The sequence below is a fragment of the Manis pentadactyla genome, chromosome 10 (assembly GCF_030020395.1).
Source record: "Manis pentadactyla isolate mManPen7 chromosome 10, mManPen7.hap1, whole genome shotgun sequence".
Taxonomy (NCBI): domain Eukaryota; kingdom Metazoa; phylum Chordata; class Mammalia; order Pholidota; family Manidae; genus Manis; species Manis pentadactyla.
In genome coordinates, this window is record NC_080028.1 from 8663191 (window position 1) to 8805066 (window position 141876).

At 55.7% G+C, this 141876-nt stretch overlaps 1 protein-coding gene and 1 long non-coding RNA gene across 3 annotated transcripts; one reads left to right on the forward strand and one right to left on the reverse strand.

The window, feature by feature from the left end:
* Nucleotides 1–2446: 2446 nt before the first annotated feature.
* Nucleotides 2447–121658, reverse strand: CACNA1I (calcium voltage-gated channel subunit alpha1 I). 2 transcript variants are annotated; one of them, XM_036891390.2, is made up of 37 exons: nucleotides 121527–121658; nucleotides 111620–111873; nucleotides 91041–91152; nucleotides 89559–89692; nucleotides 74595–74692; nucleotides 61327–61486; nucleotides 55579–55894; nucleotides 54569–54661; nucleotides 51402–51714; nucleotides 48670–49091; nucleotides 41706–41857; nucleotides 40861–41046; nucleotides 40476–40593; nucleotides 39665–39820; nucleotides 39120–39213; nucleotides 38301–38503; nucleotides 37204–37692; nucleotides 36835–36935; nucleotides 36021–36144; nucleotides 35694–35762; nucleotides 35065–35249; nucleotides 34445–34571; nucleotides 33058–33183; nucleotides 30560–30649; nucleotides 28976–29168; nucleotides 28248–28399; nucleotides 26906–27015; nucleotides 26180–26313; nucleotides 25194–25264; nucleotides 22031–22109; nucleotides 21250–21371; nucleotides 20463–20801; nucleotides 20063–20170; nucleotides 19546–19668; nucleotides 9297–9462; nucleotides 7475–7674; nucleotides 2447–6543 (listed from the first exon to the last, which is right to left on the reverse strand). In XM_036891390.2, exons 2-37 carry the CDS (start codon nucleotides 111850–111852, stop codon nucleotides 5911–5913), a joined length of 6531 nt encoding a protein of 2176 aa, XP_036747285.2. In that variant the 5' UTR covers nucleotides 111853–111873; nucleotides 121527–121658; the 3' UTR covers nucleotides 2447–5910. The 2 variants fall into 2 exon arrangements, with proteins under 2 accessions (XP_036747285.2, XP_036747283.2); XM_036891388.2 differs by having other exon boundaries at nucleotides 20063–20209; nucleotides 121527–121656.
* Nucleotides 121659–129555: 7897 nt separating this feature from the next.
* LOC130678933 (uncharacterized) lies at nucleotides 129556–136375 on the forward strand. The gene is made up of 2 exons (XR_008991888.1): nucleotides 129556–130156; nucleotides 135740–136375. It is a non-coding gene; the product is annotated as an uncharacterized LOC130678933 (long non-coding RNA).
* The last annotated feature ends 5501 nt before the right edge of the window (nucleotides 136376–141876 follow it).

A 141876-nucleotide genomic window follows, 5' to 3' on the forward strand; every position in this document is an offset into this window, starting at 1 on the left:
ATCTGAGGGATGAGTAAGAGCCAGGGGAAAGGGAGAAAGAGAACAGGTGAGGCTAGCCGGTGGGCCTGGCCCTCTAGGACACTGGGAGCAGTCACAGGTGTTTGAGGCCAAGGAGGTGTTTAGGCAGAGCCGGGACAGAGTGTGGAACAGGGGCCCGGATACTCATCCAAGGGGCTGCTGCCACCAGACCTGTGTCCCCCCAGCACTGGGCATGCCTGAAGCTGGGCATGGGCACAGTGGTTAGGGTCCATGCACACAGTCCTGGGCAGGACAGCTGAGGAGGGGCCTGGCCCCAAGGGTCCTGTGAGAACAGGGAGGCAGTGCCCGCAGGAGCAAAGGCTGGCAGAGGGGCCTCAGGAAACAGGGCAGCAGTGGGCGGGGGGGGTTCTAGTTGAGGGGGTCAGGACTATCTCGAGGGCAACCCAGGCCCCAGGGAGGTGAGTGGGTTGGGTGTGCCTGGTGAGCACAGGGCACTGGTTGCTGGGGGCTGTGGATGGGAGGGTTGGCCCTGGCGTCAGGAGGTCTGTGACAAAGCAGGGCCATTGAGGTAATGAGCCCTTAGCCAGCAGCAGCCTGGGGTGGGGAGCGTGGGGGGGAGAATGGAGGGGGATGGAGGGGGGCTCACAGGAGGCAGAAGTACAGGCTTGGCGAGGGACTGATGGGGGGGAGATGGGGGAGGAATTCCAGGCAGGGCCCAGGTTTCCGGGAGGGGATGGGGATGGGGGAGGCAGTGTCAGGGCTTTGGACCCATGGAGTCCGAGGTCCTGGGGGGGGAGTCCAGCAGGTCTGTCTGGAGGGGCTGGAGCTGCGGGTCTCCACCAGGAGCCAGGGTTTGATGGGGACTTCTCAGCTACGCGACCCGCAGCTGGGTGGGTGCACCAGGCCTCTTGCGAAGGACCGAGGCTCCGGATGTGGAGCCAGCAGGTCCTGGGCCGCACCCGGGTTCAGGCTCCGGCCTGCTCTTTGGAGTCCGTCCTGCCTCTGCTCCCTCATCAGCAAACGGGGGCAAATCCTCCTCTGGGCTGGTGTAGACTGAGGCCCTGTACCAGGTGCTGCAACACCCCAGGTTTGAGCTCCCTCCCTGCCCGCACTGCTCTGCCTACAAAGGGGTCCCCCGTGAGGCACCTGAGCAGGGCAAACCTGGTGCTCTGAGCAGTCCTGCACCCAGATCGGGTCACATCCAAAGTGGCCGCACCTGGCGAGGGGCGTCGATGGCTGCAGTGATTTTCCTGTTATCTCCAAGAGCTGCAGTGGCCACCAGACGGGGACCACACAGCAGAAACGGGGAACACAAGGGTGCCAGGACAAAGGGTGACAGGACGCAGGGGGCCTCAGTTCACCCCGTTGTCCGCAGTGGGCAGGACCTCAGACAGGGCACCTGACATCCCCATGCTCCTGCCCTGGCCACGCCCCTGAGGATGGGAAGGACACGCGAGGCGAGGAGGACGGAGGCCCCGATGAGGCTGGTGGGAACCAGGCGGGCCTCACGCCACGAGTGTGGCCGTTCCACTCTCACAGCCTGTCGACGTCCAGGCGACCGTCTCTGGACCCCTCTGGGCTTCGTGCCTCATCCTGAAGGGAAGTGATGCGAGCCGCCCTTCCCGGGAACAAAGCTGGAGGGGCTTAGCCAGGGGCAAGAACCCCAGGCTGTGCTGCACGCGCAGCGGCCACCCCCTCCTCCCCGCACGCGCACAGCAGCTTCCTGGGGTACTTTCTCCCTTTCTGCTGTCAGGCCGCCCTCCGGATGGCTCGCCCCCAGCCCTGGAGCCCAGAGTTCAGGCCTGGCCAGTCAGAGCATGGCACCTCCATGGCGCGCGCCCAAGTCAACCAATGAGATTCCGTGGACTTTGCCAGCTTTCATTCATCTGGGGATGAGCAGACGTAGAAGAAAGCAGAGCCAAGAGGTGGAAAGAGGCCATGACCTGGTGACACAGTTGGAGCCCTGATCAACTGCACAGGAAGCGAAGCCCACCTTTGGGCTTTTTAGCTACTCGAGCCACAGGAAGTTATTTCCTTCTTGTTTCTTTCTTCCCTCTCTCCCTTCCTGAGTTCACTCACAGAGTCTTGCCTTTACTCTTAAGCTCATTTAAGTTCAGGTTTTGTCCTTTGCAGCCAAGAGTCCCAATAATACCCATAATATGAATTCAGCAACAGTGCCAAAGGTGAGGAGGTTATCATTCCCGTGTTACCTCTCGACCAGGCCCAGCATCTTAGCCACAGAACCAGAGGGTGAGAGCCAGGCCCTGCCAGCCCAGCAGACCCTGACCCATGCCGCAGCCATGAGAGGGCCTTCCTGTGGGGCGCTTTTCTAGGTCCTAGACACCCCAAGCCCCACAGCCTGAGCATAACAGAGAACACATACCTATCCCACCCCTAGGGAATCCCCCAGCTCAACACCCACCCTGCTGGGGAGAGAATAGCACAAACACACAGAGAAATTCTGAAATAGGCTTTGGGTTTTTATTCAAAACAACACTAGTGGCAGCTGCCACTTGGTTTCTCTATGCCTGGGCCATCTGGGCCAGCAGGGACCAGTGCCATCAGCAACTAGGAGGGAAGTTCATTCACACCATAGAAACTGTACAGAGACTGGGAGTGTGAGAGTCATAGCAGCAGAGCCAGGCCAAGGGCTGCCTGGAGGAGGAGGTCTCCGCCTCCCCTCCAGGTCCCAGCTCAGCCTAGGTCCACCAAGAACACTAATTATTGCACAAAGACAAAAAGAGTGTGTATCTGGGCTAAACAGCGGCTTCAAAGCCTCAAGCCCTTACAAAGCGCAGCAAAAGGGGCCAGAGATGGCCCTGGAAACGGCTCCAGGGGGAGGATTTGGGGGCAAGACAGGCAGACAGGCTGATACCGTGCACTGGGGCCGCCTGGTGCAGGAGGCCCAATGAGGAAAGCAAGAGAGTTTGGCTGGGGTAGGCCACGGCCCTGTCTGGTCTTAGGCCCATCTGTGTGGCTGCCAAGGTGCCAGCCAGCCATCACTCTGCAAACCCCTGCCAACATGGCCTGGGGTGTCTGGCACCAGGGTCCCCACTCTCCCCAGGGCCAGGCCCATGTGGGTTAGGGTAAGTTTGTGCTTTTGTGATGGACAGACCACAGGACCAGGGAGGGCAGAGGGGCCATTCACCCGGCCCTTATCCATTTGGCTTGTCCTGGCCAATCACAGCTCCCCGGCACCCCACCCCCACAGCCCACAGGAACAGGCCAAGTACCTGAGAGGCCAAATACTTGGCACCCTCTGAGAATGAGTGCCATTTCTCCACGGTTCCCGGGACAAAGCTTCTCTCCTCTATGCTCAGCTAGACATGCCCTGCTCTGTCCCACCTGGCCCCGTCTCTCGGGCCACTCCTTTGCCTAGACGGCCCTCCCCATATGCCTGCTTGTTCCGGGGCCACCAGGTTCAGGGCAAAGAGATGGTTTCATGTCCGACACACTGGAACGTGTTCCCTGCTCATCCACTTACAACCTGGTGACACTAGGAAAGTCACCTCACCGGTCTGTGCGTGGAGCAGCTGTGCACACCACTCAGGGCTGCCATGTGGATTAAACAGGATCCCTGGCCCTGAAAACGGAAGCTGCTGGCTATTATCGGATGTCCTGACCCTCCTTCCACGCGGTCTTCCCAGGCCCCACAGCCCCTCTCCTGGGCTCCAGCACACATCCCTCCAGGGACATGCTGACATGTACAGCTCATGCGTGTGCTGCTCGGGGCCGACACAGCCCTGGGAGGGCACGAGGCAGCGCCAGACAGGCGCACCTGTGCCCTCTTCCTCCCAGAGGAGCACCCGCATAACAGAACAGCTCAGCAGGGAAGGCAGGCCGGTACAAGGGGCCTCCGACTGAGGGGCCGCCTGGGGCAGGAGGCAACGAGACCCAAGGTCTACCCACTTCCCAAGGGGGAGGGCCCAGCAGGTCCCAAACCCTGGAGGCTGCCATCCTGGGAGCCCAGTGCCTGGGTATCACCTCAGTACCCTCACGGCAGCCCCCCATGTGCACTTCTGGGTGAGGAGAGGGAAGCCCCGGGGGCACGGGTCTGACGGCCGTGACAACTCCACAGGGCCAGCAGAGGCCCCAGGCCGCGCTCTACCTTCTGAATCCACACCTGTGTACACAGGGCGGGCTTTTTCTCATTCCAGACACGCGGGTGCTGGCCCCCTGAGGAGTCCCTGCCTCTTTGCTGCCAGTGTCCTGAGGGACTCCGGGCTGGCCATGTCACCTCTCCAGGTCTTGGTTTTCTCATGTGTAAAGTGAGCGTGACTCCCCTCCCCAGCCCCCTATACCGGCTCTTAAGGGAAGGGTTTTCCAGGTCATGAAGCCTACGTCACTCATTACCTCCTCCCTTTGCTACAGCGTCCAGGCCCAAGGGTCCTTTTGCCCACCCAGAAGATACCCAGAGCCCATCCAAGCAGTCCATACCCATACCACCCACCAGCACACCCCAAAGCCAAGTTCCTAAGGTCAGGGCCTGGGAGTATGGACAAGGCCCACCTTGATGGGGCCCAGCCAAAACAATCTGAGATCTTGAGAAGGCAAAGGGCCTGGTTATCACCGAGGCAGTGTGTCCCAGATGTGTGGCATCTTGCACCCCTCCACCTCGCCTGTCCAGACTGCCTGCACCACAGGCTCCCAGTCTTCCCTAAACTGACCTTCAGTCCATTGACTTTCAAAAACAGCCTTGATCAAAGTAATGTGCCTGTGACATCACGGGTTTGATGCACTGGGTGTTTTTTCCTAATATATACTGTAACAAATGCCTAACTACTCAAATAAGAAGTACCCATCTTTGATCACATTTGGGAATATGGGGTAAGAGGGACTGGTCCCAGGACCCAGGCACGTGCCCCCACCTCTGCTTAGAACCCTGTCAGATCTGCTTTACCCTGAACCCCTTCGGAGGGGCCGAGTTGCTCAGGGGGCCAGGGAGTTGAGTGGGGGGTACAATTTCCCAGAATGGCCAGGCTCAGGGCCTACCTTGAGAGTAAAGGTAGTGAGTGGCCATGCAAGTGACCGCCAGAGGCCAGGACGCCTCGGGGCAGCCTGGCCAGCACAGACCAGGCTTGACCTCCAAGTGCCTCACAGCCTATCACTGCCCATCATCCTTCCTCTTTCCTGCTGCCTCATTCCTGCCCTCAGCCTTCTGGGGGCAAAGCCATGGCAGACAGCTGCCCTTGGAAGTGCCCACTGGGGCCCAGACCTCTGCTGGGGCAGAGCCCCTGCCCAGCTAGGAGCTGCCCTTCACCCCCATCTCTACCCTAAGAAAATACAACTTCCCCACCCCAATTTTTCTAAAGAAAGACATCTAACTGGTTGGCTAAGAAAGTTTATGTGTTCTGGGACGTCTACAAAAGACTGTTTACAACAACTAGACAGTCAGAAACAAGACATACACCCTAATACGGGAGGTGGGGTCTTAGCAGCGTTTCTTCTTTAAAGGGAAAAAGCACACCCTGGGCCCTGTGTGCTACAGGACCTTCGGAGGCCTGAGAGCCTTCTCCAAGCTACTCCCAGCCCAGGGGAGACACCTAAAAGCATGGCTGCCAACACCCCAACTGCCCCCCGGTGGGTCTGGCCTGAGTCCTAAGTTTCAGGCATAAGCTCTGTCGGGGCCCTGGCCCACACTCCCCAACTTTAGCACTTTCTGGAAGTCATAAGCTCTCAGTAAAAAAAATAAATAAATATATATGTCTGTCTCTCTATATATGCATATATATGTACATGTATATGCATGGGAAGGGCCACAGCTGGGCCACGGCGGGCCGCGTCTGGGCCTTGGCCGACCCAGACCGTGCTCGGCGCCGGCTGGCCCCCGTGCCATGCCCGGGTTGTGGACAAAGTATTGCTGTCTGCCCCCTGGCTCCTGAGGTAAAAGACGGCGAGACGGGGCGGGCGGGCGGCGCTGCCCCCGGGCCCTCATCTCTTCCTCTTGCTGGCAGCGTCTCCCGGCCGCACGTCCCCGGGGGGCGGCTGCGGCTCGGGCGCCAGGGGGCCCCGGCCCGCGGCCGGCTCGGCCGGGCCCCGCGGGTCCTTGCGGCGGTCTGCGGCCCAGGGGGGGCTCCGGGCCGGGCCGCGGGGCTCGGGGGCGGCGCGGCGGCGGCCGGGTGCGGCCGCCAGGCTGCTGGTGCTGCCGAACCTCCGGGCGGGCGGGAGGCCGGGCGGCGGGGGCGGCGGGCAGAAGAGGGAGGTGAGCGAGAGGCTGCTGAGCGTCTCCGAGTGCTCGCCGCCCGCGCCGCCCCGGCCGCCCGCGCCCTCCTCGTCCGAGGGGTCCATGGAGTCGTGGTGCGTGCAGCCCGGGCTGGTGGAGCCCCCGCTGCTGTGGCTACGCTGGTGCGCCCGCAGCCCGCGCCGGCTGAACAGGCCCCGGCCCCGCAGGCTGAGCCGCCGGCGCGCCGCGGGCGACAGGCCGGCCCGGGGCCCGAGGGGCGCAGGCGGCCCCAGGGCGCGCCGCGGACTGTCGCTCAGGGTCAGGCTGTCCTCCAGCGTGGTCTGCAGGCTGCCCGCCGAGCTGCTGCGGCTGGCTTCCAGGGACGTGTCGCTCCCTGTGGCCTGCGGGGAGGCGACAGGGGATGGGGGCCGCCCGGGGTCCCCCGGCCCTGCCCCTCCAGCAGCCGTCCCATCCAGTGACACGCAGGCACGCGCAGCCCCTCCAATCCCTCAGACACTCCCTTCCGAAAGCACCCAGGGTCCCACTGCTCCCCAGCACCTCTGCCACGCCAGCACCCACCCGGCGTCTGCTGGCTCTGACGGTGGTCCCCACAGCTGGGCTCTCCGGCCAACGCGGCCCCCGGGTCCTCAGGGAGCAGCCAGGGTCATGCTGCTCCAGCCCAGTCAGCCCCTGGCCTGAGGGCTGCACCCTCCGGGGACCTCACCTCCCACCAGCCTCCCCTGGGATCCTCCTGCCCCCGGCCCCAGGACCCTCCGCAGCCTCTACCCCCACTTCGGCTCTGGCCTCTGCTTGGGAAGCTCTTCCCCAGATAACCACGTGCTCCAACCCTCACTGCTTCCCCAGCCCCCACCTGAGCTGCCAGCACCCCTGATTCCTCCACAGCCTTCCTGTGCAATGTGCTCCCTAGCATGTGTCACTACCAAATGGACTCCTTTTCGTGCATCTATTTCAGTTTATCATCTCTCCTCTAAGACACCCACAACACACACTCTGAACACTAAACCGTAAACCCCACGAGACAGGGCTTTTGTATTCTTTGCCTGCTGGAGCCTCTGAGCCCGCACACAGCCTGGCACATATCTGGGGTCGACAGTCATGAATGAGCAAACACCCTGGGCCCAGCCCTGCTTCCTCCGCACTGGAGGCAGGCACAGCCCCCTCCTCTCTCTGGACCCTGGTCTCCCACCCACAGAATGGGACACGTAAGACCCTCCGTCCCCAGGCCTGCCCCTCCAACTCCACCTGGGACTTCAAGGCCCCACCTCGATATCCCCGGCAGGGAAGCTCTTGGAGCCCGGAGGGTGCCCGTACCTGCCGCAGGAGGGTGCAGTTGACACTCGGCGACCGCAGGGACGCCCAGGAGCCCTGCAGGGCGATCTTGGGGAGGGTCCCAGTGCCAGCCCCCTTCTCCTGTCCTTTCTGGCTGGCGGACACAGCGGGATGGAAGAACTCAGCTGGCATGGGCAGGAGCGGGCTGGGGCCATCCGGGGAGTAGGGGCTTGGAGGTGCCGCTGGGGAGGGAGGAGAGGGAGCTAGGGAGCAGGCTCAGGCTGGTGACCCTGGCAGGTGGGCTCCAAACACATGCCCCCACTGGGCTGGCAGGGCGGGGGCTACACAACAAATTGGCTGAGGCTGTGAACAAGTCTCCCTCTCTGAGCCTTGGAGTCCCCATTGTGAAAGCAAGAAACATAGGGTCAGGCATGTGACTCCTGGGAGGATGGGCACTGGCACAGGCCTAGCTTTTGGAGCCACGCAGACCCAGGATCAAGGACCTAGGGTGCCGTCCTCTGTGAAACAGGGACCAGCTGTCCACCCCCAGGGGTGGAAAGGCTGAAAGAACCAGAGGCATCTGTGGAGCCCCCAGCCAGATCTAGGTGCACAGCAAATGCTCATTGTGGTCACCCCCAGGTGCTGACACCCCACAGGGTCCCGCCAGGCCTGGGGGCCCCGTAGGACAGCAGGGAGGATGGGCACTGCACTGGGTGGGCAGAGCAGACAGGGCTGCTGGATCCGCCTGGCCCGCTCCTCTGGGGACAGAGAGGGCCAAGGAGACAGGGAGGGAAAAGGAAGGCCCAGCAGGTCTTAGGGGGCCAGCAACGCCTGCCCCCAGCCCCCTCAGTGCCTCCTGGGAGGAGGACAGGGTGAAGGGCTTGGCGAGTATGTAAACAGGTACCCAAGGTGTCTGGGCAGCTTGAATGGCCCCAAGCAGGAGGATTCCTATTCTATGTCATCTTATTATTTAAGGAAATACAAATGAATGGTTAACTAAAGGGGAAGGGATTTTATGATTTTATTCCACCAGAATGACCCTTGGGTCCTTTGCCGTGAGTTTTGATTCAGGAAGGTGGGGGTCTTGGCACCTCAGCCATCATGCCAGTCAGAGGCTGTCAGCTTTAGTGGAAAGGCCACTCCACCCCCAGCTCTTGGAAGGCACTCCATACCAGGCCTCCCAGAAGAGGGCTTGGGGTGGGTTCAGGGTCTTGGGGTCCCTCTTCTGCTGAGCTCCTCTCTGCCCTCCTTCCCCAGCCACTGCTGGGAAACCAGATTCCCACCACCCTCCAGGAGAACTGCTGGTGCAGGCGACCCAAGTCAAGGCCAGGTCAGCTTAGTCCTCTGTCCTTGTGCCTAGAGCCCAGCCACAAGCACAAAGCACAAACAGGATGCCAAGGATGGGGAAGAAGGGTGTCAGGACATTTTACAGAAAGACCATTGAGGACATCGGGCTTTCTGTCATTCAACATCACTTCATGTGAAGATCTGTGAGATAAATTCCTCTCAAATTCAGTCTAGAAAAAGACCTCAGTACTTTGGTATCTTTTCTTCTGCTTGATGAGAGCTGTGTGTGCCAACCTGTTCCCCTTTTCTCCACAGCTCCTAGGAAGCTCAGCACCAATCTTCTGTTAGACCAGGCTTCTGGTATAATTATTATTATGTCTACGAATTATTTGGCTCTTGATATTTTATCATTGTTATATCAGGCCTAAGATTCCTATCTTTATTGTCAGTTATCCATCTGGTTCCTTCTAGACTTGATATAATAGTCTGGAATAATACCAAGGAAAAACCCAGCTCCCTGTGAGGTGCATGCCCAGGATCAGGGCTGTGGGGTGCTGGCAGGGCTCCCGCCCCTCACCTTGGCTGCCCTCACGTTTCAGCCAGGACTGAACGGGGTTGAACGGGATTGCCTCCACCTCACATAGGAAGTCCTCCGGACCCGAAGAGATAGCCGTGTTGGACAAGGAGAAGAAGCATCCGCCTAGGTCTCCCACATGCATGGGCTCGGGTGGGTCTGGCTCACCCTGCACAGACAGGGAGGAAAAGGGGTTAGGATGGCGGAGAGGGGGCAAGGCTGAGCCCACTGCTCCCGCTCCACGGCTCTTCGCTCAGGCCCCTCCCACTGTCTGGAGTGGCCTTATCCACCTGCCAACAACTGTAATTTTCCAAAACCCAGGAGAAAGGTCCCCACTTCCAAGAAGTGCCTGGTTCAGACTCTGGCCCAAGGCAGAGCCAAGTCTAGGTTGGTGAAGGTGTCAAAAAACAGGCCGTGTCCCGGAAGATGACTGGTTAGCCAGAGATGGGTAAGATTCCTCAAGGGAGGAACGACCTAAGACAGGCACAGTCGCAGGGGGGCCATCAGGTGAGAAATTGGGGATCAACAGAGGTGAGGCTTAGAACCTCACCCCCCCCGTTCTGAGAGAAATCTTCTGCATACGTGGATGTTTTATTGCCCTGGTCTAGCTTGGATTAACACTTAGTCTACAGGCACACACCTGATCATCTACATTTGCTCTCTTACAACACTAAACTATGTTTTCTACCTTTATCTTGCATCTACCTACCACTTCAGCATTTTATTAAAAATAATAATAATAAAGGGAGAAATGTGGTATCCACATATAAATCAAGTATAAAAATCAAACAGGGGGGCGGAAGATGGCGGCGTGAGTAGAGCAGCGGAAATCTCCTCCCAAAACAACATATATCTATGAAAATATAACAAAGACAACCCTTCCTAGAATAAAGACCAGAGGACACAGGACAATATCCAGACCACATCCGGACCTGAGAGAACCCAGCGCCTCGCGAAGGGGGTGAGATACAAGCCCCGGCCCCGCGGGAGCCGAGCGCCACTCCCCCGAGCTCCCGGCGGGAGAAGAGCGGGCAGAGCGGGAGGGAGACGGAGCCCAGGACTGCCGAACACCCAGCCCCCGCCATCCGGGACAGAGCGCAGGGCGCTCGATACTAGGAAAACAGGGCAGCAAGAACAGTGAGCGGGCACTGGAGGCTGGGCGACAGAGGACATAAGAAAAGCGCGCGACCATTTTTTTTTTTGCTTTTTTGCTGCTTTGTTTTGGCGAGCGCTTTTTGGAAGTCTTAAAGGGACAGGGACCCCAATATTAGGGAAACAGGGCAGAAAGACCGGTGAGCAGAGGCCTGAGGCTGGCACCGGAGAATAAAGAAAAACGAACGACCACCTTTTTTTTTTTTAATTAAAATTTTTTTTTTTTTTTTAATTAAAAAATTTTTTTTTCTTGTTTTTTTTTGTGGTCGTTGTTTTGTTTTGGCGGGTGCTTTTTGGAAGTCTTAAAGGGGCAGGGCGGGCCACTTAATCCAGAGGTAGGGAATCCGGGATCTCTGGGCACCCTAACCCCTGGGCTGCAGGGAGCAGGGAGGCCCCTTACGGAGATAAATAGCCTCCCAGCAGCTCCTGCTCCAACGCGACTCCACCATTTTGGAGTAGCTGCCCGAGCCAGGCCACGCCCACAGCAACAGCGGAGATTAACTCCATAGCAGCCGGGCAGGAAGCAGAAACCCTGTCTGCGCGCAGCTGCGCAGCACAAGCCACTAGAGGCCGCTGTTCTCCCAGGAGAGGAGGGCCACAAACCAACAAGAAAGGAAGTCCTTCCAGCCGTCACTCGTCCCAGTTCTGCAGACTATTCCTATCACCATGAAAAGGCAAAGCTACAGGCAGACAAAGATCACAGAGACAACATCAGAGAAGGAGACAGACCTAACCAGTCTTCCTGACAAAGAATTCAAAATAAGAATCATAAACATGCTGACAGAGATGCAGAGAAACACGCAAGAAAAATGGGATGAAGTCCGGAAAGAGATCACAGATGCCAGAAAGGAGATCGCAGAAATGAAACAAACTCTGGAAGGGTTTATAAGCAGAATGGATAGAATGCAAGAGGCCATTGATGGAATTGAAATCAGAGAACAGGAACGCATAGAAGCTGACATAGAGAGAGACAAAAGGATCTCCAGGAATGAAACAATATTAAGAGAACTGTGTGACCAATCTAAAAGGAGCAATATCCATATTATAGGGGTCCCAGAAGAAGAAGAGAGAGGCAAAGAGATGGAAAGTATCTTAGAAGAAATAATTGCTGAAAACTTCCCCACACTGGGGGAGGAAGTAATCAAACAGACCACGGAAATACACAGAACCCCCAACAGAAAGGATCCAAGAAGGGCAACACCAAGACACATAATAATTAAAATGGCAAAGATCAAGGACAAGGAAAGAGTGTTAAAGGCAGCTAGAGAGAAAAAGGTCACCTATAAAGGGAAACCCATCAGGCTAACGTCAGATTTCTCAACAGAAACCCTACAGGCCAGAAGAGAATGGCATGATATATTTAATACAATGAAACAGAAGGGCCTTGAACCAAGGATACTGTATCCAGCACGACTATCATTCAAATATGACGGTGGGATTAAACAATTCCCAGACAAACAAAAGCTGAGGGAATTTGCTTTCCACAAACCACCTCTACAGAACATCTTACAGGGACTGCTCTAGATGGGAGCACTCCTAGAAAGAGCACAGCACAAAACACCCAACATATGAAGAATCGAGGAGGAGGAACAAGAAGGGAGAGAAGAAAAGAATCTCCAGACAGTGTATATAACAGCTCAATAAGCGAGCTAAGTTAGGCAGTAAGATACTAAAGAGGCTAACCTTGAACCTTTGGTAACCACGAATTTAAAGCCTGCAATGGCAATAAGTACATATCTTTCAATAGTCACCCTAAATGTTAATGGGTTGAATGCACCAATCAAAAGACACAGAGTAACAGAATGGATAAAAAAGCAAGACCCATCTATATGCTGCTTACAAGAAACTCACCTCAAACCCAAAGACATGTACAGACTAAAAGTCAAGGGATGGAAAAACATATTTCAAGCAAACAACAGTGAGAAGAAAGCAGGGGTTGCAGTACTAATATCAGACAAAATAGACTTCAAAACAAAGAAAGTAACAAGAGATAAAGAAGGACACTACATAATGATAAAGGGCTCAGTCAAACAAGAGGATATAACCATTCTAAATATATATGCACCCAACACAGGAGCACCAGCATATGTGAAACAAATACTAACAGAACTAAAGGGGGATATAGACTGCAATGCATTCATTCTAGGAGACTTCAACACACCACTCACCCCAAAGGATAGATCCACTGGGCAGAAAATAAGTAAGGACACGGAAGCACTGAACAACACAGTAGAGCAGATGGACCTAATAGACATCTATAGAACTCTACATCCAAAAGCAGCGGGATATACATTCTTCTCAAGTGCACATGGAACATTCTCCAGAATAGACCACATACTAGGCCACAAAAAGAGCCTCAGAAAATTCCAAAAGATTGAAATCCTACCAACCAACTTTTCAGACCACAAAGGCATAAAACTAGAAATAAACTGTACAAAGAAAGCAAAGAGGCTCACGAACACATGGAGGCTTAACAACATGCTCCTAAATAATCAATGGATCAATGACCAAATCAAAATGGAGATCCAGCAATATATGGAAACAAATGACAACAACAACACTAAGCCCCAACTTCTGTGGGACACAGCAAAAGCAGTCTTAAGAGGAAAGTATATAGCAATCCAAGCATATTTAAAAAAGGAAGAGCAATCCCAAATGAATGGTCTAATGTCACAATTATCGAAATTGGAAAAAGAAGAACAGATGAGGCCTAAGGTCAGCAGAAGGAGGGACATAATAAAGATCAGAGAAGAAATAAATAAAATTGAGAAGAATAAAACAATAGTAAAAATCAATGAAACCAAGAGCTGGTTCTTCGAGAAAATAAACAAAATAGATAAGCCTCTAGCCAGACTTATTAAGAAGAAAATAGAGTCAACACAAATCAACAGTATCAGAAACGAGAAAGGAAAAATCACGACGGACCCCACGGAAATGCAAAGAATTATTGGAGAATACTATGAAAACCTATATGCTAACAAGCTGGGAAACCTAGGAGAAATGGACAACTTCCTAGAAAAATATAACCTTCCAAGATTGACCCAGGAAGAAACAGAAAATCTAAACAGACCAATTACCAGCAATGAAATTGAAGAGGTAATCAAAAAACTACCAAAGAACAAAACCCCCGGGCCAGATGGATTTACCTCGGAATTTTATCAGACATACAGGGAAGACATAATACCCATTCTCCTTAAAGTTTTCCAAAAAATAGAGGAGGAGGGGATACTCCCAAACTCATTCTATGAAGCTAACATCACCCTAATACCAAAACCAGGCAAAGACCCCACCAAAAAAGAAAACTACAGACCAATATCCCTGATGAACGTAGATGCAAAAATACTCAACAAAATATTAGCAAACCGAATTCAAAAATACATCAAAAGGATCATACACCATGACCAAGTGGGATTCATCCCAGGGATGCAAGGATGGTACAACATTCGAAAGTCCATCAACATCATCCACCACATCAACAAAAAGAAAGACAAAAACCACATGATCATCTCCATAGATGCTGAAAAAGCATTTGACAAAGTTCAACATCCATTCATGTTAAAAACTCTCAGCAAAATGGGAATAGAGGGCAAGTACCTCAACATAATAAAGGCCATCTATGATAAACCCACAGCCAACATTATATTGAACAGCGAGAAGCTGAAAGCATTTCCTCTGAGATCGGGAACTAGACAGGGATGCCCACTCTCTCCACTGTTATTTAACATAGTACTGGAGGTCCTAGCCACGGCAATCAGACAAAATAAAGAAATACAAGGAATCCAGATTGGTAAAGAAGAAGTTAAACTGTCACTATTTGCAGATGACATGATACTGTACATAAAAAACCCTAAAGACTCCACCCCAAAACTACTAGAACTGATATCGGAATACAGCAAAGTTGCAGGATACAAAATCAACACACAGAAATCTGTGGCTTTCCTATATACTAACAATGAACCAACAGAGAGAGAAATCAGGAAAACAACTCCATTCACAATTGCATCAAAAAAAATAAAATACCTAGGAATAAACCTAACCAAAGAAGTGAAAGACTTATACTCTGAAAACTACAAGTCACTCTTAAGAGAAATTAAAGGGGACACTAACAGATGGAAACTCATCCCATGCTCGTGGCTAGGAAGAATTAATATCGTTAAAATGGCCATCCTGCCCAAAGCAATATACAGATTTGATGCAATCCCTATGAAACTACCAGCAACATTCTTCAATGAACTGGAACAAATAATTCAAAAATTCATATGGAAACACCAAAGACCCCGAATAGCGAAAGCAATCCTGAGAAAGAAGAATAAAGTAGGGGGGATCTCACTCCCCAACTTCAAGCTCTACTATAAAGCCATAGTAATCAAGACAATTTGGTACTGGCACAAGAACAGAGCCACAGACCAATGGAACAGACTAGAGAATCCAGACATTAACCCAGACATATATGGTCAATTAATATTTGATAAAGGAGCCATGGACATACAATGGCGAAATGACAGTCTCTTCAACAGGTGGTGCTGGCAAAACTGGACAGCTACATGTAGGAGAATGAAACTGGACCATTGTCTAACCCCATATACAAAAGTAAACTCAAAATGGATCAAAGACCTGAATGTAAGCCATGAAACCATTAAACTCTTGGAAGAAAACATAGGCGAAAACCTCTTAGACATAAACATGAGTGACCTCTTCTTGAACATATCTCCCCGGGCAAGGAAAACAACAGCAAAAATGAGTAAGTGGGACTATATTAAGCTGAAAAGCTTCTGTACAGCAAAAGACACCATCAATAGAACAAGAAGGATCCCTACAGTATGGGAGAATATATTTGAAAATGACACATCCGATAAAGGCTTGACGTCCAGAATATATAAGGAGCTCTCACGCCTCAACAAACAAAAAACAAATAACCCAATTAAAAAATGGGCAGAGGAACTGAACAGACAGTTCTCCAAAAAAGAAATACAGATGGCCAACAGACACATGAAAAGATGCTCCACATCGCTAATTATCAGAGAAATGCAAATTAAAACTACAATGAGGTATCACCTCACACCAGTAAGGATGGCTGCCATCCAAAAGACAAACAACAACAAATGTTGGCGAGGCTGTGGAGAAAGGGGAACCCTCCTACACTGCTGGTGGGAATGTAAGTTAGTTCAACCATTGTGGAAAGCAGTATGGAGGTACATCAAAATGCTCAAAACAGACTTACCATTTGACCCAGGAATTCCACTCCTAGGAATTTACCCTAAGAATGCAGCAATCAAGTTTGAGAAAGACAGATGCACCCCTATGTTTATTGCAGCACTATTTACAATAGCCAAGAATTGGAAGCAACCTAAATGTCCATCAATAGATGAATGGATAAAGAAGATGTGGTACATATACACAATGGAATACTACTCAGCTATAAGAAAAGGGCAAATCCAATCATTTGCAGCAACATGGATGGAGCTGGAGGGTATTATGCTCAGTGAAACAAGCCAAGCAGAGAAAGAGAAATACCAAATGATTTCACTTATCTGTGGAATATAAGAACAAAGGAAAAACTGAAGGAACAAAACAGCAGCAGAATCACAGAACTCAAGAATGGACTAACAGGTACCAAAGGGAAAGGGACTGGGGAGGATGGGTGGGTAGGGAGGGATAAGGGGGGGAGAAGTAGGGGGGTATTAAGATTAACATGCATGGGGGGGTAGGAGAAAAGGGAGGGCTGTACAACACAGAGAAGGCAAGTAGTGATTCTACAACATTTTGCTATGCTGATGGACAGTGACTGTAAAGGGGTTTATAGGGGAGACCTGGTATAGGGGAGAGCCTAGTAAACATAATATTCGTCATGTAAGTGTAGATTAGTGATAGCAAAAAAAAAAAAAAAAAAAAGGGCAGTTCCTGTGTGGTAACCTCCAACGAGTTCTACACAAGGGTATAAAGGGCATATAAAAGTGTAGGCAAAGGGTCTGTTTGTGTTTATACAGAGGATCAAAGCCTAATTGGGCTACCCCGAAAATGAACTAAGATACGATATGAAAAAGAACTTCCAACATCTGCACCCTCTGGAAGACTCATGCCAGAAGATGATCATCAAAAAACCCCAACAAAGATCCACGCACTGCTACAGCTGTAGATGCACTCATCCCACCAGTTCCTGGACCTGCCATGGGAATGAGGAAGGAGATATCTAAGCTGGCCTGTGCATACAGTAAAACAACAAAATTGGACTGGATCTATACTGTTGGAACTCAACCAAGAATTTGGAGAAGTGCAAATTGTAGCGCTCCAAAGTCTTACAACTACAAACTATTTATTGTTAAAAGAACATATGGCATGTGAACAGTCCCCAGGAATGGGTTGTTTTAATTTGTCTGATTTCTCTCAGACTGTTCAAGTTCAGTTGGACAATATCCACCATATCATAGATAAGTTTTCACAAATGCCTAAGGTGCCTAACTGGTTTTCTTGGTTTCACTGCAGATGGCTGGTAATTACAGATATGCTTTGGTTATGTAACTATACTCCTATTATGTTAATGTGTGTGTGCAATTTAAGTAGTAGCTTAAAACCTATACATGCTGAAGTTACTCTACAAGAAGATATATCAAAGAAATAATCAATCTTCCCATGTTTTCTTCCGCCTGCTACTTCTATAGCTTTTCTTCTTCCTTCCTAATTACAACCCTTAAATAGAATTCGTGCCTCATATCAAATTTACCGAGTATCATAATTCTTCCAAGTGGTAAAGACACCTCAAGACAAATGCTGGGCATAGAAGCCACAGGGCATAAATATGCAAAGAAGTAAAAAGCTAACCTTTTCAAACAATAAGGCTTCTCTCTCACTTACCAACTCTACATTTCCCTGTATGGCCCCGGAAGACGACTGGTTAGCCAGAGACGGGTAAGATTCCTCAAGGGAGGAACAACCTAAGACAGGCACAGTCGCAGGGGGGCCATCAGGTGAGAAATTGGGGATCAACAGAGGTGAGGCTTAGAACCTCACCCCCCCGTTCTGAGAGAAATCTTCTGCATACGTGGATGTTTTATTGCCCTGGTCTAGCTTGGATTAACACATAGTCTACAGGCACACACCTGATCATCTACATGTGCTCTCTTACAACACTAAACTATGTTTTCTACCTTTATCTTGTATCTACCTACCACTTCAGCATTTTATTAAAAATAATAATAATAAAGAGAGAAATGTGGTATCCACATATAAATCAAGTATAAAAACCAAATGAGTATTCATATTTGAACTGTTTATAGTTCATAATGCATGAGCAAAACCGAAAGTTTCTGTGATGACTGCCCTTGTACTGTTCACTATGTAACTTATTCATTATGTAAGAATTTGTTCTACATGTAAGAACTTGTTTGTTATGCCTCAGAAGATTGGAGACTGACAAAAATTAGGCTTGGGGTGGAATAATGATTGTGCATTGAGCATTGACTCCCCTATACAGAATTTTATTGTCGTTAACAACCATTTGATCAATAAATATGAGAGATGCCCTCACAAAAAAAAAAAAAAAGGACAGACTTCCAATGGTAAAATAAATTAGTAACCGGGATGTAAGGTATAGCATAAGGAATATAGTCAAGATATTGTAACAGCCTGGTAGGGTGATAGCTGGAACCTAGAATTATGTATATAAATGTTCTACCACTGTGTTGTACACTTGAAACTCATGTAATGTAATACTGTGTGTCAACTACCCTTCAATAAAAAATAATAATTTAAAAAAAAAAAAAAAAAAAAAAAAATCAAACAAATAATCATATCTGACTTGATTGTTTATAGTTCATGATGCGTGATCAAAACCGAAAGTTTCTGTGATGACTGCCCTTGTACTGTTCACCATGTAAGAACTTGTTCACCATGTAAGAACTTGTTCGTTATGCTTCAGAAGATTGGAGACTGGTGAAAATTAGGCTTGGGGTGGATTAATGATTGTGCATTGAGTCCCCTATACAGAATTTTATTGTTGCTAACAACCATTTGATCAATAAATATGAGAGATGCCCTCTCAAAAAAAAAAAAAAAAAAGACGGGCCGTGTGGCTGTAGGGAACTCCCTGTGAGCGTGGCCTTGGGCAGGTCCCTTCCCTTTGCTGAGCCTCAGTTTCCACATCCATAAATGAGAGACTGACCCCTCCCTCCTGGTCTGGCACCCAGCAGCCACCCAGCATTCCCTGGGCCCTGCCCTTCCCCAGCCCTGCAGTCCCAGAGGACCCTGCCCAGCAAGTCGTCAAGAGCTGCCTCAGTGGACCTCCTATGACCTGCTCTCTGAGTCCAGAATAAAACCAGACTACAACGGCCGAAAGCCAGCTAGGCCCCGAAGCTGCACCCTGCCATCCTGTGTGGTAGAGCAGTGCCAGGGTGCGGGGAGATGCAGGAAGTGGCCGAGGGCTGTAGGAGCTGTCAGCTGTCAGAGAGGGGACGCGGCGGGCAGGGAGCGGTGGGAAGATCCATGGCCCCCGCTCAGCCTTCCCGGAACCGATGGAGGATGGCCCCAGGGGACAGTGCTGCCAAACGGAGGCCGCTCTGAGGTTTAGGGGAGAGGCCAGGGACTGCCCTGCCCCCTCCACAGCTCCTCTCACACCCTGGCCTTGAGGTCACAAGCCCAGCAGACGACCTCTCCTGCCTGAGGCTGCAGGATCACACAGGGGCCCTGTGGCCTGCCAGGCCTCCACTGACCCGCTGGGGGCAGAGGGCTGGCTTCCCTGCTCTGCCATCCCGAATGTGTGAGGTAAACAAGCCACCTCACTCCTTGGAGCCCCCATTTACTTAGTGTGAAATGGGACCAAGTCATCCCTAACTCCACAAGCTGGGGCACAGACTGAGTGCAAGTAAAGTGTCTGGCACACAGTAGGCGCTTGCACCTGATGTGACTCTCCCCCATTCTCTTCAGCCTCCCAGCCTCGCTGTGAGTTGGCCTGCCAGTGATAAACCCCACTGCCTCATCCGCCAGACAAGAGATGAGAGCCCACCACACAGCAGGGGCACCCGGAAGACACGGTGTCCTGGCTGGGTGGGCAATGCCAGCCTGCAGGGACAGACCTGCTTACCGGGAGCCCCCCAGGGCTGCTCACCTTGCTGTCTTTGGGGCCAAGCGGGCAGGCCGTGGGGTCCTCGAGACTGAGGTCATCACCCAGCAGGATGGACGAGGACCTGTCTGAGTTCAGGGAGAAGGCCTCCGTCTCGGCCAGCTGCACCTGTGGGAAGAGGTGGCAGCCTCAAGTCCCCCCTGCGTCCTCCAGTAAGATGCTGGCTGGTGGGCCGAGAGGTCCAGAGGTCTGTTGAGCCAGGATGGTGTGCCCTCCCTGCAAGGGGGCCCAGCCTCCGCAGGGGGCAGGGAAAGCAACACGATGGTGTCAGCGCCAGGAGAGTGCCAGGCCCGGGCTGGGCCAGAGGGCAGATGAGTGGCTGTGGTCGGTGAACCCCAAAGCTGGTCTACTTGCCCCCAGACCAAGTAGCCATTGAGGCTGGCCAGCATTGGCCAAGTTGGCACAGCTGTGTCTCTGCCCCCACCAGGCTCCTCCCTCTGGCAGGCCCCCACCAGGCTTCATGCAGCCCCCAACGCAAGGTGCCAGGTGAGGTGTTGCTTACCTCCTGCTTGTCGTGGTGACACTTCTCGCAGCCGGCCGGCGAGGAGTAATGGTGGAAGATGGAACCAGACAGGTTGTCGATGATGGTCAGCTCCCCCTCCAAGGAGTCCTTGATGATTAAAGAGACGCTGTCCAGCCACAGGTTCTCCTAGGCGGACGGGGACGGGGTGGGGACAGGCGGGATTATCGGCTGGGTCCAGGGATTACAGGGTGGACGGAGCACAGCTGCCCTCCCTGTTCTCTGTGCCTGTGGCCTGGGCCTGAACCCCCTGTCACAGGGTTGCCCCTTCACCGGAGCTGAGCAGGGTGGGGTCCAAAACAACAGAGCCGAGGCCTCCTGGCCCAGCTGCCCCTCCAGCCCCATGGTGCCCTGCCTCCCTCATGCCTTCTTGGGACCCCACCTGGGCTGGAGAGTAGCAGCGTCGACACAGGGGACCCTCGGTGTCGCCCCCGCTGCCCGCCCCTCCTGGCTCTCGGCCGGGTGCCCCCGGGGAGCCGGCAGGGGGCCGCGGGCCAGGGCCCAGGCCGTGGGCCATCTCCAGCTCGAGCTCAGCGTCCATCTCGGCTTCCTCCTGGGCCTCCTTGTTGCTGTCATCCAGGTGCTTCATGAGCACGGCCACCACCACGTTGATGAGCACGAACTGGGCCGTGAGCACGAAGCTGACGAAGTACAGCGGCGACACGAACTGCAGGCTGCTCAGGCAGCTGCGCTCGTCGTGCGTGCAGTCCCGCAGTGTGTCCTGCGCCAGCCAGGGCAGGGGACAGCGGTGAGGCCCGGGCCCCAGCTCTGTCCCCCACGAGCGCCTGCCTGTGCAGACTGTGGGCCAAGGAGCCTTCAGCAGGCACTGCAGCAGGCACCACGGGCCTGGCACTGCGGGAGAAGGGACTGGAGTCCCTGGTCCTGGGCTTTGTGTGGGCCCCAGGTCCCCTCTGGCACTGGGCAGAGTTGTGTCCCCCAGAATCTAAGCACTGACCCCAGTGCAGCATTTAGGGGTGGAAAGGGGACTCATCTGGCTTCATCTCCACCTCACTGGGCTTCAGGGTGCGGGGCAGTGTCCTCCATTTCTCGTGTACCCCCTCCTGAGTGCAGTGGGGTGCGGGGCAGACCAAGGCCCACCAGGACCAGCACCAGTGCCTGTGGTCTCAGAAGCCAACCTGATTTCTTCCCCCCAACCCGCCCATAAGTACCTTCATGATCCCATTCCAGTTGTCACCAGTGGAGACCTGGAAGAGCGTGAGGAAGGCCATGCCGAAGTTCTCAAAGGTGGCATGCCGGCTCATGCCCTCACAGGGGTTCTCGTCGTTGCAGACTGCAAGGACACAGGAGCTCGGCCCCGCCCCACTGCAGAGCTCCCTGCACTGCCCACCTGCGCTGGGGCATCCCGGCCTCATCTCAGAATCCCCACTACAACCCTTGGAGGCGCGTGTGGACTGTGCCCAGCCCACAGATGGAGAAACTGAGGTTCAGGGAGATAGCACACAAACTGGGCCTCAGGCTCAGGGGCCTGGAGAGGATGGCTTGAGAGAGGGCCGGCCCCCAGGGGAGCTCCACTTTCTGGGTTGGACTCTGTGCAGGGCTGGGCTGGGCATGGGCCAGGCTGCCCTCAGCCTGTGCCCTGGCTGCTCTGCTTGCTGGGGTGGTCCTGGCTCAGAATGGGCACTGGCATGTGTGGCCTGAGGGGGCATCTCCAGGAGCTCAGACAGCTGGGGTGACCCAAGTCAGGGGTACCTGCCCAGGCTATGCCCAGGCTAGCACGCCTCAAAAGCTACCACCCGCCCCGGTAGGGGGATGTGAATGGCTGAGGGTCACCCACCCATCCCCCTATGGGCCTGCCGTGGGGGCACCTCCCCAATACACACCCTGACGTGACAGTTTGGGGGAGGGAACTCAGGCCTCCCACGCCGCCAAGGCCCTCCTTCACTCCTGCCCCCCACCAGGCCACCCCAGGCAGCTTCAGGAGGCACTCACCCAGCTTCCCAAACAGCTCCACGCCCAGGGCGGCGTAGATGAAGAAGAGCAGCATGAACAGGAGGCCCAGATTGCCCACCTGTAGTGAGAGCACGTGGGGCTGGGCCGGGCCTGGGGAGGTTGCGGGCAGGGGACGTGGGGCGCGGGGCGGGGGCACTGCTGGTCCCAGCGGGGGGCCAGCCTAAGGGTGAGGACGGCGGTAACATTTTACCAGGCTCTGTGTCCTCAGCTGCCGCCTCCGATGACCTGGAGGAGGCTGGGTCCAGCACAAAGCACCGAACGGTGACCAAATGCCCAAGGCTTTCCTATGAGCTGCCCAGTTTCAAGTGTTCATTTTAGGTTTAGGTAGATTGGCTGCCTCACTGCACACAACGACCTACCAATTGTCTTTCACTCCCATTCTTCAGATGAAGAAAGAAACATGCTGAGTGGTGAAGTAACTTCCCCGGGACCACACAGCTCATAAGTGGGATTCAAACCCAGCAGGCTAGCCCCATGGCCTCTGCACACAGTTGCTACTCCATATCCCTATGCGGGGTTAGCAAAGTCCTGTGGCTGAATGGAGCAAGGGAAGGAAGAACGTGTCAGCGATAATGCCGCCGCCTCCACGAAGCCTGCCTGGATCCCTCCAGGCAGACCGGGATGCAGTCTGACAGTGTGAGTTCACCAGTGGGTCCCTATCAGTGTCCTCTGCTGGTCTGGGAAGTCCTTGAGGGCAGGGACATGGCTGGATTCGGTCGAATCTGCCTCCTCAGGCCAGTCCAAGGCCTGGCCATGGAGACTGAACACAGAAATCCTGCAGGATTGTCCCCAGAAGCTTCCTGCAAACCCAGCCACCCCCGTCCCACAGCTCCTGTGGGAGAAAAACGTCCCAGATTACAAAGCTATTTTAAAACTATCCACACTGGATAGATGGTCTCCATGCTGGGGCCTTTAACTCATGCTACGGATAAGAAAAAGCTGAACACATTCTTGCCCTAGACATGAAATATCTCCTAGAATGCTCAGAAGGCCTGCATGAATGGAATCCGAGGGTGTCCACAATAGTCGCTGAAAAGGAACCACGTTAATCACAGACCCAAATGTTTCTCTGCCCCAGAGGAGGGTTTCCTTCCAAGCTGTTTTACAATCACACAGATAGTGTCTGACTAAACGATGCCGTTTATTAATGGAAGAACTTGCTGAGCCCCTTACCAGGCGAGGTGAGGTGCGAGGCTGGCAGCTGAGACGGAGGGGGCATGGCCTCGGCCCTCACGGACCCTGGGTAGGCCCAGGTCAGCAGCGCTGCCTAACCAGGTCGACCTCACCTCTCCTTCGGTATCCCCTGCACCCTCAGCACCTCCTGGAGCCTGCCTGGCTGCAGCGGCCTCCTCACTGACCCCCCGCCTCCAGCCTCTCTCTCTCATCCATTCTCCTCTGGTCACCAGAGCAACCTCTAAAAGGCAGCTCTGCTTGAGGCCTTCCTTGTTCAGACTCCCGTGGCGCCCCTGCCCACAGGATAAAGCCCAAGTTTGCTACCCTGGTATTGAATTTGTGGCCTAGCCCTGAGGACCCCCTCTCGGCCTGATCTTCCAACTTCCAGCCACAGAGAAAACAGACCCTGTTTGCATATTCTGTTCCCTCTGTAGGGAAGACCCTCTCTCTGTCTGCCTGACAAATACCTTCTCCCCACTCCTCAAAGCCCAGGTCATGGGTCACCTCCTCTGAGTTGCCTTCCCTGATGCTTCCACTCTTGGCATGAGGCAGAGCCTGATGGGAAGAGGTCAAAGTATCATTTTCATAGCATTTTACAGAGAATGAAGGAAATGTCCAGCGTCCATATGACAGCATCTCAGGGTCATATGGTTCCCAGGGTCAGAACATGAGGAAGGGGAGAGGGTAGGGAGGTCAAGGAGGCAGCCCATCCTCAACAGACCTTCATATGGCACTCCTGTGACCTGGATCCTATTTATCACTTTATAAGCTTTATTTATTTTAAACATTACAACACCCTTTGAGATAAGCACTATTATCATCCCATTTCACAGGCAAGGAAGTTGAGGCACAAGTAGTAGTCATATGACCAAGGTCTCAGAGTGGCTTGAGGCCAGGCTCCGACCTACTTCCTGTCTGCATATCCCCACACCCAGTGGTCACCCTCATCTTCCACTTAACAAATTTCTTAAGGGGATTTAACACTAAAAAACCCCACATCTCTTGGAATAAACATCCTTGCCTTCCATCCAGACCTGATGAGAACCATGTCTCTTTCCCTTTGCTACTGGGTTGCTGGGAAGCTCACACCACCCTCAAGAACAAAACTCACTAGTATGCTTAGCACAGGCCCTGAGAGATTTAGCTTTGCTTCCACCTTTCCTGGGCTGTTAATCTTTTATCTTCATTTGTATCATGTTGTATCTGTGTCTTTTATTTAAAGATGCCTTTTAAAGCTCTTTAAGACTAGATGAGTCATGAATAAATAAATGTGCATGAGGCTCACCTCAGAGCAGAGACCAACCTGAGGGCAGGGAGACAGGAGCCTTAAGTAGTCAGGAGAGGGGGAAGGAAAGGACTGGGATTACGGCACTCCCAGGAGGATGAGAGATGTGCCCCCTGTGACCCTGACCCTATCTACTTCCACTGACCAATGGCATGGGGTGGGGGTGGGGAGAAGCTTACTTCCCAGGGTTCCCACCCAGGTCAGGTCTCATGCTGTTCCCTCCTCTAATGTCATATCTGAACACATATATCCCCATCACCACCTCTTTCTCCCAAGTCACCCTGCAAGATCAAGCTCAAGAGTCCCCTGATGCCTTCCCTGACTTCCCCGGGGGAGTGGCAGGGCCCTCCCCTCTCTCCAGCATGTCTTAGACCCTTCCCTACATTGACCTGTCTTCCCCACCAGCCTGTTGACTCTGAGGGCAGAATGTGGGTCCTCGGTGCCCAGCACAGGGCCAGGTACAGAGCGCGTGCTGGCAAGTACTTGGTGAACTCCGGAGGAAAGAGCAGAGGGGACCTTTCCTTCTCTCACAGCCCCAGGCTCAACATGCTTCTCTGGCTACGGGATTCTGCCCTGGCTCTGGGCAGGTTTGGAGAGAAGGGAAGTCATGGCCTGCACCTTTGCCCAGGGCCTAGCACAACATCAATAACAGCCAGGGGGGCTGCCAGAAGGACTGGATCTTACCTGGGGCAGAGCTTGCACCACTGTGTCCAGCAGGGCCCGCATCCCCGTGGCCATCTTCAACAGCTTCAGCACTGTGGACAAGACCCAGCCCGTTCCCCTCAGCCCAGGCCAGTAGGGATGTGTGTGTACACGTGTGTGCACATGGGCAAATGCGGAAGAAAAGTGAGAAATGGAGGAGCGTGTAAGCAAAGGGGACGGCTCTGTGATGCCACACTCCAAGAATGTGGGTGCAGCTGAATGGGGTGTGCCCAAAAATATGCATGCACCTGTGGACATTGGTGTAAAAAATTCCAAGATGATGAGGACACTCACAGTGGGAACAGAGGGACATAAAGCATGTGAGTGAGCACATAATTCACAGCCATGATGGAAAAATGGCTGAGCAGCAAATGCCCACATCTCTCACTTTCCTCTGGGCGCCAGTGTTCCCTGCTCAGTTTCTCCTCAGCCCTCCCACCTCAGAATCTGGAGGCAATAGGCAGATGTCGGTAGAACAGCAAGAGGTACCTGGTTGAGAACTGAGTGCGGGGGTTTTAGAGGAAGTGCAGGGGCAGCCCTGGGGAGAGAAGGAGCTTCGGGGAGAGGCAGGGATTTTAAGAAGTGTTGGGCACCGTGCGTCCCAGCCACAGTGCTGGAGACATGCCAGTGAGGAACTAGAATTACTTCCCAGGTTCTCCCCAGCTTCCCTGGGTCCTTTCATCCCAGCCTGAGGCTGGACCACATGAGGCATGGTGTTACGAGGAGGCAGGGCTGCAGTGCGCTGTACAGAGCCGTGGAGGGGGGCACGTGAGTGTGTACACACAGGGTGCGAGTGTGCCTCAGGTGTGTGCTCTCCCGGCTCCTATTCTCCCTGATCAGCAGGAAGCCCATTGTGCCTACGTGCCCCTCCCCCTGCCTGCCCCCATCCCACTGCTGGGGCTCTCCCTGGGTGATGAAGGGTCCCATCCTACCCCTGCCTGTCCCCACCCATCCCCCCAGGCCCTCACCCCGGGCGATGCGCAGAACCCGCATGATGCGGATGATGGTGGGGTTGATGGGCAGCGCCGCATTGATCTCGATCTCCTCCAGAGTGATGCCCATGACCGACAGCAGCACGATGGCCAGGTCCAGCTGGTTCCACCTGCTCAGGCAGCCGGAGTGTGGGGGGCAGGAGTGGGAGGCAGGGGGAGGGGTGCTCCAGTCTAGAAATGTCTCAGTTGGGAGGTGCTTTCCAGGTCTTCATCCTCCTGCTGTGGCCACCTCCCTACTTACCCCTGCAGCCCTGACCAGGTCCAGCTCCCTCTCAGTCCCCCACAGCCTCTGATCCCTCAAGCAAGCTGACCAGGCTAAATAAACATATCTGCTTCTTGCAGGGGAGGAGGAATGGGCTCTGACTTCTAGGTCTGAATCTTGAGCCAGCTACGCCCTGTTGTGTGGTCTTGGGTTAGTCCCTCAACTTCTTTGAGCCTCACTTGTTCTGTCTGAAAAGGACTAGCATGAGGTACGCTCTGCTTTGCCTATGGGATATGAGAGATAAGCTGAGGAGGCTGGGTAAAATGCCCTGTACCCATCAGGTGGGACCAAAATCACTTCCTGTTCAGGGCTGTAAGCAGCACCCAGGGGCCCCTGGCCTTCAGTGCCCAGACACTAACTGGCTCCCCTCCTTTGGCTGCTCCAAGCTTCCCCATCCTGCAGCCTACTCTACACTGCCCTACCCCAGTCAAGTGGCTCACCGGTCCTTGAAAAAGCGCCTCAGACCAAACGCCACCAGCTTCAGCACAGCCTCCAGCACAAAGACAGTGGTGAACATGTAGTTGCAGTACTTGAGGGCTGTCTCCAGGGACTATGGGGGCGAAGAGAAGCATCATCTGGGCCCCGTGACCTGCCCCACCCCACCCCTACCCCCTTCTTCCAGCCAGGAAGTCTCTGCATTTTAAGGGTAGGATTTAGTCCATTTACATTTAGTGCAATTATTTATGTATCTGTTTTTATTCCTTCCATTTTACTTAATGTGAACTATTTGTTCTACATTGCTGTTTCCTCTTTCTTATTTTGCTGGTTTGGTCCAGTTGCCCTTCTTTGCAGGCAGTATGGGTTAATGGTTAAGGGTCATGGTCAAGAACTAGACTGCCTAGATTTGAATCCTGGCCCAGAAATTATTCCCTATTCACCGTGTGACCTTGGGCAAGTCACTTGACCTCTCTGGGACTTCATTTCTCAATCTGTAAATTAGGGATGATAATAGTACCTAGCTCAGAAAGTTGCCGTGAAAATTTAATGAACTAATAGCTCAATGCTAAGCACAAAATAAATGCTTGGTAAATAGGAGCTATTACTATTCTCTTTCTTCATGTTAATTTGGAAGTTCTACAATTACCATTCTATTCTGCCAATGGTTGACTTCCTTTTCCCTGCTTTCATAATTCTTCATCTGGAGGCTCCAATCCCTTTTTCTGCTCCCCAACTCCACTAAATGGAAGCTCTTAGAATATACTTGCCTGTACACATCCCTCACACACACTGCAGGCAACAACTAGCTGGGAACTTGTCTCCCTCTGTTTGCCCCCATGATCCTCACCCTGGAATGCCCATCTCCCAAGCTCTATATGCCCAGGTAGTAATGGAGACCATGTGGCAGGCCTTGAAGGCAACTCTGAGTTCCAGGCCCAGATCTGCTACTTGCTGACTGAGTAATTTGGGCAGCATGCTCTCTCTCTGAGCCTGTTTCTCCATCTATAAAATCTGGAGGAAGATCCCAACCCATCTTAGGGTGGCAGTGAGGTTAGAGAGTTAATACCTGTAGGGTGCCTTGCAAAGAGTCATACTGAACACACTACACTGTTACCATGCTTAAGGCTGGGCCCAAATATCACCTCCACCTCACCAAGAACAAGTGACCTTTGCCTCTGACCATCCCCCGTCACTCATCTGTCCTACCAAGCTGTGAGCTACCTGGGCACAGGGCTCCATAGCACTCAGATCCTGTCTCACTCTGTCCCTGCGGCGGGGTCCTGCTGAAGACCCAACCCTGCCGTGTGACTTTGGGCCAAGGTTGGGGCTGGGTACAGGGCTCACCGGGGGCTGATTGTAGTGCTCCAGGGACATGGTGACCACATTGAGGCAGATGATGAAGGTGATAAAGATGTCCAGGTAGTGGCTGGTACACATGGAGTGGATGAGCAGCCGGGTGGGACAGTAGGTGGCATAGTAGGGCAGCCGCTGGGCCTCTGGAGAGGGGTGCAGGGCACAGCCCACACAAGGTGGGGCCGAGGTGGGGGACAGAGCACACAGAGGGGGAGGCAGAGGGAGGGAGGAAGCAAGGGCGAGAGATGTCGCTCCGCCCTAGGCCTGGGAGCCAGAGTTGGGTCTCGTCTGCCCAGCCAGGGGCCACAAGGCAAAGGAGTAGGATCCTTAGGAGGGTGGCAGAGAGCAGGATGCTAGTTCCCCTAATCTACCCCATCATGCCCAGGGCAGGGGCTCCAGTCTGCTATGGGGGAGGACAGGGGTGCTACAGCTCTGCCCTTGCCCTCTGCCTGGACTGAGCACCTGGGGCCTCATTCAGGTTGGCAGTGGGGTCGCCTGACTCCAGGTGGATACCAGCCGGAGGGCAGGCCACCTGGACAAGCAGACACTGGGGGAAGGAGAGGGCCCGGGGGTGCAGGGTCATATCCTGTGTCCCCTTCCAGCTCCCAAGGCCCAGAGGCTGGGGTCAGGCCCAGCCCTCAGCTGCGCCCGGGAGATCAGCAGCAGCTGGCAGGGATGCCTGGGGCCCGGGCAGCCCTGTCTCCATGGTCACCACTCACTCCGGCGTCTCTTCTCCAGGCGCCGCAGCCGCTTCTCCTCACGCCGCCGCGCCTCCTCGGCCTCCTGGTGCTGCCGGCACTTGTGGAAGTTCTCCACCACGACGCCCACAAACATGTTGAGCACGAAGAAGCTGACGATGAGCAGGAAGGAGATGAAGTATAGCAGCATCCACGGGTTGTGGTTGGGCACGGGCTGCGGGGAGCCAGGTGGGCTGAGGCAGCGGGTCGGGCACCGGAGGACCCGCTGGGCCGGCGCCTGCCTCACTGGGCCTCAGTGCAGAAGGGACCGACCAAGCCCGCCTCCCAGGGGGCCGGGAGGTTTGGAGGAGACAGCAGGTAGGGAGTGCCCACCTGGCCTGGCACAGGCAAGGTGCTCAGCAAACAGGGCCCCTCCTCCTCCCTGCTGCAGCTGCTGCCTCCTGGACACATCCGTATCTTGTTCTTCTCACCCACCTGCCTACCCATCCATCCATTTATCCATTATTCATCCAGCCACCCTCTACCCATCCATCCCTCTATCCATCCACCAACTATCCATTCACTTATTCATCACTTAACCAGAAACAAGACAAGGCAGAAAGAAGGCAGCCAACAGAGGGGACAGCACAGCCCTGAGTCCACGTGTGTGTGTGTGTGTGTGTGTGTGTGTGTTGGTCTGAGAGGTGAACAGGCTAAGAAGTGGAGAAAGATACCTCCAAGTGTTCTCATTCTGCCCACTTCTCCGTCCCCGCCTCTAGCTCTAGAGTCACACAGGGTCAAGAGCCAGAGGTCACTTACAGGCCTGGGGGTTACCCACTGCCCTGACTCCTTCACTGAGTGGGCCCTGTCCTGACCTGGAGCATCTCCCCGTTCCTTCTCCCAGTGACCTCTCCACCTGGACACAGCCAACCGTGGTCAGCTATGTGCTGCCTAAAGTCCCTGCCTGGACCCAGAGGGGACCCCCTACTCGCAGGAGGATCTTGGGAATGAGGGCCCAGGCCTCCTCTCAGGCCCAAAGTCCTCGTGACCCCTTTCACCCACCTCCATCCCAAATCCATCTTCCCCCAGCAGCCCACCAGAAGCTCCCATAAGCAAACCTGACGGTGTCACTCCCTTGCTATAACACCTTCGCTGACTCCCACCGCCCTCAGACAGACTCCAGCCCCTGCCGTGGCTCACGTGAGTCTGCCTGACCTTCCATCCCCGCTCACCTCCTCCACCCACCTCCTGCCCCTCTCCTACTCCTGGTCCTCACACTCCCGACCCCCTGAACACGTCACCCTCTTGCCTCAGGCCAGCTGGCCCAGTCCTTCTCTTCCTCCCACACCTGGTTCCCCACAAGGCTCTGCGCCCCCCCAGGCAGGAGCCAGCTCAGAGGGCTCTCCCTGCAGAGCAGCAGGAGAGGTTGAAGCAAATGGAGCCATGACTTACACTACCCTAGGGGCAGCCCTCACGGTGGAAGATTCAGGCCAGGATGGCGAGGGCTGCACTGCGGCTGACAGTGGGTCTGTGGGTCTTGCTGACCCCCATTTTGGGCCACTGGCCACAAAGACACTGTGTCCCTCCCCTGCTGCCCAGGCCTGACCTGGCCCCAGCCACACCCACCTGCTGATCCACAGCGACAGCATCCAGTCCATTGTACATGATGTTCACCCAGCCATCCTTGGAGGCCAGGACAAAGAGGGACATCAGGGCCTGGAAGAGGCAGGGAGGGGAGGGTACAGGGGTGATGGGCACTGACAGCTTAGGCTGCATCTGTCCCCTCTTGGGCTCTCCATTTTTCTGCCTCTGAGAGGCAGAAGGATAAAGAAGCCTTCCGCATACTGAGAACAGAACTGTGTCCTCAACAGACAAACCTTGAAGACCTACTATGTGCCTGCCATATCTCTGCAGGTGCTGCTGCAGAAGTCCTGGGTTCCAGTCTCAGGTCTGAAATTAACTGGGCAAGAAAATTCATGAGCTTGGGTCTCCACCCCCACAGAATGGAGCTAATACTTAAGTGCCTGCCTACAGGTTTGCTGAGTTTAAACTGGAAGGTTCCTGACAAACATAAGGGGCCCTGTCACCTCACTCCAAACTTGCCTGTAGCACCTGAAAACAGAAACTCACAAACAAAGTCAGGAGCCCTGGGTCACAGGCCAAGCTCTGCCACTCACTGGTTGTGTGACTAGGGGCAACAAGTTCCTCCACATCTCTGGGCCCCAGCTTCCTTGATTGCAATTACCCACACTAATGTGAGACTTCGGAATGGCAGTGATCCCCAGGAGACAGACAGCCATGGCTACATAGATGGCAGGCTAAAGCATCCTCATGCCCTCTCAACAGGCCTACGGGCTGGTCCTAGAGAACTCAACAGAGCCTCGCACATAGTAGGTGCTCAATAAAGTTTTCTGCGCTGGATTGAACCAGTGCCATCCTTGCAGAGCCTCAGCATGCTGGTAGTTCACAAAAGGTCCGCCACCACCAGAGGTAGACCAAAGGTCACACACCCTACTCCAGAAGGCCCCTCCCCTCCTCTGAGCTTTCACCACACTGGTTCATTTATTGTAGCTCAGGGTCCTAGTCTGGGAAGTGGGGTTCTGGGATGGGTCTCCTGCCCTGCACTGGCCCCTGCTTCCTACCCATCCCAGGCACAGACCCTTCCTCTTCCCTTCCAAGTGGGAATGGTGTACCAGAAAGGGTGCAGGCCCAGCACAGGGCAGGGGACACAGAGGGAGCCCTCCCTTCCAGGGAGGCACATGAAGCTTCTACGTGCCACAGGGTGAATGTCCCCAAGAGCCCTTGGTTCACAGAGGCCTGAAGGACAGAGAGCCTGGGACTGGGATTCACAGACCTGCTACCACTGTTCCCATTTACAGATGGGGACACTGAGGCACAGAGAAAAGCTGGAACTGGCCTGAAAGGCACACAGCTAGTAAGAGGCCCAGCAAGGAATCAAAGGCTGGACGCCCGTATGCCTCTGTGCTGGGAACACCCTGCTCAGGGGTCCGGAGGCATCAGCCTGGTACTGAGCATGCCCAGAGTGGGAAAAGGCTGGGTATGCATGGGAGCCAGGGCCTGGCAGGGAGGCCAGAGGGTCAGGAGCAAGCTCATGAAGGGCCCCCGCTAGCGTTCCCTTAGCTTTCTGGGACACCTTTTTTAAACTACCAGCCATTGAGTTGTTAACCACTTGAAAAGACGCTGCCTCTGAAGAATCTGGAGGGGATGGGGAGCCACTGTGTCCCTGTCCTTGACCCCCTGTCCCTGGCTACTCACTGCCCCACGGGTCCTCCCCCAGGGGACATGGGGAGTGGGGTCCTCAGTCATGTCAGGTGAGAGCTTCTGCGGTCCAGCTGGAGGAGGGGCCCCAGCAGAGAGGCAGGGCCTGGCTCCTGGGCCACATGGACCACGGTGTGGGCCTGCTCCTTCCCCGTGTGACCTGGGGAGGCATCCCATTTAGTCACACCTAGTCATCTGGGTGGGCCCTCAGGACATAAGGGTAGTTCTGGGGGCTGGGAGGGGGTCCAAGACTCTTTGGAGGCAGCCAACTGAGGCTCTCATGTGCGGCCCTACCCAAAAGGTCAAGCCTGGCAGGCTCCCAGGAGAGGGGACACAGGGTAAGGCAGGAAGTGGGTGGACCTTCCTGCCAGCTGAAGTGAAAAGCAGAGTCGATGGGTGACAAGAAAGGAGACCCACCCTACCACAGCCTGCAGGGCGGGCTCTAACATTCCCATTTGACAGATGAGGAAACTGAGGCTCAGAGAGGTCACACCCACAGTAAGCGGCAGAACAGGGACTCACATCCAGGCCTGGCTGACTCTAAAATTCTTGTCAGGGTCCCCGGGTGGAGGTTGGGAGTCAGGAACCAATGTCCACAGAGACACCTATGAGGTGCTAGGCACTGGCTGGACACTGCACTCAGGAACTCGAAGCCTCCCTAGGCCTGGGAGCTGAGCTCTGCCCATTTTGCAGAAGAGGAAACAGAGGCTTGGAAAGGAGATGTCACACAGTCTTTGCAGGGCAGGATGGAAGCCTGGTCAATAATCCCAGGACGTTGGCACCAAAGAGCTGTCACCCCTACCCACTGGGGAGGGTCAGGTGAGGGACAGGAGGGCGGCACTCACCTGGCCCAGATTGTCAAAGTTGTACTTGTGATGGACCCAGCGGTAGTTGGCAGCCATGCAGTCAGAGCGGTTGGTGATGTTGCGGGTGTCTATGCCCAGACAGTGGTAGAACTTGCCCTTGAAGAGCTGGGGGCAGGGCCACAGGGCTAGTGACTGTCCTGCCAGGGCTCCCGGAGGGGCAGGAGTGGGGCGTGAATCAGAAGAGGGACCCGCCCCTCAAGGGACACATCCTCTGTGCCAGTGTGGGCCACGCACACAACCATCCCATCTCACCAAGCCCCCGACACGAGGTGGGCCTACTCATCCCACCTCACAGAGATGGACACTGGGGCCCAGTGGCGGCAGGTAATTTTCCCAAAGTTGTTTGAGGTTTAGGAAGTGTCAGGGCCAAGGCTCAGCACCCCCAGTCTATCTGATTCCTGGGCTCTTCCTCAGACCCCGTCCTGTCACTGGGACTCCGAGAGAGAGAGGGAAGTAAAGGGACCCTCTCTAGAGACCCAAGTCCTCTCCATGTCAACTGCCTAGTGGGAGCAGGGCCACTGTCCACACAGGGTCTGCATCAAGCCTGTCCTGTCCAGGCAGCTCTGTGGTGGCCCTCTTAGAGCCCCAGAGGTCACCTGTGTCCAGAGCTCTTCCACAGCTACAGACCCAGCACAGGGCCAGGGGGGAGCCCGGGGCCTCAGCACAGGGCTCAGGCACTCTAGACACAGGAAGAAGGGGCTCGGCAGCAGCTCACACCCCAGAAAGCCCGGGTCATTGTGGCCACACTCCTGTCGCACACTTTATGATCCACCCCACTCCTCCCTGCCCTACCCTAAGGCCCCATCATATTCCTGGGCTCCAAACCAAAATCCAGGTTAGCTCAAGACCCTGCCTGTGTCAGAGACCTTCCATGGCCCCAACCCCAGAGAAACCGAGCCCCAACTCCTAGCTGCCATTCCAGGGCTTTCCCAGCTTGGCCCAGCCCACGTCTGGCTCACCTCTCTATGCCAGCCATAGCTCCTGGGCTCACCTGCATATAAGCACTCATCTTCCCCAAAACACCTTCTGTGACCTGTTTGTGGAAATCACCTCTCCTTCAAAGCCCAGGGCAAAGGCCACCTCCGTTAGGGTGCTTTTTCCTTGTTCCCAGGCTTGCTTGTGTTCCTGTGCAGCTTGGACCCCTGCGATCCCATTTACCCAGCCTGCCTTGAGCTGACATGTAGGCCTGTGTCTCTCTCCCTGTCTGGACTAGAAGCTCCGCACTGGCAGGGAGCTGGGTGCTCCACCAGGGCCACCCGAGCCCCAGGACAGCCAGCACAAGGTCGGGAATGTTGGGCAGGAGTGTGGAGCCTCTTCCCAACCACCGAGCCCACCCCAGTGCCAGACCAGCTTGGGCGCCCCTCACCTGCACCCCCAGGATGCCGAAGATAATGAAGAAGGCACAGCAGATAAGGACGATGTTGCCAATGGGCTTAAGGGAGGATATGAGTGTCTCCACCACCAGTTTCAGACCAGGTGCCCGGCTGATAACACTGCAGGCAGGGAGGAGCCAAGGGTGTTGTGAGACCACAACTAGGTCTGGGGCCAGCCCCACAGTGCCCGGAACCATGGGGGCAGAGGCCCCAGGCCCCAGATCTATATGCACAGCAAGGCACTGTGTCTACCCCATACCCTTGGAGTCTACACGACACTCTTGTCTGCAGACTGAGGACCAGAGATAGCTGTGAGTCACCCAGAGACACACAGGAGACACACAGGGTGGGTAGCAACCTTGGAGGTCATCTTCAGACCCACTGTTCCAGTGCGTACATGCACGCGCGCACACACACACACACACACACAACACCAGGGTCTCCAGGCTCCTCCCCAAGGGACTGCGCCCACAGCCCAGCCCCTGGCCTTATTCTCTGGCATATGCTATAGGAAGACTCAGTGGGTAGGGAGGGCCAGACTGAGGAGTCCACTTAGACCACAGGGGCATCCCTGGACAGTGCAGGGACCCCCATCTGCAGGAAGAGCCCTCACCGCAGGGGCCGTAGGGTGCGCAGGAGCCGCAGGACCCGGAGGACCCCCAGGATCTTGGCCCCACCAGCCGATGCCACAGATACCACGATGTCAATGATTGACACGAAGACGAGGAAGCCATCCAGCACATTCCAGCTGCTGCGCAGGTATGCCTGCTCACCGCAGTACAGGCCCAGCGAGACCACCTGATGGCGGGTGGTAGGGAGTCAGGCAGATGGCGGGACAGAAGGTCCAGCCAGGGACACGTGCCTGGCCACCCCCTGAAATGCAGTCCCAGCAGGCCAACCCATTCTGTTCTCCCCCAAAATCTGGCAAACCAATTCAAAGCCATGCACTCTGTAGAGCATCCTGGATGGAGTCCTTCCCCCCCACCCCACCCCTCCAGCAGGTACCCCCATACATTCTCCTCTCTGGTAGGCCGTGAGCTCCTGGACAGCAGGAACGTGGCTGACTCCCTCTGGGCCCCAGGGACCCAACCCAGGGGCTGGCACTGAGCAGGGGTGGCCCCCAGGGCCCCTGCAGAATGCTGCTGATGGGCAGGTGAGTGACCAGCTGAGGGAGGGGCTGGGCCAGGGTGAGGGGCCCCAAGCTGCGGGGTAAGAGGAGCCCCGGGCGGAGCCCAGAGCTACCTTCAGTGTCATCTCGCCCACAAAGATGGCTGTAAAGATGTAGTTGGACACGGTGAGGAAGATGCGTTCCTGAAAGAGCCAGGAGACAGTGGGCCCAGGGGCTCCCAGAGCTGCACAGACACCGGGCAGCCTTGCGCCCTGGCCAAGGGGCACCCTGCTGCTACTTGATGAGGAGGTGGCCGCCCCACAGGCAAGCTCCCGCCCTCTCCTCCCCCCACAGCGCTCCGGCTCAGTGTTGGGCCCTGCTGAGCTCTCCCAGCCCCCGCAGCCCTGCACCATGTCCCACCGCAGGCGCCGGTGGCCTGCCCCAAGGCTGCAGCCACTCACGGTGCTGCCAGCCTCGATCTGGGGCCTCTCCAAAGCAATGGTGATGCAATTGAGGAAGATGAAGGCCAGGACAACATAGTCGAAGAGCTTGTGGGTGATAATGGTCTGACACAGGACCCGGAACCTGGGCAGGGATGGGAAGGGGGACCACGTGAGTGCCAGTTGGCCCCTTACACCAGCCAGGAGAAAGGTAGAGGGCCAGGCACTCTGGAGACCAGGAAGGCCTGGAGGAAACTGACTCTTCTCTCCTTTGGCAACATAACAGGTGGCAGCTTTATATGTGCTCAGCGTGCCCACCTGGAGCCGCCTCCCCTGACCACACGGCAGCTCCTGGCACCACAGGATGAAGGGCACCCTCCTGGCCCTGGCACTCAAAGCTTTCCAAACACTGACCCAAATCCCTGTGCCCTGTCCTCCAGGCACTTGGACACACTTTCCCTCACGTTGCCCCCTCCACCTGGACCAGCCTCCACGTCTCCACAACCCCTGGCTTCACCTACAGAATGCCACCTGCCTGCAGAGCCCAGAACAAAGGCCACCTCCCCCTGGTAGCTTTCTGATGCCCCCCTCCAGATATGAGCCCCCCAGGCTGCTTAAGGATGTGTCCAACCTGGTGCCCAGCACAGGGATGGTCTAGACTAGAGGATCCCCAGGGAGACCGTCCTACAAGGACCTGGACCCACCTCCTCCCCTGGGCCCGGGGCGTCCTCAGGCTGTGGGAGACGCCCCACCAACAGCCTCGCCTGGCTTAGCAGAAACCTCTCCCTTCCGGACACGTCAACTCTAACCCCACCCCAAGCCTGGCTCTGCCCACCTGTTCTCAGGGGAGAAGAGGTAGACAGACCAGTCCTGGCGGACCTCGCACCAGTCAGGCTTGTAGACGTCGATCATCTTGCAGACGCGGAAGCACAGAGTCTGGGAAGGGGGACAGCGCGCGGCCGGTCAGCGCTGTGCAGAGCTGCCCACCTCGCCCACTTCAGCCAGCCAGCAAACTGGGGCCACTGGAGGACCTCCGAACTCTCCCAGCAAGACCAGGACTCCCACCCGACCCAGGGAGGCAAGGAGGGCTTCTCCCTGGCGCCGACCAGCTCAGGTGGCGGTTCCGGGCCCGCCGCCCGCTCACCCACCTGGAGCCCCGTCCCCTCTGCCCCTCTGGCCCTGCGTCTACCCCGGCCCCGCTCACATAGTCCATCTCATCTTCGTCCTCCCCATGAGACCGGCGGTCGTCCATCTTGGTGAAGACGTCCTTGGCGATGCTGGGCATCCTGCCATTGCAGTCCTCGTGCCCGGGCGCCGGGCCCGCCGCCCTCCAGGCCACACGGGGGTGGGCGCCCATGGTGGGCACCAGCTCGGCCAGGTCCACCGAGTCTCTGGTGTCGAGGGACAGCGTCCGGCGGTGGTGGCGGTGGCGGTACGGCGGGTGGGGTCCACGATGCACGTGGTGAGCGTGCGGGGCGTGCAGGGGCGCGGACCGCGGGGGACCCTCATCCGGGGCGCCCTCGCAGGCCGGGGCGCCGCCGCTGCCCCCTCCACCGCCGCCGCGCTCCGCCGAGAGCAGGGACTCGTGCTCGGCGGACAGCGGCTTGTGCTTGAGGCTGTTCCAGCTGGAGCGGCGGCTGGCCCAGGCCCCGCTGCGGCCCCACGGCCCGTAGTAGGAGCTCCTGGAGCTGGACTGGGAAAGAGCCCGGGGCTCCGGTCAGCGCCCGCCACACACACGGTGGTTGTGACTGGGGGCAGCCTGCACGTCCCCTGAGGCCCAAAAAGGGCCACAGTCCTCTCCCTTACTGGCTTCTCACGCCATCCGGTCCATGGACATGCGGGCACGTCCAGGGTGTAGTTACACCCCTTCCTGCCACCCCACTTCCCTTGAGGAATGTAATCAACGTAGGGTGGTCTTCCCATTTTACAAGTAAAGAAACAGGCCCAGAGAAGGCTGGAACTTGCTTGTGATCATGTAGCTTGGAAGTGGCAGAGGCCACATTTGAGCTCAGATCTACCTGACCCCAAAGCCCAGCTTTCCCCTACACGGTGCTGCTAAGGTGAAAACCCAATTCTCCACACCAGAGCCATTGGCACCATCATTTACCCCTCCCTGCCATGTTCCTCTGGCACTGGGCACCCAGGAACACAACAGACATGGCCCCAGCCTGACGCGGCTAGAGCGTCCGCGGCCCGAAGCCTGGGCACCAGTCTGAAGCCGGACTGCCGGACGCTTCTCCCAGGGCCTCTCAGCACACACCCAGCAGGGAGCACGCACCCAGAGCACCCACAGGAGCTCACCAGGGAGCGCTGGTCATAGCTCACCCTCCCCAGCGACATGACACTGCTCTTGCGGGAGCTGAGGGCCACGAGCACAGGGTCCGGCTGCAGTGAGAGGCGCGGGGCGGGTGCCACAGCCCCAGTGGGGCCCAGACGCCCATCCAGTGGGAGATTGGGGTCCAGGTGCCCATTGGGGGTCATGGGGATCGGGCAGAGCTTGGGATCTGGAGGGGCAGACAGGCAGATGAAAGGAGACACGAGCAAAAGCAGCCATGAGACAAAGAAAAACAGGCGTGGCGGCCACTGGAAGTGGAGAGTTCCGGGGAGACCTCTGCCCCCAGGAGCCCCCCCAGCTGGACCCCATCGTGCATGCCTCCCCTCTGCCTTTATTTCTGGATGAGTGGATCCCCTGCCTTCTGTGTTTAGGGCCAGCCTTGAGCACACCCCAGCATGGCACCCTCACTTCCATGCCCACTGCAGGAAGCAAGGCAGAGACAGTCCAGTTCAGTCACCGAGAGGGGCACTGGGTGTGGGCTGGGAAGGCCTGTTGCGAGCTGCCCAGTGATGCCAAGTGGGACCAGAAGCTGGGCGCCCGGAGGCCCGAGGCCCTTCCCAACAGGCCGCACTGCGGAGGGGTGAGGGGAGCTGCAGCTAGAATCCAGGAGGGCCGTGAATGTCACTGACCTCTTTTGGGGATTTAGCATTTTCCTCAGTTACAAATGGTAACAATAAACTACAGAGAATTAGCAGTCCTGGAGCCTGGGCTTGAGAAGAAGCCAGTTGTTGTGCCCTCTGCCCGCCTGGATCTCAGGGGAAGGGTGACAGTGGAAGCCTGTTTACCTCCACCGCTGTCCAGGCCCTCCTGGGGTTTGTCAAACTCCTCCATGTTAGATGAGCTCTGGTCCTCGTCCGAGTAGGAGCGATTGGCGTCGCCCTGAGAGACCAACCCTCACATTGGAATGCAGGTCATCTCAGCACCTCTCTCCTGAATTTTGCAAGGGATGTTTTACCCCCCATTTTACAAATAAGGAAACTGAGGCTCAGGAAAGGAAAATGAGAAGCTAATGAGGACTAGACCACAAACCCACATCTGCCTGACTGCAGATATCCCCTAAGCCTCACAGAATGGAGCAGGCAGAATCCAGAATCCAAGATCTTGGGGGCTTTAGCACCTCAGATTCTAGTCTACACTTCCAGGGGTGAGATGCAGCCTCCATTTGCACGCTTCCTATGATGGGAAGCTCACCACCTCTTTGACAAATCCCTCCTTTGGGACCTGTTGCCTGCTAGATGTTTAAATTGCAGGCCTACCCTATCCAGACCCTCCCTGGCCCAGTCTCATGCAGGCCCCATGGAGGTTCTTCCTCCCACAGGGCTGCAGTCACCTCTGCCTGGAAGCCCTCCACCAGGATGGCCACCAGCAGGTTGAAGAGCACGTAGTTGCCAAAGGTCATGAGAGCGACAAAGTAGAGGGAGGCCCAGGGGGAGGTGGAGGCCATGCCATTATAGAGGACGACGTTCCAGTCCTCCTGTGTGAGGATCTGTGAGGGGAGGGGTGCCACAACTCAACCCTGTGGTTCCCCCAGGCCCCAGACCAGCCCAAGGGCAGAGAGAGCCCACGGGGTGGCATAGCTGCAGGCACACTGCAGCCCGCTCACCTTACAGCATCCTCATGTGCTTGGGCATGCCCAGGGGCTCACTTATTATGGCCCTAGCTAGGGGTGTGCCCACCTGGCACAGCTCTGACCCTCATTCACACACACACCACTCTGCCCGTGCCCCCAGCTCGCCCAACCCTCAGGCCTGCTGCATACTCACACCCTGACACCCACTCCTCACCGACCTGTGCTCCCTCCTGGCTGCTTCCACAACCCCACCCCCTCAGCACACTATCCTGCTCACGCTCCCGCCCCTGCACGAGCCCCACTTCCTCCTACTGCCATGCCCAGGTTCCATGTGAGGAAACAGTCTCAAAGAGGGATCCTAGCGTGCTCAAGTCTTGGGACGGGAGTGGAAGGGCAGGGATGGGTCCTGGGCAGTCAGTCCAGCTCCCAGAGCCAGTGCTACCCCCATATCCCCATCTGCCCACTGAAGGCCAAAGTTGAGGGTCCTCCTGCCCCTCTTCTCTGGATACTCCAGGGGGACCCGCTGAAAAGCCACACAAGTGGCAGGCCTGAGACACATGCTGCCGCTCACCTGGAACACTGTGACAATGGCCCACAGCAGGGAGTCAAAGTTCTTCCTGTCAGGGACCGTGTCTCCCGTGTCCGTGCGGAGGCTGAATTTGCAGCCAAAGATGTGCATCCCAAGGATGCTGGAAGGGACGGAGTTGGCGCAAGGGACTCACACACCAAGCTCCCCACCTTGTTTCATTCTCAGAACAAAGATGGGAGGAGGCAGCATGGGTCCCATGCTGTAGACGTGAACACCGGCTCACCAGGGCAGGAGGGGATTGAGTGATGGTGCAGGATTCACCCCCAGGCCCAGGGTGCTGCCTGGGGAAGCTCAACCAGCCGCGCGCCCCCAGGCTCCTGCCCTGGCAGGTCCCGCCGGTGTGGAACCCAAGGTGGTCAGGACTCACCTGAAGATGAAGATGAAGAGCATGAGCAGCATGCAGAAGGTGGCCACGTTGTCCATGGTCTTCATGAGCACCACAAGCTGGCGCCGCAGCGCAGGCATGAAGCGCACGAGCTTCAGCACTCGCAGCAGCCGGAAGGTCCGCAGCACGGACAGGCCGCCGTCCGCCTGCCCCACAATCTCCCAGATGCTGAGGCCAGGGGGTGCAGGCCAGGCAGGGAGTGGAGAGAGGCGGGAGGCGTCAACGGGACGCGAGGTTGAGAGGAAGGCAGAGGAAGGAGAGGTCGGGCAGGACACAGAGACAGAGAGCTTCCATTCATTCATTCATTCGTTCATTCAGCCAATAATGTCTCACTGGTCTCTGCTGCTCCATGAAGTGCTTGAGACTAGGGGCTCTTGACCCAGAGCCCAGGGACACCCCCCCCCAAAAAGCCTATGGCTAGCATTCAGGAGGTCCATGAAGGTCACCAACCTCTTTTTGAGATTGAACATTCTTTTGATATGAATGTAAACAATAAACCACAGAGATTTAGCAGTTACTATGACTGCAGCCAATCAAAGTCACTGATATTTTTATACCATGTGACAGTTGATACAAATATTTCTGCGTATTATTTGTGCTCGTCCCTTCTTTAGAATGATGGCAGCCACAGACCCACTGCTACATCTGGCACTTTAATGCATTAATCCAGAAGCACGTATATTGCTACATCTCAAATTTTAAAATAGTTTGGTAACTGTGTTTCAGTGTAATTGGTCTCCTTTGTGATCTTACTGCTTTATTTACTGGCAGGGGTCAGTGTGTTGTCCCCTTTTCCCCGCATTCCACTGGGCCCACTGGGGTGGCACCTGATGATGACGATGATGCTGTCGAAGATGTTGTAGGGGTTGCGCAGGTAGTCGAAGAGCCCAAAGGCAGCCAGCTTCAGCAGCATCTCCAGGGCAAACATGCTGGTGAAGACCACGTTGCAGATCTCCAGGATGTTGGTCAGCTCCTCGGGCTGCAGGGTGTTGCAGCAGGGCCCAGGGACCCAGTCAGGTCACAGGGCAGCCACAGATCCCCTCAGATGCCCACCAGCTCCAGGACTCCCCAGGGAGGCAGGGAAGGCTGGCTCTGCTGCCATGGCTGCGCGACCTGGCAGGTCAATGCCCGCACTGGAGCCTAGACCTCCCCCAGCATGGTGGGCTGGAGAACCCTGCAAGCATGCTGCATCTCTGCCCTGCTGAGGGGTCCACTGAGGCGGCAGGACCCCATAGGGCCGACCTTCCACATGTTGGAAATGACGCTGGTACAAGATGAGGAAACTGAGGCTCAGAAGCAGCCTGAGGACACACAACTAGATGCAGAACAAGACAGGAAGGCAGGCCAGAGGTTGCCAGAAACTCGCTGTTTGCCTGTGACCCTATCCCATCTAGTGAGCACTTACCTTGTGCAGGCCTGCTCTGTGCACCTTACAGGCATCATGTCCTCCCTCCCTCACAAAAGCCCATTTGCAGATGAGGAAGTAGGTTTCAAGAAGGCCAGTCCCCTTCCTGAGGCTGTGATGCTAGTAAGGGGCAGAGCCAGGATTCAAACCCAGGCAGCCAGGCTTCCAGACTCCCACCCTTACCTCCTGCCTGTGCAGACCTCCCCCCGAGCCCTCCCCTCTCTCCTTGCCCAGCAGCGGTGGTCTCAGGGCTGCAGGTGGCTGGAGACCACCGTGCCCTGTGGAGGGGGGACAGAGACCAGGCACGTACTGGGTGCCACAATGGCTCTTTAATCCCCCGAGCACCTGGTCTGTGGGGCCCGCTTCACCTGCTTCTCAGGGGAGGACAATGGGGAAGTTAAGGGTTAGTCACCGGCTGGTCAGGAGGACACTAGCCCCCTGACCTCAGAGCCACCCTCTGCCTCAGGAGCTATTTACCTCCTGTTTTTAGCAGCACCTGACACCCCTCAAATGGGGCCATCTGAGCAACCTGTGTATGAAACAGGCCACACCACGGGTCATGACGGGAGGCAGGGCTCCAGGTCCTTCGCAACCCCTGCCTCAGTTTCCTCATCCATAAAACGAGGGGGTGGAAAGAGATGATGCCCATTCCTAACCTCTCTGCTGAGGGCCAGAGGCTCCGGCCCCGCTCTCCCCTCCCTGACCCCTCTGGGGCGGGTCAGGTATCTGGTTTCTGCTCACCCCAAGCCAGGTCACTCCTGTCTGAAGCACAGAGAAGGGCCATGTGTTAGGCCTGACTGTGTGCCCATGCTGAGCTCGATACCAACACAGTCACTGATGCCTCAGACAACCCGAGAGGCCACTCCTGGGGTCTCCAGTTTACAGATGAAGAAACTGAGGCTCAGAGATGGGCTTGCTCAGAGTCACCGAATCGGACTCCAACGTGCTCTCCCATGACATACATCTGAACTCGTGGTGCACCCCCTCACTCCTCCACCACTGCCTGCATCCCACAGGTCTGCTGAGCATCCACTGAGCATCCACTGGGTGCTGGCCTTGGGTTCCCCAGCATGGCCAGCAGCAAAGGAATCAGATGCCCTCCCTGCCCCCAAGAAACACCACCTTTGGTGGCAAAGCCCAATATGCCAGCTAACAAACCAGTCCGTAGGTGCTAAAAACAGGAAAGTTGGGGAAACGGTGGCAGTGGGGTTGGGAGCAGTTCCTGGAGGAAGTGGCATCTCAGCAGAGACCTGGAGCTGAGAGGGGAAGGTGGGTGACATGGAGGAGAAAAGGTGTCCCGGTACAGGGACCCGCCAGGGCGGGGGCAGGGAGGTGAGACAGCAGCCATCCACCAGCACCGGCCACCCCAGCCCAGCCCCTCCAGGGCTGACAGGGAGCCTCAGGGGCCTGACTTTGATTCCATTTGTGTTAAAAGGAGAAGAGAAAAACAGAATAAGCAATCGCCAGCTTCCCACCTGGCGCCTGGGAAACCTAATAAAACTGTCAGTTTCTCTCAAGCCCAGATAAAAGCAGAAAACCCCATTTCCATCTGTAATTACATTTGACTCACAAAATGGTCTCAAAAGGGGAGTGGGACCCTGAGAGGGGCCCCTAGGTGGGGAGAGCCAGGGCCCAGATGCCGCTCGGAGCCACTAAGCTCCCAGCCACCAAAACAACGTCCACAGAGATGAAAAATGTGCGCGCTGACAGTCCACAACGGTGATCAGCCCGCACCGGGCCCCACACGCTGCACACACACTCCCACCTGCAAGTGGTGCCAAGCCAGCACTCTCCCCGAAAGGTCACTCGCATGCTTCCCTTCGCCCTTGCAGCAGCTGTTTCTCTCCTCAAGTGCACACCTGTTCACCTTTTCCTAACGGACCATCCATCACTTCTGCGGCATTGTTCTGGGAGAGAGACAGCAAGCAGGAGCGAGAGAGACGAATATAGACAAAGCGAGTGAGACACCGAAGTGGGAGTGTATGTGGAGAGGGACAGGGACAGCCGAGAGAGAGACAGACAGACAGACACAGACACGGGAAGTGAGAGGCAAGGGCAGGGTGTGGAGAGCCGAGACAGAGAAAAACACAGGTGAAGACAACAATGAAGGACAAAGATGGTGACACTGTGGGAGTCAGAGACAGAGCCAGAAAAGTGGGAGGGAGCCAGCAGACAGACAGAGGCCGCAGAGAGGCAGCACAGACAGACCCACGCACTGGAAGAGGAAGAGCCGAAGGGCAGGGCAATCAGAATGAGCCAGAGGCTGGAGGGTAGAGGGCAGGTGAACAGACGCTGCAACCTAGAGGTAAGGCCAGAAGCAGAAGGACAGGGGCAGAGGGCAGCTCACTCCCGCCTGATGCCAGGCTCAGAGACACCTGGCAGCCCCCAGAAAGCCCTGGAACCCAGCACCACCCCCATGACAACAGAGGCAGCTGGAGTTAAAAGCACCTCCCAAGTGCCAGGCAGTGTTAAGCACCATCCCTTCCTTTGCCTCATTGATGAGCTCCTAGTCATCCACCAGGATCCATCTCCAGCAGCACTGCCTCTAGGAAGCCTTCTCTGACTGCAGCCCCTGTTGGTATCTCTCTACCCTGAGCCCCCACAGGGCTGGAATGTTGGGCACTGAGCCATCCATCCTCTTCTTCCCAGAGTCACCTCAGACCCGGGTCAGCAATGACTTAGGGATGGCTAAAGGGAGAACAAGGACTGCTTTGACCCCTCCCCTGGCCAGGAGGCCTTGAATGCAGCCCCTTGGGAGCTGGGGCCCATAGACATGCCCCAACCTGAGTGAGGCTGCCCCAAGAGGCCCCTGCACCCCTGCCCATTCAGTCCAACACTCTACTTTTTATTGTCCACCTTGGTGAGCATCTTTTAATTCCAGGGCAGGATGAGGCTGAGGGCAGCCTTGCCCAGCTTGGGAAGTCCTGCACCTGGGGGCATGAGTGCCAGGATGGGGAGCAGAGGAGACAGAGACTGCTCCCAAGGACCCACGTCTCCCCACCCAGGCCTCCCTGCACTGTCCTGTCAGCTTCACGGACCCTCCGATTCAACCTCAGCATCCCAGAGCCCAACTCTTGTGCACCATGTCACATGGGGCAAGTCATTCCACCTCTCTGAGCCTCAGTTCCTCCATCTGCCCAGTGGGGGTAAGACACCCTGCCTGCCCCATAGGGCTGCTGTGAATCTCACACAGGAAAGAGATGTGATGTCACACATGTGACAGCAAGTGATGATGGAGGAATCTGGCCACCCAAGCTGCCCCCAACCACCTGTTTGTCACTCAGCCTCAGTCACAGACTATTCTGGGCCCACCCTCCTCCCTGGGATATCCAGGGGCACAGACTTGAGCACCCTCTGACGGCATCAAGGGTCACAAGCACTCTCTCTGGCTGGCCATCCCCCTGCACCTGTCACCTCCTCCCGGGCCAGTCCCTGCAAGGAACAGCATCTTCTGCCACAAGGAATCTGGTGGCACTCCCTCATGATTCTGGCAGTGGTGACCACCTAAAGGCCACTAGCACTTGCAATCTAACCTCTCGTTCGAGGACTGGTGACCAGGGACGGGGGGAGGGACGGCCAGATGGCATAGGAAAGCAATGTCCCAACTGCCCGGCTCTCACCTGCCACCCACATGGCCACACCAAGCTCCCTGTCAGCAGGGTGGGCAGCCGGGGCATGGCAAGGCGGAGCCCCCACAATGCCTCCGCTCTGCAGTCACCATCCCTGCAGGAGAGGGGCTGTGCCTGCTGGCCCACCTCCTCCTCTCCTGCTCCTCGCCTTCTCTCCCTGCCTCCTGGTCACCCCGGGCCGCCCTTCTCTCTGCAGGCGCCACCTCAGACAGGGCTGCTCAAAATAAACAGGAGGGCGGGTCGTTTCCCACCAAGCAATGTCTAGGAGAGGAGGGGAGTGGAGCAAAAACACCAGTGGTTCCCCAGCAGGCCCTCCACAGAGCTGAGTCGAACAATGGCTGCCACACAGAGCTGCTTTAAAAAGAACATTTTAAAGATTCTCCCTCCCCCTCACTTTTTCTTTAATTAATTCATTTTTTGAGGCTCCAGACAGCAGTTGGTAAACTCACCCCAAGGGTGAATCAAACAGAAGATTCATAAATAATTCCAAGTTAGTGAGCACCAGGCTCCTCCATGGGTTGACCGCCCCCAGCTAGTCTTCACCGTTGGGAGGCCGGGTGACTTGCCCAAGGCCATGCTGCCAGTCCACAGCAGAACCAGGGGTGGGACCCAGATCTTGAACAGTGGATTTCCCCTCTCTGGACAGCACCCTTCAATGTGTGGGGAGGGGTAAGGGTGGCTGTGAGGTAGATGCACATGTAGGCTGGGGGCCTGGCAACGAGTAGGCCCTCAGCAAACGGGGGTCAATCCCTCTGAGGCAAACAAGCTGGGCACCTGCCTCTCCCAGCCCCATGGGGGCTCAAGGAGTGCCTGCAGCCCCAAGAAAAGAGGCTCCACTATGTGGACTGGCCTGAGGCTGGGGTAAAAGGAGAGGCTTCCCTGGCTGCAGTTGCCCTGAGGGGGACAGCTAAGGCAGAAACCAGTAGACCACTGGATTAAAATAGCCTCTGAAAAACAGCCCTGATTTATAGTGTATGCCAATTCCCATGGTGTAAATACTCCCACCGTGGCCAATTTCAAGCTACCAACTGTTTAAAAACAGGTTTGCAAAATTCCTGAGTGCTAGAAAATTGACTCTTGCAAGCTGGTTCCAGCAAGCCACCGGCAGGGACAGTGCCCAGGCTCTGATATAGCAGGACTGTGACAGGACTCCTTGGTGCTACAGGCCCCCACTCAGAAACTAGGGCCAGCATCCCAGCAACACCTGCTCCCCAGGAGAGCTGGCCCAGTCACCCCTCTGTTCCTGGTAGGCCTGGGCCAGGCGGAGGGCAGGAGGCTGGACTCTAGGTGCGGGGGCTCCGGGCTGCCTGGCTTATCAGCTTTACCCTGCAGAAAGCCTTCCCCCCAGTCCTCCCCAGGGACATTTTTAATTAAGCTGGAACGGCTGGCAAACCCGCAGCTCCAGAGAGCCGCGGCAGCCCCAGGGGCCGTATTTAAGTAAATTGAATGGAGCCTGCGCTTGGCAAAGTAATGAAGAGGGAAATGAGTACGGCCCACCGCGGGGCACAGTGCTGGGACAGGACCTCTGCAGAAGGAGGAGGCAGGAAAGCACAGGGGACACGGCGATCTGATTTCTGCAGGAGGGTCAGTCTTGCCACAGAAAGGTGTGGGTTCCAATCTGGCCCCTGTCTGTGGGACCTTGGGCCAGTGACATCCCCCTGGGCCTCAGGGTTGCCAGCTGTCAAATGGGGTGCCCTCACAGGGCAGGGGTGGAAGTAAAGGGCAGAACCTGCCTAAAGCGTGGAGGACAGCAGGAGCCAGAAAAGAGTGATTTTTCCAAATGGAGTCAGGGCTGGAGTTGCCATCCAGGCCGTCACCTGGCATGACCTATGGACTGAGACATCTTCCCTAACCCGCCTGGCCCTCCATCCTGTGTCCCCACAAATAGCCCCCTCTCCTCCTGTGTGCCTGCTTGCCGTGGCCCGCACCCCCTCCCTGCCCCCTCCCGGAAGCTGTCCCCTCCTCCACGCATCCCCCTCCTTGGGGACTCTTTCTCTGACCTCCTCTCACCTCTGAACCCCCAGCAGTACCCTCGATGGCCCAAGGGGCCTGGGACACACCATCTAACTCAGCCAACACCCCCTGCGCCCCGCACACCCAGAGATGAGGACAGAATAAACCTCAGGGTTGGCCGAGAAGGGACATGGAACCGCCTGTGCAGGGCGACCTCAGGGCCACCTTCAGTGCCGTGGGGCTGTGAGGAGGGTGGAGTACGCGGGGATCAAGGACAGGAGGACGCCCACCTGCCTACAGCACGCAGTGGGCAGAGCACGAGGAGCCTGGAATGGCAGTGGGAAGGTTTGTGCTTTGTGCCAAGGGCGATGGGAGCTGTGGGGGCTGTGGGCAGGGGAGAGCCCAACCTCAGGAAAGAGCACTCCAGCCGTTTGGGGAGAATGGACAGGAGGGCTCATGCAGAGGTGACAAATGGAGGTTAGACTTGGCAGGGACTGGCAGGGAGCGGGGGGTGCATTGGTGTCTGGGCTGAACTGCTCAGGAAACAAGGAAGCAGATCCCTCATCCTCAGCCCAGCCAGCCACCAGTGCACCTGCTCGCCCATTTGGCAGACACCCTGAGCTCTCCCTCGGGGTGGGTGCAAAGGCCACATGGATGAATGGGACACAGCCCCCCCAGGCAGGAGCCGGTGACATGGGGGGTGTGCAGCACACCCCGGCCAGAGGGGCTCCGGCTCGGGCCGAGGCAGCCCCCCACCCCGTGCTCAGGAGCCCCACCCCATACCCACACGCCGCCGCCACTGGCCTGCTCGTGGTGCTCGATGCCCATGCTGACGGTGTTGACCAGGATGGCCACCATGATCCCGCGGCTGAAGTACTTGCTGTCCACGACACCGCGCAGCCTGGCTCGTGTCTCCCGCCACACGCCCCCGCGCAGCCTGGCGGCCCCATCCGCCCACACCTCCTCTTCCTCCTTCTGCAGCCCCGAGGAGGCCCCGGCCTCACTGCTCTGGGCCCTGTCCCCGTCGGCCTCCTCCGAGCCTCCGCCTGAGCCTCCGGGCCCTGAGCCCTCCCGGCCCGAGTCGGCACTGCCCAGGCCTGAGGGCTGCTGGCCCGCCTCGTGCTGGCAGTCGGGACAGGCAGAGAGGTCAGAGGCCAGCATGGCAGAGATGGGCTGCACCAGAGCGTGGGGCGTAGGGTCCAGGGGGCTGTGTTGCGGGCACAGCTCTGAAAAGCAAACAGAAGGCGGATCCGTGCCTCAGGGCAAGCCCGAGGGTCTCAGAGGGGGCAGCACCTGCCCACACCAGCCCCTGGCCTAACCCTGTCCAACTCTGTCCCAACCCCGTGTGTGTTTCCAGCTCCTGGGACCCACAGACTCCCCACGCAGAAGCCACAGGGCCTGTGGTTCCTGTTTGCCCCTGTGTAAAAGTGAGGCCTAGAGGCCCGTGGCAGGGGTGTGGGGAGGACTCTCTGGCTCACACAGGGCCTCGGGCTGGCACACCCATGAATGGTGCTTTCTCCATCACTTCCTGGCAATGGCCCTGGGTTAGCTGCTGAACAAAACCTCCCAGGACCCCCGGCCCTCCCACCATCCCTGGAGTTTGGGAAATGGCTCAGGTGGAACTGCTGAAAGAGCCGGACCCCTGTGGGGGGCTGACCCCCCTCACAGGAAGCCAGGGCACCTCAGGAAGCTCGACTCTCCTGCCTGCACGTGCCACTCACATTCCAGAAAGGAAGAAGGCAGGAGCCTGGCCAGGGGGCAAGCCCTCGCTCCAGACCTCCCTGGGCTCCCCCCTCACAGCGGGGAGCCAGGGCAGGCTCCAGGGGGCGGGCAGGAGGGGCCGGCGGGGCCAGGAGCCGGCTGGCAGACGCTTCCACCCTCGGTTGCCCCAGGGAGAGGGTGAGAAGCCTGGGCGCGGGCTGGACCCCAGTCTGGAATCTGTGAACCATTTCAAAGAGGGGCCAGGTGTTCTCTCCCTGTGGCTTGGTTTCTTGGTGTTTGCTGTGTTTTCCCAGAATAAACACGTTTTGCTTATGTAACATTAAAGGGAAAGAAAAGCATGCAATGCCTGCCCTTCGTGTCTGTACTCGCCTCTGCTGTCTCCCAACACCCTGGACAAGGGCTCATTCATCCCCCAGAGCCAGGGTGGGGCGGCTAGAAGTTCAGGGCTCGCCCGCCTCAGCACAGGCGACAAGTCAAAACCCTTCCCAGCCCTGTGTGTACTGGATACCTGGGGAACGGGGAAGGCACCGAGGCACAGGCGCGGGGGCAAGACCTCCCCCCAGAGGCGCCCTGGACTCCCCTGCAGGTTCCCTGGAAAGGGTGGTGTGCAGCTGGAAGCCCCTGGCAGTGAACACCCCTCCCTGTGTCATCCAGGAACTCCGGTGCCAGCCCTGCCCAGACCTCAGCTCCCTGGTCCGCATGCCGGGCCAGCCCACAGGCCACCTGGAGCCTCCTTCAAGACCACGCCTGGATGGCTGGTGCCCGAGGACGGGTGGGCGGCAGCTCTGAGCATCAATTTCCCAGCTTGCCTCCCAAGAATTTCAGATTCCAGAATGTGAGAACTCCAAGAACAGGGCCTGGGGGTGGCTGACTCCCGCTGTGCAGAAGCCTCATCCCCAGCTCCAACGAGGAAGAGACCAGCCCGGCAGAGGGCCCGGGGCTATCCAAGGCCAGGGGCCGTGCACCTGCTCTGGGGTACATACAGTCCTGATGCCTACTTCCCTCCTGTCACCACCCTGCAGCAGGACTGGCCCTGGGGGCGGGCCCACCTCCTGTGGCCCATCTGCCTCCTGCAGAGCTTTCCAGTTCCCCCTGGAGGCGGGCTCGCAAAGCCCAAACCTTGACATCCCTGAGGCTTTTGTCACTGACACGCTGTGTGACCTTAAGTGACCCTAGCCATCTCTCTGGACCTCAGTTTTCCCATTAGAAAATGGGGAGAAATCTCACTCTGCCCCTTTCTCAGAACTGTTTTCCAGAACAGATTCAGAGCGTAAAGCACTAACTTCCAGTTCAGGGAGACGGAGACAAGGAGCGAGAGGAAGGGCCCGAGGCAAGAGGTCACAGAGTGGCACATCTGTCCCCAGCACGCCACACCTTTGCAGGGTGGGCGGGCCCCTTCATTCCAGGTGGTGAGCATCACTGCCCAGGTGTGCCAGTAAGCGTGCCGGGGCAGCTGGGCCCTACGTGGGTGGGAGTCTTAGAGTTCTGTAAGACAGAGGGTAGATGGTTGCTCACTTCTTTCAGGTGTGGATCCCAGAGGCTGAGCCCCAGTCCACATGCACACGCCAAGCTCAGAAGGGAATTCCTTCAGGACAGGGCTGAGCCCAGGCCAGGCACTGGCAGGGGCCACTGAAGGAAGGGGAGGGGCCTGAGCCACCAGCGGGAAGAGACCACAGGGCTTCATATATGCTCACCCTGGTACTGGGAACAGGGGGAGACATATGTGCAAACAGGGCTATTTCTGAGTCCCTAGCTGGAGGGGCAGGAGGCCTGAGTGGGGCACCCTGGAGGCCACGGGAGGCAGGGCCACTTACTGTAGTGCCTGGGCTCCTTGGCGAGGGGCCCAGGCCTGGCAGGGGCGGGTGCCCCGGGGCCCAGGGGCTGGCGCCGGCTCTGCAGGGCCTGATAAAGGCCCAGGGCGCGGCGTTTGGCCTTGCGCAGGATGTGGCAGACGTACTGGAAGATCTCCTCGTAGCAGTCGCCGGGCTCCGCGTAGCTGGCCACCGTGCTGGAGGACAGGTAGCGCTGCCTCTGCTCCAGCATCAGCCGGTGCTCCCGCTGCTTGGTCTCCGAAAACTGGGTCGCTATGACAACGAGGCACAGGTTGATCATGAAGAAGGAGCCCACCTGTGACCAACGGGAGGAGAGGACAGGGACCGGGATGGAGCAGACAGAGGGTGGGAGAGACAGAGAGATGGAGAAGGGGAGGGAGACACGGAAACAGAGGCGGAAAGGAGAACAGGAGCAGGAGCAGGTAACACAGGACAGCAGGGCCGTGGACAGCCAGGGCAGAGGGACATGGAGAGACACCAGGAGAGAATGAGACAGGCTCATAGAATGGAGACACACGCAGCGACCGGAGTACATGCACACAGGGAGGAAGCGGGGAGGGTGGAGGCCCAGAGAGACGGAGAGGCACGGGCACAGATGGGGACAGGAAAAGATCGCTGAGGCCTTGCTCCGCGGGGAGGCAGCGCCCCAGGACGTGGTGCCCAGGCTGCTCCTCAGGCCCCAGTGGACCTGCTCCAAGCTCGCCCCTAGGCGCTGGCTTCAGCGCTGACGTCCCAGCAGGAGGCAGCTGTGGCCAGGGAGGCAGGCCCAGCCCCACTCACACCCCAAGTTCCACCCATCCCTGCCTCCCTCTGGCCTCAGCCGGGCATCCATATGAGAAGCTTCCCTCAGAAAGGGTTTACTTGTGTGGCTTCATATGTGCTTGGGTGTGTGGGGAAAGGCTATCCAGTTAGTACCAGGTGTGCAGGGCAGGCCCCTCCTGGCATTTGCTAAGCCTATGAATGGGCTCAGTGACCTGCCAGTGAAAAGAGATGTGGTGCCTCCTCCAGGATGCCTACCAGGAGGCTCCCACAGGCCACAGCCCCAGACACAGATTCTGCCTTCCCTCTTCTTCCCACAGCACAACTGGGGACCTGGACTTCTGGGGATGCCAGGGGACTTCCTGACCCAAAACACTCTGGGAAAATTCCCAGATAAAACATGCCCTGCCTCATTACTCTCTTGGTCATGTCCCCCACAAGCATTTCCTGGGGACCAGCTCTGTGCCAGGCCTGTGTGGGGGCTCATGAGGAGAGGGCATGGACCCTGTCCTGGGAGCTCACCCCTGCCGGGCTTCTACCCAGCCTGCCTCTGCCCTGCTGCCCCTGGGTGACCCAGGCTGCTCCTCCATCCCCTCTGGACCTCCATGTCCCTGTCTGTAAAATGCAAGCCTCAGGCAAGATGAGTGCAGGGCTTTCCAATCAGAGGGCACACTGGGGACCTGGATATGAGGGCTGAGGGTGCTTTGCCTCTGGGGCTGGGGGTCCTCACCTGAGAAACATAATGGGCAGGTGACCTTGCGAGGGTACACAGCAGCATGGCTGTTCAAGCGCTGCTCTCTAGACCCTTTCTCCTGCGACAGGGCCAGGACCCAACAACTGCAGCAGTAATCACAGCAGGGCACATTTATTGAGCACCTACTGTGTGCTGGGGCTAGCGGGCTTCAGGCTGTGTATCACCCAATCCTGCCCAGAGCTGGAGCAAGCCAGGTGCATCACTGTTCCCCGCTTAACTATGAGCTCGGGGGACTACAGCCTGCCTGGGGTCATGCAGAGAGTTATGGACTCCAAGCCCACCCCTAGCTCTGGCAGGAGCAGCACATGGCATTCTCCAGCCCCTTTTTGGAGTTCAAGGCTGCTCTAACAAGCCTAGTGCTTTGTGGTGCTCCCATGGCCGAATGCTGTCTCCTTCAGGGTCTCTGTGAGCGGCCCCTGCCCAGAAGGCCCTTCCTGGATGCCCTGAGCCTCCCACTCCCCCATCCTCCTCCAGGCTGGATCAGAGGCCCCGTTTAGCCTCCCCCAGTGTCCTGGGCTTCCTTCTGTCATGGCCCCTAAGGTGCTGTGTGCGCTGCGTCAGCTGTAGCCCACCCTCCCCCACAAGACTTGAGCTCCTCAAGGGCAGGGCTGGGCCTGCCTCCCTTCTCGGTTCCGGCACTCGACTCAGGGCCTGGTGCAGTGCAGGCTTTCCTGGCAGTGCCGCGGAACGAACAAACTAGTGGATGACTGGCAATACTTAACAGAGCCTGGGCCCTTCTCCTGTCTGGGGTCCCTCCTTATGGGTCCATCACCCAGCCTCCCCAGGAAGGCGTCCGAGGGAGGCCAGCAGCAGGTCTGTCTCAGGTCACCTACCAGCTTGCTCTGAGCCCCTAGGTCAAGGTCCCACCAGCCCAGGATGGGGCGCTGCCCCAGCGGTCCAAGCACGCCCTCTCTCCCCACCAGGAAGCCAGGGTACCCAGGCTCACGCAGCAGGAAGGACTGAATCACCTTGACATTTGGGGAACGTGCTATGGCTAAAGCTGCAGTCAGACATGACAAGGCGGATGAGCTCACACTGGGGAGACTGTCTGGGGAAGGCAGGGGGTGCAGCCAGGAAGGGGGCCTTGCACTGGAGCAGATAGGGCCCCACCTCCATCTCCAGTCACCCCTATAAGGCAGGGCTGCCTGAGAGGTGGAACTCCCTCAGAATTTCAGGCAGCCCCGCCAGGTCCCAACCAGGGTTGGTCTCTTCTCCAGGCCCCACGGAGGCAGTAGCTCTGAAGCTCCGTTCCAGAGCGTCTCGTCTTCCCACCCCAGGAGGAGGGGCAAGCAGGAGCCCTGGAGAAGCTTCCGAACTGGGATGCACCCAGCTAAGGTCATGCAAAGAATGTATTCCCGGGGACTACAGGGACACATGAGCAGGAGCAATGAGGTGGACTTGAATGCCCAGAAATGAGAGATGAAGTCAGTCAGAAGTGATGGACGCCCCCAGCAGCCTCTGATGGGTCCCTTCAGCCACCTGCTGCTCAGCTGATTTAAAACCCACCCCTCCTGCTCTCTCCCACCCAGCTCTCCTGGCTCTGGGGGCTCCCAGGGGGCCCCCAAAGACTCCCCCACCCTCTGATCCATGGGTCCTGAGTTCACCTGGGGTGAGCCCCAGTGTCCCTGACACTTACTATGATAAGCAGGATAAAATAGATGAAGTTGTAGAAGGAGTGCGCGTCCATCACGTAGTACATGATCTCCACCCAGCCTTCCAGCGTGATCACCTGCAGCCAGGACAGAGCAGGAGAGCGCCGACACGGCCGACCCTCAGGGAGCAGGCAACACAGGCAGCACCCAAACAGAGGCCCGACCGTGCATGCCGGACCTCGCACACACACCGTCTCTCATACTTCTCACAATGGCTCGGCAGGGCAGCCGTCCCCATCAGTTACACAGGGGAGGGCCCTGAGGTTCAGAGAGGTTAGGGCATTTGCCCAGTGTCACAGAGCCAGGAAAGGGTGGAGCTAAGACTTACACCTGGTCCCTCTGGCTCCAGAGCCCACCCCTTTCCAGTCTCCCACAGCAAGGCAGGCGGGCTGCAAGCAGGGGCCCTGGGCTCAGGCTCCAGCTCACCAGCTGGGCTACTCTCTGACCCTCAGCTTCTTCTTCAGTGCCTGAGGACAGCAGAGCCCACATGGCCACTCAGCCCTCCCTGCACTCCCCCAGGCTTCCCTGCACCCACCCAGGTCATCGCTCAGGTGGTCACCTCCACCAGGAATGTCCTTCCCCGTGTGTCCCCGACGTGGGCTTTGCCTGGTTAGTGCCTCCAACAGGAGGACCTGAGCCCTGCCTCTCCTCTCTACAAACAAACCTCCCTGCTGGGACCCACTTGCCCCCAGACAACCTGGGGTTCTGCAAAGAGCAGTCAGATCTGGGTTAAAATCCTGGGGCTTCCATTTAATAGCACACGATCCTTGGTCAAACGCTTTGTTTCCTGTGAACCTCACCTGCTCTGTCTGTGACGTGGGCGTGATGATGCCTGTGGTGCCGGCAACTTGGGCAGATTTCAGTGAGACAAAGTGGGGAAGGCCTAGCTCAGAGCGCTGCCTAGCGGGCAAAGCTGCTCACTCCACCCCTCACCCCCGACGGCCAGCGCCCCGGGTCCCAGCATGGGGCCGGTGCCAGGCCCGAGTGCCCTCACCTGGAAGATGACGATCCAGGCATAGCCGATGTTGTCAAAGTTGATGGCGCCCTTGTGGGGGTTGGCACTGCCTGTGCGGCACACGTTGTAGTAACGGTTCCAGTTGACACAGAGCCCGCTGGCATTGAGGTCCTGGCGCCCTGCCCCGAAGTCGTAGACATCGTCCTTGGACAGACAGCATTCACGGCCCTGCTCCTTGAGCGGGGGAATCTCATGGCAGCCCATGATGCCATTGTCCCCCGAGAGGGAGCAGATGAAGGGCATCTCGTCATCCTCTTCCGGCTGGTAGTAGGGGGGCAGGGCCACATCCCCTTGTCTGTCCACAGGTGACAGTGGGTAAAAGAGGAGAAGGGGAGGGATCACCACTAGGAGCAGGAAGGGGAGAGGCCATGCAGTGTGGCAGTATTGGCCCATGGGGCCCTGTCATTATCTCCAGGCCTTTGCACATGCTGTTCCCCTACCTAGTACACCCTTCCCCACCTCTGCCATGGTCACAAAATTTCCCACTGACCCACTGCAGTCAGTTCCAGATTCTCCCAATCTGGGGAGCCTGTCCTAAAGGAGCCTCCCCAGGATCAAGCAGGGCTGGTCCCAGGCCCCCGTGGCCAGAATGTGCCCCCCACACACCTGCGCTATTTCTCCTGGGGCATATGCAGCCAACACCCCTGACATGCTAGAGCTCTCGTAGGACAGGGACTGGATCTCAGCATCCCCAGGCCCCACACACTGTTGGCTCAGGACAGAGTAGGTACTCAATGAACAGATGCTGAATTTTACTAATCCAACAGATGAAGGGCTGATCCGCTGCCTGCTCCACCCCTTCCCATCTATTTGACCTTGGGCTGGTCCCTAGCTCTCTCTGGACCTTGATTTCCTCATCTGTAAAACAAAGATGATAACCTGTGCATTGCTCATCCTGCAGGAGAAAGTATGGTTCCCTGCACGCCAAACAAAATCCCAACAAGTTTTTGTCTAAGGAACCTGACCTGGTGGTTCTAGGATTTATCTGAATGAGAGAATAGGCAAAACAAATTTTTAAAAGAAGAAAGAGGAGTGGAGTCCAGCCCTACAAGGGAGCAAAATACTCTACAACTATAATTAATAACACAGTATGGTATTGCAACAGGAACAGAAAGATTCATGGAATACTGCAGAGCACAGGGACAAGGCCATATGCAAAAAAAAAAGACTTATTATACTATAGAAATGACATTTCAGATCCATGGAATGGAAAAAACAGACAGTTGCTATCTGTCGGAAAAATAATAAAGTTAGTACCCTACCTCACACGATATACAAAAATAAACTTCTTGAAGACTTGGTATCAAAAGAAAAAATAAAGAATGTATATTATCAATTGTTATACTGATAATAATGAATCTATAATATCTGATAATAAGATATTATATATATCAGATATACATTATATATCTGATAATATTTCTTATTATTGTTTATATTGATTACACACTGAAATAATACTTTGGATATATTAGGTTAAGTAAAATATATTATAAAATTAAAAATAATATACTTCTGGTAGATTAAAAAGCATAAATGCAACATAACCACAAAAATACTATAAGAAAATGTTTTTTTAACTCAAGATAGGTAAGGCCTTCTTGGACTTGATACACAAAATCCAAATTCTACAAAGGAAGAGGTCAAGAAGATTGACTATATACAAATGTAAAATTTCTATGAGCCAAACAGAGCAGACAAAGTAAAAAGGCAGGCAACAGACTGAGATAAAGCAGGGGCAGACAAACTTTGGCATAAAGGGCCAAGGAGAAGTCTTTTTTTGCAGACCATATAGTCTCCATGCCAATTACTCAGTTCACGATTGTAACATGAAACAGTCACAGGGAACAGGTAAAAGAGTGGGTATGGCTGTGTTCCAATAAAATTTTATTTACACAAAGAGGCCAGAGCTTGTTGTCCCCTGGGTATTTGCAACATAAAAAGCAAATAAAAGATAACTACCTCGAGCATATTAAAATCTCCTATAACTCAATAATAAAAAAATAACCCACTAGGGGAAAAAGGACAAAAAAAATCAAGAAAAAAATTTACAGAAGAAATATAAAAGGCCAATACATAGGAAGAGAAGCTCACCTCACTAATAACAAGAAAGTGTAAACAAAAATAACAATGTGGTCATTTTACATCCATCCAAATGGCAACTATTTCAGGGTAGAGGTTCCGAGTGTAGGAAAGGGTGAGGGCAAACAGCCCATGCATACACTGCTGGTGGGAATGCAAATAAACATTTTTAGAGGGCGATCTGGCAACATCCGTCAACAATTACATGTATACATCCAACCCAAATACATACGGTCACCTGAGTATAAGAAAAGCACCATTGCAATTCAGTGGAGACAATGCGGACTTCTTGATCAACAGTATAGCCATACAACCACATCAACCGAATGTCCATATAACAAGTGAACCTTGACCCCAAATACTATGCTAAAAATTATTCGAGATGGAATGTAGATCTAAATGTAAAAGATAAAACACGAAAGCTTCTTAGAAAAAAAAAACACTGGAGAATATTTTCATGACTTTGGGTTAGGATAAGATTTCTTACACTGAACCCAGAAAGCAATACTAAAACATGACTGGTAATCTGGACTTCATTATAATTAAGATCTTTTGTCCATCAAATGACACCATTTAGAGAGTGAAAACAGAAAACTCAGAAAACTCCAGCTGGAACAGAATATCTACAGTATATATGTGTATATATGTATATATATATCCACCAAAGGACTTAAATCAAGAATATGAAGAATTACTACCAATTTATGAGAAAAAAAATCCAATTTGAAAATGGCAAAAGACCAGAAGAGACGCTTCACAAGAGGAAACATAAATGGCATGGTAAACACATGAAAAAGTGTTTATCATCACTAGTCAGCAGGAAATACACATGAAAACCACAAGAAGATACCATTGCCCTCTCACTAGGACAGTTACGATGAAAAGGACTGACAATACCGAATGTTGCTAAGGGGCAACTGGAACTCTCGGATTTCGCTTGTGGACATTTAATGCAACCATTTTGGAAAACCATTTGGCAAAATCTACTGAAAGTAAACATATGCACACCCAGCAAGTCCACTCCTGGATATTTACCCAAAAGAAAGGATGGCTTTATCCATCCAAAGCCAAGTACAAGAATATCCATGAGTCCTAAAAGCCAAAAAACCAGAAACCTCCCAAATATACCGCAGGATGGAAACATAAGTGGTGGTATTTCACTCAGTGGACTACTCACCACAATGAACAAGAAGGAACTGATAACACACAAAAACATGGGTGGATCTCACAGACACTTTGTGCACAGCCAAAGCAGCAGACACAAAAGGCAACATCCTACAAGATTCCATTTAAAGAAACCTCAAGAACAGGCAAAAGAAGCCTATGGTGATAGAGGTCAGAAGACAGAGGGTGAGGGACACAGGAACTGGGAAGGGGCGGCAGGGAGCCTGGGCACTTTAAGTTTCTCTGGGTCGACTTCCACTGGTTATACCCAGGTAAAACTTCATCAGATTGTACACTTAATAGTTGTGCTCTTCACTGAATGTAACTTCCATCCTAACCAAAAAAAAACTATTTAAAAAATGCATGCAACTTTGACTAGCAATTATGATCTGCATGACGTATACACTGACCGTGAGTATATACAAGATCACATGCACACACGGTATGCCTGGCAGCCTTGTACATAAGAGCAAAAAACTTGGAAAACACACAAGGGACTGGCTAGATGAACCATGGTACATCTGTGGAATAAAAATGCTGGTGTGCAAACATGCTCAAGACACACTGACAAAGCAATTCGTGTTTTTAAAACCTGCCTGGGGGTAAACAGTCATGTGCGTGCATGTTAATGCCCAGGCAGAACCTGAGAGATGGCACCAGATGCTTTGCAAAGAACACCAAACCTGGGCTCAGATTCCCGGACTCGTCACCAAATAGCTAGGTGATGTTGTCCTGATTCTGCGCTCATCAAATCCTCAAACAAACCATCTGGGGTCTCCTCAGGGGCGGAGGCACCTGGAGAGATGCTTTGAGCACACGCACTGGGAGCAGTCATAGCAGGCTCTGGAGTCAGGAGATCCCGGGTTCTAATTCTAGTTCTGACCTGGCCAAGCTTGTCCTGGAGCAAGACTCTCTTCTCTGGGCCCCAGTTTCCTGGTCTCCACAAGGAATCAAAAGCTAAGCACCTGCATTTCATCCTGGTTAGGAATTGCTAACCAAATAAATGAACCGATCTAGACACCCAACAACCAAATGAATAAACTCACAACTGAGGTAATTTCAGACAGAGATGGTGAAGAAGAAAATCAAACAGGATAATGCAATCGAGTGCCTGGGGGAGGATGTGGTCAGGGAAAGCCTCCAGGAGGAGGTCACATTGGGGCTGAGCTGGCATAATGAGAACAGGGTGGTCATGGCATGGCCTAAGGAAAGACCCATGAGGGACAGAGGGGCCTGGATGTGTCCTGAGCCCCCAAAGCTGAGAGCTTACACCTCCATCTTTGAGGACCAGACCAGGAGAAGCAGGTGCCCCATCCTGCTGCCCCAGGGCCCGCCTCTCCAAATGACTGACACAAGTATAGGCTCCCCTCCCACCCGCAGGGTCCTTACACATGAGGGTGCCCCTTCCCTGGTCTACCCAGGTGCCCACTGTCCCCCCACAGCAATGGGCAGGTGAGCCAGTCTCTTTCCCAGCCTTCACCCCGGCTCTCATTCTGCTTCATCCCCACAGCAATCAGGTGGGAGGGAGGGAGCTCAACCCACCCTGCACAGCGCCCCCAGGCCTCTGTCCATGAGTCCCCCACGGAGGCGCCTGCCACCAGCCCTCAGCCCCGGCACAGCCCAGAGGCAGGACCTCCAACTTCTGCTGTGTGCTGAGCGTGGGCTTGCCAAGAGCAGCCCCTTGGGGGCGTTTGTCCAGTGAGAGGATAATGAAAATGCTCTTCTACTGCGGTCTCACCAGGCCCCAGGGCAGGGGCACACTTATGCATGTTAAAGTGAGAGCACATCCACACCACATGCATCTGCGTGTGTACATCACTCAGAGATACTGCTTATCCTCACACTGATTCTATAGATACCAAGTTTCTCAGACAACTCAACCCAATCCCTCTGAGAGCCAAAGCCTGACTTCCATTTAAACAGCTTGACAGTCATCTCCCTGAGGAGCAGCCCCCCTCTGCCTTGTCCCCCGGGGTTTTTAGACACAAGTGCAAGGGGACCTTTCCTGGATGACTCAGTCACTAACAGGAATGGCTGTGCTGTAATTAGAGTGCCAGGTCCTATATCTACTTTTGAGGTTTGCTGTCTTCTTTTTCCCTGTGGGCATCACTTCTGCCCTTTACCTTCCTATCTGACCTCCTTCTAGTTTGCTTTTTCCACTTTGTTGGCCCCAATGCCTAATTACCAAGGAAGTTAAAACTATGTACTAAGTAAGAGTCACTAGGAGCTAAATTAGCATCAAGGAGCTTCATGGATTTTGTAATACCAATTCTGAGAGCTCAGGCCTTTTGCGCTCATATTACTGTCCAGTCGTTCATGGGAGACCCATCACCAATGCACCTGGGCATATCCCTTTTCTTTCTGCACCACTGGGAATAAGGATTGGAATCAGGTGCTCTGTGAGGAGCGCTTCCTAGCCCTCATATGCTGCCCCAGGTAGAGCAGGCTGGGAGCCACCCAGCTGGCAGGGGCTGCACTCACATGGTGAAGTTCTCCTCGAGGAAGCAGCGATTGCGCAGCAGGCCCGCCCAGAGCTGCACGCCGATGATGCCAAAGATGAAAAAGACAAAGAAACAGAGCAGGAGGACATTCCCCAGCATGGGCAGTGTGTCTAGGAGCAAGTTCACCAGGATCCGCATACCTAGGGTTGGGGAAGGTAGACAGATTGTCAGACAGGGAGCAGAGGCCCCAGAGAGGGAGAGCAGGGTTAGAGAAGAAGGGAGGGGCAGTGGGAGGAATGGGTGGGGATGTGTGATCAGCAGCTCCTTACTGCTCCCAGCCCACTCAGTGGCCACCAGATAGACCTTCTTGGTACCTGCCCCTCAACCCAGAGGCCATGGAAATGGCTCTGGGCCCTGCCACACTTCCACTAGATTGTGGATGAATAAGCAGAAATTTATGGAGCTTCTGTTATGTGCAAGACTATTTGGGTTAATGCACAATTATGATCTCCTTCAGTCTTCATGACAACTCTGGGAGGCCAGTAATATCATCTCTATTTTATAGAAAAAGCAACTGTAGGTTCATAGAACTGAAACTACTCATCCAAGGTCTAGCGTTCTTTCCACAACCCTCAAGTACCCAAAGGCCTGGGACCAAGGCTGGCTCATCTCGCTATGCCCAGCACCTAACCAGGATGGCTACAGTAGGTGCCTAATGAATGTGTCCTGGATGCCCTTCATCTCCAGGCCAGCCACTGGTCCCGAGTATGCCAGGACACACCAGTACCAGCCAGAACAATCCCATGACCCACCCACTGCATGATGGATCCAGGCAGAGCTCTCAGAACCACCTGCAGAAGAGCCACGGCCAGCAAGGGACTCAGGTCTGGCCTGACGTTAGGAGAAGAGGCCTCTTCACCTCCTGAGAAATAGCTGCAATGAACCAGCCAAGCCAGAAGCAAAAAGAGGAGAAAATGGGGAATAAGGATGGAGATAGGAGTCCAGCAAGGGTGACAGAGTGACCTGAGGGCGGCTTCAGGCAGGCATGGGAAGGGGAGCAGAATGAGTTAGTCACGTCCTGGAGGGGCTTCATGTCCTGAAATATGACAGGTAGGGAAAGAAAGCCTGTGGAAAGCACACAACCTCTGATTTAGAAAGATTCGGGTTCAAATCCCACTCTGCTGGCCTGTGGGAACTCCAGCTGGTCCTGTCCTCTCTTGAAGGATGAGGGCCCTCGACAAAGGAGCCCCAAAAAACAGCAGCAGCCACTCTGCAAAGTTCACCGGCTCCAGGGCCACACCCAACCTTCAGCAAACCCTATGGTCCCAAACCAACAGAAAAAATGGAGAGCATACTATACTTCCATCCATGCCCCACCCGTGCCTACCACCCTTCACATCTGTCTCCCAACCCTTCCATTCTGTCCCTCTTGCACTGGGCTGGACCCATCCACACCTTCCATGCCTTCTCTCTCCCCATAGGCTCAGCCTCCCCAACCCCAGCTATGAAACTGACCTGCTCTCCCTAGTCTGGGTGATGTCATCTACCACCTCGGCTTCAGTAACTGTATGTTACTCGCTCCCCACTGACCCCCTCATGGAGATCCAGCTGCCCAGGTCAAGGTGTTTGGCCCCAACAACCTTTCCGGTCCTATGGAAACAGCACCACTCCCCTACTCCAGTCCCTATGGCTTGGGCAGGCTGGCATGGAGATCACATGACCTAAGCCTAGCCAATCAGCATGTCCTGTCCCTCCATCCCCAGTGGTTGGTCCAGCATTGGCATGTGATCCCAGCCATGACCAATGAGAGTCAGCCTTGAGACTTCTTCTGAAACTACAGGGGAAAAAAATGTTTTCTTTCTGCAGACGTTGGAAGCTAGAAGAGCTAAGCTTGGAGCTGCTGGGCCATCTGACTGAGAGTGAAGCCAACGCAGGGAAACAGAGCCCAGGACAAAAAGGGGGCACCTGCTGACAACAGCTTCTCTCTAGAACACAAATCTGGGCACATTGCTGCCATGCATGAAAATCTCTGGGGTTTCCACCACCTACACAAGCTGGGATTTGAGGAACCCTGGCAGGCAGAGAGGTCCCTGGCAGGACTGCGTGCCATCCATGAATCTTACCAAATTTCTGTAAAATGTGCAGGTACAACACCATGAATTTTTCTGAGGACAAGACCCATTCAAGTGTCTGTGGCCCCAAAGAGGGTCAAGAGCTGGTGGGTCACCCTTGTGTGTACACCCACCAAGATCCTATGAGAGCCAACCCTGCCTGCTCTCTAGCTTCATCCATCTCCCTCCCCCTCCCCTCCCCTCCCCCTCCTCTTCCCCCTTCCCCTCCCTCTCTCAATCCAATTTGCACCCCATGCTTAGCAACACCAAATTATTTGAAGTACCCTAAACATACTCCAGGACTTCACACCTTGTGCTTTTATTCATGCTATTCTCTCTTCTGGAACCCCTCCATCTCTCTTATGCCTGGCAAGCCCCTATGCAGTCAACAAAGCCCAGCTAAAGCTCTACTTTCTCTCTGTGAAGCCTTCCCATGCCCTTTCTCACTCCATCCCAGGTAGAGTTCATCCCTCTCTCTTCTGCTTTGGGCAGTCCCAGCACCTCTGACATAACCTAAGCTGCCACGTGCAGCTGTGCATGTTGCATACTGCACAACTCGGTGGCCCCATTCACATCAACATCTAGTCTTCTAGCCCTAGTGTATACTCCTCTGTTTATGCTCCTGCCTCTTTCACAGGGCTGGAAGCTCCTGGGGGCAAGGCAGAGTCAGTGTTCCCAGAACCCAGCAGGTCCTGGTCCAGAATAAAGGTTCAGTTAGCATTTGCTGAATGATGTGGTAAGTCAAGGGGAGAAAGAAAATTGGAGAGGGGAGGATGGAAGGACGGTAACAAGAACAGTGGCCCTGCACAGCTTTTTATTTATTCCAGAGGGGTGACACTGAGGTGGTTGTTAAGGAGGGTGATTATTTGAGATTTGCATCACAAGCTCTGTGCGGGGTGATTTCCAATCAATAATGAATGCCCACCCCCATCCTCCCCGCCCTACAAATCCAGGCCAGCCCCCTCTGGGGAAAGGCAGTGGGGCTTCCTCCCAGGCTGCTGCCTCCAGCTGAGAGCAGGCCAGGGTGAATTGGGGCTCGCCAGAGACACCCTCACCAGGGTAGCCAGGGGGGTGTGGATGAGGGAGGCAAGAAGATAGAACAGGAGCCCCTGTCATCCTTCCAGATGTTAAGTTCATCAGTTCCAGGGCTTTCTGGTGCCCCTTCATTCATTTATTCATCAAACACTTACAAACTGTTGCATGCCAGCCACAATGCTGGGTACATGGAGAACCCAAAACGAACAAGTCCCATTTTTCCACCCCCTCAGAGCTGTGCCTAGTAGCAGGGGGACAGGAGACCACAGCTGGGGAAAGGCCCTCACCTGGAGAGGGGGCGGCTCCAGGCGCACTCCTGGAGGGGCTGATTTGAACTAGGCCCTGCAGGATGACGGGAGCTTGAGGCACAGAAGTGTGACCGTTCAGGGGGCGTCTGAGGCCGCGTCTGGGGGGTGCCTGCAGAGGGGGCCTAAGGCACGCAGGACTCTGTGCTAGGTGACTGGTCGGGGAGGCCCATGGGCAGATTCTAAGCAGGCCGAGCCCCTGGGCACCTCTGTGCTTTCAGCAGGAAGGGGCAGTCCTGGAGGATGAGAGAGACGTGGGAGGCGGGCACAGAGGGCCAGCAGCCGCTGAGGAAAGGGGCTGGATCAGAAAGGCCTCCGGGAGGCTCCGCTGAGTCCCAGCCTGGCTGCTCTGTGGCTGCTCCCGCGGGCCCAGCCTTTGTTGCTCAATTAATTACACTTCCCTTGTTCTCCAGGATATTGAGATTCTGAAAGGCTCCTGAAACCCTGCCCAGCCGGCTTCCCTGACTGGCAGCCCATTTCCTCCCTACTCCTTCCTCTGCTGAGCTGGGCCCCAGCTCACTTCCCGGCCCTCCCTCGGGCCCAAGGAGTCCCAGGGCCCCCGAGCCAAGGCATAATGAGCTAATTAGGGACCGAAAATGAGTTCATCACTTCCGTGCAGGGGAAAAGGGGACATGGGACTAGGGAGTCAGGGCAGGCTCCGTATGACCCTGGCTGATCCTCCTTTTATGCCCACAGTCAGGTAATTATCCAACACAAGTGGGACGACTCCCCTCTGCCCTCAGCCCCCTGAGCACTGGGCACGGGAGGTATAGGCAGAGAGAGGTGAGAGGGAAACAGAAAGAGAGAAAGAAAGCAAACAGGCAGAGAGACGGAAACAGAACAGAAACGGGAAGAGAGAGATGGAGAGAGACTGCTGTGAAGACCTGACCCCATCTGCCTCAGATCGTCCTTTATAGTCAGACCTCCTCCTCCAGACAGGCTCCTCTGATTCTCACCCCAGTGAGTCAGGAAGCCCCCCTGCCCCTCGATTCCCCCATGACTCTCATTCACACCATCTCAGGATGAGCTTACCTGGTTCTGCTTCCTTCCTGCGGCTTTTCAGGCCTCCAGCCTAGAGGAGAGGCCAGGCAGGCCTCTGTGGGAAGAGGCCGCAGGAAAGCCCATGAGCATGGTCACCTCCCAGCCGAGAAGGGAACAAGGCCCCCAGGGTCCCCAGGATGTCAGTGAAGTCTCTACTCTTGTGAGCAACCAGAGCACCAGCCCAGGACAGGACATGTGGGTCCCAGCCCTGGCTGGGTGACCTTGAAGCAGAGCTTGCCCTCTCTGGGCCCCCATGTCCACATCTACATAGAAGACAGTGGTTCCTGTCCAGCCAGCCCCTCAGGAATACCACAGGGCCAGGACACCTCAGGGGTGAGCCCCTGAAGTCAGAAGCCACCAGTAGCCCATCCACCCTATGGGGAAAGTACAGATTCCTACCCCATCCCCTACCTACGCCTGCTCACGGGCCCCCACAATCCGCCCCGGCCCACCTCTCCTCACCTCCCTCTGTCCACCATGTCCCCCTGAGCCTGCTGCTCCAGCCGGACTGGAGGATGCCCCAGCACCCCTGCCCCTCAGCTTTGCACGCACTCTGCCTCCCACTATACCACCCTCCCCATGACCACAGGGCTCCAGTTACCTCTAAGCCGCCTGGGGCAAGGCCAGGGCCACTTCCCAAGGCAGGAGGGGGTCCGTGCCCATGTGACCCAGCCAGACCGACCACCTCCAGCCTGGAAAGCCCAGGGTCTGGGTCACCCCCAGGCCCACACACACACATGTAGAAGGCCATCTCTCCTTTTCAGACCTCTGCTGAGTGGTCACTTCTTCTGGTCCCCAGTGAGCTGGTGCCCCTGCGATGAGCTGCCACAGCCCACCCTCCCTCCATTGCCACACTTATCACACTGTTGGCCTCCACCAGTTCATGGCTCTGCCCCTTGAAACCAGCTGTGTCCTGAGCACAGGGCCCAGGGCCTGGCACAGAGTGGCCCCACCAAGGTGAGCAGCTTGAATGAAGGAAGGGGTGATGGATGAGTGGATGAATCTATTCAACAAATATTTAGTGAGCACCTACTATGTGCCAGGCCCTGTTCTAGGCTCTAGGGATACATCAGGTAAAAAAAAAAAAAAGCACACCAAGTCCCCTGCCCCTGGGAAGTGACATTCTAGGCAGTGTAGGATGAGACAGACAGAAAACAACAAAAATACTAAGTAAGTACATTTTCTCATCTGTTGGGGGATAAGTGCAATGAAAACAAAACCCGAAACAGGAGAAAGGGGTGGAGAGTGCCAGGCTGGGCTAGGGAAAAATGGGTGTAGAACAGTGGCCGGGAAAGGGCTCCCTGGCAAGATGACACAGGGCAGAAGCCAAGGAGGTCAGGGAGGCGGTTGTGTGCACACCTGGGGAAGAGCTTTCAGCAGAGGGAACAGCAGAGCAAAGGCCCTGAGGTGGGAGTGAGCAGGGCACAGTAGAGGAACAGCCAGGAGGCCAGTGTGGCTGGAGGGAAGTATGCTAGGGGGTGGAACAGGGCTGCCTTGCAGGTAAGCGGAGGGCTTGTAGGGAAGAACGGAGGGTGGCTGTCCAGAACAGAAGAGGGAGACCCTTTAGCCGACAGCATGTGGGATCATGTACAAATGCCAGTGCATGACTCCCTGGGGACAGAAATGGGGAGGCCCGTAAGGTGTGGCCTCTGCCCCAGGTGCTCCCTGCTGAGCTTGCCTGGCCTCATGCCGGGCTTCCTGCGTGACTCTCCAGGTGGGGACTTGGGCCTTCAGTCCATCTGTTCCTCTTCATCCCAGCCAACCTGGCCCAGCCATTGCTCACCTGCCATCAAGATAATCCATGTCTGGCTGCACCTACATGAAGATGGCAGTGGAGGCAGAGGATGTGGCTAGATTCTGGAGCCAAGGGATGGGATGAGGGTGTTGCAGAAAGAGAGAAATCAGGGCACCTCCGTGGTTGGGGCCTGAGGCCAGAGCCACAGAGCGGCCATCAGTGGAGATGGGCTTCATGTGGACAGGTGGTTTTGGGGCACCTGGTGTGTACACACAGGAAGTCATTTTGTCAGACCGCATGTGTGGGGTGGGAGTACTGTGTGGGTGGCATCCAGGCAGAGATGGTCTCTCGATGGCATTTAAAGTCAGAGCTGGGAGGAGACAGGTGACGGGTGGGCAATGAATGGAGCTGCTCAACCTGTTCATCCCTTTTCACCAGGGACCCCAAGACTAGACCCTCTGCTCTGAGGAAAGCTGGGCAGCAGCCAGGTAGGGGAGCCCTAGGTGGCAGTGGGGGACCTGGCAGGATGGCGGAGGGGGGACCTTCCTGACAGGCATCTCCCCTGCAGGGCCTGGTGCTGTCTGCAGCCAGGAGCTGTCAGCCCAGATTAGGGCAGCTACTCTGCCAGGCCAGCTCAAGTAGAAAGAGCCAGACTCAAGCCAGCCTCTGCTGGGGGCAGAGCCCAGAGCCAGGAGGAAGGAGCCAGGTGAGGGCAAGGCGGGTGCACACTGCGGCTGGCCATGGGGGTCCCCGCGTCCCCGGTCTGGCCAGGTCAGTGGAGGGCCCTGAGTGACCAGGAGAGGCTGCCTGCTGTTCCTGCCCTGGCCAGAGCCAACCAATCAGGGGCACAGCGGGCACTACACACAGCCCGACTGCTGAGAACACGGCTGCTGTCCCCGCCCAGCTGGGGAGGTGCCGGTGCTGATGGGGGCCCAAGCCTCCACTCCTGGGATAGGAAACAAATCCCAGCCAAGAGCTGTGCGCCCCCACCCCCTCCATCCCAGGAGAGGCCTTGGGTTCCTCCCCAAGGCTGGCAGTGCTCACACCCTCGGGGGTGGGCCTGGCCCCTGGCCCCCTGGCCCTCTGAAAGTCCCTGCACACATCCTTCAAACGTCCTGGGCTCTCTCCTCTGGGAGGCCTCCTCGAAGCACACGTTCGTGGCCCTTCCCCTCGGCCCCTGCTGCCTCCACCAGACGTGTGGACCCTGGCCCTTGGCTCCCAGCCTGCCTGACTGCCTGCAGGGAAGGGGCCATGTCCGAATCTTCTCTGTGACCCCACATTGGAGCCTGGGGGGCAAGGAGCAGGTGCTTGCTGTGAGTCCAGGGCCCCTCGGGTCTCACGGGCAATCAAAGACCCTGTGCCTCCAAGAGCAGACTGTTCTAAGACTGCTCGTTATGAAACCAAGACCCCGAGGAGCTCTGAAACCAAGAGTCTAGGATTCTGAGGCTGATGATTCTAAGATTCTCTGTGACTCTCAGTGAGGCCAATTCCAAGATCCAGTGAGTACAGTATGGTCAGTGCACAGTGCCAGCCCCTCACTGGGCCCCTTCCAGGAGCAGGTGCCATGCAGACGCATGCTGCCCCACAGCCCAGCAAGGGAGGGCTGGGACCCTAGTTTATGGATGGGGAAACTGAGACCCAAGAGGTGGAGCCTCAGGCCAAGCTCCCAGACATAAACCCTGGTCTAACTGCAGTCTGGCCCCTCCCTCTGCGAGGAAGGCTGGGCTCAGGCTGTCCGCTGCGCACCTGTCTGCTCTGGGTGACACAGACAAACCCATGGGGAGGTGCTGTATGCTGTCCCCGTTGGGAAGACAAGGGACTGAAGCAGAAGAGGAACCTTTCCCCAAGTCCTGCAACTAATTAACGCAGGCCAAGCTCTGATGCTGGCAGGGGGCTCCGAGGCAATGCTCACACCAGCCACAGTGCGCCCTGCCCCTGCCCGGCCGTATCCGCCTCCCATTGCTCAGGGCCCAGCACCACAGCAACTCTGTGCCCTGACAGTGAGAGGCGCTGAGAAGGGGCCTGGGGGGCATCGCTGCAGGCCATGGGGCCTTTCTGCTTCAACCCGGGATGTGGGCAGGGCCCTTCCTGACACCCTGCAGACAGTGTGGCTGGCTGGGGTGTCTACCCACTAAAAGAAGAAGGTCATGAAAAGGGGCAAAAGGCTCTGGGACCACACAAGCACAGGTTCAGATCCTACCTCTGCCCGCAGCCAGGCCATTCATCCCCTCTCACCTCAGTTCCCCCATCTGTAAAATGGGCATCATAGTGGTACCAACACCCTGGGGCTGCTGTGAAGACGAAGTCACACAGCCCACGTAAAGCAATGTGATGGGCTTGCCGTGGCACTCCGTCACTTTTTTGCCATTTATCATCCCGAGACGCAGCAAGCTGACCTCCCACCTCCCCTGACATGCAGTGCCTGCCCAGCCAGCACTTCCCAGGACGGCTCCTCTCTCCACCTCTGCACACACAGCCCATCTGTCAGGAGCGCCCTCCCACCCTCTGTGCACTCCCTGAGCATTTCCCAAAACCAGCCTCTGGGAAGAGGTCCGGATGCGCCCACCCTCCACCCTCAACACTCCAGCACCTTCATAATAATAGTAGCACCTGCTGGGCACTTAATGCACACTAGGCCTGGCGCTAAGCTCTTTACACAGTACAGCATTTCAACCTTACAAAAGCATGTGGAAATCGGCACTAGTAACCCCACCTCATCACCAGAGAAAGGGAGGCACTGAAAGGAGATGGCATGCCCAGGGTCCCATAACGGGCAAGTGCAGGCCCTGGGACCAGAACCCGGGCCTGGCAGTGCACAGCAAACCTCCAGCTCCTGGTCCTGTGGCTGGGGCCTGCCGGCGGCCTTCCCCACAGCTCTGTCAGCTTCACCTCGCTGTCCCCACTCCCACGCTGGCAGCAGGCTCTCCACCTCTGCACAGAGCCCGCAGCCCAGGCCCAGCCCAGAGGCCCCTGCACAGAGGTGGGTAATTTCTGAACCAGAGACTCTGAGCTGCCGGTGCTCAGGGCATGAGCAGAGCATCCCCAGCATCTGCCCCGAGTCCCCAGGCCTCTTCCCCCCGACCCCCACAGCCTGGGCCAGGAGCAGATTTGGCCCAGCAGCTCAGGCTCGGCTGGCTCAGGCCTTAGCAGTGACTGCCCTAGTTTCTTACTGGAGGGAAAAAAGCACTTTTTGTATTTAAATGGAATGGCCAATGGGCTTTGGGAGGCAGTGCAGCAGTTTGAGGGGTGTGTAGGCCAGTTGAGGCCTGAAGATGGCAGTTGCCAGGATGGGGCACTTTCAGAGACAATCCAGCCCCATCCTGCCAGGCCCAGGTAGGGATAGTGACTTATAAAAGGTCACACAGCAAGGAAGGACCCCAGCCTGCCGACTCACAATCTGGTGCTGCCTCCCTCCCTCTCCAACCTTCTCCTCCACACCGTCTCTTTTCCTTTATCCAGCAAAGGTAGAGTGACCAGGGCAGAGACCTGCAGCGGGGGTGGGGAGACATATTTTATAAGATTTTGTGAAGAGCACTGTGACTCCCAGGTGCCTCATCTCTCCTGGACAACGTCAAGAACCACACATCTAAACCTGATTTGTGCAAGCAGGGAAACTGAGGCCAAGGGACACAAAGGTACTTCCCAGGTCACACAGCAGACTCCTAGCAGAGCTCACAACCAGAGGCTGAGTGCTCTGACAATCCAAACCTTCTTCCTGGCTGACTGTGTTGCGGGTTTGCAGTTTAAACTGCAGGCAGCCACCCAGCTCTCCACAGCTTTGCAATTAATACCCTGTAATTTGACTGCCTCGTCCCACCTCTCTAGCCTGCCACCTAGTGGTGGAATTGAAAGCTATGGCCCATTGTTAAAAAGGACATATCCCAGGGCAGACGCAGTTTTAAAGGCCAATGGGAAGACTTGGAATGTTTCAGGGAAACATCTAGAAAAAAAGGCAACTGACCTCTCTAGAAGGCACTTCCAAGAGACTGTGCACCTCCCATGCCCCTCATTCCCTGGTGACTCTGGGCAGAGGATGTGGCATCTAGGAACAAAGCTGCCCCTCCTGTAAATGAGGGGGGACCTGCTTCTGCGGCCTGAGGCTCCCATTAATTAAATTACCCATGAATGTGAACCTCAAGGTCTGCTTCCAGGGGAAGCGCTGGGCAGTTTCAACACTGGGGGTAGGGGCACATTGGGTATATTTTGGATCCCGAAGGGCTCACACTCCCAGCACTCCCCCCTGCTCCGTCTGAGAGAGTGACTCTTTTGTCAGATAAGAGGTCGAATCAGCTCAGAGAAGGAAGCAGAGACTCCCCAGCTCCTGCCACGTGGGCCTCCCAGAGATGCCTATTAGCAGGAAGGAGGCCCCTGAGGAAGGACCTGAACTCCTCTCTGGGCAAAAAAGCCTCCAAAATTAGAGCCTCCAGGAACGCAGGGCGCATCCCTGTCCTTCTCCTGAGAACCGTGCCGGCTGGCACTGAGGACCCGAAGTGACCGCCACTGCCAGGAGCCGTCTAATGAGCAACTCACACACTGCAGCCAGACAGGGAGGGAAGGGGCCTGGGGGGAGAGACCCAGGCATCACACCCCTGTGTGTGCACACAGGCCACATGCACACACCCCCATGTGCTCACACACCCCCAGGTGTGCACACACCATCTGCACACACCCCATGTGTACACATCCCCATGTGAGCACCCACCATGTATACACCCCCCATGTGCACACCCCATGTGTGACATCCCCATGTGCATGCACACATCTGTTTGCACACCCCCATGTGCTCACACACCTCATGTGCACACCCCCCACATGTGCACACCACCATGTGTGCACTCCCCGTGTGTGCACACACCCCATGCACACACATGTGCACATCCCACCTCATCCCACCAAACCTCATATGTTTATACATCTCCATATGTACACACACGCTCACATGTGCACACCCCTCACATGCACACAGGTACACACGTGGTCTCCTGTGGACACAGAGACCCTCACACCCACATGCACCCACACATAGATGTACAGAAACCTACCCACAGAAAGATCCCACACCCTGTGTGTCTATCCTGTCCCTCCTCCCTCCTAAATCTCTCCTCAAATGTCACGTCACTGTTCCCATGCTTGTCAGATCCCAAGACCAAGGTTCAGAACAACACCCGGGCACCTCTCTGCACACCTACGGCACTTTGGCCCTGGAAAAGGACAGCTGCTCAGTACACTCACCCAGCATGTCCACTTAAAATGTATTTATTTATCAAGCGCCCTCTACATGCCAGGCATGGCTCTGGGCACTGAGTGAATGAAGTTCCCCTATGGCCAGTGTCCCAGTGGTGGTGGGTGAGGGAGAGGAACATGCTAAGTTGGAAGGTGGGCTGCTCTGAAACTCGGGCTCCTGTTTAGTCCCTGCTGTGTGACCCTGAACTGGTCATGGCCCTCTCTGGGCCTCATTTTCCTCATTTGTTAAATGGGGTAAAGATGATTTTGAGCTACAAGGAGCCTTGCAGAATTGGTGGACAGATGAGAAGAGAGAAAAGCAGGCACTTGGCAGGGCCTGTCTGGATGTCCCTTCCTGCCCCCAGGGGAGTTTCCCCAGGGCAGGGGAAGGAACAAGGTGGTACAGATGAACCCCTCCTCCCCACCTGCCCCAGGCTTTGGTTTTCATCACTGAGCCCCACCCCTCCCTCAGGACAGCAGCTCTCACAGCCCCTGGAGTTTCCCCCTTGTCAAGGTTCACGTGTGGGGAGGTGACCCTGTATGTGCAACCTTGAGACCCCAGCCCCCCAGAGCCCCCGCCATACCTTGCCCAACATGAGCCAGCCAGCCCCTCTCAGAACTAAGCAGCAGTCAGACCACCCTTCAGGCCTAGCCAGCTCCGCCACCCTCCCCGTCACCTTCCCCACGAGTATTCTGGAGCACAGCCTTCACTGCCCCCCCAGGCCCACCCAGAGTCAGGCCAGCCGCATAGGTGCTCACAGCAGCCGGGCTGCAGAGAGGTTAGCTGGGTGGGGCAGGTGACAGGGCCCCAGGGCCCCAGGGCTGAGATTTGGGGGAGTGACCATAGAGGAAGAGGTAGCAGGAGACTTCGTTCCCTCTTTTGCAGATGAGGAAACTGAGGCTCAGGCAGGGAAGAGAAGCAAGGGTTCAGAAGAGCCAGAGAAGGAGCTGGGCTCAGGTCAGACAGACAGCCCTGCTCAGATTCCCGCTGTGCCACAGAATTGCTGTGTGACCTTGCGCAAGCCACTTAACATCTCTGAGTCTCTCACACAGGTTGTTGAGAGGATGAAATCGGCCATTAGTATATGAAGTCCCCTGCACACAGGAGGTGGGTAGGTGCTCATAAAACTTCCTGTCCTTCCCCAGCAGGGCTGAAACCCCTTGCAGACAGGGCTTTCCGCCTGTCCTTCCTGTCTCCCATCTCACTCCTGTGCAGGGCAGTGGAAAGAACACTGCTTGAGGAGTCAGGACCCCTTGAGCAGGAACCTCATGCCTCCAAGTCCCTGTCTTTCATCTCAGCTTGTCATGAGGATCGTCCACCTACCTCAGGCTCAAAGGAAATCAAGGAGATGGAAAGCTCTGAAAGCTATATGAATCTGGGCAGATGTCAGGGCTTGGTGTTAGGAGATGACCTCTCTTAATAGCAGGTGGGTGGGTGGGTGAGCAGGTGGGTGTGTGAGTGGGTGGGCGACAGAGCTCAGTTCTCAATGAGTGAGCATATGTCAAAGACCTGGGGCCTCCCCAGTAAAATGCTGCCCAGTGCGCCCCCTTGGACCAGCAGCATCTTCTCATGCACGGGCCCACTTGGACGGCCAGTGCCCTCCTCCCCAGGAGCCTTGTCCCTGCAAACCAGACTCCCCAGAAAGCTGCAGTCCAAGTTCTTTCGGGACTCAGAGGTGCCAGGACCACCTTCCAGCAGCCTTAGGCCCGTGTGGCCCATGAGCCCCTTGGGAGCAGGGCCACACCTGTCAGCTCACGGAAGGATCCCCGTGCCCAGCACAGGCCAGTACTGGAACATACCGGTCAGTCTTTTCTGAGTGAAGGAGTGGACATGGGGTGGGCCCCGGGGGCAACTCACTGGGCACGCGGTTGATGGCTTTGAGGGGCCTCAGGACACGCACAGTCCGGATGGCCGACAGGTTGATGTTCTGCAGGTCCAGGGAGTACTCCACCATCCTGCAGAGAAAGGGGAGGAGAATGAGGGACAAAATAGGAGGGGCATCAGGGACCAGGGACCAGGCCACGGCAGTCTGGCCACCCGTGCACACCCACACCCACCTGGAAAGGGCAAGTAAGGAAAGGGTCAGAACCCCAGCTACGCCCCCGTTGGCCACGTGGCCTCGCTGTCTCCTTTGTAACCAAGGCTGGTCACCTCTACCCCCTGCTGTCCTGAGTCCCAGTGCCGCGGCTGGAGGCAGGGGGAATGGAGAAGCAGAGACCTCGGGTCCCCACTGCATGCCCCAGCAGTACGCCGGGCGGCTCAGCACCGCCCCCAGCCCCTCCACTCCCAGAGAGCCTCTGAAACAGGGAGGATTAGCCCTGCTCCCCAGAGGCGGAGAACCAAGGCGCTGAGAGACCCTCAGTGACCCCGGGGGGTGACGACGTCACAGTTACAGAAGCATCATCTGTAAAGCCCGTGCTGCGGGGCCTGAGCCGAGCCAGAGTCCTTACATCTCCCTGAACCCCCTGGGCCCTCCAAGAGAGGACTAGCCACTCACATTCACAGATGAGGCTGTAAGACCACCCGGCAAGTGGGTAGGAGCTCGACCAGGAGCCACGCCTGGGCTGCCCCTCCCTCCCTGCGCTGCCAGCCTCCAAGATCCTCCGAGGGCTCACACCAGGCCAGGAGTCACAGGCTACCTCTCTGGGAGGATGGCAGGCATACTGCACTTGCCTGCAGCAAAAATCCACTCTTCCCTGGGATGGCCAGCCCAGCCGGCCCCCTGCAAGGTGCCAGGCTCCAGCTTTGTGGGTTCACCGCACACACACCCCCAAGGTTTTGCTCCCGCTGTCCCTTCTGCCTGGAATGCCCCTCTCATCTCTGTGCATTGAAACCATACTCATGCTTTAAGGCCCCCTGCAGATGCCCCAAAGTCCTGGAATTTTTCCCATGAGTCCACAGTGAACCAGGCCAGTCTATGTGCTAAGGGCTCAGGAATCGGTCAGACGCAGCCCTTACCTTCAGGAGTACCCACTTGGGCAGGGGAGAGACATAAAGGCAGAGACAACACTGGGGCTCTCAGTGCCGTCCTCGTTCTCCCCCTCAGCCTCACCAAGCAGGTCTACCCACCCACTCCACACTCAACCAGCCATACAGCCCCTTGAAGACAGTTTGCCTCCTCCAGGAGGTCTTCCCAGATCTCCACAGAAGGCAGATCTCTGGGCTCCCCTCTGTGGTTCCCTGCACTTCCACTAGACCCTACCTGCTCACTTGCTACCCACCCCACTTTCTTTACCTGAAAGACAGGCCCCTGGGACCTGCAGCGTCAGCCTGACCCTTCCTCCCCACCCCCAAACACACCACCCGGGGGCTCTAGCACTGCTGCCAGCTCCACCTGTCACCACCGTCAGCAGGAAATGAAGGCTTTTCCTACACACCATGCAAACCTGTCCAATTGTTGTGAAGCCACCACCCCCTCCCGCTGCTTGAAGAGTAATTGAGTGAAAGCGCCTTTGCCTGAAATGCCTGCATCCATCCCCCAGCTTTCTGGGGCGCAGGCTCCAGCCGCCATGCATGCACTCTCTCCCCCTCCCTCACACGCAGTCACACACTTGCACACAGCCCTCTGTGCACACGCAAATGCACACACACTCACTCCTCCAACACCCTCATTCGCACACTCCTGTGAGCGCCCAAATGCAGATGCGGAGGCATGACCGAAGAAGTGAGGGAGACCTAGAACCCGAGGCGGAGACCTGGGGCATGGGAGGAGGGGGTGCCAGGGGCAGCAACCAGCAGAGGGGGTGCGGTGGAGGCTCGCCCAGGGCAGGGGGTGAAGGCAGAGGATGATCTGATTAGGGGGGCCCCGGGGGAGTGGAGCTGTATGAGGACTCCATGCGTGGGTTACCCTAACTGTCATCTTCATATTTTGTAGAAAGAGCTCTCCAGGCAGCCGGAGCGATGCGTGTGGTGGAGGTGCTGGGGAGTGGCACACACGGGCACACACACAGGCATGCGCACACACACACCCCGGGCCTGGGACAGACAGCCCACCGCAGGCAGCCAGGCCCAGCCAACCCCTGCCCCGTGCCCCACCCCCACAAGTGCAGACCCCCTTCCTTCCGCCCTGGCTCTCCCCACCCTGCCAGTGGGTTAGCACCAGGCCTTGGGGAGATCCAGACCCCCAGGCTGGGTTTATGCCTTGTTGGGTGGGCTGGAGGTGGGGTTCCCAGCCCATACCAGACTGAACCTACCCAGTGCTGGTTCAGGAGCCCCGGGCACACCTGCTGAGCCCCAGCTGATGCCAGCCCAGTGTCTGGTCCCATCCCCATGAAGTCTCTCAGTGAAAATAGCTGCTCCACAGGCAGCCGGCGGGCAGGGACGCAGATGCTCACTGAGGGCCTGCTGCCCTACGAACACTGTCCTCATCCTCACTTGTGTTAACCCATCAGAGCCCGTGACATCACTCAGAGCCCCCTCACCCCTCTCCAGCCTCCCCAGGCCAGGCAGCCCTGCGGCTACAAGCCACCCGGAGCGCGCCTGCTGTGGGAGCCCTCAGGACACCCTGCTGCTCCCGCGCTTCTGCATGGGCTCCGTGCCTCCCTGAAGAGCCAGTAGCCCCCAGTCCCAGGCTCCTGGTTCTTCAGTGAGGGTGCCCACCTTGGCCCCTGCCCCAGGAGAGGCTGGGGGCAAGAACGGGAAATGGCTACAGACGCCCTGTTTATTCAGGCCCCACAAGGAGAAATCAGTTTCACCTTCCTTTGTGTTTCTCTAAAAGGAGTGGAGGTCTGGGCCCTGGGTCTTGAGTGAGATACAAGTTGTGACTGGTTGTCACCAAGGACCATGAGTACCCAAAGGTAGTAAGTTTTAGGGTATGACCACCTCTCAGACCCCAAGCAGCTCATAGGAGGATGATCAGACTCCTGGGCCCATCTCTGAAGGGGACTGAGGCAGCCACTGCCTGGGTGACCTAGAGATGCACACTGGCCCAGCCCCTTTCCTTCACACCTGACCTGACCCTCCAGGTCGTCAGCATGGGTGCACACTTTCCACAGTCTACTGCAAAATTCCCCTGAGACCTCAGCAATTGCAGCCCTCAGGGTCTCCACTGAAAAGGCCCCAAGAGAAATCTCTTAGAGATTCAGTGCCAAGATCTTAGCTCTGAGCTTCCTGGCAGTCAAGTCAAAAGGGGAAATGTGATGATGACTGAGTTCTTAGCAGCATGAAAGATCTTGGCACTGTGGATCCCTCCAGGAAATCCATTTGCCTAAACATGTCTCTTAGGTCCTAACTCTCTTTTCTATATTTCATGAACCTATTGGGATGTTCTGCTGCCGCTTCATCTCCTGTCTCCCACTCCTGTGGGAGTAAGGTAGGGTATAAATGCTTTCAGTGATAAAGAACACATAGTAAGTATACATTGAAAAATCCAGTAGTTCTCATTCTTCCCTGAGGAGAAAAGGATAGAAAGGGGACACTGGGCAATCTGATGGGGAGATATGGGCAGAGCACTCTGCTGGGAGGGAGCAGCTGTGGGTTCAAGTCTGACCTGGGAACCATGCCATCCTGATGCTGGTTCTGTGCACCAAGAAGTCCAACTTGGGACACTCTGCTCACAGCTCCCGTAACCCCTGCCCAAGTCAGGTCACCGTCCCTCTCTCCTAGGGCCGTAGTAGCTTCCTCACTAGTCTCTAGCCTCCTACTTTCTCAGTCAGCCAAAACTTCCTAAAACTCTAATCTAGCTGTGTCACTCCCCAACTTAAATCTCAGTGGCTCCTCATTTCCCTCACAACAAAGCCCCTGAACATGGCCTTCAAGACCCTCCAATCTGGCCATGATGCCCCGCTCCCACACCGCACATCCCAGGCACCATGCCAAGCCCACCAAGCTCCTGTCCCTTTCCTTTGCACACTGCACTTTCACCTTTCCTTCTAAACCACCTCCTCCACGAAGCTCCTGCTCACCCTGCCCTGTGCTGCAGGCTGAATTCACCCCTGTCCCTCTGCTCTGGCTCCTCCCACACTCCATTCACACCTCCAGTCTGTTCTGGCTCCCCACAGAGCAGACCCTGAGCCAAAGACTTAGGAGCAGCAGCCTATTGGGGAGATGCTCCCAGGAAGCACCGGGAGGGAGGAGACAGGAAGGGGTGGCTCATGAGCTGTCACTCCGTGGGCACGGGGCTCCATCCCATCAGGGACCCACTGAGAGCCTAGAGTCCCCCAGAACGGGACCAGCGAAGTGAGGGGCTGTGGTGTCATCCACTGGCAGGTTGGATGCTGGCCATGCATCCCCCACCCCCACCTAATCCAGCCGTATCACCCCCACCCCAACCTGCCCCCTCCAGCACCAGCCCTGCGCCACACACAGCAGGCACTCAGAAAGTCACTTAGGATGAATGACACCTGTGACAGGAGGCGCTACCCTCCGCCTCCGTCCTCCTCCCCCACCCCAGTGAGAGCTGTGTGAGCAGCGCCCCCTCCGAGAAAGAGAAGGTGGGGGAGGGGCTGCTCCACGGTGAATAACCACCAGGCTGACTTCTCTCAGGCCCCAAGTAAGACATCACTTGCGGGAGTGAGAAATTAATTCCTAATTACACAGTTACATTATCACGCAGCTTCGGTGCTAAAAGTCTAAAAAAAAAAATCAACAAAAACCCCCACTACCTCCTGCCAGCTCCCGAGCGCCTAATTAGGTAAGTAATTTTGCTTTAAAGCGAGCACTTTCGTCCTGACATCACCCCCAGGAGGAGAGGCTGATCCCAGTTCCCAGGCTGTCTCTGTGGTGGGAGGGGGAGAGGGCGTGGCACTGCCGGGGTGGGGGTCGTGCCAGGGGTGGGTCCTCAGGGCGTCCCCCACTCACTCCTGCTGAGGAGCCTCCCTGCAGCCCTCCCAGCTCCCCTGGCTCCAGGAGGGGCCCAGAGCCGCAGACCCATCAACCAGTGGGCACCCCACCACCACCACGACTGGCTCAGGATGGGCATGTGACCCCAAGTGGCCCTGAGAGGCAGGCTAGCCCCTGCACTGGGACTGTGGCAAAGAGGGCTCTTCCTGGCTGTATACCCGCCTGGAAACCCAGAGGGGCTAATGGCCATCTTGCCTCCATGGTGGCCTGAGAATTTTGCCAACACAAAGGAAGGCTGAGGCCAGAGCTGGAGAGATGCAGGATCCTGAGCAGATGGTCTGAGCACTCCCTCCATCCAAATCCCAGATCTGCCCTGTTTTTTCTATATGGAGCCAATATTCCCTTTGGGGCCACGGTCCCGTTTGCATTGGGTGGTTGTTGCTGGCAACTCAGTCCTGGCTGATTCAGTAGGGTTCCCTGACACTCTCTCTGGGCTTCACACACTAGGCCCCAGGGGAATGATGGGACCCACTGCAGATCTGGAAGCTGGGGCTCAGAAAGAGCGCAGGTCACATGGCCAGGTAATGTGGGATCCCAGAGCTCTGTATGACCCATCTCCCACCCCCCACCTCATCAGGCATCAGGCCAGGCCACCTTCTGGCTCATGGAGCACCCCCTCAGCTGGCCAGGGGCCCGGTAAGCACAACACACATGGCTGTGCCTGGAGTAGGGCCAATATCCCTGGGGGGCAGCAGTGCCCAGAGGTTAGAGGGTGGAGTCTGGGTTCTAAGCCCAGCTCTGCTGCTTGTGCACCCTGTGACCTTGAGCGAGTCACTGAACTGACCTCCCAGGGCGTGGGGAGGATGAAATGTGCTCACACATGGATTCAGGGCTTAGAACAGGGCCTGGCACAAGGAAGAGCCAAATAAGCACAGCTATTGTCATCACAGCCTCTTGGCTGCATCAGTTCACACTTGCCCCCAAGTCACAGGACACCTGCGTAAACCCTTCCCTGGATCCCACGTTCTGCCAGGGAAAATCCAGGCAGTAAGGTCCTCCGGAAACTCAGACCATGACCCCACCACTGCCTGCCATTTGCCCTGCATTCCAGAGACACCCAAACACCTCACATTCCCAGAGGGCACCATGCTGTTTTGTCTGCATGCCTTTGCGTTTGCCAGTCCATCCACCTGGAGCACCCTTCCAGGACTTCCAGGCCCTGCCCCCCAGGTACTCTCCTGCCCTGTGCCCTGCTCCGCCTCTATGAGGGCACATCTGGCTCTGAGGCATGCTCTGCCATGTCCCTGTGCCTCGGGGCAGGGCTGGCTCAGAGTCCCAGCTGGTCCACGGCACCCAGCCCAGGGCCTGGCTTGGAGGTGGGCTTCCCATGCTAGCTTGTCAAATAACTTGAGGGACAAAATCAGAAAAAAAGCTTGGAGCTGACAAGAAGCAACATGAAATGACTGAGATTTAACATCTTTCTAGGAAATACCCCTCCCAGGAGATGATTTCTGTGTGTTGCTGATAAAAATAGGGTGTTTCCTCAATGTTTGCGAGGGGCCCACAGGGGCTTTCTTAAAGTGCAATTTACGATGTAGCTAATGGAAGGAAGCTGAGATGCTGAAAATGGCAGATCATCTGTCAGGGGGCAGCTCTGTGACGACTCGGGCTTGTGATGGTTGATAACTAGACCACCAGCTAGCACCCCACCCCTAGCACACAGTAGGTGTTCAGTAGGGGGAGGGAGGAAGAAAATAACAGAAAGTGGGAATTAGGGGGTAATAACGTTGACCCTTGGCCTTGGTCAGTGCTTTCTGATTTATGGGTCATTTTCACTCATATTCTCACCCAAAAGACCAGAACAGGGGTTATTCAGCCCACCTGCCTGATAAAATTGATGCTCTGGAACCAACTCAGGCCAAGTTCAGAGTAAAGGGGGGATTTGGAGCCACAAAACTGAAGGAAGGGCTGCACAGACAGACCCTAGGCAGGTGGGATCCAGGGCGGCTCTGGGCCTCAGCAGCCTGAGACCCAGGACCTCCTCTTCACAAGGCTCCACTCGGGGGCCAGTCCTCCAGTGGCATCACCTCTGGGTAGAGGTGCCACCTAAACACAGGATGCCCAGTTAAGCTTGAACTTCATATAAACCACCATACGATTGCTTGATATATGTCCCAAAGATGCCTCCCATGAAATTTGACTCTTTTGCCAAAGTAGTCTTGGCACCGTGTCAGGTGGGCATGGCTGCGGGAAACCAGACACTCTGACTCTGCCAGAGCCTGGGGGAGATGTCTCTCTCAGGGGACTCACACTGCAGCTTTCTGGGAGCTGGTGTGGCTGCCCAAGTCCTCAGAAGAACATCAACTAGAATATTCTGGCATCTGAAAAGGTAAAACCCCTCATACTGTGAGTCAGCATGGGCTCTGCTGGCAAACATAGGGGAGCACATCCCAGCTCTGGTCCATACAGGCTGTGTGACTGGGGCAGGCTGCTCAGTCTCCCTGGGCCTCCATTTCCTTATCTGCAAACTGGGGTGAACCACCTCAAGTTCTCAGGACGGTGAGGATGTAAGAGCACCACACAGTAAGTAAACATTAGTTCTGGTAAACGGTGGTGTCGGCCTGCTACCCGGAGTTCCCTTCTCTATAGGAGAGTAACAGCCCTGGGATCTGCCAGGCCCATCCTCCCCACTCCCAGGCCAGGTGGCACAGAGGGGGCAGATCTCACACCGGTGGGAGGGGCGCCTTGACCTAGGTCTGACCAATCAGAACACTGTCTTATCCCGGCTACAGTGATTGGCTCAGGGATGGGCACATGACCCACACAGGCCAAGCCAAGCCAAGGGCTCTGCTGCACCCTGGAGTAGCTGCTAAAGGAAAGGAGTCTTCTGATGAGGCTGAAGGAGCAGGCAGTGCACCAGCCTTGACCCTGGAAGAAGGCTGCCAGGGACGGAGGTGGGTACAGGGGGCACATTGTCTGGTGGCATCTTTCAGGATTCTGGACCAAGCTGGACCTGAAGCCAGAGACCACCCCTCAGCTTTCAGGAAAAGAAATGATAAATCCCTTCACCATTGGAGGGTTCCTGGCCCGTGTAACTGAAAGTGCTGCCTGACTCATGACTGACTGGTGTCTGGTTTGTCAACCTGTGGCCTGAGAATCTCTGGTGACTCACCCTTCACCCTTCCCAGCATCGAGCATCCCGTTTCCATGGAAATGGATATGAGCAGTTATCCTCACTCTCCCCCTCTACTCTATATGCAAATGAGAAAACCATCCACACCAAGGTTGCCACTGGAACCTTCCCAGGTCTACACCCACCCAACAGCCAGTTCAGCTTCAAGAAAATGGCCCCAGATACCCTCTCTCCAGTGCCTGCACACAACAAATAGGAAAAAACATGTCACGGAGCCTCCCCCTCCCTGCTGGCCCAGGGCCAGGCTCTGCGGACTCCAGGATGGTGACTCAGCCTCAGCCCAGCCTTCAGAGTACCCAGCCTTCAGAGCCGCCAGATCTCTAGAGCCCAGGGTAAATCAGGCTGTAAAGTCACTGACAGCCAGGGGGTGTCCTGGCTGTGCTGACACGTGGCATGCTTCCTGACCCACAGATAATGCACAGAGAACCATGCAGGAGGGAGGCCAGCTCCCAAGGTCTCCACAAACAGCCCCAGTGATGACCCTCTGATGCCCATAACCATGGTCCACTGGCGAACTTGGGCCTCTGCAGGGCTTGCACAGGTGAGTGTGGGACTTCAGATGTCTCAACAGACCATGCAACCTGCCCGGTCAGCCCAGACAGAGCTCCCGAGGCTCCGACTAGTGCTTGGACACATGGCAGGGCCACAGCTTTAGCCAAGGCAGATGAAGAAACTCAGGCCCTAGGAGAGAAAAATGTGGCAGACTGAGAATTGCTCACCCAATATGCATTCTCTCTTTTTCCAATCTTGCCTAACCCCAGGGAGCAATTCTTGGGTGATTGCGACTAATTCAATGATGTTTTCTATTTTCCTAGTTTCCCTCGAGCTAAGAATGGCCACAAGATCCAGTTCTGGCCAAGTGTGCAGGAACAGGGAAAGGACCTAGGAAAGAAAATGTTCTTTCCCTGATCTAAGTAGGCAGGCCCAGCTGGCGGAGCCCTGACTGCCTTCATCCTTCCTTCCTTCAGCGCAGACACGACACCCACAGCGTCAGCAGCTGCCCTGTGACCATGAAAGAAAGGCCTGGGAAATCAGAAGGATGCCAGTCCCCACATCACAGAGCCATCACCAGTAACCACTGACCTCAGAACCTCATCTTGGGAAAAGCACCCCGGGATTTGCTTGAGCCACTGTTCATCAAGTTATCTGTTACTTGTAGCCAAATGCATTCCTGACGAATATACCCAGCAAGTTACACAGAACCAGGACTCAACCCCACCCCACCGAGCCAAACAACCTGGGTTCAACTCCTGGCTCTGCTCCTCACCAGCCCAGACCTCAGGCAGGTTCCCCCCGCCCCGGCACCATGCCTCATCTGTGAAATGGAACTGACCACAGTCCCTCCCTCACAGAGTTAGTCTGAAGATTAAACCAGATAATGCACAGCATCGGGCCCACACTGAGTACTCAGCACACAGTAGATGGTCTTATTTTTATCACACTCCATGATGATGCCTAAGAGGATACAATTCCCTTTGCTTTTTAAAGTTCCCCTGATGGGGCACTTTGGATAAAAGGAACCCTCAGCAAGCAACCTCACAGGGGATGTGCCTGCCTGATCTTTTTATAAAGCTCTGGTCCTGGGCTAAGGAACAATTCTCGTTTCCCAAGAGCCTGTAAGAGTCAAGTATTCCCCCCATGCGCACTCAGGAGAAGATGTCTCAAGATATGATAAACCTTGGCCCAGCCTCTCCTTCCCACTCCCTGGCCGAGGTGCTGAATTACTGACTGACGTTGCTGCTATTTGCGTTAATATTATTCATGATGATAGAAGTTCTTACAAGGAGCCTCCGCTTGTTCATGACAGTATGTCTACATGTCATGAGAATTAACTCAGATTCTGAACACAGATCAGAGATGGAACCTTCTCCATGTTTCTTTCCCTCGTACTTTCCAGAAGTGGGAATCATGGTCTCCATTTGAGGCGCTCCTGATGGGGACCATCGTGAGGGTCAAATGAACTAGACTCCCTGCGTCAGGGCTACCTAGGCTTTGGTTAGAATGCAGATTCCTAGGCCCTCTGTACCTGCTGGGTAAGATCCATGGGGTGAGGCCCAGAAATCCGCATTTCAATGTGTGCTCCCGTGCTCCTGTCACTCCTTACGTTTGGAGGAGCACTGAGAAGGGTGTGAGGCTGCCCACTCCCGATCTGCTCACACTCGGCCCTCGGCTGCTCCGTTTCCCACACGGGACCCTCTCTGGGATGCCGGCACAGGTGGAAGCTTCCAGGGGCTTTGCAGCTCAAGGTGGTTCCTGTGACCTGTACTGGCCCCGTCCTTGGGAAAGCTCTGGCTCAGCCTCATTCCGGCGAGGTCCTTGCAACCCAGCGCTCAAGCCCTGCTTCACCCCAGAGACCTGTCTTTGGAAGTCTGGGGAAAGCTTTTGACAGAGGGGCCCAGGCCCCTCCCCAAAGCTGGCAAGGGCCATTTCATGATTTTGGTCAGGGGAGAGGGTAGAATTACCTGCATGGTGCTCCAAGGAAGATAAAGAAGGTAAAGAATATCTCAAGGTCAACAAGAATGTCATTGAGTATTTCATGACCTCCTAATGGATGGAGGCAGAAAAGTGTAGCTTAAGTAAGAAGGTGGGGTGGGTTTCAACTGTTACCCAGTGGTTACCAGGCTCTGTCACACACTGGAAGACAGCCTCACTCTCCTGGGCAATCAAGCAGAGGAAGTGAATGTAAGCAGTGAATCAGGACTCTGAGAGATCGTTGTAAGATGAAATTAATAGCAATAAAATCAACCTTTGGTATTCGTGAGTTAAAAACAAAATCAACTGTGTTTAGTTCCAGGATGGGAGAGACTTGGCTTGGAGGGTGAACACAACCTGGGGGTGGCAGGAAGCACAGCCCCTCAACAGGTCACCACAATCCTTCATGGCATGGGGACAAGGGCGGCCCATTCTTCTAGTCCCACAAGTTATCATTGGGAGGTTGGGGTCCTGCTCCCCAGCCAGGGACCCAGTCTGAAATAAGTCCAGCAGATGAAGCCACCTCACCTGTCCTCTGACAAACGGTGGGAAGTGTTGGAGACATTTCATGTGGACAAAGGGAGACTCAGGGAGGAAAGGAGCCCCTCCAGCAAGCCCTGGGCCCCCCATGTGATCAGGCCCCTCTGCCTCTCTCTAGCTTCACCTCTCAGCACCCACCCATCCCAGGATCCCTGGGCTCCAACATCCCCCACCGTCCCCTCTGCATGCTGCCCCCTCTACCTGAGATACCCTTCCCCACCATCTGGCCTGCTCAGCTTTTTACCCCAGGCCTCTTTCCCTCAGGGAGGCATACACTACCCCTGCCCCCAATAAACCAGGTCCATATTCCATGACCTCGTGGTCCTCTATACTTCTCTGCAACAGCGTTGATTTAGAATCTGTTTTATATCCGTTTTCTAAACCATGAGCCCCAGGAGATCACATGACTTGTTCATCTCAAGTTCCCAGAGCCCAGCACAAGGCTTGGCATGTAGCAAGTGCTCAATAAATGCTGATATTGTGAATGAATGTTCCCATCAGGTGGAAGCTACCAGAAGACAAATTTCCACTCAGTGAAAGAAAGAACTTCCTAGCACATTAGGGTGTCCTGATTTGGGACCGGCTGCCTTGTGAGTTCCCCAAATGGCGGCATGTGAGCTCAGTGGATGTGGAGATAAAGGCTCTGACCTCTAAGAAACCTTCCAGTGTGGAGGTTCTGTCTCCTCCACAGCTTAAACAAGGAGCCAGTAATTTGGGGTAGGGGAGGAGCAGGAAGGAAGAAAACATCCTTGGTGTGTCAGGCCCGTTACTTGGGAAACAGAACATTTATAGCACCAAGCCTGGGTGGGGCTGGGTGGTGGCTGGGCTCTGGAGCCTAGTTTTGTGGCTTCCCATCCTGCCCTCGGCACCCACGCCATCCCTAGGCACCAAGGACAGGGGGACCTTGAGCACCAGGTAGGTCTGAGTCACCTGAGTGTATTCTTCACTCTGGCAAAAAAGTCTGTCGAACCTGCCCCGCAGCCAGGACCAGATACATAATTTGTGGGGCCCAGTGTAAATGAACATGCAGGGCCCCTGGTTCAGGTCATGCTCTGGGTTTCAAAATGAGCATTAAGTCAAGCGTGGAGCCCTGTGCAACTGCACATGTGCCAGCCAGCCTCACTCACCTCCAGGGGAACCCAGGGACCCCCACCCCATTCTGCTCCTACCCCAGGGACCAAGGGAAGATATGAAACTGGGACCTTGCCACATGCTGAAGCCAGGGTGGCTCCTCACTCTGCTCAAATTAGATCCTAATTGTCTTTATAATTAAGAGCAGACAGGAAGACCACTGAGCAATAGAAGAGACTGGTGAAGGCAAAAGGGCAGGGCGGGGGCACTTTGGGGGCAATGAGTGGGGCCAGGAAAGCAGCTGACTTCCCGGAAACAGGAGTCAAGAAAAATTACCCCAAAACTTGGACATAAAGCAAAGGGAGGGCAGTATTTCTCCCTCTGTCATTTTGGAGCAATATCTAACAGACCCACCTAGGGATTACTTTATTACCTAAGGGAATATACTCTTATTTGATTCACTATTTATTGTTAATTAAAGGTTTGACTGCTGTGAAACTGCATGTTAACATTTAGATTTTTGTGAGTGATTTCTGCCCAATAGAAAGGAAACCCCAAAGGTCATGATTTTATGACCCTGCAGGTCATTAACCAGCTTTGAGACCAACCTAACCTCTCTCATTCTCTCCGTTCTTTCTCCAACACCTGTTCTCCTAATTTACTGATTACCATCCTGCTGGTTCCTCACTAATGAGTTGAATATATCCAGGGTACCCGTTCCTTCTAAGATTTGTGTAAGGGTCCTTTTTTTTTTCACCTTTTTGGAAATTATACTTTGACTTCAGGATTAGGAAAGGACTTTTAAGAAGCCTAATTAGTCTCCATAAGGAAGTTGAGTGAATATTGCATCCATAAAATAAGAACAGGCCCAAGCTGCTCTGAAAAGTAAGAAATCCAAGAACAAGAAGGGATCTGGGGAATTCACAGGATGCAGAGGAGATGATCAATTCCAACAGCGGCAGCAAACAGAGCAAAGGACATTGTTAGTGAGTCAAAGGACCTAATCAAGAAATTCTCTCCTAGTGCAGATGAAATCTGTGACAGAAAAAGGAACAATGTAGAGAATAGACAGAGGAGGGAAATATCCATCTAATAGGAATTCTAGGAATGAGCAGAGAAAAATGGACAATAACCAAAGAATAAAAGAATATCCTCCCGATCTGAAGAATACCCTAGTCTTGAGTTCTAAAAGGCCCCATAGGGAGCAATCTTACACCCAGACCTCCCCGAGTCAACTGCCTGAATTCCGAAGGTGAGGAGAAAACCCCACCAGCTTCTAACGAGGAAAAAGCAGGTTGTCTGCCAAGAAGGAAGAATCTGATCTGTGCTGGGCCCCCTGCAATACTACACTGTGGATTTGGGTGGTGCTGCTATAGGCAGGGCTTTGAGGGAGGAAAATGATGACTCTAGAACTGTGTAGACAAAAGCTGTCTTTCACACCCAAAGATCAAAGGCATTTATGTCAGCACAGGCAAGACTGAAAAATGACACTACTCATACACTTTTTCTTAAAACAAAAAAACAAAACAAAACAAAACCTACTTAAAGATGTCCTCCAGCCAAACCCACAATAAGAATGAGAATCAAGAATTGACAAAGGGGTGACAGCGTTCACAAGAAACCATATGAATCTATACCTTCTAAGCAGGTCTAAAGAATGGCTGACAGTGTGACTGACTACAGTTCTTAAGAAAGGATGCTTGGAAGAGGTGTAACATTTTTTAAACACTAGTGGACAAATCATTTCACTTCAGAACATGTCTGTGGAATTGAGACATGGTGGTCCTGATTCCCCATCTCAGCCATGCATCTATCCAACCCTTTCTGCCCCTTCTCAATGGCATCTGACACACACACATGTGAACACATGCACACTCACATAGACACACATGCACACTGATACATTCACACACACAGGCCTCCCGCCTTTTTCTCTCCCCTTTCTCACCTCTGCCAAATTGACGTGGGGCGTGGTTAAACGTGCTCATCCTTCAGTGCCCAGTGCCTGTTTGTGTGTTACCTCCTCAGGAAAGTCCTCAAGTACCCGAGCTTCCAGCCTGGCCCAGAGATGTCTGAGCCACAACCCTTTACCCAGAGCCCTCATCTCAGTGTGTGTGACCTGTCCTGTGTCTGCGTTTTCTGTCCCCATGTCCTTTATGTAGTACAGTGCTGACACTCAGCAGGAGCTCATCCCACCCCTGGCTGCTGGATGAATGCACAGATGGACCACGAGCCTGGTCCCACCCAGGCAAGCAGGAACAAGGCCTCCTGATGAGCTAAGTTGCGACCTGGCCTCTCTCTGATCATAGCTTGTGTCTTAGCAGAAGTAAGCACAGTTTGGGGTCAGACAGCACTTGAGTCTGTGCTGTACCTCGAACTTGATGAGTGATCTAGGATAATAACAAAAATAGCTAGCATTTTTATTGGGTGCTCATTTTGATGCACCTATAATAATTAACCCCACTTTAAAGATGAGGAAACTGAGGCTAAGAGAGGTTAACTGGCTTTCTCAAGGTCAGTTAGTGTAAAACAGACCCAGTGTCAGCAGACAGTGCAGGAGGACACACAACCCACCAGAGTGCGGAGGAGGGAATGCCTGTCTGGGCCGCTCGGCAGAGGCATCGTTCCTCCCACCCCAAGGTGTCCACGAGCGCCGTGTGCACTACCACACAGCTTTGTGATTATCACCAAGAAGCCCTACAAATCATTTAAATCATGTTTGGTGTACACCAGAGGCTAAGACCTATCTGGTGTACACTACATACCCTGCCATGACAATGAAGAAATCCAGTCGGTTCCATGTGTCCCCAAGGTAGCATTTCTTGCCAAAAATGCCCAAGGCCACCATCTTGAGCACCATCTCCATGGCAAAGAAGACGAAGATGAAGTCATCGAAGACCTGCAAGGGCAAGAGGAGGGCAAGAAACAAGGGGTGGTATGAAGTTCCAGGACAGGACCTGGGGTTGGAGCCACAGCATGAGGCGGGGACGCGGGCAAGGACACAAGGGCCTGGGAGAGACCTGGAAACTTCCTTTGGTAGGAAGAGAACCTCAGAGATCCTGGTCCAATGCAGTCATTTCACAGCTGAGGAGACTGGGGCCCAGAGAGGAGAATGAACTTGACCAAGGTCATACAGCCCATTGTATTTGTTCCCTAAAACAGGCGTAATAACAAGGGAGCCATATGGGGGCAGGGCAAAGCGCTCTCCCTAGTAATTGCCAAGCGCCAAGCAAGACACTTGACCTGCATTCGCTTTTCTAATTCTCACAATGACCCTACAGATAGCCCCATTTTACAGGTAAGGAAACAGACTCAGAGAGGTTAAGGGGCTTGCCTCAGGTCACACAGAAGTTAGGTGGCAGAACCAGAACTGAAGTCCAGGTCTATCTGACTCCAATGCCCCATGGAAGGCATTTTCTCAAAACAGGCCTGACACCACTAGCCCCACCGTGCCCCCAGCCACAGAGTTCAGTGGTTCTTCTGTTCACAAAGGAGGCCCCAGTGTGGCCTAACCATGGGCTCAGGGGAGAGTGTAGGTATATAGGTCCTCGGGTGAGGACAGGGCCTGGGGGCACTTCTCTGTTCAAGGATCATGAGGGCACCAGTCAATTCAATTCAACAAATAGGTGCTGAGACAGAGGCTGGTCAGGGACACGAGGTGAGTCCTTTGTGAACTCACCACCTATTCAGGAAGCCAGCCAGGTACCCGCTGAAGCTAATCACTTCTAACTCCACCCAGGAGCTGAGGCTGGCAGAGCGACTTGTTACCCACTCAGACCCCAGACCCATCCCAGAGATTCTGACTCAGCAGGTTTGGGACAGACCAGGCGGTAGGATCTTTAACCAGTGCCCCGGGAGATTCTGAGGCCCTGAGCTATGTGGGAACTGCTGAGGCCTGTGGAAACACAGGAGGCAGAGGGCAATTCCTCCTGGAAGGAATCTGGCTCTCCCAGAGAGATGGCACTGTTTCCACATCTGTAAAATGGGTATAACCCTAATACCCTGCACTTCCGGTAGACATGCACTGCACTGGGTCACGCAGATACCAAAGGTTAGGTCCCCCACCTGGGACCGTGGAGACAGAAACAGGAGAGGCTCTGCAGGTCCGCTCCTAAAGGGCAGGGAGAGCAAGTCACGAGCAGGACCTTTACTCCCAGAACCCTGGGGAGCGAAGGGCAGGCTTTAGGCAGAGGAGTGTCAGGGTCATTTGTGCTCTACTGGCACAGGGGTGGGGAGGGAGGCCTCACCTGCAGAATCTTGCAGCGGTCCGACAGGCAGTCCATGTCATCGCACGGCTGGTACATGCCAAGTGTCACACAGTTCAGCAGGATCACCAGCATGCTGACACACTCAAACCACGTGCACACTAAGTTAAGGACAAACGGTAGGCGGGGCTGTGGCCTTGAGCATTTGAGTGCGCCCTGGAATGATCTATGCCCACCCACCAGAAACACAGACAAACACGCATTCCCCTCCAGGTGCCTTCCCCGAATGGGTCTATGCCCAAGTTTTCAAAGCCACTGGAGAATGTGGAGCCAGCCTACTCGCCTCACAACAGACATGGCTGCCCATGCCAGGCCCACCAGAGACCCCACAACCCACAAAGCCTGCCAGAACCCCCTTGCACCCCCTTGCCCTGGCCTGAGAGTTCCTCTCTGGCCCAGGAAGGGAGAGGTCTGCAGAGGCCCAGCTGGCAGTCCATTCATTTCTGGACTATCTATCTTTGCCCCTCCACCTCCTACCACCTCCCTCTGTCACATGCCCCCTCTGACTCTGCCAAGGTTTGGAGCTGGCACCTTCCGAGGGCCCATCCAGTGTGTGTAACTGGCTGGACGCCCCTAACCTGTCCCATCGCCAGGGTTAGAACTCATTGCCAGACTCCAGAATGCCTGTGCCTAGGTCATGCCCGGCCCCTGCACCGAGCCAGGTGCACCGACCCTCCACGGGTCCGGCCAGGCAGAAAGTCTCCTGCAGCCACCAGCTTTGGGCAGAGCCTCTGGGGCAGGTGCTTGGGTCCAGGCAGAGGGGGCTCCCCCTGCTCCCCATCCCTGCCCCCATCAGGCTGCTCTCCTCATGAACACCCTGCTCCTTCCTGACCGACTTCTGCCCAGGCTTAGAACACAGCCCACTGCTGTCTGGTCCCACCATTCCCAACCCACCTAGAGCCATAGAAGAGGCCACAGGGGCTTCAGGGCCCCAGTCACTCACAGCCCCCACCGCTTCTACACAGACGAGAAAGCTGATGCGTGTTCAAATCCCCCAAAATGCCGCCCACCTTGACAGAGTCTCAGGGTCTCAGAAAATCTGAGTTGGAGAGAGGGTGACCCAAATGGACTGAGGCAGGTTCTGTAAGAGCAGGGTGCTGACAGACTCACCATACACTGCGTACGCATCCCCCCTTCCTGCCCCCGAGATTGCAGTAGGGAACAGGAGGGCAATGCTGGTGCTGTACGGGCAGGAAACCAGGGGCCTGCATTTGAACTCCAGCTGCAGCCCTGACTGGCTCTGGGGTCTCACGCAAGTCGCTTCCATCTCTGAACCTCTGCAAGCTCCCAACTGGAGAACCAGGAGCCTCCTCGCCGGCCCCACCGGGTCTGCTCTGGCCCCTCTGGTCCACCCTCCCTGCAGCAGCACTGAGCTGTTGACAAGATGAGTGAGATCACCACTCACCCCTGCTCAAACCCTGCCCTGGTCCCCTGTCTCTCTCTCTCCAAAAACCTCAAAGCCTTCTCTGTGGTCCGCAAGGCCCCACCTCCCAGCCCCAACATCGCATGCCCTGCCCTCGCCCTGGCTCCTTCCCCTCCGGCCTCACAGGCCTCTGGCTGCTCCTCAGACACACCGGGCACATGCACCCCAGGGCCTTTGCACATGCTGTTCCCTACCTAGGAGACTTCTCAAGAACCTCAAGGGCTGCTCTTTCTGACTCTGCAGCTTCACTGTGACCTTCTCTGAGAAGTCCCCACCCAACTTCTCCGCCCCCACCCCCACCTCTCCCAGCTTTACGGTCTTCTGAGCACTTGGGCCCTCAAGTTGTTTGGTTGACATGCTTCTTGTCTTCATCCACAGCTAGAAGCTACTGCCAAGGGGACAGGGGCTTTGCGTTCACAGCTCTAACACCGAGAGGCATCTAGTAGGAACCCAATAAACATTACATGAATAAGTAAATCTCTATGGGCCCTGCCCACTCAGACATGCAGCGATTCTTGAGTGTCTCCAAATGAGACCCCTGCCCTTCAGTACAAAGCCCTTGCTCTAAGCTCAGATGTAGCTGCACCAGCCAGACCCTCACCAGACCCCACCCAGCGGCGGGTGAGCACCTCTTGCCTCCTAGGAAACTGACCTGGTTTCCCTGGCAACAGCCTCCCTCTCATCCCCAGGCCCTGGCTCACCTTGGATGCTGCCTTCCTTCCAGCCTCCCCCAGACCCTCCTCACCCAGCCCTGCTCCTTCCTGCCCCCCAACCCCGCTGCCACTCTCCCGCCACAGCCTGTAATTAATTCCAGTTGCTGCCAGGGCCCCCTTCTAGCCTGAGCATCGCTCCAACGGCAGCTTCATCATTAATTAACTTTTTGAAGTTCAAACGTTCTAATTACCAGCGAACGTCCCCCATCCCCCTTGCCTTTTCCCCCTGCCTGTCAGGCTCTTTCTCCTGCCAGCTGCCTCCTCTACTCCTTTGCCCTTCCTGCCAGTTTCAGTTCAAAGTGCACTTAGCACGTGTTTCCCAGGAGCTTGGCACCCCATTTCTTCCTCACCAGGGCTCTGAGCGGTGGAGGTCAGCAGGCCCATTTTACAGATGAAGAAAACTGAGGCTCAGAGAAACTAGGGGAACCTCCTCGGTCATGCAGCTGGGAAGTACCAGAGCCGATATTCACACCAGGCCTACTGGGCTCCAGGGTCAGCGTTCTCTGTGGCTCACGGCCTGTCCCTGCCTGTGACTTCCCTCTCCTGCCCCTGAAGCCCCAGCCTACCCTCACCCTCAGCACCGTTCACCTGGACCCTGCACAGCCCCCTCCCCAGGCCCCCAAGCTCTGGTCTTTGCCCCTTCAGTCTGCCCCACACACTTGCTGTGTGCCCGACACTGTCTTAACACTTTGCGGATGTCACCTCATTTAATCCGCACAGTGCTGCATAAGCCCCATGTACAAATGAAGAAAGTGAGACCCCGAGGGGAACATGATTTGCCCAAGGTTACCAACTGGAAACAGGCAGAGCTGAGATACAAAAACAGAGCCTGCCTTTCTTGCCCCGAAGCCACTTGCCACGGCCAGATTAATCTGCCTGAAGCACAACTCTGATTATGCCTCGCCCCTGCTCAGAAACCTTCCATGGCTCCCCATCACCTTCCCAAACCTGACATCCAAGGTCTCCAGCACACTGACTTCAGTGACCTCTTCTGGCCTTATCTCCCACTGGCCTTGGCACACACTGAACTTCTTGCTGTCCCCAAGCATATCCTTCCATGCAGTTCCTTCTACCATCTCTACCAAACTCCTACTCATCCTTCACAACCCAGTTCATTTGTCACTTCTTCTGAAGCTTCCCTTGAAGCTCCTTCCCCCATTTACAAGGTGGTGGCCCAGCTTCCTCTCTGGAAGTACTCCCTCTGCACCTAGTCTAGCTCCCTCCTATCACAGTGATGAACTGGGCAGTAACCGTGACTACGGCATGCCAGGTCCCCGGGGACACAGCCCTGGCTCTAACACAGCCCACTGGGGACAGATGGGGAAAACAGGCCTGGAGAGCTGGAGTGACCTGCCAAAGGTCACACAGTCGGTGAGCTGCCCAAACGGTTCTGTGGTTCCTGCAGCCGGTGGGTGGCGCTGCGAGTTGCTCACCCAGCTCTCCCGCTGCACTGAATCCTCAAGGGCGCAGATGGAGCGGCTTTCACCTCTAGATTGCTCAGCTCCAGACATCCAGAGACGGACTCAGCCCTGCCCCAAGGCACTCGGGGAAATCCCAGATGGCAGAGTCTGGGTCCTCTCCAAGAGCCTGTGAGGCTCAGAAGTCAGGCCAGAGCTGGCGGCGCTGCCTGCGGTTCCTGACACACTCCCCACTGGGCTGGGGATCAAAGGCACCGGCCCTCCCTGAAGCTGACCCAGGCCACGTAGCAGGGGAATGGAGCCTGTCAGAGGGAGTCAAGGTCTCAGGCCGAGCCACTCCGTAGCCTGACCCAAGGCCTGATGCCCCCACCATCAATCGCAGGCACTGGGGAACTCTGTGATGAGGGCCAGGCGGAGCTCCAGGGGGCTGGGACAACCTGAGGGAGGGCAGAGGCCCAAGATGGTAGTACAGGGCTTTCTGGGTCACAGGGCAGGCAAGGGCTTGAGTGCTGGCTCCGCGAGGGTGGGCACCCTTGGCTCCGCATTGTCTTTCAGAGAAACTCAGTCCCCCACCTGGCACCCAAGGCCCTGCGGCTGGGACTCACCACCTTGCCTGACTCGTCACCCAGACCCTTACTCTTGTCAGGGTCACAGACAACTGCACTGAGTCCTCAGAGAGCAACCGACCCAACCACCCACAGCACCCATGGAAACAGGGGCAGAGTCATCCCAGCAACATGGAGAGCCTGACACGAGACCCACACCCACAAGGGCCCGGAGCCACAGCTGGGTTTCAGACCCACACCAAAACCCCAGTTCCCTGAACACATGGGCTGCACATGGGCAGCGCCCCTTCTGCACTGCCACATGCAGGCACTTGAAGCCGATTAGCTCCCCGATGGGCAGCCTTGGGCACCTTAGAGGAACAGAGACCGGGAACTAGGTCAGTGATGATCCAATCCATCGTTTTCTCAGCAGGCCAGCTAGGGGAGAAAACCAACCCAAGGGCCCCAGGGGCTGCAGAGCCAACCCCACCACACTACCCAGCCAGGAGCTGGCCCACCCAACAGCCCCCACTGCACCCCACTGCTCCGCTCAGTGTCTCCTATGGTCCCCTGTGGCCTCAGGGCCCAGCGTGAATTAATGAACACATATTGAGCACCTGCTGTGTGCCAGGCACTGGATGAACAACAGCAATAATGGTCAGAATGGCAAACATTTCTCAAGCGTTCTTGAGCGTCTGTCATGGAGCCTCCTCATCAAACAGCTGGTATCATCGCATTCAACCTACAGCAAGCAGGGGAGGCAGGAGCCCAGAGGCTCCGAGCCTGCGTGACTGTACGGGGACCAGGGCTTGTCACGTGCCGCAGGGACAGCCCCTCACTTTGTCATCCTCCCACGTAGCAGGGTCTGGGGGCTCCCGTTCTTTGGCTTTTGAGGAAAGAAAAAAAGCTGCTTCACCAGCAGAGGATGGAGAATCCCACACTGGTGTTGTCAGCTTAATGATCCCTTGAGCAGAGAGTGCGATGCTCTCACATGCCCGTTAGACTGCCTTCTGACTGCTGAATCTTTACTCACAGCCTTTTAAAAAGAATCAACCAGTTCAGGCCTGGCAATGCAGAGTCGCCCCAAAACTTCAGCAAAGTTCCCCCAAACTGGCAGGTTACTATTGTGGCCCCCATTTTACAGATAAGGAAACTGAGACTCCGAGAGCTGGCCCCAGGGCTCCATTCACAGCTGCCAGGGGCATGCAGCTGGTATGCGGCAGGGGCAGGATTTGAACCCACCTCCTGCTGACTCCAAATGCCAGGTCCTCTGCCATGCGCTCTGCCGACACCAGGCACAGGGCTTGGCATACGAGGGACCACCCACTGCCAGGTGTTCACTGGAATATTCGCTTTTTCCTTCTCACCCACATCGTCTCCCCCCAACTGGGCCCGGGTCAGGAAGCGGGGATGTCCCCCCACCATCCTGCTGTGGCTGGGCAGGAAGGACCTCTGTGCAGGAGCTAGTGGGGGGAGCCCTCAAGGGGGCTCGTGCTGGCTTCAAGGGCCCCACTCAGGAAGAAGTCAAGCTGGATCGGAACCAGAGCCATAACCATCCCACACCCCAGCTGCTGTCTTGAGGGGGCTGGGGTATGAACTGGGGTAAAAGGTTACCAAAGAGGCTGCCGTGCCAGGGATCTCCTAACACCCGACCCTTCCCAGAGGGCAGAGCGACCGGCTGATGCCCAGGCAGGCCCCTCAGGGCAGGTCCCCTCCGGGAGCCAGAGCCAGAGGCCTGTGCGGTTGCCATGGTGACCACCGGGCTCCGTCCTGCAGGCCCAGGTGATAGTCCTGTTTTCTGTAATTCGTGGGCGCTAGGGGAAGGAGGGGGCAGGAGTCCTGGGTTTGGCTGAAGCAGCCAAGTTTGTTTTTACTTCTGTGAAATCTAAAGTCTGATCCATTTCCCAGGCTGCACCTCAACTGTCTAAATAAATCAAGTGGAGGAAGGGGGCTGGGCACTGCATCCTCCTGAACCAGCAAAGCAGGCGAGGTGGGCCCCCCCGTACAAGGGTCCCTCTCCAGTGGGTCCCCACTGGGCCCAAGGGAGCTCAGGCCTCATCTTCTCAGGCCGGGGCCTGAGGCTCCAGACCCTGGTCCTCGGGCCAGCTGTGTGCTCCTCTGAGGGCAGATCCACAAGCGTCCATAGAGCGCCTGCTGCACACCTGGCCCAGGCACCTGTGTGCCGAGAGGAACGAGGCTCGCCCCTGCCCTGGAGATGAACCAGATGCCTGGGGTACCTCCTCATCCTGGGACATGGCCAAGATGTGTGGCTACCATTCTGAATGTCAACTGTGCTCCACACCCTGGACTTTAAAGAGGATATCCATTCGTCAATTCCCTCATTAATTCATTCCACTTGTCTTTGTAAACAACCACTCTGGCTGGGCAGCATCTATTAAAGCAAAACATAGGCCCATGTGGAACCCAGCAGTGCCACTCCTGGGTACAGACCCAGAGGAGGTCCCACATCAGTCCACAAGAAGGCACATACCAGAATGTTCGTAGCTGTGTTACTCCTCACACCCCATGCTGGGAACAGCCTAAGTGTGCATCAACAGGAGAATGAGTTTGGGGGCATGATTTTGAGCCCCAGGGGCCATGGGGCCACGTCTGAAGACATTTTTGGTTGTCATGGTTTGGGAAAGTGGGGGGGGGCACTGGCATCTAAGGGGTAGAGACCTTCCTACATTGCACAGGATGGCCCCACCACGAAGAATTATCCAGCCCGAAACGTCAGTGGTGCCGAGGCGGAGGAACCGGTGGTGTAGCCATTCACTGGCACACTTCCCAGCAATGGAAAAAAACAGATACATGCAACAGCACGGAGGCAGCTCGCAGGCCCGACGCTGGGTGACAGAAGCCAGACACCAAGGAGGGAAAAGTGTATGAACGCAATTGTGTGAAGTGAAAAGCCAGGCAGCTAAACTACAGTGAAGGAGGCCAGAACAGCGGTGACTTCAGGGGGACCATCCACCAGGGGTGGGGGACAAAGGCGCTCGGGGGTCAATGGGGGGTGGTCTCTTCATCTTCTGGAGATGTTCTTCTTGGCCTGAGTAGGGTCACAGGAGTTTCTTTATATGGAAAAATGATTTGAGCAGGACACTAAGGTTTGTAAGATCTACCACGTGTATGTTTCATGTCAATAAAAAGTATGACAAAAAATGCTGAAGGGCAACTGCTATAAGGAAAAATAAAAATGGAACAATTAAAAAAACACAAGCACTTGCTGGGGGGCTTCCCACTGTCACAGACCCCCACGGGAACCTCACCGCAGCCCTGCAAGGGAGGTGTGGCAACCCGGCTGCATAGACTTGCCTGAGGCCACAGCCAGGATCTGACCCGCATGCCATCCGGTCTTCTGTTTGCTGAAGAGTTCCTTCCTTCCGCCCCTACCCAGGGCAGCCATGGGAGACAGGCATGGCAGATGCTATCACATCGACCTCACAGATATGAAAATGAAGGTCATTTCATTTCAGACACGGCAGGACCTCCCCAGGTGACACGTGTTCAGCTGGGACCGAAAGCTGCTCCATCAAGTGAAGAGACCGGCTGGACAGATGGACCTAGACAGCCCTCTGCTTACAAGCCCCCAGTGCGGGGCACTCCTCGCGTGGCACGGCCCTGCCCGGGCTGATCGGTTCTGCTTTAAGACATGGAGTCTCTGGGCTGAGATCCCTGAGGGGGAGAGAGTGAACCCTCCCTTCTTTCCTATCCCTGCACCCAACCCCACTTCTCAGAGTCTCCATAATTTAAGAACTCACTGAATTTGGCCAAAGTCTCTGATTCCCAGATGCCCAGTAGGACCCAGTGCCCAGTACAGACAGCCGGAGTGGGGGAGGCAATGGTGAGGGAACAGGGGCTGCCAGCTTGGAAGAAAACCTAGGGCGGATGGTGCATGGGGAGGAAGTTCCTGCCAAGGAGACTCCAGATTCTGCGGCTTCAGCCACTGCTGACGAGAAGGGCAGGGCAGGTCCCTGGGAGCCGGGGTCCCGCCGTCTGTGGCCTGACCCAGCCTCAGAAGCCCACCCTCAAAGGAAGTGTGCCTGTAGGGAGGCCTCCTGGAGTCCTGGGCAGGGGCTGGGCACCTCCCCCGGGTGGGCACCACCTTGCATGTCCCCCCTTACAGCAGCTATCGAGCTGGCGTGTCCTGGCCTCTCACCCCCAATCAGGCTGCATTCTCCAAAGGCAGAGTGTGTCCACCCCTCTCTCTGTGCCCAGAAGCCTGCTGAGCAGCTGCTCAGGGGTGTCTGCAGCCTCAGGAGGCAGTGAGGGCCCTTTCACTTGGAGGCATCAAGAAGGCTAAGGAGGTATTTCTTCCCTGGAGGAATCTGCGGCCTCTCTTCCCACCCTGAACACCCCCCTCCTCTCCTTTGCAACTTCCATCACTGGCTCCTCATTTATTCAGCACCCCTCACAGAGGCTCCCCTCTGCCCAGCCCACAGAGGCTCTGGGAACCCTGGGTGAAGATGTGTTCCCTACCCCCAGAAACCCTGAGTAACAAGAGACCCAGACAGAGAGGGTGAGGGCTGGATGAAAGGTGGTGACAGCCTCCCTCGGCCTCCTGGGAGCCCACCCCCGGCACACGTGTGCACATTCACCTGTGCTCCATGGAGCCCTGCAGGCTTCAGGCCCCCCGCCCGGCCCACCAGGCCAGCAGCACTGGGCAGGGTCACCTCCCTCTCCTGCTCCAACAGAGGTTCTTATGCTTTTCTGCCCCTGGGGCAGCCCATGAGCCGCTTCTCAGAATATTATTTTAAATGCATATATTTTTTGATGCCTAGGAGTTGAAAGGAAGGAAGCCAGTTATGTTAAAATAGTTGTCAAAATATTTTTTAAAAAACAAATTTGTGATGGAGAACTATCTGTGTTTTGTTACCAACACAATGAATATCCTGAGCCAGTGGCGGGTCTGATCCTGTGTGTCTGAAGTGGTGACGAATGTCAGTGATATCTTGAGAGCCCTACACCCACAGAGATGCAACATGGGAATATCGGTGGTTGCTACTGGTGACAGTCAGGACTGCCAGCGATCCCACCATGATTTGCACCTCCACTCAGAAAGAAATGCTAAATTTCATCAGACATCAGGGAAAACAAATGTGCCACTCATCCCCATCCAAGCTCACAAACCCCAGGTAAAGACCCTTTTCTGGAAACTGCTCCTCTTGGGCCCTGGGGACACCATAAGACCCCAGCAGGTCCTCCTCCTCTCCATGGGCTCTGTCCCTTAAATATTGGCCCTGCCAGCGCACTGGCCTGCCCTCTCCTCTCCTGGACCCCACACCCATCCCACAGCCTCACCTCTTGCATTCTGCAGGCTGGCCGGGTCCCCAGCCTGCCCCAGCTCCTGGCTCATGCGTGCTGAGCAGCAGGCCTCCCAGACACCACCCTAGGATGTCTCTGGAACCTCAAATTCATCATGTCCAGAATGGGGTAGGGCATATTCTCCCCAGACCACCAAATCTCTGTGCCCCCCACCCATGTGAACGATGCTCCCAAACACTACCAATCCTGGAAGTTTTCCAGCCAAGAACCCTCCGGAGCCTCCCTGCCCCCTGCTCATCCCCATATCCATCTCAGAGAGCTGTCCATTTCAGCACTTAAATCCCTCCTCTCCAGCCACGCCTCAGCACCTCCCACCCACCCTCACGCCAAGCAGGTCTCGCTCTGTCACTCTTGAATCTTTGAATGGCCTCTTCCTGCACCCTTGCCTCTTCTGATAGATCCTTCACAGGGCAGTCAGAGAGCCCTTCCAAAACCAAAAGCCTTCCCTGGATCCCCACTGCCTTCCAGAGTGATTCCCAGTTCCTGGGCTTAGCATTCAAGGCCTTTTGAGTAAGTGCTTCTGGCCAGCCTCATCTCTGTCCACACAGCCTCCAACTCCAAAGTTGCCAGCTAGGATGCACTTCATTGAAAGTTTAGCTGCACACCTTCTATGTGCAGGGCCGAGGGCCAAGTCCTAAAGAAGAGACAGGCACTAATGGGACATGAAGCCTGTCCTCAAGGGGCTCACATTCTAGCAGAAGGTGAAGGGAATAGACACAAAAGATCATGTAAGTAGTACAAGAAGAGAGTGGTGGCCCCAACAAGGGGCTTGGCTGGGCACTGGGCAGATGGCAAAACGGATGAGAGATGGGGAAGGGGTAGTGATCAACAAGCATTTGCCAAACAAGTAAAGGGATGGATGAATGAATAGGTTGATACATGGGTCGACAAGAGGTGGGGGTGAAGCCCGTGGTCAGTGGATGACAGATGGGTAGGTGGCTGGGAAGGTAGGTGGAAGAATGCGTGAATGTGATGGTTTGGTAGATGGGTGGGTGGGCAGATGAATGGATGAAGAGATGGAAAGATGGATGGATGGATGGATGGATGGATGGATGATGGATGGACGGATAGACAGATGGATGGACAGACGGATGGATGGATGGATGGATGGATAGGTGGGTGGGTAGATGGGCAGATGAACGGATGAAGAGATGGAAAGATAAATAAATGGATGAATGCATGGAGAGGTGGGTGGGCGGACAGGTAGATGGACAGATGGGTGAAGTAAAGAAGGGTAGGTGGGGGGATGGGTGGGTATATGGATGGATGGGCACAGATGGATGGGTGGGTGTACGGGACGGTGGCTGGGAATGTGACCCTCGAAATGGCAGCTCTGTGATTCAAGCCCAGGTCTGTGTGACCACAGGAAACCATTCAGGTTGGAAGGCAGCACTGGCTTCTCCTCCTCCTTCAGAGACCGCCGCTCTCAGCCGCTGCCCTCCTCCCCGCAGGCCTCAGCTCCATGACGCCCCCACCTTCTCGGAGCTACAGGAGCCCCAGCGAGTCAGCACCGCTGGCGCTCAGGCCTGCGTACTCCTGGTGTAGGAAGCTGCCGTTGCCCAGGAGGACGTTTGGCCTTTATCTACCGGGAACCAGTAGCACGCCCGCCCTAGGCTGTGACAACCAAAAATGTCTCCAGACTTTGCCAAATGTCCCCTGGGGGCAAAATCACCCCCAACTGAAAATCACTGACACAGTCCAACCCTCCCTCCCACCCCCACACACAGTTCTATGGATGAGAAAACTGAGGCCCTGAGAGGAGAAGTGACCCGCCTGAGATCACCAAGCTTGCACTTGGCAGAGCCCAGACCGGACCTTGGGGAACAGTCAGTCCACAATCGTCTCCTTGCTGGACGCAGGGGCAGAGCTGGGAGCACCCCCACCACTCTCTGGGGGAAGTCAGGCACAGTCTGTGGGCACCCTGCTCTCTCCACCTGCACCCCAGCCCTCTCCCTGCTGCCCAGCACCGCAAGCCCTCACATTCGTCCAGCTTTCTCAGACAGATAGAAACGGTCACCCAGAGAGTGAGGTCACCCAGAGAGGGGGGTCACCCATGTTGTTTGCTCGGAATCACACAGCAGTTAAGTGCCAGCGTCAGGATTTGAACTCGGGGAGAGAAGAAGGCGACCAGAGGAGGAGGGCACAGATCCACAGGTGGATGGGGCCGTAAATGTGAAAAGCAGCCCCACAGGCGAGCTGGAGGGAGATTAGCAGGAAGACATTCTGGCTGATTAAAAAGATGCATTGATTTCTCTGGCAGGGAAACAAATGGGGCCATTTGCCTCCCAACGGTATCTCGAGGCGGTCTGAGGGAGGCCGCAGGTCAAAGCGGGCTCTGATACAGAAGCTGAGGCCCAGGCAGGACGGACGAGTAAAAATCCAATCACGCTGTAAACGCCCCAGGCAGGGACTGACACTTCATTAGCCAGCAGCCCTCTTTCTAATTCTCGGCTCTATGTCAATGACAACTAGGTTTCCTGTCAGGTTTCACAGGGCCGCACCGGGCTCCGGCCCAAGCCCCGCGCGGCCACCACCAGGCCGGGCGACCTGGACAAGCCCCTCATCGCTCTGGGCTTCAACTGACTGGTGGGCAACCTCCAGGGCCGCCTGAGCCGCTGGGCAGGAAAAAGGCACCCAGCGCACAGTGGGGCCTCGGGAAATGCCAGTGCCCTCTCCAGCCCAGTCTTCCCGTCCTCCAGGCCTTGGACCCCAAATGTCCTTGCGTGCTGAGCCCCCACTCCTCTCCTCCCCCAGCCTGCACTCCAGGCTGGCCCCCGTGACCCCCGCTCGGCTCGGAGCCCTGAGCAGGCTGTTCCTCGGCTGGGGTGCCATTGCCCCCCCCCCGCTCCGCGTCTCTCCTGCCCTGGCTCCGAGGCCACCTCCCCTGGACAGCTCCTGCAGCATCCCCGGTCAGGACCGGCTGACCACTCCATCCTCCTGGTATGCCCGCAGCCCCCTGCGGGTTCCTCTGCCCAGCCCTTACCCATTCCACTTGGCAGGAGTAGGATTTGGTGGGGCTCCGCCTCCCCCACAGGCTGGAGACACCTTCCCCACCTGGCCTCGTACACCGTGGCTCCCGGCAACACGGCTGAACAGCCCTGGGACCACCCTGGCTCCAGCCTAGAACAGTGGCCAACACATAGCTTGGCTTCAATAAACACTTGTTGAATGAATGAATCAATTAATCTATCAATCAATGTCTGTTGCAGGAGCCTCTTGCCTGCTATCCAGGCCTTAGTCTCTCTCCCTCAAGCATCCCCCATGCTGCCCCAGAAGCAACCATTCTAACAAATGAGTTTACCCACATCGCGTCCCTGCTGGATCCCATTACCCACAAGATCAAGGGCAAGCTTTAACCTGGCACTCAATACCCTGCTATCTAGCCCCTGCCTCACACTGTTCCAGTCACCCTAAACTCCTCACTGTTCCCTACATAGTCCCCTATGCCTGGAACACCATCCCTCAGCTGTTCTCCTGGAAAACCCCTACTCATGCAGCAAAACCCAGCCAAATGCCCCCTCCTTCAGGAAGGCTTCACCAATATCCCCAGGCTGGTCAGGAGCAGCTGTCTTTACCCAGAAATCCCCATGGGATGGTACCTGAGGCTGCCCTGAGGGTCAGGCTGCCCTTGGCCCAGCCAGGTTCCCCTGACTAGCTGTCCAGCCCGCCCAGCTGACCAATGAGAGTTCAGCATTACTCTGGCCACCATGAGCACCCGCAGGGCACAGCTTGACACTGAGTTTTACTTCTGAGAAAAACAAACTTCTCTACACCAGATGGAGGGAAGGAGACAATTTCCTGGACATGTGTTGCCTCTTCCAGCAACACTTGCCATCCGTCTGGGCATTCCCATTAGGCCAGGGCTGAGGGAAGTGGGGACACCCTCCTCTGAAGACCCCCTTCCCAGGCATAAGCAGGCTGGGTGTGTGCAGCCCTGGCCTGGGAGTCAGGCGTCCTGGGCGACTCAACGTGTGGCCGGCCATGCTCCCTTGGGCAGGCCACACTCCCTTCCTGGACCTAGTCTACCAGCTACAGAATGAAGAGCGCACGAACGCCCACCCTGCCACCCCACAGGAGGCAATGAGAGAATCTGAGAGGCTGTGGTGGGTGGGAAAGAACTGCGTGGACTGGAAGGTGATGAATGAGCCCAGCAGCGCCAGGCTGGTGCTGGGTGCTCGAGAGTCACGGCCGCCCTCACAGGCCTCAGGCCTGGTGGAGGAAAGAAACAAGCAACAAGCAATTCCCCTGAAGCAGGAGGAAACTTGTAGGATAGGGAAGGGCTGATAAAGGGCTGAGGGGTCTAGAAGAAAAGGCTGGGATCCAGTAGCACTTCCTGTAGGCGGTGGCCAGGAAGCTTGGCCTGGGGGGCAGACCCAGCACAAGCAAAGACAGGAAAGCAGGGGTGTCAGGGGAACATCGACAGCTTGTCTGGGCTTTGGAACAGAGTGTGCGGGCAGGCAGGCAGCTGCAGGACCCCCAGGGTGGACCGCAGAAGGCCCCGAACCCAGGCTAAGGGAGGAGATGCTGGGGTGACACAGAGCCACCGAAGGCACGTGAGTGGGGAAGGCGGAAGCAAGCAGGTGAGAGAAGGCAGACGGGCTGGGGGGCTGGGAGACAGCAGCCCCTCCTGGGCACGAGCCTGGGCAGATGATGAGCCCCTTCCACACGGGGACCCCCGGACCCCCTGAGGAGGAAAGCGAGTGGGGAGGAGAGGGTGGGCCCAGGGGAGAGGCGATCCCTGAGGCCCCACAGCTCCGGGCTTCTGGCTGGGGGCTCCTGCACTGTACAGCAGAGGAGAGCGGTGGGCTAGCTCTCAGAGGGGCAGGGGGCTGAGGCCCCAGGGAGAACTCAAGCCCAGAAACAGCCCAGCCACAGGGAAAGGGCTGAGGAGGGGAGGGATGGAGGTAGATGAAGGGAGACTTGCTGATAGTCAGGAGCCCTCACAAGGGGCTTGAGGCCTTTATCCTGTGGCTCAAGGCCCCGTCTGGTGTGGCAGGACTGAGGTAGCCTGCCAGGAGGCAGGGAGGTGGACAAAATGACCAGAGAAGGAGCAGCAGGGTGACGGGAGAGAGGTTCCCTGCAGCGAACGCCCTAACCCTCCTCCACGGCGTTTAGGGCCTTCCGGGTTTTCTCCTCTTCTCGCTCCCTGTGCCTTCCCACCCCCACCAGCCTCCTACAGGCTCCCCCCCGGCAGCCCAGCCCAAAGGCCTCTCAGGCCATCATCAAAAGTGCTGGCACCCAGCTGCCTGCCACCACCAGGACCCTTGTCCTGTGCCTGGGCAATGTTGGCAGGGCAGCCCAAGCCACCCCCAGGTCCCCATCAGCCTCGGGGTGGACAAAGCTACTGCTCGGCACTAAGCAGTTTGCCCAGTCAGTGCTTGGCCTGGAATTCTCACGGGACCCCCTGACATTCCCAACTGGGGGTCATTATGACCCCCATTTCACAGATGAGCAAACAAAGGCTCAGCCAAAGCAAAGGCCCCTTGGCCAAGAAGCCGGGAGCAGGGCTTCATCTCCACTCGGGTGACCCCAGGGACCGTGACCCAGGTGAGCCTCTCCTGACTTCCACTCATACCCTCCTCTCCAGGACCCGCCAGCACCCTGGGCCGCCGTCCTTCCTCAAGCCATCCCGCAGGGCCCTCTCATGATGGTCTCCCAGGAGCCAGAGGGACCTTCCCGTGCACAAAATGGCCCCAGCTGTCCTCCGCATGTGTCTGGCACCAGGCACACAAATGAAGGCTTGTCAAATGGTCTCAGGCAAGAGAAGCCATTCACCTCCTCGTCAAGCACTGTGACCCCTCACGATGGCACCCCACAAGGCTTGGCACCACGGGGCTGTGATGGGACCGTGGGCCTGCCTCATCCTGCCCATGGATGGGTGGGGTCAGAGGATTTGCAAGGCGGGGTCTCACCCAGGTGGGCTTCGGATGACAGCACCCACAGACCCCAGCTCTAGCAAGCAGAGGGCTGGAGCCAGGCAGGGGACCAGAACTGACACCAGTGGGCAGAGGGGCTGATGAGAGCCAGGACCCCTGCAGCCAGGGCAAGGGGCAGGGGAGCCGGCCCGCAAGGAGCTCAGAGCCCAGGCCCTGCAGACTCCACAGAGATGTCGCCCCAGAAGGGTGGGAATCGGTTCCCAGCCTCTCTGCCCAGCCTCCCCATCCTGCCGTCAGGAAGACGAGGGTGAGGGGCAAGCATCTCCTGTCTCCCAGCCCAGGCCGGCGCCCTCCCTCCTGCCAGGCAGAGAGGCAGCCTTCACAGCCCACCAGCTCCCCACCGTGCATGGCCAGTCCCCAGCAGAAGTGCTGGGTGGGCGATGGCGGGAGCGGGGAGGCCGCCGCCACCCAGAGCGAGCTGAAAGGGGAGGGGCGGCCAGCTCCTCCAGGGGAAGGCCCCAGGCAGGCCAAGGAGAGTGGCTGCTGAATGTAGATGCTGAAACCCCCGTGGCCCAGCCACTTGGAACCGCGAAGCAGACCTCCCTGCCCAGGGCGAGAACCAGGCGCCTGCCCCAGCCCCACAGGCGGCAGCAGTGTCCTGAATAAGAGCTGAGGCCGCAGATTCAGAGAAATTGAGGTTTTCATCCCAGCTCTACCATATCCCGGCTGTACCATATCCTGGATAAAAGTGACGTGCCCCCTCTGAACCTCACCTTCCTCCTGCGGACAGTGCAGCTGTGACAGTGCCTACCTCCAGGCGTGGCTAAAGGTGGTAACGCAGGCAAAGCATTCAGCACAGTAAGTGCCAGTTCCCGTCACCGACACTCCTGAGACTTCCTCTGCACGGGACACGCCACCAGGTACTTTACAGGAATCATCTCTGATCATCTTTAATCCACCCATTGCATAGATGAAAAGACTAAGGCTCAGAGCGGGGAAACTAGGATGATTACCACCCACCACCGGTCCCTTCTCCCATATGCAGCCGGTTACTCTCCTACAAAAGGCTCTCAATGTCTAATCTAAGGTACAAAATAGGTTTCCAACTGATCGGTGATGCTGCCAGGGTGCCCTGCTAGGGGATGCTGTGATGGATTAGCAATGTCTGCATGGGGGAGGGCATGGATACTTGCAGCATAACTGGCACAAATTTACCTAAATAACAGATTGAATCTGATTTTCCCTGGAAACAATGTCCTCTGAAGGCATTATGTTCTATTAAAGACTTGATGCCCAGCGTCTTATTGAATCTCCCACAAGCAGAGTGTTTACTCAGCTCTATGTGAGAGCCCTGTGCCCCTTCTGGGTACAGGTAGTTAAGAGTGATAACCACACATGTGATGATTTTTCTAGTCTAGAAGGCTCCGTTTCCACATATGCCTTATGTACTGCTTTCATCTTCACTGCAATCCTGTGAATGGGAGTGGGGAAATCGAGGCTCAGATGGTTAAGAAACTGGCCCACAGGTGCACAGCAAGGAAGAGGCAGAACCAGCCCCTGGGTCTGTCTCAGATAACCAGCACGTTCCATGTGCCACCCACCTAGCCATGAGTCAAACAGTGCAACTGAGCCTCTGCCATTCCAGATCCAGAGGACTCCCGGCTGACGCTGGCTGACGGCGCATGCGCACGGCCCAGGCCAGGCAGGGAGTGGCGCTGACGTTTGGGTGAGCTGACCTTTCCCACCCCGGCCCGCCAGCTCGGAGAAGGCCCCAGCAGCCTCTGGCTCCCCAGTGAGTCAGCAGGTGACTCAGGGCCCAGTTCTGGGCAGGTGAGAAGCTGAATCAGGGCTTCAAAGTCACAAAGCTTCAAAAGGCCAAGCTCTGAGCCAGGGCCCCTCAAGCATTAGGGACACTGGCACACGGGTTAGTCGTCTGGGCATGTCCCTGCCACACGGCTCTGCCCCCTCCCAGGCCTGCTGGTCCTGAGGGCTGCTTCTGCTGCCTGTCCCTGATGCCTCCATGTGCACCATTCCTTTGGGTTCTTGCTGGGGAGCAGAATCTTACAGTCTTGAAGTGTGAAAGGTCATTTTGGTTGTCACAATGATGACTGAGGACCACTACCTACCAGCGTTTAGGGACCAAGAACATCCATGTCCTGTAATGTGCAAAACAGCCCGGACCACAAAACACTGCCATGCCCAATACGTAAACAGTGTCCCTGGGGAAGAGCACTTGGTTAAGCATCATCCCTGAGGTCCCTTCTGAGGAAGAAGGGAGGGAGGGAAATTTTTGGCCAGGGAAGAATCCTGGGGCCCTCAGCACCTGATCAAAGACACACACACACACCAAGACTGTATAGCCTAGCCTGAGCGCCCCACAATTGAGTCCCTGCTCCAGGGGTCCCCTGTGGACACCAAGGTCACCTGAGCCTGTATTGGCAGAAACTGGCCTTGGCCTCTCCCCGACCAACCCAACACAGGCTATGAAACCTTAACACTACAGCTTGTATCCACAGGGCCTAGATCGCAGGTCTGCCATCTCTTGAACACACACCACGGCAGCCACCAAATCTTAGACTTACACCCTTTTTGAAACACAGAACTTTACAGTCTGAATCACAGAGGCTTAGAATTTTAGAGTCCAGGGCCTTAAATCTAAACCCTGAACCTTTAGACTCGATCACAGAAGTATTGAGTCAGAGAGTCCCAGAAGCTGGCACTTTTGAAGCTGCTCCGCTCAGGAACCAGCAGCCCTTTGGTCTAGAAGGCACCCAGGAGTCAGGCCGCCAGTTCAGGCTGACACCTGAATCCTTGACCCTAGCTCAGCGGTCTCTGCTGTGGGGCCAGGGAGCCCAACACGCTTGAGCAACTCCCAGCGTTGCAGAACCCCTCCTGAAGGAAGGGGCTACCTTGGCCTCACCTCCGCCCCATGCAGCTTCTCCATGCTCGGGCCCAGGGCTGTCCCCAGACAGAAGAGGACCGAGCCCAGCTCTACACAGGATCGGGACGCCTCCCCTTCCTTCCTCGGCTGGCTCGACTGCTGCTCCCCATCCCCGGTTCCCGCAGGCCCTGAGGGTGGAGACCAGAGGGGTGGGGAGAACAAAGTGCAAAGGACCCCAGGGACTCTGTCTGCCCAATAGCCCAGAAATGGAGCGACCTTGAAGGGTGTCTGTGGGCTGCTCAGTAGTCAGGGCCCAGGGTGCCTGAGGTCAAGGGTGTGAGCAAGTATAGCTGCACCTCAGCCTCCCAGGGCTGGAGGGGGCATCTCATCCAGCCCCTCCTTTTTAGGTAGAGGTACAGAGGCTCAGAGAGAGGGGGCTGCCCAAAGTCACACACCTAGTTTATGGCACACGAGACTCAGATCTGCTTCCCATCCAGGGACTGCTCTGTGACACTTGCGCTGGCTTTGTGCTGCTTCAGCCCAGCCAGACCTGCCAGAGCCTGTCAGAGGGTAAGCTGGGCCATCATCCCAGGCCAAGGTCACCTGAGCCATGCCTCCACCAGGAGCAGTCTTGACCATCCAGACCATGTGAGGCCCAGAGAGGTAAAGTGACTTTCCCAAGGTCACACAGCACCCAAATGGCAGAGCCAGAATCAACCCTTGTCCCACCCAGTTAAGGTCCCTATGATGTGGTTCACTGTCTCCCTGGTCCCCCAGCCAGCCTTCCTTCCCCTCAAAGGCCCGGAGCTCCCACAGTTCCCCTTCTCTGGCCTGGCACTCCCCAGCTCACACACTACAGGCCCCTAATGTTTCCCCAGCATTTTACACTGAAACTGCTCCTCTAGGTGGTACGTGGCTACCCCATCCCAGGAGCTCCCCAGGACAGACCAGCTCTGCCCCCCTGTCCTCCATGATTCCAGGGCAGATGTCATGAGTGCTGGGTGAACTGGGTCACTGAGCAGACCCTCTCACCATGCCTGAGACCCATGAGCCATCTTGCAGAAGGAATACCAAGGCTCTCTGTCCCCTACCCAGCTGGGGGCACCCAGCTCCACACTCCACCTTCTCCTGCACAGTCCCCCTGGTTTCCAACATGAGGGGACCCAGAGCCTGTCACCACCTCTGCCTCCTACACAGTGGGGAGGCCAGCAGCCTGGCTCCACATGGCTGCCTCCCCCAGACTTTCTGGGGACCAGCCCTGCCTACCCAGCCTGCACACAGAACATCCCAGGTATGCAGGGCCGGTCTCAGGTCCTGCCCTGGTGGCCTCAAGCACTGACAGGGACTGTGTTCTGCTTGGTAGGCCCCAAAAACCAAAGGCCACCATGCCTGGGTCCCAAAGCCTCCTCTTCACTGGTCCCCAGCCACCAGCTCACCCCACTGGTCATGAGGTGAGCTGGTGGCTATGATCTGCTCCTGAGTGCCCCCTAGCACAACCTCAGTCCATGTCCTGGTCCCCTGATGTACCCTGGAGGAGGCAAAGTTAGATTCAGAATCTCACAGCTAGATAGTGACAATAAATGGAGAGGCTGAGAGGGAATCACAGAGGGCTGCCCTGAGGAGGTGGCATTTAAAAGGTGATTTGAAGGATGCCATGAAGGATTTGGCCAAGTGAAGAGGGAAGTAAAGCATTTCAAAGGTAAGAGCATGTGAGAAGGCCCTGAGGCCTAGAAGAGCCTGAGAGAAGAAGAGCAGTAGGAAGTCAGGCAGGGCTGGAGGGCTGGTGAAGACTCTCCTCTGCTCCTCGGGGCCATGGAAGCAGGAAGGGTGTTAAGCAGGAGGGGACATGAGCCACATGGCAGGAGGACTGTTGAGGAGGCTGCTTGCTGCTGCCTTCCAGCCCTAGATGGAGGCACAAAAGAAAGAACAAGGGGCAGGCAGGGCCTCACCTGCGTGTTGGGATCAGCCAGCTCCCGTCCATGCCCACAGGTCCCCATCGGGCTCTCATCAGCCCTGGGGTCACCGTCCGTCAGACGGCTCAGTCACTGGGAGCTGGGCCCTGAGCCAGTGTCTGACTTACTTTTGCATCCCCAGTCGCAGCACACCTGAGACACACACCTGGGGGCTTTCTGAGCCGGCTGGCCACTGGACTGACCCCTGCAGTCATCAGCACCTTCCAGAACGTTCACCCCAGGTCCTCATCAGCCCAGCCTCCATGCCCCAGTGTCACCCCAGACCCACCACCTGAGCTCACTCACCACCGCCACAGCTCAGCGGCCTCAGGCCTCCTAGCCAGAGGAAGGCGTGGCAGGCAGGCTCCGGCAGGGAGCACCCTGGCCCCTCACAGGGCCCGGACAAGCCTGGGCCCCACAAAGGATATGGGTTGCACACCATCCTGATGCACCAGTTCCGGGGGCTGGTGGTCTGTCGCAGGCAGAAGAAAGCAACGGGTGCCAGGTCTGGGTAAGGGATGTCCGGGTCAGCTCCATCCAGGGGCTCCTCGAGGCCTGGCGGGGAGCGGGGGGGACTCTGGGGCCCTGGCTGCTCCGTGACCCCCAGCTCAGCGGCCAGGGCTGCGGGAGACGAGGAGGGCGGCGAGGAGCTCTCAGCCATGTCGGCACTGAGCAAGGAGCCCTGGGGGAGAAAGAGAGGTGGCACAGGGTGGGGGGCAAGCCTGGCACCGCCCCCAGTCCCACAAGGGGACACGGCTCAGAGAGCCCAGCCTCAGGCCCTCACTCTGGCCATGAGGATTAGGAAAGAGCTGAGGAGCTAGAATCCACTTCCAAATGGGTGTTCCCGGGGCAAGTCTGGTCAACTTTGGAGAGATAAGTGGAGAAAATAAAACCTTCTTAGAATGTAACTGTGATCTTGTTTTTTAATGAGACTAGAGTTGTGCATTTATTGCATCATCAAAGGCAAAGAACATTTACAAGAAAAAAGAAAAAGTTATTGTAAAGACCAATAATAATGCCAGGATGATACAAATAAGGAAGGAGATATTGGGCCTGCTGTGGGACCTGGGCAAGTAGGGAGGGAATCAGGGCAGGCTTCCCTGAGAACTGACATCTGAGCTGAGACTGGCAGTTGAGCCTAGGGTCCCCCATCCACTGCCCCACAGAAGTGGGAACTCAGGGACGTTACACACCAACGTCTTTGCTTTACAGATGAAGAGACTGAGGCCCACAAGGGACAGGGCAGGCACACAATCAGGTAAGAGCAGAGCTAGAACTCCACCAGGGATGGCTTCCTAGGTGTGTGACCTACACAGCCACCCAGGACCCACGCATAGAGGGGCCCTGCCCTTGGTTTAATGCTCTGCTGTCACCAACTTGAAATTCTTAGTAATTTGTGATCAAGGGGCCCTGCCTTTTCCTTTTGCATTGAGCCCTGCAAATTATGTAGCTGCTCTGACTGCAGCTCAGGGGAACTTCCACATTCTGATCTCATCTCATGCTCACGACAATGCCAGGAGGGCTGTTATGCCAAGTGGGCAGATGGATAAACCAAGACCCCCTAAGGAAGGAGATCTAGGGTATGGTAAGAGGCAAACACTCCAGCACTGGCCCTCCAGAGGCAGTGATGACTGACCTTGGCCTGGCCTGGCCACCTCTACACCAGTGGCCAATGGCAGGGCAGGAACAACAGCCTCTGGTCAGTACCGGCCCCCTCACCACCTCACCCAAGAGGTTACCAATCCCTGACTCTTCGCCCGCTGGGGTCTCCTGGGCCCTAGAGGCCTGACAGCACCAGGTCGGGCAGTGGGAGAGGAGGTGAAGCCCAAGCCCGTGGCGCCAATCCAGCTGCCCCCCATGGCTGCTAAGCTGTCGGCCGAGCTGCCCAGAGCTGATGTGTTTGAACATTTCCCTGGCTCCCGGGGGCAACAGGCGGGAGCTGGCACCTCCTGCCACTTCACCCGGCTGGTCAGGGAGGCAGAGTTTTCTGCCGAGCTCGGGCTTTGCTCTTGGTTCGAGAAAAACAGCCATGGGCCTTACATAAGCTCCCAGGCACCTCAGCCTTCACGTGGACCACTGGGCTTAAAAACACCCTTCCTGGGGTGGCTTCAGGTCTGCCCACCACGGTGCCAGCCTCTGAGCCCACCACCCCTGCACTGGCCCCTTGCTCCTGTCAGACTGGACCTCCTCCAGGCTTAGAGCTGCCTCCTCTGGGCCTCTGCTCACACTATTCCCTCTCCCAGGAACCCCCTCTCTTCCATGTCCCAGGCCCTGATGACTCATCCATCTGTCCAACAGATACTTTCTGAGCACCTACTATGTGCAGGCACTGTCAAGGCTCTTGGCTATGCTGGTGAATAAGGCAGACTCGACACCAGCCTTCAGTCAGCCAACACTCCAGAAAGGTAGAAAGACACATAAGTTAATTAATTTCTCTCTCTCTGGGTTTCCATAGCTCTTATCACCATCAAACATACAGTGTAGTTTATGTATTTATATCTTCATGATTTAGTGCCTGTCTCCCCAGCCTGAAAGAAGGCTGTAAGAGAGCAGGGACTGTGGGGTCTGTTTTGTTCACTGCTATCTCCCCAGCTCCTGAAACAGTACCTGGAACATACTAGGTACTCAATAAATATTAGTTGAATAAATGAATAAAAAGTGCTGGGAAGTAAATAAGCCAGGGAGAAAGGTGGAAAAGGGTTAAAACCACCTTGCCCTCTCTAAGGAAAGAAACATTTAAGATGAAAAGCAAGAATCAGAAGGCACCAGCCATGGGTGATCCGTGGAAGAGCAACCGGCATGTGCAAAGGCCGGGAAGACGGAATTATGAGCTTGGGGCACTTAAGGCACAGAAATGAGGCCAGCGTGACTGAGCCTGTGGCCAGGAATGAGGACAAAATCAGAGTTTGGCAGGGCCTGTGGTGAGCTTACGGAAGGAGCTTGCATTTTATTCCAAGTGCAACAGGAAGCCACAGCTGGGTTTTTACAGAGAGTGCTGGGCTCTGGTCTGTGGTTTTAAGCCACCCCTCTGGGGTCTGAAGGGAGACTGAGTGGAGGGACCGGGGTGGAGCAGGAAGGGCCACAAGGAGGCTGGCAGGGGGCTGGCCTGGCCTGGGGCACTGATGGAGGTGGGCGACTGAGATGGGTTCAAGACCTGATTTGGGGGCAGAAGAGCCTGGCACTGCAGGCCAGTGCCACTGGGGCCAGCACCACCCACACCTGCCCTGCAACTGCACAGGCAGGCAGAGCCACCGTGGCCTCTGGGACCACACACAGCCACCCCTCCTCTCTCAGCTCCATCCACGTGAATTTACTGGCTTTTGCCTCATTTACCCGTTTAAGGCTGTCACACTGTTTTCCTTTGTGCTCACACCTCTCCCCTCTCACGGTGGGGGCCCACTCAGACACACCCCCAACACACCCCCTAGTGCCCACCCAGCCTCCACCCTCTCACCCGCCTCCCCTGATCACCCGGCCCATCTCCCTCCAACCTGCTCCCCAGCAGCTGCCCAGGCTGCCACACTCTGACCTGCTCCCCATCCCCACCTCCCTCTGCCCTGTCCCCAGCGGCTGATGAGCTCCTGGATGGGAGCTCTGGGGCTTGGGCAGCTGAGCCCCATGGCCTCCAACGTGTCTACAGGTGGAGCCCCACAGGGAGGACTTACTTCAGGGGGCAGCACTGGTGGGTTCCAACTCAGGCCCATCTGGCCCCAAAGTGTGATCTGCCCGAGCCCCCTCCCTGTAAGTGCTTCCAGGTGGGCCCCCCGACCAGCAGTGGTGTGGTAACTGGACTGGCCTCCATGGACCGCGGCAGGCCTGGAACAGGACCCTCTGTTTCTGAAACACACACACCCCCAACTCCTGACTCCACTGGCCTCTTGAAGCCTCAGTTTCCTTCTCCATAAAGATCACACCTCCTCCTGCCAACCTCAGCAGGCCCTTGTGAAGAGGCAACATGATGTGGCTGCACAGGCTCTCTGGGACCCGAGGAAAGATGTCCAAGTGTACATGGGGCCACCTGTGCTGTCCCCAGGGGTAGCCACCCCAGACCTCTCTCTGCCGCCACGACCACCACCACCATCTCCATCACTACCATCAACACAGATTCGCAGAAGCCCCGACTGAGTGACTCTGTGCTGGGACAACAGGCAAAGGGCTGTCTCTTCATCATCTATGCCAGTTCCCACCACCACCCCATGATGTACAGACCATGCTTGTTTCTACTTTACAGGGAAGGAGACTGAGGCCCAGGGAGGTCCAGCAGTGCCCAAGGGCACCCAGCTGGCACAGGGTAGAATCAGGGTCCCAGTTGAGGTCTCTCACTCCTGAGGCCAAGCAATGAACCACTACAGGCACCACCCTGCGGCAGGGAAAACCGCCCTGGAGCCAGGCCTTCCATCCCAACCAAGTCACCAGGCAATGATGGTCTAGGTATGGGACAACTAAGATGCCCAGTGTGGGCAAAGACCCTCCCAGTTCCCACGTCTGGGGAAACCTGCCTCCCAGAATCTTCCAGCTGGCACTCCAGAGCCCCTGGAGTGTGGTGTGGGGAGGCCTTGTGGCAGCAAAGCTCAGAGTCCTGGGGGAGAAAGGCCCGAGGCCGAGCCCTGGGTGTGTGTGTGTTCACAGGCACACGCAGGCAGGCAACTTGTTTATCCCTTTGCCAACAACCACACGTTAGCTAGTGTCACGGCTGAAAGAAAAAGCCACAGATTCAGATGGGAATACTAGAATCCAGGAATCTGACAACCAGAATATCTTAGAATGACCCAGAACCTTAGAAGCCCAAGAGGTAAACTTTAATAACTTTAGACTTTAAAGCGTGGCATGTCGAGCACAGACTCCAAAGCCAAGACCCGTGTTAGAGCCCCAGCTTGGGCACCAGTCCGTCTTGGCACACAACTCTGCCTGGCAGGGGACCATGTTGTCCCATCTATGAAGCGGGGATGACGATTTCTGTGGCAGGGCTACTGGGAGGATACGGGGGTAACACACGTGAGCACGTGACCCCACCACCAGAGACCAGGCCAGCACACAGCAAGCCCCCAAGGGTCTCCCATGCTCACTACACCGTCAGCTGCAGAATTCCAAAATTCTGAAACTTAGGAGTTCAGAAGCACACTATCTGCTTTAGACTCCTGGGCTCCAGATCTCAACACGGGGAATCTCTGAAAAGAATGAGACCCCTGAAGTGTCCTAACCATCACTCCACGCTCACCAGCACAAAGATCACACAGTCACCCTCACATTCGCACTCTCATACACCCACAGCCACACACACAGCTCACACACTATCACACTCACAGACACACATGCACACACACCTCATGCACCTCACACTCACACAGCCACATACAACCACACACACTCGTACACAGACACACACACAACACCCACTCGCGCACACACCGAAGCATCTGCGTTGCATCTGGTGGCCTGTAGGAAAGTCCTTGTGCGGCTGCGGGAAACCTGACTCCCAGAATCTTCCAGCCAGCATCCCAGAGCTCCCAGAACCCTCTGTCTGCTCCCTCTTCCGCATGACAGCCCTGCAGATGCGTGATGACAGCCCGCCCACCCCTGAGCCTCATCTGCCCCAGGCCTCTTGTCACCAGCTCCCTCAACCATTCCTTGGGCAACAATTTCAGACCATCTGTTCCTTGGGACCCCTCCCCAGTCACGTTCAAGTTTGCCTACTTTTCCCCAAAAGGGCAGGACCAGGTTTGCACCAACTCACCCACAGTACGGCAGACATATCACCTGCCTGACTCTGCACTGGGGGTCTCTCTGGATGCAGCCTGGGAGCTCCAGAGCCTGGCTGGCAACCCAGTCAGACTGCAGGACCTATAGGGCATGTGGTACACTGGCACCCTCGGATCTTCTTCAGAGGAGCTTTAACCAAGGCAAGGCTCCTCCAGCCAAAAGATGAAAGGCTGAAGTTTGGCCCCCAAGTGCATGACCTGGCACAAAACTTGCTCTGGTCTGGCCAGCTGAGCCTGCTTACACATCACAGTCATCCTGGTCCTGTCACCAAAATCAACAGCTAGCCTTCCCAGCTTTGCAGAGTTTGACGAATTGGGTCAGAAACCCCTCCCATGGTGGTTAATGAGAGTCACAGCCACCATCATTTGCTGAGCACTTACTACGTGCCGAGTGACTCAAAATGCTCTAGCTCTCTCCACTTTATTGGTGAGTAAACGTAGGCACCAAGAGGTTAAGGGATTTTCCCAAGGTCAAGTGCTACTAGTAAAAGTGCTAAGATTTGGATCTGGAAAGCCCAAATCCAGGTCACCAGTCAAAGGGTCATCGAGGCCAGGCTGTGGCCAGGAGGTTGCAGCCCACCCACCGTGCCCCCACTACCTGTCCATATGTCCCTCACTAGACATTGTCACTTGTGTGTTGGCTCCTGGCCTTATGACAAGGGCCAGCAAGTGAGGCTGGGTTTGAATCTCCATCAGTGTGTGTGAACATTTCCCAGCAGGTGACTCTGCTGATCATCTTTTACTCGCTCTGCAGTAATTAAGGCCTTGGGACTTACTACAGCTAACAGAGCAGGGTGAACACCGCCCCTGGTGGGAGGCAGGGTGTTCTACAGGAGGAGCACTGGGCCAGGAGGCCCAGGGCCCAGGGCGGGGTCCCAGCTCACCCTCCCTGCATCACACAATCCTACCAAGGTTCGTACAAAATGCAGAATATGAGACCTTCTCCACCTTGCAAAAGGGACAGCACACAGAGAATGAAGTTCAGAAAGCACCTTAATAAAAGAAAAATAGCTTCACTGTACCAGGCCCTGTGCTAGGCACTGGGGAGACACTTGTAAGCCTCACAAAACTCCCTGAAGGTGGAGGGTATGGCCCCAACTGTATAAGGAGCTGACTCCCCCGTAAGGCCAGCTGCCTTGCCCCTATCGGCCATGCTCAGGAGGCTACTTGCTCATTGTCTCTCCCAGCCAGGACTAGAGACGGGTGATCCAGTGAGGAGGCCTAAGTCCTTTGGCTGCTGACAGAGAACAGAACATGGCCCTTGCAGCTCACAGGGCCAGTGGTCAGTGGTAAGGACAGCGAACACCCTGATACTCTTCTCAAAATGCATCAGTGAGACCTCCCTAGCCAGAGTCCAGGAAAAGGGGGCATTGGCAGAGTTTGGGCCCCAGAGATGAAGGGGAAAGGCCCATGAGACAGGGCCAGGTCTATGCTGACCTCCAGCCCTGAAAGACCATGGCCTCCCCACTGGAGAAACCACTTCCCTCTCACCCTCTCCTGCCCAGGGAACCCCAGAAGCTCCCAGCACTTGCTCAAGGGCATCAAACACTGTGCTTTCAAAGCCCTCCCCCATCTGCACCCCACCACATATCCAACTCAGCCCGGGTTCTCCCCTCCAAGAGCGCAGGAGGAAGCCAAGCCCTGTGGCCATGTGGCCATGAGCACCGGGCACACGGGAAGCCCCAGGCCCCTCCCAGGGGCAGAAAAGCCCCAAGACAGCAGATTTTGTGGGTTTTGTGTCCTCCAGTGACCGGAACAGGGCTTGGCACATAGTAGGCACTTAATAAATATGAAAAAGAAAATCGGGTTTTGTTTTCTTCCTTCCTCAGACTGACAGCCTTGAGAGGGAGACACTCAGCCTACATCTTCCTAGACATCAGGATCTGATGGACCCTTGAAACCACGAATCCACACATCCACAGACTCATAGACACACGCACCCCCACATCTACACACCCACGCACCCAAGGGCCTACAGACCCACAGACCACAGCTCCTGGGAGCCTGCACGCACAGACCACACGCACCCACTCAGCACATCCTCAGGACTCCAGGGGCACGAGGCCAAAGCAGCCCCCAGGGCCGGTAGGAAGAAAATGTTCTGCAGGGAAGAACAGCGGGAGGGAAGGGGTCAGAACGGGCAGTGGGGGAGGGAAGGCGAGATGGTGGGGGGCAGGGGCTGAAGCCAGAGAGGTGCGGGGATGGAGGAGAGGGAAGCATCCCTGTGGGGTCCCCCTGGACACTCGCACCCTGCCCAGCATCCCATTTTCCAGATGCAGTTTTTGAGCACCCTGAACCAGGAACTGGGCACTCAGAGAACAAAGCAGCAGCTGAGGGGGAGGCAGACGCGAACCAAGGAGCCCCCATGGAAGCCTGTGCTGCACTCGGAAAGTGCTGGGTACAGGAGCCCCCCCAGGGTGTTGGAGGGACAGAGTGGTGTCCAGAAAGGCTGTCCCAGGAGAGCCCAGAGTGCCGGGTGACGGTGGCAGAGACAGCAATGGGGGGCCCTGCTGAAGGAGACCGGAGGAGGGCAGTCAGAGGCGGTGAGCCCTGTGGGCTCTGGGTGGGGATGCGGGTCCAGGCCCAGAGAGGCTACGGTTGCCTCTTCCCTGAAACTGCTCGCAGCCGGGCTGTGGGCTCAGGAGGGGCAGCTGTCTGGAGCCAGAGACAGAGGGAGAAGGTGGGAAAGGAGGGCTTCTCCCAACAACCTCCACCCCCACCTCCCTTCCCCACCCAAGGGATTAAGGCCCAGGGACTCTGGAACTGCCGCTTGGCGCCCCCTGGTGGGCCCAGATGATGCCCCCTCAAAGGGCCTGGAGGGAGGGTGGGGGGATGGGTCCAGAGAACCGGCGGAAGAACCAAGAGCGGCCTTCGGCCAAGACGGCAGCCCCTCCCCGAAGCTGCTCCTCACACCGCCCAGGGGCAGGTCTGGGGCAGCTCTGGGCAGCCAGGAAGGGAGCCCGAGGCCTCGGCGTGCGCCCAGGCGCTCCCGTGTGTGCGTGCCGCAGGGCCAGGCAGGAGGGTGGCTGGCGAGTCCCGCACCAAGCCCGCTCAGCGTCCCCAGGACGTGCTCCTCCTTTTCCTCTTCCTCCCCCCAGGGCCGTCCCAGAATGGGTCCCCACTCAGTGTCACCGTCGACCCTGTCACCCACTGACACCCCCTCCCACTGGCTCGACGTGGAGGGAGGAGGCAGGAAGGGGAAAATGTCTCCAGACTCCCGGCCCAGTCCCCATCCCAGTCCAGGTCCTGAAGCCTGAACAGAAAGTTTGTCCTGAAAGGCAGACGAAGTTTCCAAAGCCAGTCCTTGGAGCTGAGGGGAGACGCTGACCCAAGAAGTGGCCCAACAGTGTGGGCAGGGCCTGAGGATTTCGGTCACTGGGAGGCAGGCCCAAGCTCGCCAGACCCTTTCCCACCGGGCCCAGCCCATGGACCCACATCCCCATCTGCGCGGCATCCTGGCCCCCAGGTGGTGCCAGCATCTGAGGGGTAAACACCCCTCACTCCTTCAGGGAGAGGACAACAGACCTGCTACCTGCCCAGGCCCACCTGAGCCCCAGGACACTTCTCACAGGGCGCGTCAGACCCCATCACACCGCACAGGCGCAGGCGCGAGCAGGCATCTTCTTCTCTCTCTCTCTCTCTCTCTCACACACACACACACACACACACACACACACACACCTGGCCCCGGAACACGGCTCACAGGGCCAGAATAGCTCAGGGGTCTCCCCACCCACCAATGTCATCCACGGCTCAGGAGACCCCAGGACCCTGAAGGGGAGAAAGATACAGCAGAGCAGCTGTCAGATGCCTCAGCCTGGGCTCGTCGGGGAGCCCCCTCCCCCAAGCATCATGACCTCCCTCCCATAGGCCTTCCCACCCCCTGCCGAGGCCTCTTGCCCCTCATCCCACACACACCACCAGCAGACAATTAAAACCCAGTCATCATAAACACTCATTATGTAACCAGCCCCAACCTGCTGAGGATTCCTTTTACCCCCAGAGTCCCAGGTCCCACCCTGGCCTGGCTTCACGCAGTGAGGCCCTGGGCACCGCCTGGGGTGCTGACCAGGGTGGGGGTGCTGCCACCCTGGCCTCCAGGAAAGTTCACGCTGCCTGGGATTCCCCCATTCAATCCCCCTGCTGCCGCTCTCCCTCCGCCAAGCTCCCAGCGCAGCCCTCTGGACCCTGGCACCAGCGCCGGTCCAGCTGGCCGCAGAGCCGCAGCAGCACCGTGGCAGCAGGACAGACAGAAGCCTGGGCCCCAGCCGGCAGCCTGACTTGTTGAATAAATTTCTGCAGCGCTGGCTCAGCCGGCTTCAGCATTGGCACCGAGAGAACTTTCGTGGCCTTGGAGAAGGGACCGGTCAAAGTTTCCCGTCCTTCCTCCCAAGGCACCTGCCCTGAAGGCACGGGGTGCGGGGCCGACTAGATGGACACGCGCGGGTTGGGGCATCAGTGCCCGGAAATAAATAAATAAACGCCTCAATAAATAAAGAACCCGACGCGCCAAGAAACTGGCCTGGGAGCTGAGCCCTCCCTCCCTTCCTCCTCCCCGCCCCCCACCCCCCTTTACCTTGGCATGGACTTGGCCGGGCAGCGGGGGGTCGTCCAGGTTGGAGACGAGGGGACGACGCGTCCCCCCAAAGCCGGAAATCGAGGGAGACCCCAGCCCCGCCAGCCGCCCCCCCTAATTCAGGATCAGCTGAGCCCCTGGGGCGCGCGGGGCGGCGGGCGGTGGGCGGCGGGCGCGGGGGCCCGGGCCATGGCGGGAGGTTCGGCGAGGCTCAGGCGGGCGGCGGGAAGCCGGCGGCGCGGACGAGCGCGGACCGAGCCGGAGTTGGGGCGCGCGGCGGGCGGCGGGCGGGCGGAGGCGCGGCGCTCGGGGCCGGGGCGGGGGCGCTGCGGGGACCGGGCGGCGGGCAAGTGCCCGGGGGGCGGACGCGCGGCGGCGGAACCGCGTCCCTCGCCGGTCTCGGCTCTGCTCGCGCCTCCGGCCCGGGGCTCGAGGCGCGGGGTCCGCGCGCGGCGGGGGCTGCGGAGGAGCCTGAGCGCCGGGCGGTGCGGGGACGTGCGGCGGCGGCGAGACCGAGCCGCGCCGCGTGCGAGGCAAAGCCGTCCTTATACTGACACCAAATGTCTTCGGGGAAAGCTGCAGGCGCGGGACGCCGGAGGGGGTAGGCGTGGAGGCGACAGACAGCCTGACGGCGGCGGCGGGGGAGCCCCCACCCCTCCCCGGAGGGCACAAAGGGCCCAGCCTGGCGGCCACCTCCTTAAAATTCGGGGTCGCGCCGGGGGGAGGGTCCTATCCCGTCAACAAGAGGGCTGCGTCAAGCGTATAAAGGGAGGGACCCCATTTCTGACCACCCTCAGGTCCCAGGTGCCTGGTTGGCCACATTACACTCTGGATTCTCACCAAAATGCTGTGAGATCCGAGACGGATGGGGGCTAGGGAGGAGCCCACTGCCCCAGCGAGGGGCTGCCCACCCAAGGCCACCAGATCTGAAATGGTGGAGCCCAGCTAGAACTGGTCTCCAGAAGTCACTCCATGGTCCGGGCAACCTCCCACTTCCTATCCACATCCCCATTTCCTCCCACCTTCGAGGCTTGGCTGAAAGGCCACCTCCCCTAGGAAGGCTTCCAAAAGGGTGGAACAGATACCTCATTCTCCAGCTGCAAATGCCCAGGCCTCCCCACTTCCCCTTGGGCAGCCTGGGCCACAGAAGCCTGAGAGATTAGGGGTGCTCATCTCAGCCCTCCCCACCCCCACCTCATCTCCTTGGAAAATGTACTTGGGGGAAACTGCACTGGGGTTGGGTGGGAGGGGGGGTGATACTGAGGCCTGCCCTGGGGCCACTTGGTCTGGCAGATGGTCAGAGCTCTGGAAGACGGTGCACTCAGGTTTGATCGCAGCTCTGCCACTTGCTGACTGAAGGCCTGGGACAAGCTCCTTAAAATTTCTGAGCTCAGGTTCCCCATCTGTGAAATGGAGATAAAAGTTCACACTTTGCAGAATGAGAATAGTCTATAAAGGGCTTAGCGCTGTGCCTGGCACACAGTTAAGTGTTCCACAAATATTCATCCCTTCTTACCTTTTAATTTGTCCAGGGAGACAGGAGGAACTTCTGTCACCAGACCACAATGGAAGGTCATATAAGTACACACTAGGCTAGGAGGTGTCTCATAGGTAGGGATTGAGCAGGTCAGAAGGTGTCCACAGGTGGGATGGATTTATTTCAAAACAGAGTGGGCTTCAGATCAGAAGTCTACAGGGACCACTTCATCAAAGGTCAGAAGCTTGCATCAGGCCTGGAAGGAGAGGCGAGGTGGTGGGTGGAGAAATGGCATCGAGGAGGCAGAAAGGACCTATGCAAGGTCATGGAGGTAAAAATCAGGTGGCTCAGGCAGGCACTCCATGCCCTGATGGTCGGTGTGCCCAGCTGGAAAGCCCAGGCCTGGGAAAGTGAACGCAACCAGGCAGCAGAGCAGGGAGAAGATACCAACCATTGCTCACTTTCTCTCCATTTCCCTCCGGCAACATTTTCACCAGAGTTCAGAAGGCTGGACAAGACCTTGAGAAGCTACCAGACAGTGAACCCTCAGGACTGGGTCTTTTCAGCTACAGCCTTGGCCACCCGTCCCCAGCCTGCATATCTGGGGTGGCACAGATCTCACCACTGCTCTGGGCAGCTCCTTTGCACTCTGGGCATCTCTGATCATTAAAGCTCTCCTATACTGAAAGAGAGATTTGCCCCCCTCCATGATCCTAGTCCATTCTGTGTCCCATCAGGACTAGCACCCCCTCCCCAGCCTCCCTCGTGCATCTACCCTGGCAGGAAGTCCTGCTGTATGTCCAACCTAAATGTTTTATGCCCTCATTGTCCAATCCTTCATTCTTCTGCCTGCCCACCCAGCTCCTCAGCATAAGCATGAGCTCTATGGATGTGGAGGGAGCAGAGAGACTAAAGCCCATGGAAGAAGTCGGGGATGAGGGATGACCCTCAAACCTGCTGGGGGATGAGACTGCAAGAAACAAGGCTGCAGCAGTCCCTCCCAGAGGCCCTGTTGGCTGCAGGAGCTTCATTTTATTCATCATCACTATTTATATTGTGCTTGGTGTTTGCAGAAGGCTGTGGCAGCCACACATATTCATTGGGCCCTGCCATGCCCTGGGAGCAGGGGCCTGCCAGGAGGTGAGTGAGATGGACCCCAGCCAGCAGTCCCTCAGTGCACTTACCTGATACCTGGGCCAGGCTCCCTATCCCCTTCCCCAGGGACAGAGTGAACCAGGCCCTAGCTCACTACTATAGCAGCTGCTGGGCAGAGCAACCCAGGCTCACCTCCTTCCCCCCTTGGAGAACTTCTAGCAATTGTAGTAGTTGGAAGGGTAAGGAACTTCTGTTAATGGGAGAGGCAAACTGGGACTGAAGGAAGCTGGGGCAGGATTCCTGCTACAGGTCATGAGATGAGACCCCGTCAAAACTTAAAGGTCCTAAGGCCATGGAGACAAAGATTCCAATATCCTTAAAAACCACACTGATTTATTTCTCAAACACTTACAAAGCATTTATATGCACCAGGCCCTGGTCTAAGCCCTCAACAAATTTAACACATTTAATGCTGTCCACAATCTTCTTAATCACCGCTGCTGTTTTATAGATGAGGAGCCCCTGACACAGAGAAGTTAGGTAACTTGCTCGAGGTTACACAGCTAACAAATGACAGCACTGGTATTTGAATTCAGCGGGTCTGAATTCTGGATTCTAAGATTCAAGGTTTCCAGGATGCCTGACCTCACTGGCAGAATGACCTCATCTACCAGAGTAGGAAGGGGCCTGGCCTGAGACACCCTCACCTGAACTACTGCGTAGTCCATAAGAACACTTCCCTTGGGGCACAGAGAAGGATTGCCCTCAGCCCTGAGCAGCACCCTGACCCCCTAAGAGCCAGGCCCTTGAACAGCGTGCCATGATCCGAGCTAGGGATAGGAGGCAAACAGTGGCAGGCAAGGAGCTTTAACATCCCAAAAGCTCTTATTAAGTATACTGGGTACCAGGCCTGGAGGACATTAGCAGATAGAAAGGTCTGGAAATGGTGACTGTGGGTGAAACAGGGAGGGGATTTAGAGTGAGACCCAAAGGGAGAGGTGCTGGGCCAGCTGCTGGGCCTCCTGTATGTGATGGGCAGGCACATGCTGGGTTCCTGGAGGCCGAGGGGCACCCAGAGCCCAGTCTGGGGGTGTGGTTGGATTGGTACAGGGAGAACCAAAAGTTTCGGGGGCAACAGAGCTGAGAGAGGAGGGAGAAGATGGAAGAGACTGCAGTATGGAGAAGGCAGGGGTACGAGAAGGGAGAAAAGCCCCCACGGTGTGGAGGACTCCCAAGGGAGCCGTTTATGAGTGGGGTTTTCGGTGTGTGGATGTCAAGAAAGAGGTGAATTCCCCCACAGAGCTGACATGGACTAGACCAGCTCCGGGCAGGTCAGCCAGGCCATACCCCAACTGGACAAAGCCGACAGAGGTAAAGATCAGAGGGGCCCAGAGGGGCCCATGAGGACACTGGCATCCCCCCAGGGTGGCTGCAGCTACAAGAATCCCACCCAGGCAGGAAGGGTGGGCATGCAGCGTCTTAACTAGCTAAGGAGCAGGGAGCCCCCCTCCCTGCTGACAGGTGCCCATTTACTCCATAGCCCACTTAACTCTGGCAAGAGTCCTAGGTGAGAAGTGTCATGAAGCTCATTTTATAGATGGAAGAACCAGAATCCAGAGAAATTAAGTAAATTGCCCAGGGTCACACAATTAATGAGCAGCAGAAACAGGATTCTATGCCAGAGTGAGTGAGTGAGTGAGAGAGAGAGAGAGAATGAGAGAGAGAGAGAGAGAGGGAGGGAGGAGGGAGGGAGGGAGGGAGGGAGGGAGGGAAAGGTCCTTTTCCCACATGCCCAGGAAGGCTGGGGATAGGCAGAGAGAGAAGGGACAGACAGCAGGATCCCCAGGTTCCTGCCAGTTGGGAAGTCACTGACTCTCAGTCAGAAGAGGTCAATGATGTCCTAGAAGCTTCCCGGATTGGGCTTGAAGAATCCAGTCTGGTCATATCTGGAAAGAGCTGTTAATGTCCCAGGAGTCTGCAACTGGCAGGGGGTGCTGGAACTGCAATGGGTTCATTCCAGTGTGCATGTCAGGAGAATGGCAGTAGCGATCTGCCCAGACCCCAACCCCAGGCAGACACCAGAGCTCCTCTCACATTGACTGGCCCTTGTCTGTTGGCACATCACCTTTGTGCCTCACCACATCTGGCATGCAGAGTCAGCATGCAGTAGGTGCTCAATATTTGCTGAGTGCATTCCTTGAATGCCAGCACTCCAAGCTGTCACTTCCTGGTCCATTTTACTGATGAGGAGAAAAAGGTCACTGTGAGGTGGTATGACATGCTACTGGTCACCCCAGGTGGTCACTCAGTGACATTTATTGACCATCCATTATATGCAAAGTGTTGGACAGAGACAAAGGAAACCCAGCCCAGCCAGGAGGCAGCCAGATTAAGACAACCTGGGTTAAGCGCAGCAGAAGAGAAGTGGGGGCCCCTAAGAGTAAACCACTGTTCCTGGGGGAGGAGCATCAAAGAAGCCTTCACACCCAGGACAAGGTAGAACTTTCCTGGCATCTCATCCTGCTGCGGGGTGACAGCGGGAGCAACGCCCGGCCTGGAGTAGTGAAGGGCCAGGCTTGCTGTGGGAACAACAGGAAGTCCATGGGGCTAGGCCACCCCTTCAAATGCCAAGCAAGAGAGGTATATGTGGGGAATGGCCAGGTCACCCTACCTGGGTGTTGCTGCATGAGAGTCAGCAGAGGGCAAGATGAGCCCAGGGGGCAAGATGAGCCCAGGGGCCTGACCTAGCCTTGGGCTGTAAGGCTGACAGGAGAGCAGGGACAGCTTTGAGGGATGTTTAGAAAGCAGAGGGACAGGACCTGGAAACGCAAGGACGGGGAGCAGGGAGCAGGGAGGCCTGTGTGATCGAGGTACCTGGCAGCTCCCCCACTCAGCCCCAGCCCAGCTCCAGGGCTCCTCCCAGCCGGGTTCCCAGAGACTCCCCAGCCCAGGAAGGCAGAAGCTGTGCCGGCAGTGAGACAGGCGGAGTGAAGCAAAGACAGAGTCAGAGACGGGACAGGGCCAGATAAAGAGCTCGCGGGAGAGAGAGGTGATGGGAGAGAGAGGGGGACCAGCTCAGGCCGACAAACGGGGGCAGAGTGGAGGAGGTAAGGAGAGGAATGACACGGCGGGGAGGGGCCACCCTCTGCCCCTGCTTTCCGCCCTGCCGGGTCTGTCCCTGCGGGTGGCTTCCTCCTGTTCCCTGTTCCCTGTTCCCCCTGCCCGGCCCCCTCCCTCCGCAGCCGCTCCTCAGTCCTGTCTCCTTCCCGGTTCCACCTTCCTTCCTCTCCACGGCCACCTCTCGGCGTCTCCCGGCTCCCTAACCCCACGTGTGCCCTGCCCTCCTGGCTGGCTGCTCTCCCATCTTCATGCTCCGTGTGGGAGTCTCTCACACACGTGTGCTCTTACTCTCTCACTCTTTTTCTCTCTAACTCTCCTGCTGCTTGGAGAAAGAATAATAGAGCAGGCAGCTCTCCCTTTTATCCTCAGCTGGACAAAGGCTGGCGCCGCAGCCACTAGGCCTCCAGGAAGCCACTTCCAAGGTCACCATCAAGGAGAGATGTTCGTGCAGGGGGGAGTGGGGCTCTGGGATCAGGAGGCTACCCCAGGTTGGCCTTGGCTCCTGCCCTGCAACCTTTTGACCCCCAGTGGCTCAGGGTGGGCCTTTTCGGGAGCAGGCTGGTTTTGCCCAGAGGCAGGTAGGCAGCTCCTCAGCCTCCCAGAGGGCCTGAAAGTCCACCTCAGGGCTACAATCCTTTCATTCAAGGTTTTGATCTTTCTCAAAACCGGAACCCCCTGGGAAGGATCACGGAGGTCAGTTCCCCAGCCCCAAGGCCAGTGTGTGCCTAAATGGACTCTAGGTTTAGAAAAATCCCCAGCTCTGCCCTCTGTTTGGCCATGGCCTTGGGGGTGGGGGTAGAAAAGGCCGTAATCAAATGTGCTCCCCAGACAGTGCCTTCACATCCTAAAGCCCAGCTCAGACATCTCCGGGATCACACCAGACCAAGTCAGGGGTCCCTCATTCCACACTCCTGCCCCGTCCTGATGGCCTAGTTCTCTGCCCTACCCCTGCCAGACTGGGAACCCTGCAAAGGAGGGCAGAGCTGGCCATAGAGTAGGTACCTGAAGTTTGATGAATGCATAAATGAATGAATGATGATCATACAGAAGGAATGGCAGGGCTTTTTCTGTCCAGCAGCTTCTTCTGAGCCCCGACTGCGTGCAAGCACAGCCTAGGCTGTGGGCGCAGGGCTGGGGAGTGCAGCAGTGAACAGAAGGAGGTCCTTGCCCTCATGGAGCTTGTATTGTAGTGGGTGAGTCAGAAATACACAAGATAAATACGTGGAGTGAATAATACAGCAAATGATAATCAGTCTATAGAGAAAAATAGAGCAGGAGAGACAGGTGAAGTGTGAGGATGGTGGCGTTATTTTAAGTGGTCGGGGACATGATCTGACTCAAATCCTGAAAGATCACCGTGTGTGCCATTCAGAGAATAGGTCAGGAGGGGGCGCTGCTCACCAGTCGCCACCCAGTCCAGGGCCAGAGGACTCCTGCTCCCTGGTCCTTGATGCACATGGCCCCCATGTCCACCTATCCATCTGAGGGTCCAGACACCTCTCCATTCTGGGGGAGCAGAGCCTGGGGCTCAAACTGCCCCACCAGCCTCTCAGCCCCATCTCACCCCTGCCGCCTTCACTCTCTTACCCTGTCCCCAGGACACACACACTCCCACATGCACACCCCACTCCCTTGTGTAAAACCTTTCCTGAATCCATCAAGGGCGGGACAGAGACGATGGTGGGAGTGTCAGAGGCCGCAGAGGGCGGGGCAGCTGGAGATCTGGGGAGGCTTCCTGCTGAGGGCCACTTTCAAGATGCTCCTTGAAGGTAGGAGTGAACATCCACAGATTAAAAGGGAACACTTCCAGTAAGGGTGTCCAGCCTCCAGTTCTGCTTGAACATAAGTATAAATTATAAACACACAGATGGGGAAGCCGCAGAAGCCAATCCACTGAGGCAGAAAAAACATAGCTAACAGAGAGGACTCTAGTGGGCCAGCGACTGTCTTTCCCACCATCCACCTGCACCTCCACATTCATGAATTTCCTTGCTTCCTCCCCTAGCCTAGAGAGGTGAGCAGCATCATCACTCTGACAGATGAGAAACCAGAGAGGCCAAGACATTGGCCCAAGGTCACACAGCAGAAAGTGGCAAGGTCCAAAAGCCATGTCTGGGTCCACTCTCTAAATAGCCTGGAGCCTGTGGCCACCCTGCGCCTAGTATGTAGGGGCCTGGGGATTCCCCTGCACCCCAGACCTCTGGAGGAAACTGGGCTTGGGGTTCCACTGCTTAATCAGGAGCACTTACTTCTGGATCACAAAGCAGCCTCCCACCTCAAAAAGAGAAAAAGCACACAGAGATACGCGATCCTCACACTCCCGTGTACGCACACACACAGACACACTCAAACTGACACACTCACACAGGCCCACAAATGCCATAAACACCCTCACACATACACTCAAACGGATATTGTTGGGAGCCACACAAAGACAACAAGATGGCCACAGTTCATGAGGTTCCTGCTTCACTTCCTGGAGATTAGCTGCGAGCCCGCGCGCGCCAACAAGAAAGCCCGCGCGCGCCAAGAGATACTCTTCTCCCCCTCCTTCCCCATTATCATATGCCAATCAGAATGTAACTCGCTGCGCCATCCCTGCTATGCAGCCAATCCCCTGCTTACAAGTATCCTATGGCCCACTCTGCCCCTGAACATTAGTATATATGTACCCCCGTCTTACAATAAAATTTGAAGGCTTGATCAGAACATTGTCTTGCCTTCGCTCTTCTCTCGCCCCCATTTTCTTTCAGGTCGGATCTCCCTCGTCCCCACAAATAACTAGGTCCCGCTGGACGGGACAAGTGGCGCCCAACGTGGGGCACGAGGTGCAGATCCTTCACAGGCGGACCCCCGAGTGAGATATCGTCTGCGCAGACCCCTTCTTGATGAAACAATAGGAGACGCCTTTCGCCGCTCACGGAGGTCGTCGTCCCTGGTGAGTACCGGCCGCCTTACAAGAAAATGGGAACTAAATTAAGTAAAGAAGCGGTCTTCATAAGAGACCTAAAAAGTTCACTTAGGGAGAGAGGAGTTCGAGTTAAAAAGAAAGACTTGGTAAAGTTTTTTATTTTTGTTGATGAAGTCTGTCCGTGGTTTATCATTAATGGCCCCGAAATTCATCCTAAAAAATGGCAGAAAGTAGGTAGAGATTTAAATGATTATCTTATCAAAAACGGCCCTGACTCTGTTCCTGTTTCAGTATTTTCCTATTGGGGTCTTATCAGAGATATTGTTGAAAATACTGACCCTGATAAACGTCAACTCTTGTCAGTGGCAGAATATTGCCTCCGCCCCCTATCTCGGGCGGCCTCAAAATCGTCTCTTTCGAGTGATCCCCCTGCCCCAAAATCAGCTAAATCCCCCTCCCCTAGCCCGACACCATCTTTGCTCGGTGCCCTCCATGATACCCCTCCCAAATGTTGCATTTATCCGCCTCTCCCTCGAGATTCGGACTTTGTCGATACACAAAAAGTTTTTCCAGTCGTGACTAAGAGCCAAAATGGCGAGCCTTTAGATCCGGGAGACGCAGCTGAACTAGAAGACGAGGCGGCCAAGTATCACAACCCAGATTGGCCCCTTGCCGCCCCGTCGCTTAACCCCCCTTCTTACACACCCCCAGTTTTGAAAAGAGCCTCTCACACTCCCCCTATTCGGCCTCCCAATGTTTGCGCCCCGGCCTTTTTGCCCCCGTCGGCCCCTCCGCTACCCCCTCCGGCTCCCGGTCCTGTTGGCCCCCCTACCAGCACTGAAGACCTAATAGCACAGATAGTAGAACAAAGAATAACTTGCCATCTCCAAAAATTAGTTGTCTCCCAACCAGTTCGTCCCGCATTATATTCGCAAAGGGGCCTCTCTAAGAAACCGCTTACAGCCACACAACCTAAAAAACAACCTAAAAAACTGCTCTTTCCTGTTCTTACCCGGGCCTCCGCCCGCTCTGGCCCCACCTCCACAACACATAGCCCGGAGGAGGGCGATCTTGAAAGCGACGGCGAAGACGCCCCTGCTGCTCAGGAAATAGAAAGTGAGGGAGAGGAGCAGGCTGAGCCAGAGCCGGCCGAGCCTGCTGATGGCCCTAGAGAATTTCACAAAATCCATTTCAAAAGCTTAAAAGAGCTGAACGCGGCCGTTAAAGCTTATGGCCCCAATGCCCCTTTTACCCTTTCTGTTCTTGATTCGCTGTCTCGAGGAGGACATTTACTCCCAGGTGAATGGCTGCGTATAGTCCAGGCTTTGCTGACCGTTGTCAGACCATCGCTGCTGCCAATGTAAAAGACCCTCATTCCCCAACAGCGTCCTGGACTTTTGATAAGCTTACGGGACAGGGCAGATATATCTCTGAAACCAGGCAGCAGCGCCTTCCCCTTGGTCTTTTATCTCAAGTGAAAGATGCCGCTTTGGGCGCTTGGATATCACTCCCTGCTTCCGGGACTGCTAACACTCCTCTAACTAAGATCACTCAAAGCTCGCAAGAAGACTATAGCGAATTTGTTAGCAGACTGTTAGAGGCCGCCGAAAGGACCCTTGGTTCCGCGGCTGCCAATGATAAGATTGTAAAACAGCTAGCCTATGAAAACGCCAATTCGGCATGTCGAGCCGTCCTCCGCGGTAAGACTCGAGACAAAACTCTTGATGAAATGCTGAGAATGTGTAGAGATGTCGATCCTTTTACATCCAAAGTCCAAGCCCTTTTAGCTGTAGGTGCCGCTGTTCAAACTCCCCCGGTTTCTTATCCTCCTTCCTTCCCCAGGGGCGCACCGCCTATGCGTAACTGCTTTAAATGTGGACAGCCAGGCCATTTCGCTCGCCAATGCCCTACCACAGCTCCTCCTCCTAGAGTTGGGTCAGTCCCCGGTATTTGCCCTCGCTGCCATAAGGGGCGGCACTGGGCCAAAGAGTGCCGTAACAATCCAACAAATCCTTTTTACAGTACCACAAATCCTTTCACCCCCCCTTTTCAGGGAAACGGGCTGAGGGGCCAGCCCCGGGCCCCCCAGCCAATTCCATTTCAGCCGGCCTCGGGGAACAGCCTAGCTGTAGCACTCCCGCCCTCTATCGGGCCACACCCGGGAGTGCAGGACTTGACCTCTGTGCCTCCTCCTCAACAATATTAACGCCTGAGGAGGGAATTACAATTATTTCCACAGGAATTTATGGCCCACCTCCCAAAGATACTTATTTTCTAATTTTAGGGCGAGCTTCCACCACAATAAATGGCCTTATTGTCCACCCTTCCTTAGTTGACAATGACTATACTGGAGAAATAAAAATTCTTGCTAGTGCCCCCCAGTGCCCTGTCAGCATTATGAAAGGTCAGCGCCTTGCGCAGGCGCTCCCCCTCCCTTTAAGTACATCTCACCCTGCTATTCATAAGCAGCGAGGCTCCTCTACCCCAGGTTCTTCAGACTTATATTGGATCCAAGCTATTACTAAAGAACGCCCCACTCTTAAACTTAAGATCCAAGGAAAAGTATTTGAAGGAATTTTAGATTCGGGGGCCGACTCTACGGTCATATCTCAGGCTTCATGGCCCTCCAGCTGGCCCTTACACGCTTCCTTGACCCATCTACAAGGAATTGGGCAGTCAAGAAATACCTTACAGAGCTCACAGTTATTAAACTGGGAAGATGAAGAAGGAAATACCGGATTTATTCAACCCTTCGTAGTTCCTGGGTTGCCGGTAAATCTTTGGGGAAGAGATATCCTTTCTCAAATGAAGGTCATCATGTGTAGCCCTAATGAAGTTGTAACACAGCAGATGCTTTCACAGGGTTACCTCCCTGGTCAGGGGTTGGGCAAACTAAAACAGGGAGATCCCAACCCGATACTGGCCACGCCTAAGATAGACCGCTCAGGTTTAGGGTTTGAAAAACATTTTTCGTAAGGGCCGTTGCTCCTCCTGCACTCCAGGCAGACAAGATTACTTGGAAAAGTGATGTTCCTGTCTGGATCGATCAATGGCCCCTTACCACTATAAAATTAAATGCAGCCATAGAGTTAGTGCAGGAACAGCTGGCTGCTGGACATATTGAACCTTCTACATCCCCTTGGAACACCCCAATCTTTGTAATCCAAAAGAAATCAGGCAAGTGGAGGCTCCTACAAGACCTCAGGGCGGTTAATAAGACTATGGTCTCTATGGGCGCATTACAACCGGGAATTCCCTCTCCAATAGCCATCCCTAAAGGGTATGTCAAATTAGTAATTGATCTAAAAGATTGTTTTTTCTCCATACCTTTGCATCCTGATGATTGCAAACGTTTTGCCTTTAGTATACCCATTACCAATTGTGTAGGGCCTTCTCCCCGGTTTCAGTGGAGAGTTCTCCCACAAGGAATGGCCAACAGTCCTACTCTTTGCCAAAAGTTTGTAGCCCAGACTATAGACCCCTTTAGGTTGCTCTTCCCCACTTTGTATATTATCCATTATATGGATGATATTCTTCTTGCCGGTCCTGACCAGCAACAGCTCTATGCGGCCAGTCAACAGCTAGTCACTGCCCTCCGAGATCGAGGACTACAAATTTCCCCAGAAAAAGTCCAGGTCCACCCCCCCCAACTATTTTTAGGCTTTGAATTATTTTCTAATAAAATCCTCACTCAAAAAATTCAGTTAAAGAGAAGCTCCTTAAACACTCTTAATGATTTTCAGCGTCTGCTAGGAGACATCAACTGGCTCAGGCCTTATTTAAAGCTGACCACCGGAGAGTTAAAGCCCTTGTTTGATGTCCTACGTGGAGACCCTGATCCTTCCTCCCCCCGCTCGCTTTCATCAGAAGCACAAAGGGCATTAACCATTGTAGAGCAGGCTATTTCTGAACAGACCATTAGCTACTTCTCTCCACATCTAAGTTTGTGGCTGCTCATTTTCCCTACCCCCTTCTCCCCTACAGGAGTCCTTTGGCAAAACCATCCACTATTTTGGGTTCATTTGCCAGCCTCCCCCCCTAGAGTCTTAGCTACCTATCCTCAATTAGTTGCTGCCCTTTTACGTTTAGGCCGAGAGGCAGCTCTCAAGCTGTTTGGGAGAGACCCTGAAGTTATAACCCTCCCATACAATACATCTCAATTACAATGGCTTATTCAACATGATGATGATTGGGCAATTAGCTGCACCTCCTTCCATGGGACAATAGATAATCATTACCCTGCAGACAGATTAGTCCAGTTCCTTCAAAAGACCCCGGTTGTCTTTCCCAAAAGGACTAAAACCACGCCAATTGCTGGGGCCGTGATAGTGTTCTCTGATGGGTCCTCCTCCGGTATAGCCGCTTTCAGTATTAATGGGCAAGTTACTCGAATACAGACAGACCTCTCTTCTGCACAACTTGTTGAACTAACTGCAATAATCAAAGTTTTTGAGCTTTTAATAGATGCCCCCTTTAACCTTTACACTGACAGTGCCTATGTAGCAACCTCTGTTCCCCTATTAGAGACAGTGCCTTATATACGTCCTTCTACAAATGCTTCCCCCCTATTCGCAAAATTGCAAAAATTAATTCTAAACCGCGATGCCCCTTTTTTCATCGGGCACATACGCGCTCACACTGGCCTTCCAGGGCCGCTTGCCAAAGGCAATGACAGAGTTGATCTGGCGACTCAATTAGTAGCCTCTGTCACGTCAGACTCACCCTTGGCTGCAGCCCAACGGGCTCATGAACTACATCATCTCAATGCTCACACTCTTAGACTCAAATTTTCAATCACCCGAGAACAGGCCCGCCAAATAGTTCGGCAATGTCAAGGATGTCTAACTCTCCTCCCAGAGCCTCATAACGGAATCAACCCCCGGGGGTTAGTTCCAGGAGAGATATGGCAAATGGATGTCACTCATTACCCTCCCTTTGGTAAATTAAAATATATCCATGTGTCTATTGACACATGTAGTGGTTTCCTATGTGCATCCTTGCAAACGGGAGAGGCAACTAAAAATGTTATTACCCATGTTCTCTCATGCCTGGCATATCTACCACCACCTAAAATCTTAAAAACTGACAATGGGCCTGGATACACCAGCTCTAGCTTTAAACAGTTCTGTGCGCAGTTAAGTATTAAGCACATAACAGGAATCCCCTATAATCCCCAAGGCCAAGGCATTGTTGAAAGAGCCCACTTAACCCTTAAAAACATGTTATTCAAACTTCAGTCGGGGGGAGAAGTACTCTATCCGAAAACAGGTAATGCAAAGACACTCCTAAATCATGCATTGTTTGTTCTTAATTTCCTTACTTATGACTCCGCGGGTAAAACCGCTGCTGATCGCCTTTGGCATCCCTCCACGGCAGATAATTATGCACAGGCTATGTGGAGAGATCCGATGACCAACACATGGCACGGGCCTGACCCTGTGCTCATATGGGGGAAAGGACATGCTTGTATATATGATGCTAAGGCACAAAATGCCCGATGGCTCCCAGATAGGCTCATTAAACTTCTAGACACAAATAAAAGCAAAAACAATAACTCTAGTCCAGGGCATGTTAACCCCTGAGAAGCCTTCCCTTTCTGTTTAATTTCAGAAGGCAGGAAGTAGATCCACGCATCTCATGTGAAACCTGTTGTCCCAACCGAAACAACTGACGATCATCCCGCGTGGAGAGCCCGATCCACCAAGAACCCTCTCCGGCTTAAGATCAGCAGAACGCCCCTAAGATGATCGCCTTCGAACTGTGTGCCATTGTACTGGTACTGTGCTCCCTTCCCCCAGGCAGATGTTCCAGCCCACAGCAGTCTCACAACTTGACCTGGGAGGTGATCAGTGGGACAGGGAACGTAGTTTGGAGTGTGTCAAAAATAGCACACCCCTATTCCTGGTGGCCAGACCTGTACCCCGACCTGTGCACATTAGCAATAGATGCAGCCAATTGGGGTTTGGAAGGACACACAGACTTCCAAAAACCCCCCTCCTCCCCTGGGAGCCTAGGATCGCCCCCTTGGGGAGGATGCGGAGAACCCAGCAAGAGGAGAGAGTTGAAAACCCTCACTTTCTATGTCTGCCCTGGTTACCATCGTAGCCAGGCCCTTAATTGGAAGTGTCAAGGATTATCAGATTTTTACTGTGCAAGCTGGGGTTGTGAGACCTCAGGTGACACCTACTGGCGGCCCTCCTCCTCATGGGACCTTATTAAAGTCACTGCTAATTACACCCACTCAAATCGGGGCAACGATGGCACGTGCAATACATGGTGTCACCCGTTGCGTATCGAATTCACCAATCCTGGGAAACGGAGTACTAGTTGGACAACGGGGGCCACATGGGGACTGAGACTCTACCAGAGTGGCTATGATAATGGAGTCTCGTTTACAATCAAGCTTAAAGCAGAGCCTCTTCCAGCTGTCCCAGTAGGACCCAACGCTGTCTTGCGAGACTAGCCGCGTCTCCCAGCCCCGCCCGCGCCAACCCTAGCCCCACCTGCAGACGCTGCCACCCCTTCCTTCGCCTCCACTCTTAACCGACCCACCTTCCTTCCTAGCACCGGACGGCGCTTTCTCAACCTCCTTGAAGGAGCTTTCCGAGTTCTAAATACCACCAACCCAAATTCTACCGAATCCTGTTGGTTATGCTTTTCCTCTTCACCTCCTTACTATGAAGGACTAGGATTGTTAGGCAATTTTAATAATACGACCAGCCACGAAGCCTGTAGCTGGGGCTCGCAAAAGTTAACCCTGACTGAGGTAACTGGAAAAGCTACATGTTTAGGAACAATTCCCTCAACCCATAAAAGTCTGTGTAATCACACCCTACCTATAGTTTCCTCAGGCGAGAACAGGTATCTAGTCCCTCCCCGTCAAGGATGGTGGGCTTGTAACACTGGACTAACACCGTGTGTTTCCACCTCTGTTTTCAATTCCTCCCATGATTTCTGTGTTATGGTTCAACTAGTACCAAGGCTTATATATCATGATGATTCCTCATTTGTCACTGAGTTCGACCCTAAAAATAGGTACAAGAGAGAATTAGTCTCGTTGACCCTAGCCACATTAGTGGGAGTAGGAATTGCAGCAGGAGTGGGAACAGGGACAGCTGCCATCATCCAGGGGAACCAAAACTATGAAGGGCTGAGAATCGCCATTGACGACGATCTAAAAACCATAGAACAATCTATTACCAAACTTGAAGAATCTCTGACTTCCCTTTCTGAAGTCGTCTTGCAGAATAGACGGGGGCTAGATCTACTGCTCCTAAAAGATGGAGGTCTGTGTGCAGCTTTAAGAGAAGAATGCTGTTTCTATGCAGACCACTCCGGAATAGTAAGAGATTCAATGTCAAAGCTTAGAGAAAGGCTAGACCAGAGAAAGAGAGAGCGAGAAGCTAGCCAAAGTCCCTTTGAGTCCTGGTTCACTAAGTCCCCATGGCTCACAACTCTGATCCCCACCATCCTTGGACCCTTAGCAGGACTCCTCCTTTTAGTGTCTTTTGGCCCTTGGGCCTTAAGAAAACTAACAGCCTTTATTCGAGAGCAGGTTGACCAGCTCGTCAAGCCAGCAGTTGCTGTTCATTATCACAGACTTACAGCCTGTGATGAAGAGTCTAATACCGAGCCAACCAACGCTCCCGGTCTCCAGTTCTCAACTTTACAGGCACCTCAACCATGGTACCATCGATTCTGGCACCGTAATTAATGTGGCCCATATGCTGGTCGGCCAGAACCAGACATACCCCATTACCATTTATGAGGGTATGGGCATCGAGATGAGTGCGAGACAAAGTACCGCAAGGGAGGGTTCTTCCTAGAACCTCTCTGGTCCTCCCTGAGAATATGCCTGGCTTGCATAGAGGTTGGTATCCATATGTACATAAAGCCTTGATATATTAAGATCAATTTGGCTTTCAGCTCTGCCTCTCCTCCCTAAAAGATACCGAGAGCATTTGCGAAATGTTACCCTGCTGGAGGAGCCAGGCCTCTATTCCCTCACTCGATTAAGGCCCACCTTTCTGAAATAAATAGAAAGGGAGGAGATGTTGGGAGCCACACAAAGACAACAAGATGGCCACAGTTCATGAGGTTCCTGCTTCACTTCCTGGAGATTAGCTGCGAGCCCGCGCGCGCCAACAAGAAAGCCCGCGCGCGCCAAGAGATACTCTTCTCCCCCTCCTTCCCCATTATCATATGCCAATCAGAATGTAACTCGCTGCGCCATCCCTGCTATGCAGCCAATCCCCTGCTTACAAGTATCCTATGGCCCACTCTGCCCCTGAACATTAGTATATATGTACCCCCGTCTTACAATAAAATTTGAAAGCTTGATCAGAACATTGTCTTGCCTTCGCTCTTCTCTCGCCCCCATTTTCTTTCAGGTCGGATCTCCCTCGTCCCCACAAATAACTAGGTCCCGCTGGACGGGACAGGATATCACTTTTATTAAATACATCCTCCCACCAAGACACAAATTCACACAAATACATTCACACTCTCTATCAAGTACACACAGACACATGCATGTTATTATTATTAAGTTCACAGAAACATGAACGCAAGCACAAAAATACCCTTTCGAAAGGAGGGAAGGGAGAAAGACATAGTAAAGTGTTGGAGAGAAGGAAGATGGGAAAAAATCACGGAGAGACTGGGAGACGGAGAGTGAGGGAGGGAGCTGGTTGAGAGCATTCAGGAGGTGAGGGAAAATGGGGAGGAAAAGATAAGGAGATAAGGAAGCGGGAAGGGGACAGGGAGTGAGGAGGGGAGCTGGGAGCCTGTGATTGGAGCCTAACTTTAGCTGCCGCGGCACTGATGACTCACGCTTGGGGGGAGCGCGGCGCCAGCGCCAGGTTTCTGTTTATATACCTCGATGAGCTAAATATACAGGATAAGGGGTTCTTCTGTTCTGGTCCAGCAGCTCCTCCGCGTTCTTCCTCCCTCCCTGCCCTCCCCAGCGCGCGCACACACACGCGCACACACACACACACACACATAAACACACACACACACACACACACACACACACACACACACACACACACACACACACACTCTTGGAGCCCCTGCCTCCCGCTCCCAAGCCCACGGGCCTGCCTGTGCCCTCCTGCCGCTGCTGGCACACATCCACACGTCGTGCCCCTGCCTACAGCTCTCCCCACCAAGGTATTTGGCTGCCAGAAGCTGACCATGAGGTTTGGCTCCAAGCTCAGAAACAACGTGGTCCAAAGCACCCCCTTTCTGATGCCAGGAGGTTGGGTGGGAGCGGGGTGATGTTTGCCCAAGGTCACACAGTGTAATTAGAGGAGCCACACCAGAGCCTCCTGTGACTGCCGGCCCAGCAACTCCCCTGGGAGATGGGGGTGAGGGCCTGGGGTGGTGGGGCTGATTGCCCCGGGGCCGGCAGGCTGGGGGCTGGAGAAGGGAGGGTGGAGCATGCAGCAAGTGAGAGCACAGCCAAGGGCTGCAGAGCAAGGGAGAAATGGAGTTGCGTGTGTTCGTTGCGGGGGAAGGGGTTTGGGAGTCTTACGAACAAAGGAGAGAATTCCATTGGCAAAATCATCTCTGGGCCCACAGGGAGCTTTTCTGACATCAGCCGCGCGCCCCGACCCCACACCCCACCTGCTGCCCCTGCGGCCCAGCGCCCTGCACCCCGACCGCCTGAGGCGGCATTCCCGGCCACCCAATCAGCCCAACGCTGAATCCGCAGGGTCTCCTCCAAGAGAGCCGGCGGCGTGTCGCTGTCCATGGTGCTGAACCGCCCGTCTCTCCCTGGGCTGGACGGTGTCCATTCCCACCCACACCTCTCCCTGCAGTTCAGTAGGGTTGAGGTTGAGGGCAGAGATGGTGGCAGGAAGGAAGGGAAAGGAGACAAAGGGGAGGGATTATGAGTCAGGTGGTCCCAGGCAGAGATTCGCAAGGAGAGAAAGTGATTTCTTCTTCGACATCATTTTCAAATCACCACAGTGACCAAGAAGACCATCACAAGCGAAGATGGCTGACAAATCAAGGAACCAGGGCGGAGTGAGGTGTCTGCAAAGCTGGGCGAGTGTTGACAGGCACAAACAGATCCAGGCCAGAGGGCGGAAACTGGGCGGGCTGGGAGCAATGTCCTCAGCAGAGATGAACCAAAGCACTGCTAGTTTTCCTGTTTTTATTACCCATCTTGATGAAAAGGTTGTGATTTTTCACACTGTCACAGAACAGAGCCCCGACTTCCGTTTCCCAGGGTACGTGGCTGTTTCATGCACTCCTGACAGCTCCATCACATTTCTGACAGTTTTTAAATTTTTGTTTTCCTCTGGGATTGTAGAAGAGTGCTAACCCTCCCTTTCCCCATCACATGCCAGGCTCAGGAGCCTTGCTCCCTGGCACATACCTGTTCCCCAATGCTCCAGTTATACTTGCCCCATCCCTACACTGTCTTGTGCCTCCAGGTCTTTGCACACGCTGTTCCCCCCACCTGCAGTGTCTTTATTTCCCCCATTTCTCTTTCTAGGCCCAACTCTTCTGTCTCTCCCACCGGACACTACAGGGCAGGAAGTATCTCACTCAACTCGGCACCCCCAGCAGCTACAACAGAGCCTGTCATACCCATTCACTTCCTTTCCTTTCCTTCTGTGTGACTGAGCTGAGCCAAAGAAATGCTTGGCTAAATATCCTAGGACTGGGGAAGAAGGGTGCAAATTTACTCCTTGAGCAAGGAAGGTGTTACAAAGGCAGAGGTCTCCAAGTTCTTAGGTAGAAACTTACTGCCTAAAGCAATCTTTAAAAAGTTTAATAGAATCTTTCCTTCCTACTTCATCTCACTTTGCAGATGAAAAAAACTGAGCCTGGGAGAGGAAGGGCCTTGTGCAAGGTTGTGTAGGAAGACAGTGGGCATCCTGAAGCTACCTGAGACTGTGGGGAGGGAGGTCCTTCTGAGGGTAGCAGGTGCAGAGGGGGCCAGCTCTCTCTCCCAAGCCCCTGAGCCCAGCCAGGCTTAGCCACACACATCCCTCAGGAGAGATCTTTGGGCCTCAGCAGAAAGATGGCCTCCCCTCCCCTCCCCTCCTCCACCATCCCACCTGCCAGAAGATCCCAGCCTTCATATAATGAATGATTCCTAATTTAATTACATTTTTAATTCATTTGGGTCTCCGAGGAGCTTTGTGCTGGAGTCTGAGGAAACGCAACAGTTCCCAAGAGGGAGGGAAATTTTCCTTTCCTGTTTCAGGGAAGGGAGAAGGACAGGCCAGGGTCCCATTTTCCTCTGGACTGTGTGTGTCCTCTGCTTTCCCTGCAGGAATCCTTCCATCACACTTGGGCTTTGAGACAAGCAGGGTGCTGCTGGGCAGAGGCTCAGGGAGGCAGCTGATGGAGAAAGCAAGAAGCAGAGGGAAAACCCCCTGCCTGGTATTTTAAAAGACACAGGGCTCATACACACAGCCAGGGGATTGGTTGGTTGTGACTACCATGTGCTAGAGCATCATAAGCATTGTGATCATTTCTTGAAGGTCTTCTCTTGTCAGGCACTTTATCCAGCTTAACTTTAACCTCACAGTATTGCAAAAGACTAAACAAAGGCTCAGAGGGGAAGAAGTGAATTGCTCAAGGCCTCAATGTGGTTAAGAGGCGTAACCAGTACCCAAAATTGCTCTTTCTGGCTTGAAGCCCCTGCCTGCAAACTCCACCTCCACAGGGGTCTCTGCCACACACACACACACACACACATCCCATGTCTGACAAGGAATCCCAGG

What these genes read in the sequence shown, in the direction of transcription:
- CACNA1I (XM_036891388.2), bottom strand. Translation starts at nt 111,852, where the DNA reads ATGGCTGAGAGCTCCTCGCCGCCCTCCTCGTCTCCCGCAGCCCTGGCC. An exon ending in TGGAGGGCTTCCAGGCAGAG is followed by an intron (nt 39,214 to 39,664) that starts GTGACTGCAGCC and finishes TTGGTCTCTCAG; the next exon opens with GGCGACGCCAATCGCTCCTA. An exon ending in AGCACTACAATCAGCCCCCG is followed by an intron (nt 27,016 to 28,247) that starts GTGAGCCCTGTA and finishes TCGCCCCCATAG; the next exon opens with TCCCTGGAGACAGCCCTCAA.